This window comes from Cervus elaphus, chromosome X (assembly GCF_910594005.1).
Source record: "Cervus elaphus chromosome X, mCerEla1.1, whole genome shotgun sequence".
Lineage (NCBI taxonomy): Eukaryota > Metazoa > Chordata > Mammalia > Artiodactyla > Cervidae > Cervus > Cervus elaphus.
Window position 1 is genome coordinate 165,736,720 of NC_057848.1, and position 144,179 is coordinate 165,880,898.

Here is a 144,179-nt window from a genome sequence, read left to right on the forward strand (position 1 = left end):
AGTTAAATAAGCAGGGTGACAATATACAGCCTTGACATACTCCTTTTCCTATTTGGAACCAGTCTGTTGTTCCATGTCCAGTTCTAACTGTTGCTTCCTGACCTGCATACAGGTTTCTCAAGAGACAGGTCAGATGGTCTGGCATTCCCATCTCTTTAAGAATTTTCCACAGTTTATTGTGATCCACACAGTCAAAGGTTTGGCATAGTCAATAAAGCAGAAATAGATGTTTCTCTGGAACTCTCTTGCTTTTTTGATGATCCAGCAGATGTTAGCAATTTGATCTCTGGTTCCTCTACCTTTTCTAAAACCAGCTTGAACATCTGGAAGTTCACGGTTCACATATTGCTAAACCCTGGCTTGGATTATTTTGAGCATTACTTTACTAGCGTGTGATGTGAGTGCAATTGTGCGGTAGTTCGAGCATTCTTTGTCATTGCCTTTCTTTGGGATTGGAATGAAAACTGACCTTTTCCAGTCCTGTGGCCACTGCTGAGTTTTCCAAATTTGCTGGCATATTGAGTGCAGCACTTTCACAGCATCATCTTTCAGGATTTGCAATAGCTCAACTGGAATTCCAACATCTCCACTAGCTTTGTTCATAGTGATGCTTTCTAAGGCCCACTTGACTTCACATTCCAGGATGTCTGGCTCTAGATGAGTGATCACACCATCGTGATTATCTGGGTCATGAAGATCTTTTTTGTACAGTTCTTCTGTGTATTCTTGCCACCTCTTCTTAATATCTTCTGCTTCTGGTAGGTCCATACCATTTCTGTGTCCTATATTTAACCTCAGATATGCAGACGACACCACGCTTACGGCAGAAAGTGAAGAGGAACTAAAAAGCCTCTTGATGAAAGTGAAGGAGCAGAGTGAAAAAGTTGGCTTAAAGCTCAACATTCAGAAAACTAAGATCATGGCATCTGGTCCCATCACTTCATGGGAAATAGATGGGGAAACAGTGGAAACAGTGTCAGACTTTATTTTGGGGGGCTCCAAAATCACTGCAGATGGTGATTGCAGCCATGAAATTAAAACACGCTTACTCCTTGGAAGGAAAGTTATGACCAAGATGGATAGCATATTTAAAAGCACAGACATTACTTTGCCAACAAAGGTCCATCTAGTCAAGCCTATGGTTTTTCCAGTAGTCATGTATGGATGTGAGAGTTGGACGGTGAAGAAATCTGAGCACCCGAAGAATTGATGCTTTTGAACTGTGGTGTTGGAGAAGACTCTTGAGAGTCCCTTGGACTGCAAGGAGATCCAACCAGTCCATCCTATAGGAGATCAGTCCTGGGTGTTCATTGGAAGGACTGATGTTGAAGCTGAAACTCCAATACTTTGGCCACCTCATGCGAAGAGTTGACTCATTGGAAAAGACCCTAATGCTGGGAAGGATTGAGGGCATGAGGAGAAGGAGACTACAGAGAATGAGATGGCTGGATGGCATCACCGACTCGATGGACAAGGATTTTGGTAGACTCTGGGTGTTGGTGATGGACAGGGAGGTCTAGCGTGCTGTGATTCATGGGGTCACAAAGAGTCGGACATGACTGAGCGACTGAACTGAACTGAATAATTATTGTTAATAATATCCAGGAGATAGTGAAGGACAGGGAAGCCTGGTGTGCTGCATGCAGTCCATGGGGTCACAAAGTCAGACACGACTGAGCAACTGAACAACAACAAAAATCATACTAAAAAAAAAATTCCAAAAAGAACAAAAAAAATTTGATCACCACTGTAACAGTGGTGGGAATCATTTTCAAAACTGGTAAATAAAAACATCAAGCATTTATCTTTCTTTTTCCAGACAAACTGTACTGCAGATAACCAAATAGGTAAATTTCTCTTTATAAAAAAGTTGTGGTGGTAGTTTAGTCTCTAAGTCGTGTCCAACTCTTGTGACCCCATGGACTGTAGCCTAAGTATTTCAAAGTAAATATTAATGTCTTAAAAATTGAGAGAATATCATTATTTTGCAACCTTTAGTGAATTAATGGATCTCCTATTGACTTCCTTGGACTGCAAGGAGATCCAACCAGTCCATCCTAAAGGAAATCAGTCCTGAATATTCATTGGAAGGACTGATGTTGAAGCTGAAGCTCCAATACTTTGGCCACCTGATGTGAAGAGCTGACTCATTTGAAAAGACCCTGATGCTGGGAAAGACTGAAGGCGGGAAGAGAAGGGGATGACAGAGGATGAGATGGTTGGATGGCACAACTGACTCAATGGATAGGAGTTTGAGTAAACTCCCGGAGTTGGTGATGAACAGGGAGGCCTGGCGTGCTGCAGTCCATGGGGTCGCAAAGAGTCGGACATGACTGAGCGACTGAACTGAACTGAACTGAGGTACTGATTATCAACAGTTGCAAACCCAATAAAAAGAAAAATTATAATTCACCTGATAGATGAATGTATGTCTTGCCCCCCATCCCAGCCCCCCAAAAAGAAAGGGAAAAAAAAAAACTGGACTCTGATCAAGCTTTTAGATTCAACAACAGCTCTTCTCTGCATTTAATTTTAGGAAATAAAATTTAGAAGAACATGTTAAAACTATACCTACAATGAGATACAATGAGCCAAGTCCAGACTGTGGGAGATTAGAGAACACAAAACTTTATTTCTTCAACAAATTACAAAGATGTGTGTATGTGTGTGGGGGGGATAGGTTCTGTGAATTAAAAACAAACACAGCTCCAGTGAGATATCATTGTACACCTATTAAGATGGCTAGGATCAAAATGACAAGTGCTGGCCAGAAAGTGGAGAAATTGAAGCCCTTGTATATTCCTATCCCCGGTAGGAATATAAAGTGGGCAGCTGGTTTGGAAAAGTTTGGCAGTTCTTCAAATGATTAAACAAAGAGTTATCGTATGATCTAGCTATTCCACTTTTAGGTATAGACCCAAGAGAAATAAAGAGCTATGTCCACACAAAAAATTGTAACATGGGGTGGGAGGTGGGAAGGAAGTTCAGCAGGGAGGGGACAAACGTTATGCCTACGACTGTTTCATGTTGATGTATGGCAGAAACTAACACAATCAGTTCAGTTCAGTTCATTCGCTCAGTTGTGTCCAGCTCTTTGTGACCCCATGAACCTCAGCACGCCAGGTCCCCCTGTCCATCACCAACTTCTGGAGTTCACCCAAACCCATGTTCATCAAGTCGGTGATGCCATCCAACCATCTCATCCTCTGTTGTCCCCTTCTCCTCCTGCCCTCAATCTTTCCCAGCATCAGGGTATTTTCAAATGAGTCAGCTTTTCGCATCAGGTGGCCAAAGTACTAGAGTTTCAGCTTCAAAATCAGTCCTTCCAATGAACACCTAGGACTGATCTCCTTTAGGATGGACTGGTTGGATCTCCTTGCAGTCCAAGGGACTCTCAAGTCTTCTCCAACACCACAGTTCAAAAACATCAATTCTTCGGCACTCAGCTTTCTTTATAGTCCAACTCTCACATCCACACGTGACCACTGGAAAAACTATAGCCTTGACTAGACGGACCTTTGTTGACAAAGTAATGTCTCTGCTTTTTATTGTAAAGCAATTATCCTCCAATGAAAAAATAAATAAAAAAAAAACACTTGTACACAAACGTTCATAGCAGCATTATCCCTATTAGGTAAAAAGTGGAAAACCAAATCTCCATCCACTGCTGAACAGATAAAACACAATGCGGTCTATCTATGCAAAGCAATATTACTCAGCAATAAAAAGGAGTGAAGTCCTGACACAGGCTACAACATAGATGAGTCCGGAAAACATGATGCTGAGAGAACAAAGCCAACACAAAGGCCACATACCAAGTGATTCCATTATTAGGAAACATCCAAAATAGGCAAATCCACAGAGAAAGATCAGTGGTTGCCAGGGGGTGGGGGAGGAGAAATGGGGGTGACAGTTAATGGGCACAAGGTTTCTTTCTAGGGTGAGGAAAAATTTCCACAATTGATTGTAGCATTTGTGCTATGACTAAACTTAACTCTTAATATACTAAAAACTGATGAATTACATATTACATGCTTTAAACAGGTGAATTGTACAGTATGTGAATTCTATCTAAAGAAAGTCCACCCCCCTACACACACCAAAAAAAGCACATGGGCTTTAAAAAAAAATCCCCAAAACAGATATTTGGATTCTGCTCAATTAAAAAATGAATGACTCTGAGACAAGTGAAAAGGTGAATCATAGATGATGAATGCCATTGAGGAGTTATTAAACATTATTAAACGTTATGTTGTGATAAGGCTGCTGTGAATGTCTTTCTCTCTTAGCCATACATACTGAAATGTTTCTAGCTGAACCAAGAAGATGGATGAGATTTGCTTCAAAAGATGGAACCGAGGACAGGGGAAAGTTCGGTGTAGACCAAACAAGATGGGCCAAGAATGATTTATGTTGAAGGGGTGAGGGAGAGGGCTTTACGTGTGTTCATTGTACTATTTTCACACCTCTATTTTTATGTGGAAAAAGCTGCTGTTTTCAGTCACAAGTCACGTCTGATTCTTTGAGACCCCATGGATTGCAGCACGCCAGGCCTCCCTGTCCCTCACAATCTTCGGGAGTTCGCCTTAGTTCATGTTCATTGAATCAGTGATGCCATCCAACCATCTCATCTCTTATACACATTTTTATACATTTAAGTCTATAATTACATTTTAAAAAATCACACAATTTCCATTCTGTTTTTAAGGCAGGTTAGTTTAATTTTATAGAAGAAATACTTTCAAAAGATACAAATGACAATTAGAACAGAGACAAAAATAGAGATGAATACTGATTATAACTTATTCCCACAACAGAAGGTTACATATTTTGGTGGTGACAGTTAAGTTACCAGATGAATGGAAGACCAAATTCCCTTTTATTTGCTGTACTGTTCCTAAAGGACCCTGGTGGCAGACTTTGGATTGTTTCTGGACTAAACTGCTGATAAAACAAGGCAGAGGTTTCTCACCACAAGGCACAGTTATGGACAAACTTAAACATAAGAAAATACCCCTTAAGACGATAGGACTTCACTTTTTAGACATGTGGGATATTTTCCAGGGGCTGGCAGTTTTAACCAGTCAGAAGCTGCAAAGAGAAGCCAGTTAGGGGACATCGCATCCTCCTGCCTCCTCAGCTGGCCTCTATGGCTGTCCACCTGCCCCTTCTGGCCATAGACTGAGTGCAGCAGGAAACCCATCACCTCCCCTCCTTCATCTGCCTGGCTTTTCTTTGCTTTCTTACTATGGTCCCATTCAGGTGCAAAAGCAGACAGACTCAGGAGGGAGAGAGGGACACACAGAAAGGTGCAAGCAGTGCTCCTGGAACTGATGTCAAAGCACAGATTGTATCTGTTTCTAGAGAGGCAAAGCAGGGATTTCTTTTTCATTAAACTCTGGGGTGGGGAAGCATGCCAAACAAAAATCATCAGTCTCGACTGGGCAGTGACATTTATCTACAAATCCTTGTAGGCGTTCTGTACAGGCACGGTGGGTTTCCCTACCTTGCCACTTTGTAGGACTTGAAAGTAAAAGCTGCTTCAACCCTTCAACCCACTTAGTGCTTCACATGGCAACGTGGCTACAGAGTGCCTAGGCAAGGCGGCTGGGACTGCCCTACTTTTGGGGAGCCATGCACTGGAAATGTACATGATTTGCTTTCCACACACCCCAGAGCCCAGCGCCAGCCAATTTATCAGTCTCAACAGCTGGGGAAAAAGAGGGCCTGCCACCATCCTGACCCATTCACTAATGCTGTCTCCTGGCATTTTTGGCAGGCACTGATGTTTTATGTGTCTCTACCTCTGTTGTGGGTATGTATACAGGGAAATGAGCAAAGGAAAAAAAGAAAAAAAAATCGAGACTAGAGGCAGAGATTCATAGCAATAAGTGGCAAGTGTGAAAAAGCACAAAGTTTTCAGCTTTACCACCACTGACAACTTCACTGTCCGTGATAGGTCAATGAAATGCTTTTACAAAATTCATTTTTAATAAATGTGAAAATGAAGGCAGATTATACAAGGGAGTGGTTACAGACTAATGAGAAGAGAGATGCTGATGATTAAGGGGGAAGGGGGGACACTTTCAAGGGAAGGGCAGAAAGACGGCGGTGTGGGGGCGGGGGCATTTTCTCTTACATTTTGTGTGATTCACCTCGTTTACTTCTCCGAGGCCTCATGAAGAAGAGTGCATTCCGTAGATAATAAATACGTAGTAGGCAAACTATACCATTTGGCATTTTATGAGGACGGTATAGTTATTACGTAAAAAATTTTTTTCCTCGTGAGCTAGTTCTAAGATTTCTTAAGAAATATCATGACAATTCCAGTATGGGGTGGGGGCCATCTGATTGAAAGCAAATGCTCTCCTGTGAGCCACTTGCTGGCTAGATATGGCTCCCACAGAAGCCTGCTTCCTAAAAAAAGCGCCTTGGAAGGTTCTTGTGTCCGTGCTGTGACGGCTCCATCCATCAGCGAATCCACTGACTCACTGAAAACGCACCTTCCTTCTCTTTTCACTTTCCTGCAAGCAGAGCAGAAGCTCCACCACTGCCCTCTTGGTTGGGTCTTGGTCTCGATTGGATAGGGCGGACTAGAAAGGCAGAGGCCGGGGGAGGGCGGGCTATGTGGCTGCCGCCAGGAGCTCAAGGACAGCCTTCAGACCTGGGGCCACAGGGACACTAGGTGCCCGCAGGGCACCAGGCACTGACTTACCATTGAGCCCCTGCGGTGGCACCTGAGCCCCTGCGGTGGCATCTTAAGGGAACACAAAGGGTGCCAAAGTGTACGATATACATGATAAATGCACGGAGGAGGAGAATTCAGCACATACTGTTTGCATTTCGGGTGTCAGACACAAAACCGGCCCCAAAGTTCCATTCTACCGCATGACAAATACTGAAGAACAAAATTTCAGTCTTAAAATACATCTTAAGTCAGTATTTTCCTTCAAGGAAAAAAAAGTACTATAAATAAATTACAATACAGTGAATTTGCCTGAACTCACTTCGTTTCTGTCTTCCAGCCTTTAAGTCAAATAAAACAGCGTTAAAAACTGTACACTCTTAACATGATAATTGATCTCTTATAAAATAACCTGTCTTCAGAGATGTCAATTTCACAACAAGGAAAAACCAAGCCCTGTTGCCGTCACTATTATAAAATATATATGTATAGATATATGTGTTTTGTTTTTATTTTTTTTACAAAATGTGTATATTAATAGCTTTGCACAAATATTTTAAAGACAAATTTAGCTAGCCTAAGAACTTCATTAAAATAAAACAGGCAGATAAATACTTCATGTGTACAAAGCATTACATCAAACATCATCGGCAGGCAGAGGAGGTACATTAATCCTTGGTCTTGTAAAAAATGCTATCTTCTCCCTGGGATTGGAAAGAATAACAGGTTAGAGGTTGACGGAAATCCAATAAAATCTGGCAAGAGCATCTGCTATCAATGAGAGCTTTTCTTACTAAGAGAATATATTGAATTTCAATTCCCAGGAGCACATCTGTTTGTATACAGATTCTCTAAATCTTTTTGCGCCCCCCCCCTCCCAATTTTAACAGAGGTTACAAAGCCCCATGAAAACAAGGGTTTTTCTTCAGTGCCTAGAATGGTGCCTGGTATATGGAGATGCTCAGTAAATTTTTTCTTTGTGAATAAATGAAAAACTATATAAGTTCTAAATCATAATTGATTACTCTTACGTGAAAGGTCCAGAACAGGCAAACCCAGAGGTATAAAGGAGAATGGTGGTGGCCAAGAGCTGATGGGAGGCTGGGATGGGGAATGACTGCTTAATGGGTCAGGGGTTTCCTTCTAGGGTGATGGAAATGCTTTCAAACTGGAGAGACTGTGACTGTACTAAATGCCATGGAACTGTTCACTTTAAAGCAGTTAATTTTATGTTATGTGAATTTCACCTCGGTTTTGTAAAAAGCCAAAAACAAAAGAAAATGGATATAACCGGGTAATTTTCCTCACATAAAAAAGTAAAAACAGGGAAAGCTAGTCTATGCTATTCAAATTCAAGATAGTGGTTATTCTGGTGTGGGAAATCTGGAAATGCTGATAACATTTGATTGTTGCTGTGTAGTGTTTACACAACTCACTGATACATTTCATATGTAGGATATGCAGGCTTCCCTGTATGTCTATTATGATTCAATCAAAAACTAAAAAGGCAAAGGTGATATGCGTATGTATCTATATGTGAATCATTGTGTTGTTTACAACAGCAAACATCTGGAAAGGAGCAGGGGATAAACTGGTTAGAAGTAAATTATATCTATTAGATGAGAGATTACTACCAAAAAGATAACAGATGATGTAGCAACAGGGGTATTTCACTTTAAAAAAGAGCAAAATGCAAACTCCAACATACAGTATGATTACAAGTAGCTGAAAAAAACAGTGCTGGGGGAAAAAAGATCAGAAGAGAACCGCACAATGCTAACAGCAGTGAAGATTTCCGCTTTGTTCTCAATCTCCTGTGGGTCTTTTTCAATACTTAACTTGACTTTTTACAAGGACAAAGGGCTGACAGTAAAAAGCCTGCGGGAAAGTGAAGCCCAGGCTTCTCCTCACCTGAACGTCTGCACTTGGATGGGCTCTTTGAGGTTCTGCCCACGCAGCTGGCACACCCCCTTAGAGGCCTTCTTTAGCATCTTCTCGGCTGCCTGTTCTTGATGGAAGTCAAGTTTGGTCTGTCTCGTCTGGAACAGCAACCAGCAACGCGGGGTCAACCAGAAGGTTTCGCTTCTCTTGTTAAGGAAGAACGCCGGAAGCCCCCACCAGCTCCGGCGCGGGAGGGGCACCGGGAGGGGGAGAAAGGCCCGCCCGCTGGCCGGCCCGCCCCCTTCGCCCCGCCCCGGGCGCCCGCTCACCTGCCGCTCGGCCTCCCGCAGCAGGCTCCGGAAGCGCTCGTCACGCAGCAGCCAGGCGGGCAGGTCGGTGTGGCCGCGGAGCTGGGCGTCCTCCAGGCGCTGGCGCAGCTCGCGCAGGGCGCACAGCTCCTCGTTCAGCTGCCGCTGCCGCGTCCGCGACGCCTGGAGGTCCAGCTCCAGGTCTAGGGATGTGCGCGCTACCAGCGCCGCCAGGGAAGACCTGCAGGGCTGCAGTCCAGGGCGGTGAGCACCCCACCCCTCCCCCGCCCCCGCGCCCTGCCAGCAGCTTCTTCCCCTGGCCGATCCCCTACTCCAGAGAAGGGGCCGCTTTAGGGAGATTTCTCAACACAACATCCATGTGGGCGACAAGGGTTCAAACCCATGTCCAAGAACAAGCCAGTGACAGCCAACTGTCCGCTGGAAGGATCACCTTAGGTTTTGGCCCAAGTGCACAGAAATATACCCTCTCACATGGGGCAGGCGGGGATCATCTTTCTCAAGTGCTATTTGACAATATAAGCGAAAGTTAACTTGACATGAGCTTTCTTTCGTTCTGATATTTGATTTTGACTTGCATTTGAAAAGCACAGGTGATGTTGTGCAACAAGGTTTATGAGAAAAAAAATTCCAAATAGCTAACAAGAGAAAGGGCTTCCCTGGTGGCTCAGACAGTAAAGTATCTGCCTGCAAAAGGGGAGACTCTGGTTTGATCCCTTGGTTGGGAATATCCCCTGGAGAAGGGAATGGCTATCCAGTATTCTTGCCTGGGAAATTCCATGGAGAGGAGCCTGGAGGGCTATAGTCCATGAGGTTGCAAAGAGGTGATGGTCACTAAGCGACTAACACTTTCACTTAACAAGAGAAAAGTGATCAAATACATTATGAGGCCAGCAGAGAACGCAGCTACTGAAAAAGATGAAACCTATACCAACATGGCAAAATCTTAATGATCTACTGTGTAAGGGAGGAAAAAAGCATGATATAAACCATGTGAGGGCTTTCTGTTTAAACACACAATGTCAAAAAAAGTTCCTTCCCAGGGAATTCCCAGATGGTCCAGTGGTTAGGGCACCCACCTCCCTTGGGTTCAATTCCTGCTGGAGAACCTAAGACTGCAAGCCACGTGGTGTGGTCAAACAAACAAACAAAAAAAAAAACATTCCTCCCTGTATAAGCCTGAAGTAATAAGCAAGTCTGCTGTTTTTAAGTTCTAAAATGAAAAAAGAATTTTGTACATGCAGTTGAGAGCAGTACTTCCCACTGCATGGCAAACAACCCTGGGGAAGGCAGTTAGTGCAGCAAAATCACAAATCTATGAGCATATCAACGTTCTTCAGAGGACTGAATAACTGTATGTGTTCTACATACTTGTAACACTATTTTGCACATATGCAGAAGTTAAATGCAAATGTAAGTGACTTGATAAATACAAATTCATGTAAAAACACTGCTGAATTCATAACAAGAGTTCTTAACCAGGAGTGACTTAGCCACTCAGGGGACACTTGGCAACATCTGGGGACATTCTTGGTTGTCACAACTGGGGGGGGGGGGTGGTAGCACACGCTACTGGCAACGAGTGGGTCAAGGCCAGAGATGGAGCTTAGCTTCCCACAGTGCACAGGACGCCCCCACAACAAAGAATGATCTAGGCCAAAATGCCAACAGCATTGCTGTTGACAAATATGTTTGTAGCTGAATTATGTATTTTCTTATCATTCTCAGCCAGTGGCTACTGTAAACAAAACCACCACAAGGGGATCTGGGAATTTACTTTTCTTTAAAAGAATCCTTCCCCAGGAAAGTAAGGGAACCACTAACTTACAAACTAAACGTAGCAAAACTTTGTACATTGGTATGATGTGGGAAAAAAAACTTGGTTATATAAAGGGACATGAAAGTAACAGTCTTATGTAGAAGAATGCTCCATGTTGAAAGCCTCAAGTTTTCTAAACTGTATATACTTGCTTGTCAAAAAAGAAAAAAAAAATCTGATATAGAATGGCTGATTGTTTATTAATTTACTATATTTTAAAATGTAAAGATCATGTATTATCTTTGATTATGACATTATCTTGGGAAACATAAATATTGGTAACATGCTGTCTTTATATACAGTTTTAAGAAATTACATCTAAGTAAAGAAGGAAATAAATATATTACCTTTTTAATAATATAGCTAAAAATATTACCTTGTCAGGCTTGTAGAAATAGCTCCCAGGGTACATATAGACTACACATTAGTCTATGTGGGAACATACCTGCTTATAGCGAAGGGTTCGTCTTTCCAGAGTATTTCGCACAAAGGGGGACTTCCGAGGCAATGTGGAACTGTCACTGTCACTACGATAAAGCTGCATCAAAAAGACTAAGGTTCAGAAACACTTCCTTAAGAATTCACATGCATCCTCTGTGTACTCTGAATTGGATTCCTCTGTTTCTCCTGTAGGTACTCACATACCCTTAAGGCTTTTAGAGTTTTTACCTGGACTCTGGGTATCACTTAAAAGAAAACCTACACAAAAGTTTCAAGCAAAACAAAGGCAGACTGACTAAGCGGACCAACCCCCACCCCCATTCCTTCCTTGCATCCATCAGCCAAACCAGCTGAGGGTTCCAGGCTGATCGAGCAACACAATTTCCATCTTATCAGTGCCAACTGCCACTTGATACGGTGGGATGCTCATGAAAGCCTGCGCTGTCCTCAGCATTTTTCACTTTTTTATCAATCGTTCTTGTCTGCTGTGTTACTAGCTTTGGCAAGAGCTGGAAAGAATGCGTTCCAGGAAAGAGCCCCATTCCTGGCAGGAGGACAAGTGCACACCACTAACGCCCACTCTGCTCACCAAGGGAAAAGGCCCGCTTGTAAAAAGAAAAATAAATAATGCCGACTTCATGGGAGCCAAGACAGCCTGTATTTCATTTGGCTGTGGGTTCTTGTTTTAGGATCGATGTATATCTGAGTGAACGCAAAGTCCTTGCCTTCATGGCCTTATTTTCCACACAGAGTTAGATTTGCTTGGGGCAAGGTGGGGAGATGAGACCAACATCGATTTCCTACCCACCCATGCATGGTGTTCCTTTAGTGGTATCATTTGTGAGAACATATATGCCTTTTAGCATAAATTAGTAAAAAAAATAATAATAAAGGGGACATAAAGAAAACATCTAGACAGGTGGCAAGGAATCCCAACTTACTCTGCAAACGTACTGGCTTCGTGCTCCAGGCGAGAAAGTCTGAGAACGGACAATGGTGCTGCTCCGAACGAAGGGCGAGCCGCGGGCCCTGCGGCTGGGCCTTTCCTTCCGAAGACTTGCTACCTCTTCGGGGAAGAGATCTTCTGTGTTGGTCTCCTTATCAACCTACATACAATTTATTACCATGACTTTTGCTAGGACATAAGCAATCAACTCCATGTGATCCACTCTTCCGTCCTCCACATGGACTTCTAGGTGGTATTTCACACTTAACACGTCCAGAATTTCTGATATTCCCTTGGCCAAGAATCTTGACTTAACTAATTTGTTCGAGCAAAAAATGTTTTCCTGTCATTTGGGACTCAGCTGTCTTTCATACACCCTGTATCTGGTCCAAGATCAAGTCCTATTGGCTCTGTGTTCAAGATTAAGCATGTTGTGACCTCTTGTCATTGATTCTCCATCTGGGTCACCATCACATTCTGCCTGCTCAGTGCAGGGGGCTTCTCACCTGGCTCCCTGATTCCACACCTCCCTCCTCCCTTCAAATGCTTCTCAACACAGTGCCAGAGACATCCTGATAAAATTGAAGTAGGACCCTGTGATTCCACTCCTAGGTGTATACCCTAAAGACCTGAAAACAGGTGTTCAAATACTTGCACACAAACAGGTTTACAGCAGCCTTATTCAAACAGCTGAAAGGTGGAAGGAGTCCAAACCTCCATGGACTGATGAGTAGATAAACAAAATGCCCTGTACTCACACAAGGGATGAGGAGGGAAGTGCTGACAGACAATGACAGTGTGCTGGGCCTTGAAAACATCAGGCTGAGTGAAAGAAGCCAGTCACAAGACACAGTGTACTGTATGATGCCATTCATTCATTCATTCATTTTTACTGAAGTATAACTGGCTTACATTGTTATATTAGCTTCAGGTGTTCAAGATAGTGATTCCGTATTTTTATACATTACAAAATGATCATCATGATAAGTCTAGTTACCATCTGCCACCGTTAGAGCTGATACGATATTACTGACCATGTGATTTCCTTATTTTATAATCTCCCTTATTTCCCTCATCCCTGCACCTCCCCCCATCCTCCACCCTAGCAACCACCAGTTTATTCTCTGTATCTATGAATCTGTTGCTGTTTGTTATGGTTGTTCATTTGTTCGGTTTTCTTAGATGCCACATATAAGTGGCCCATAGAAGGGGAAAAAGTGGAAGCAGTGACAGATTTTATATTCTTGGGCTCCAAAATCACTGCAGATGGTGACTGTAGACATGAAATTAAAAGACGCTTGCTCCTTGGAAGAAAAACTACAACAAACCTAGACAATGTATTGAAAAGCAGAGACATCACTTTGCTGAAAAAGGTCCATATAGTCAAACCTATGGTTTTTCCAAGTGGTCATGTACACATGTGAGAGCTGGACCATAAAGAAGGCTGAGTGCTGAAGAACTGATGCTTTCAAACTGTAGTGCTGAAGAAGACTCTTGAGAGTCCCTTGGACTGCAAGGAGAACAAACCAGTCAGTTCTAAAGAAAATCAACCCTGAATATTCATTGGAAGGACTGATGCTGAAGCTGAAGCTTCAATACTTTGGCCACCTGATGCGAAGAACTGACTCATTGGAAAAGACCCTGATGCTGGGACAGATTGAAAGCAAAAGGAGAAGAGGATGGCAAAGGATGAGATGGCTGGATGCCTCACTGACTCAATGGACATGTATTTAGGCAAACTCCAGGAGACAGTGAAAAACAGGAGAGCCTGGTGTGCTGCAGTCCATGGGGTTGCAAAGAGTTGGACATGACTTAGTGACTGAACAAGTGAAATCATGCAGTATATGTCTTTCTCTGACTTGCTCCATTTAGCATAATAATCTCTAGGTCCATTCTGTGCTATTGCAAATGGCAAGATTCCCTTCTTCTTTACAGCTAGTATTTAATTTCACACACACACACATACCACATTTTCCTTTACCCATTTATCGATGGACATTTAGGTTGTTTCTGTATCTTGGTTATTATAAATCATCCTGCAATAAACATTTGGGTGCATGTATCTTTTCTATTAGCATTTTTGTTTTCGTCAGAAAAATATCCAGAAGTGGAACGGCTAGGTGTGTGGTAGTTCTATTTTTAATTTTTTGAAGAATTTCCATACTGTTTTCCACAGTGTTGACACCAACTTAAATTCCCACCAACAATGCACAAGGGTCCCCTTTTTTCTACATCCTCTCCAATGTTTATCTGCTATCTTTTTGATGACAGTCCTTCTGATAGGTACACGATGATATCTCATTGTGGTTCTGATTTATATTTTCCTAATGATTAGTGATGTTGAGCATCTTTTCATATGTCTGTTGGCCATCTGAACGTCTTCTCTGGAAAAATCTCAATTCAAGTCCTCTGCCCAGTTTTTAATTGGGTTGGTTGTTTTTTTGATGTTGAGTTGTCTTGAGTTCTTTGTATATTTTGGAATATTAACCCCCTGTCAGATATAATGTTTGCAACTATCTTCTCCCATTCAGTAGGCTGTCTGTTTTCCTGATAGGCTCCTTCACTGGGCAAAAGTTTTTAGTTTGATAAAGTCTCATTTGTTTATTGTTGTTTTTATTTATCTTGACTGAGGAGAGAAATCCTAAAATATAATGCATTGCTAAGATTAAAGTCCAAGAGCATACTACCTATGTTTTCCTCTAGGAATTTTATAGTTTCAGACCTTACATTTAAGTCTTTAATCCATTTTAAAATGGAATGAGAAAGTAGTCCAGTTTTCCCATTTACTGAAGAGGCTGTCTTTTCTCCAATGTATTTCCTTGCTTCCTTCCTCATAGATTAGTTAACCATATAAGCGTGGGTTTATTTCTGAGCTTTCTAATCTGTTCCATTCATCTATGTGTATTTTTTTGTGCCAGTACCATACTGTTTTGCTTTCTATAGCTTTGTAGTATAGTTTGAAATCATAGAACATGGTACCTCTGGCTCTATTCTTCTTTCTCATGGTTTGTAAAAAACATAAAATTTACATTTTTTAGTGCACAGCTCAGTAGTATTAAATATATTCATATTGTTGTGAAAGAGACCGCCAGAACTTTTTCATCTTCCCAAACTGAACTCTGCCACCATTAAACAACTATTTCCCTATCTCTAGCCCATGGTAACCACCATTCTACTTCCTGTCTCTATGAATTTAATAACTAAATTTAGGAATTTCATATAAGTGTAATCATACAGTACTCATTCTTTTGTGACTTGCTTATTTCACTCAGCACAATGTCTTCGAGTTTCATTCACATGGTAGCATCTGATGTGACTACCTTCCTTTTTAAAGGTAATATTCCATTGTACATATATGTCACATTTTCCTTATCCATTCATCTGTGGATGGACATGTAGGTTGCTTCCACCTCCTGGCTACTGTGAATAATACTGCTATGAACGTGGATGTACATGTATCTCTTGGAAACTTTCTTTCAATTCTTTAGGTTGTACATCCAGAAGTGGAATTGCTGGATCAGATGGTAATTCTATCTTAAAATTTCTGAGGAACCTCTACACTGTTTTCTATAGCAGCTGCACCATTTTACAGTCCTGATCTTTGTAGATACCAATTTACATTTCTAAATGTACCCCTTTCTAAAATGAGAAATCATCCTAAAAATGCAACCCCTGCTTCCGTATTGTTTCATCCTTCAGTAGCCCCTTTGACTACCTCCATTGCTGCTGAGTTGTACTGATTTACCCTGTCTGTTGCCCACAGGGCAGGACTTGTCATTTGTTTCTTTGCTGCTACATCTGCAATGCCTAGCAGCTACCACGAGCACAGGCTGAGAGAGAATGCAAATGTGGTGAAGAACTAGTGACTGAGGAATCCAGGTGAAGGGGTTACAAGTCTCTATTGTACCATTCTAGCAACTTCTCTAGAGATTCAAAGTGCTTCAAAATGAAAAGTTGCGGGAGGAAGACACACTAAGCAAGCCACTCCCCTGACTTGGACCAATGCTTGTGAAGGTCTGAGAAAGCTGGATGCTGGCAATGACTGGTAGCCATGCCCAGAGCATCTCCTCCTGAGGTGCTGTTCTTAATGTCACAAATGGAAAATAACTACAAGTGTCTAAAACCTTAGGGGCCCATGAAATATCCCAAGTCACATGCGACCCTGAAGATGGGAATGGACCATCCTCAGATGGCTCATGAATGAGTAAAAATCCAGCCTTTTTAGTTTAAAGGAGACAAATGTTTCCATGGTACCTGCTCTTCACAGATGCAAAGGCATTCGCTTGGCTTCCCTCATGCGGGGTACACACTCCCCTCTCCAGGGCAGTGCCTGGTACTGTCAGGCAAAACATTAGGGGATCCATCATACCCCTTGGCCTTTTCTACTTACCTTAAGAGCTGGGGGCTGAAGTTTCTCGGGGCCATAAGTATCTGCCTGGCCAGCAAATGTATGTCCATGGATAGAGTCAACACCAACGCAGCAGGGCTCTGGGTGCGGGGGGCTGGTCTGGGCGCAGCTGCTACAGCCACTGTCCACCGAGTCTGCCTGCCAACTCCTGCAGGTGGACATGGCAAAAGCCCCCAAAATGTTCATCAAGGACTGAGTTCACTGCTGCACTTAGAGGACTGTAGCAGAGATGCTCAATATTGCTTCTGATGACTGAAGATGGGCACTTTTCTCATAAAGTGAAAGGCACTTAGGTTCTCTAGGGAAGAGAGTGAGTGCTATGAGGCCTTTCATCTAGAGGGTCTGTCTGTCTCGCCCAATTGCAGTCGCTGAAGATGCCAGGACCCTGGGACCACCTCTCTGAGTCCTCTCAGCTTCCTGTCCATCCCTGAACCCACCCCTCTGCCGTGCACTTTCCCTCCCGAAAATAAACTCCTTTTGAAAATAAACCCTGAGAAAGCTATTAGGAAGAAGTAGCAAGCTTTGGAAACATGATGCTCTTTATGGAAAAATGTGGAAGTAGAGCAACATGAAAGTGCCTCCGGAAAGGCTCTGCCAGAAAGCTATACACTCATGGTGCCGCTCCTCTGAGCAACTCCTCTATTGCAGACACATCTGCCCTAGTCAAGCATTCACCCACAGGCAGCTCTGGGTAAGACGTAAAGGGGCATCGCATGATTCTATTTACGTGAAATGCCCAGAACAAGCAAACCCTTGGAGATGGCATGGAGATGGGCAGTGGCCAGGGGCTGAGAGGACTGGGTGGACTGCTAATGGGGATGGGGTTTCCTTTTGGCAGGATGAAAATGCTCTAAACTTGCCTGTGGCTTTGGGGGCATAATTGTGTGCCTGTATTAAAATCCACTGAACTGTGCACTTAAAGGGGTGAACTGTATGGTAGGGAAATTGAAATATGAAAGTCAAAGTCGCTTAATCATGTCTGACTCTTTGAGACCCTATGGACTGTAGCCCACCAGGCTCCTCTGTCCATGGGGATTCTTCAAGCAAGAATACTGGATTGGGTAGCCATTTTCTTCTCCAGGGAATCTTCCTGACCTAGGGAATGAACCTGGGTCCCTTGCATTGCTGGCAGATTCTTTACCGTCTGAGCCACCAGGGAAGCACTGGTAGGGAGACTGTATCCCAATAAAGCAGTTAATAAAGAAAAAAACCAGAATTTTAAAGGCCTATTATATCCAATCTGGGCAGAGGGAGCCCTCAACAGTCCCCCCACTTTAAGAAAATTCAGGAATAGGAGGAAAGGTGAAAAGCCTGTGCCTACAGCTGGAGAGTCAAAGTATGGCCTTCATGAAGACATACATACATACAACCCCCTCGTGAGAATCCCAACTTCTGCGCAAAGGTATCCAAGAGTTGCCCAGCACATTCTGCAGAAACTAACACTGTAGCTGCTTCACTCCAGGAAGATGCGCTGCATCTCTCTCAGGGGCTGCCGGCCGCGCTCACCTCTCAGACACGGCCTCGGCCTGCTCCTCTTTGCGCTCCATCTCCAGGATCTCCTCCTCTGTGTACTCCAGCTTCACGCGCTCCTCGGCCAGCTCTCTCTCTACCGCCTGCAGTTGCGCTGTGGTTCTTGCCAGCAGCACCGTCACTGCGTCCTGCAGGACAAAAGGGATATAGCTGAGAAGCAGCTGAGGCCAGTAGTGTATGGTGGTGAAATGGAATGCCCGCGGGAGCACCCTCCTGCCCTGGCTGGCTGGCGGCCGTCTAGTGGCCATCCCTGGCTGCCCTCCAGTGGGAAGCAGCTCAGCCCTGGTTGACAGCAAGTCAGTAACTTGGCCTTTTTAGGGAGCTCTGAAGGTTCAAATTTTAAAGCAACCAATGCATAACTTATGATCAAGAACATGCTGCATTAAAAAACATTATCCTGAATGGCCACATGCATCACTATGTGCTCAGTTGCTCAGTGGGTGAATCAGCAGGGTCTCATCTGAAACAAACCTGTGTGTGCTAAGTCGCTTCAGTTGTGTCCGACTCTTTGTGACCCCATGGACTGTAGCCTACCAGGCTCCTCTGTCCATGGAATTCTCCAGGCAAGACTACTGGAGTGGGTTACCATTTCCTTCTCCAGGGGATCTTCCCAACCCAGAGACTGAATCCACGTCTCTTGCATTGCAGACGAATTCTTTACCGCCAAGCCATCAGGGAAGCCCAAGCATCACTATAGTCCATTTTTATTACTTCTCTTGAAACCCTGCTTCTTCATGGCCACTGTGTTCTAAAACTACTATTCCTATCACCCCAAACTCTGTTATTAAAGTGCTAGCCCCTCAGTCATGTACGACTGTTTGCGACTGCATGGACTGGAGAGCCCACCAGACTCCTCTGTCTGTGGGATTCTCCAGGCAAGAATACTGGAGTGGGTTGGCATGCTCTCCTCTAGGGGAGCTTCCTGACCCAGGGACTGAACTCAGGTCTCCTGCACTGCTGGCAGATTCTTTACTGTCTGAACCACCAGGGAAGTCCATATTTACATAGCTGTTTCTTAGAAACAATGTCACCAGGAAGAGCCTGTCTCAAAGCCGGGCCACCTACTGTCTTCCCGCAAGCAGCCAGTGTCAGGTCCCGGGCAGCACAGTTTCCTGGCCGCTCCTCCTCCCGCCGGGGTGGCTCAGGGCCAGTGAACACCTGGACTGAGTACCATCGCAGCTGCATCTCGCTTGAATCGTAATCGGTCAAGTTAATCTGAGCAATGCCCTGCAATGTGTTTAAGGAAAAAAAAAAAGCACAACAGGTCCTGAATGACTGCATCTTAATAACCGACGAGCATCAAATAAAGTCACCCTTTGATGTTAACCACAAAGGCCACACAATTTTTCACTGCTATTCAAAGGCTGCATGCATGCATGCTACATCACTTCAGTTGTGTCTGACCCTTTGTGACCCTGTGGACTGTAGCCCTCCAGGCTCCTCTGTCCACGGGAGATTTCAGGCAAGAATACTGGAGTGGGTTGTCATTTCCTTCTCCAGGGGATCTTTCTGACCCAGGTATTGGACCCATGTTTCTTTAAGTCTCCTGCATTAGCAGGCAGATTCTTTACCACTAGTGCCACCAGGGAAGCCTAAAAAGGCTGCAGTGAAATGAAAGTCATCACCAAGGATCTAATGGGGGCAGCTCCTTGCTTGCAGGTTCAGCTCAATCAGAAAGTGCTAGAAGGGGAAGTAGGGCAGAGAATGGACAACGTGAAGTGGTGGATCAGGCTCAGGGTATGCCACTTAGAAGAGCCGATGATTCTCACAGGAATTTTTGAAAAAAGGTTGGTGGAACTCTTCTCTAATTCTGACACTGAGGGAGTGGGACTAAGGGGGAAAATTCCAACCTTGGAAAGAGAGCAGCCTGGTTTCTAAGCCCTGCCCTGGCTGCCTAGATAAAGATGGATAGCTGACCCACCCAGTTCCAAGGTTGCCAGATAAAATAGTGTGCATCTGGGTGAACTGTCATTTCAAATAAACAGCAAATTTGTTTAAAAAATATCAATTCTGTCCCAAATATTACATGGGACATACTTATACTAAAAGGGATCCATAGTTTATTTGAAATTCAAATATAACTGACCATTCTATAGTTCTATCTGCCAAGGTTATCAGACCTATTTATTAGTTCCTGTGACTGAAGATGGGGATACTTCAGAAGTGGTTACTCAGACATTTTACAAGTATTCGTTGAGATAATACACAAGTACAAAACAGTTGACAAGATAAGGGGTTTTATCACTGCTTTTTCTCCTCCCTACGACAGAGATCCTTTGACAGCAGGACAATTTATCAGCGCCCCACCACGGGACTCAGGCAGGCAGGGAGGGAAGAGGAGGAGGCAGGGACGGGCCGTACCAGCAGTTCCTCCTGCAGTTGTGGGTTCACGGAGCACACGTATAACTGAAGAGACTTCAACGTCACCATGTTTGAATGCACAGGGATTCTGAACACTTCATTAAATACCAGGGGGGCTTGCAATTCCAGAGCCTTCGAGCAGTAAGTGTTTGGTGTGCTGGAGTCAAGCGGGGGCAGATAGACACGGATGTGTCTGCAACCGAGAGAGGGAGGAAAAAAGCAGATGGAGGCAGCATTTAGTGACACAGCTGCATGGGACACTCGTGGACCACAGAAGCATGCAGATAAGCCAGCTTGTTTCACTGCCCATATGCAGAGTTTTACTGTCTTTTGGAGAAGATTCTTTTTGTCAACTAAGAGTAAGGCCAAAGAACTTACATGCCCCTGGAGATTAGGGGGAGAAAACCCACTCACAAAGGGAAGACTTCCAGGTCAGTGGTTAGGACTTGAGAGGGACTCAAATGGACATTTTGCTTTCACCATCTTTGTGGGAAAAAATCTGGATGATCTCTCCATGGCCCCTGGGCTCCCTCCCTAAGCTCTGCCTGCTGCGCCAGGCTGTGCTCCCTGCCCTGTTCACCCCCGGCATGGAAGCCAGCACCCAGGAGACGCTCAAGCATCAGTGGATACCGCAAACCCTCAGCCACCAAAAACCAGGCTGCTTCCAAGGGCTTTGTGAGGCCAGTCTACAAAGATGACTCATGGAAGGGGAGGGCGCCGTCTGGCCTGAACGCCCATCACAGTGGGGGCTCACCCACCTGGGTAAGTGGGACTCCCCCTCCCACCCATCGGGCACCCATCTTCCCGCTAGGGAAAACTCGAATTTCCTTCTCCCGGTTCTGGCACCTCATCTGGTCTCAAGAGCTGAGTACTGTCACCACTAAGCCTTGTGACCAGGAGGGACATCTTAAGCTCAAAGGCTGCCAATGAAGGGCACACAGCCCTTTCTCATCATGGTCACACACATAACCAGGCTGGCTCCCTGAATGCCACCTGCTTCCAATAATAAACCAGCCTCTTCTTAAAACTTACAATCTTTTCTATTTCAGACAGACATGCCCTGGCGTTTTATTCTGAATTCAGGTTCTAAAACAGTCTTTTCCCCTGCCCAAACAGTCAAGCAGTACAGGTCAGCCAGTGGTGCGGTGTGGAGGAGGGCCTGGGGGAGCTTACATTCTGCAGTCTTCCTTTACCATCAGCCCAGCAAAGTTCTTCAGTTGGAGCACATTCACAAGGAGACACTCATTGGCCCTGTCAAGCCTAGAAAATAAAACACGAGTTCACAGACTGCAAACTCCCTGAGGTGGACAAATCCTTCTGGTGCAACTACTGCAGTGGCCCCCACCCCACTCCCAGGAGACCAGTGCGAAGTCTGGGAACATTTCTTATTGTCACATCAAGTGGAGGTGGGGGGCCACTGGATCCTGCTGCCACTGAACACTCCAGAGTGCACAGGATGGCCCCCAACCAAGGACCCAGCGCCAAGGTCATGAGCGCCAACACTGAGAAACACTCGGCTAGGATGACAAGAGTGAGTGAAAGAAAGCTGCTGGGATGTAAACATCCTGCCTTGCTCCTCTGAGCACTGCTGGTTATCGCCTTGATACAAACTGCAACTAGGGGACTTCCCTGGTGGTCCAGTGGCTAAGACTCCATGCTTTCAATGCAGGAGGCTGGAGTTCGATCCCTGGTCAGGGAACTATATTCTACATACTGCAACCAAGAAGTTGCATGCCACACCTAAAGAGCCTGCATACACAACGAAGACCTGTTGTAGTCAAATAAATAAAAATTAAAAAAAAAAAAGAAAAGAAAGAAACTGTAACTAGAATCTCAAACACTTCGTGTTGCAAAGCACCCATCTCCCTGGGCTCCACAGAGTGACAGTCCCCAGCTCTGACTTGGTGTCGGAGGACAGCAATGGAGCTGCTTACACAGGTCCCTTCATCCCTCCTGGCCTGTGGGCGGAGCTCTGAGTTGGCAGGTGGGCCCCAATTTACCCATCATCTTCACGATTCACAGGGAAAGAGTCTTCTGTACTCACAGAAATCCAACATAGATTTGGGGCCCCTCGTTACTGCAAGCATCTCCACGAACAGGCTCGTCAGCATCCTCACTCCTGAACACAATCAGAAAAGGACCCATTACTCCAATGGGACGTGGTTACTGCAGGCTCAGCAGAAACTCCCGCTAGGAGTGCTTCTTAGTGAGAGGGGCTTTATTAAGTGGGGACTGAAATAAATGCTCTAAAGTGAATGAAAGGGTATGGCAGGTCCCCAGGATCCATGATGCCATCACCCAGGGTGCCTGCCGACCAAGTGGTATTTCTGAGAAAATAACTGCATACCTCTGAAGACCACATGTGATGTTTAGGACAAAGTTCAAAAACATGTCCTTTAAAATGCTACACAATAAATGAACGTGTACAGATACCCGAGGTGAAATAAATGACATCAAAGGTCTCAAACAAAATAAAGCCCAGAATCGTTCTGCCCTTGCAAAGTGATTCCTTGAGCTGAGGAAAGTGGGAGGGATGGAGAGGCATGGACATCCATTTCAAGTAAATATCTTTTCCAGAAAAAAGCAGGTGTCTCTTGCACACTGATTCTCCTTTTCCAGCTCTACTGGGCTTGTTCCTTTCACTGCCCCCCACCCAGGGCTGGAGAGAGAGCAGTCGTCCTAGAAACAGGGAGCCAGGCCAGTCCCCAGACACCAACCAGGAGCAGAGGGGTTCCCTGGGAATGCTAAGAGCCCCCTCCTGGGTGGAGAGAAAGTAGAAGAGCTGCACCCACAGACACACACAGTGTCAAGCCAGACAGGTATGGGCAGGGCTGTCTTTTGGGAAGTGAGCCCAGGGAGGGGAGAAGGTCAGCTTCTAACCTTTTGTTGGGAGGTTCAAACACGCCACTGTCACTGGCCAGGGAGTAATCAGACCGGCAGGTGGACATGTGGCATGGTCTCTGCTCCAGCCTCTGGGTGCTGTCTTCTCGAAGGGTCACTGCTGTAAGCAAGAGACATGGCAGGGCTCAGGAGGTGACAGTGCAGGAGGCCAGGTCACAGCACAGACAAAGGCACAAAGCGGCAGAGACAGGCCAGCATGCGCACAGATGTGTGCTTAACCACAGTCTGCTCGAGAACCCTCTGATAATGAAAACTGGAAGATACAGGCTTCCGGCTACTTCTTTAAAAGCTCTTTAAATGACCATAAATCTCCTTTCACCTCTTTAATGAGCACACAGGACAGAGGCTGGTGGGAAGGCCCTGGGCATGGTGGCACTCTGAGAGAGTGTCAGGGAGAGAGAGATCACTCAGGCATGAAGGACAGCAAGTTCTCTGAGAGCTGGGAGGGTCAGTGTTTCCTCTTTGATGCTGCCTGGTATTCTCCACACTTCATACAAGAAATGTGGACTACACTGCTTCACGATCGGAAAACAGAATTTTTAAAAAAAATCATCAAAATCACCCCTAACAAAACATAGTGACTTTCAAGTCAGAGGATATACAGATGCAACCCAGACTCGGCCTCTGTCAATGTCTGCATGGCCCCTTTTTCTCTCTGACTGCAGCATCCTCCTCAGCAGTCCTGGGTACAGACTGGCTTCCAGAAGGTTCTCCTGGGATTAGACAGTCTTGTTACTGAGCAGCTTTACTTTTGTGTCAGACCTACTTTAACCAAGAGCCACTGACATTCTCCCCTTTACCACTTCGTCAAGTCCTTCTACTCCTTCCCTCATAGCACCAAGTACTCTCTGCTGAATGTGACAATGGACACAGGAGCCTCCATGCTTTCGAGAGAGACACACGTGGTTAGAACACAGCCTTAAACCATGAAGCCCCAACTGAGCCTCACTCTGGCATCACGATGCCTCTTGTCAATCACGCAGGTCCCTCTGGTCTCTACTTTTCTTCAGGCATCTAAGCTCTAGAAATTGAAATTTTAGACATCTGTGCATCCCTAAGTTGAGGGAATTTCTCAACAAAATTTGGAATTTCTCAACAAAATTTCTCTCTCATTGTGATGAAGATAGACGAAAAGAGAAAGGAAATGAAAGGCTTAATCCTCAGTGATCATAAGCTTAGTGCATTCCCTCAGTCCACCAATGACCAACTCTCTTTTCAACCAAATTATTAATTCACAGAACAATTAAACCCAAACACATTCAGTGGGGTACAAAACAGATGTGGATGTCTGTGGCTTTGGTCTCATGATGTTAACTGCAGATAAAAGCTGACCTTCCAAAGGTGTGTAGCACCCATCTTAGGGGCCGCTGGCTCCACCTCAGTCAGAGGCAGAAACTGACTCGGTCCCAGGGTGGCTGGAGGTACCAACTCACACATCATAGATCACCAATCCCAAGTCCAGCTCTGCTCATCATCCCTGCCCCACGGAAGAAACCAAAGCCCCCAGGTCTGAACTACAGATGGAAGCCCTCAGGTTGCTGCGTGGAACCCCAGCAAACACAACTGCTCACTACTTCCATTCCCAGTTCTGCCACTTGGCCTTACACATCTTTAAGGAAGTAACACCACAAAACAATCCAGTCAAATTCCAGGCAACCCGGTAACGTGACTCTGACAAAATTTCTCTCTCATTGTGATGAAGATGGACGAAGAAAGAAAGGAAATGAAAGGCTTAATCCTAAGTGATTGCGAGTTTAGTGCATTCATGGAGCAACCAGATGCAGGAGTTGACAGAAGAAGGAAGTACGGTCTTCCGTTGCCTTGAGTGAGAAAAAAGCACACGGCAGACCCCACACTACACACCCCAACCATCTGCTCTCAGGCTTCAAGGTAATGATGGGACAGTGGGGAGCAGCCAATAAAGTAAGGAATAAACAATCTTCTTCACATTTATTTTTAAAGCCCCTGAACTTTTCATCATGAAACACAGACTGACAAACACTGAGACCTAAGGACAACAATACCATTTGACAAAAAGTAAGAAAGTATAAGGAAAATCACATTGTGGGCAAAGCTGCCAGTTAACATGCTAAAATAATGGAAGCATTAAAGTCTAGGGGGAAATGAAAGGAGGAAAAAAAATACCTCAAGCTTTTAAGAAAGTTCTTTCATAGCCAGATGAATACCATTGAAATGACAATAACAAGAGTAACTGTTGAGCTACTTTAAAGGACAGCTATGAGCTATGCCCTTCCTGACCACGCCTTGACCATCCTAAATACATTGATTCACTAAACAAAGATGTGACAGAGCCTGACCAGCAAGGCAAAGGCAAGTCCAAAGTGACTTACAGTGAACGTTTCTGTCGAGCCGCATGAAAAAAGAGATAAAAAAGCAGAAAGTGAAAGCACTGTAGAAGTTAAGCCAACAATTTTAAACAGGATAAAGAATGTAATAAAAACATCAATAAATAGATGAATAAAGTCAACATATTTATGGATTTACATTAGCAAATACCAGTGGGAATGAAAATAGGAATGGATTTCAAAATCATGACATATCTGACTTTTAAAATTTGGGGAAGATAAAACTGTACTAAACATGTAAAAACTGTTGAAGATGACCATTTATCTTCCTCCTCTCCTGCCCCACCTTCGGTCTCCTCACACTGATTTAAAACCCAATGGGTGATTGTGAATTTTGTGTTACTAAAATTTTATCTTGTTAAAGGTTGCTTGAGTCAAACTTAAACACGTACTCTTATTAGACTGGAGACTACGGGGAACTACGTGACCTCGGGCATCATAAATGAGGGGCGGGGTTAATTTAATGAGTATTGAGATCCTCACCAACTTTATGAAGCTGCGATGACGCTAGGCTTGGGCATTCCCAAAGATCAAGGGAGGCCAGGAGTCATCCATTGTCCATGCCTCAGGCTGCTTACCCAACCCAGCCCCTCATGGAGCACCCATCAGGACCCATTCAAGGAGTCAAATACTTCTAGTTTGTAAGGGGTATTTGTAATTGGAGTGTGTGCCAAATTGCTTCAGTCACGTCTGGCTCTGTGTGACCCTATGGACTGTAGCCTGCCAGGCTCCTCCGTCCACGGGATTCTCCAGGCAAGAATACTGGAGTGGGTTGCCATGCCCTCCTCCAAGCGATCTTCCCGACCCAGGGATTGAACCTGTATCTCTAATCTCCTGCATTGGCAGGCGGGGTCTTTACCACTAGCGCCACCTGTGAAGTGCTTATAATTTAAGTAATTTGTAATCTGAATAATTCTACTCAGAGTGTCATATACGAATACACCACCAGATGGCAGTATCTGACCACGCCAGAAGCAAAGCCCTTGGTCTAAGAATTGTGAAGCATCATAACATCCATCACAAAGTGGAAAAGAAAAGCAAGTCAGGATCAGAAATTAAGTCAGCTCTTCTCTTTCCCACCCTAGCTTTATCCTGGACCAAAAGGAGTGTTTGGCCTTGTGTGGACTTTCTGCATACACAGACTGACACTCTTGTATCTCAACCTTTAAAGAAACGTTGTTATGGGTGGTATGGGTGGGTCCAACTCTTTGGACACATGCAAACCCCATGGACTGCATTCCATCAGGCTCCTCTTTCCATGGAATTATCCAGGCAAGAATACTGGAGGGGGTTGCCATTTCCTATTCCAGGGGATCTTCCCAACCCAGGGATCACTGTGCCACCGGAAGTGGGCGGGGAGCACTGAGAAAAGTAAGCTCAAGCAACAACAGATGCACAATTCAATCCTTATTTTGTATTTTCTTTTTTGAATCACAGGAATAAACATAGAACACTGAACCTGTGATTATAATGAAGAACAAAGTGAATAAAGTTCCTCTGAACAAATGAATTACAGAAATGACACATATGGGGATATGAAAGGTGTGTTTGCAAACACAGAGGGGAAGACACTGAAATAAGAGATGCCAAAAAGCTCCAGGACTGCCTAAGAATATACTAGATCTCTGGTTAAAAACATAAATGTTACAAGAAACTATTATATATATATATATATATATACACACATATATATCAGTCCTGAATATTCATTGGAAGGATTGATGCTGAAGCTGAAGCCCCAGTACTCTGGCCACCTGATTTGAAGAACTGACTCATCTGAAAAGACCCTGATGCTGGGAAATATTGAAGGTGGGAGGAAAGGGGACAACAGAGGATGAGATAGTTGGATGGCATCACCGACTCAATGGACATGAGTTTGAGCAGGCTCTGGGAGATGGTGATGGACAGGGACAGGGAAGCCTGGCATGCTGCAGTCTACAGGGTTGCAAAGAGTTGGACATGACTGAGCGGCTGAACTGAACTGAACTGAATAACTAGCACTGCTGTTGTTTAGTCACTAAGTCGTGCCCAACTCTTTTGTGACCCCACAGACTGCAGTCCATCAGGCTCCTCTGTCCATGGGATTTCCCAGGCAAGAATACTGGAATGAGTTGCTATTTCCTCCTCCAGGGGATCTTGCCGACCCAGGGATAGAACCCATGTCTCCTGCTTGGAGGGCAGATTGTTTACTGCTGGGCTACCAGGGAAGCCCAACATGGTTATACATAAAGAAGAACTGATGGGTAACAGAATGGTGGTGAGTGGAAGAGTCCACAAAGATCACCTCATTTAAGGGCAACGAAGGTGAGACTTAGCCCCATTCAAAGATGCACTCGAGGTGACACAGCTAATGAGTCAACAGGACAGGGAACAGGGTTTGGGTCTAAGCTGCTAGTTTGAAGCCATTTCCACTACCTTGGGTTTGTACTCACGTTTTCTCTCTCTCCTTTGCTACTAAACGCTTAACAGTATGGGACCAGCATTTCTCAGTCTTGGTACTACAGACACCTTGGCTGGATCATTCTTTGTAGAGGGGGCCGTGCCGTGGGCTGAAGGATGTTGAGCAGTGCCGCTGGTCTCCACCCAGCAGATGCCAGTAGTACCACCACCATCCCCCCCCACCCCACGCCGCCACCAGCCCCTCAGCTATGACAACTGAAAACATCTTGAGACATAGCCAAGTACCTCTAGGGGGCAAAAACACCCCTGGTTGAGATCCACTGTGCTCCACAAATTAGCTGCTGTTTGCCTGAATGGAATGTCTGAAAACAGTTTGGCCATGCAAATGGAAGTTAATTAAATGGGCGGCGGTTTTTGATCTTCTCCAAAAATGCAGTGGGTTCAAATCACTGGAGGCTGGCTCACAAAAGCACATGGGGTCAAGAGAGGGAGGGCTGACGCCCAGGCTCGGCTTTGTGCACCATCCGTCAGCCAGGACACCCTCTGAAATAGCAGACTGGTTTCCCACGTGGGCTACATGTTGACAAGCTGAACTGACAGCAACTAGACAGATGGAATTCTCATGGCTGCGTGTTTCCTGATCTGAACAGCATCAGAGACATCGACTTGGTAGCAAGGACTGATGCTCACAGGTATGCCTTTTCACTTCCCCCATGACAGACGGTACAAGAACAAAGGATAAAGAGTGAAGTCATAGGGCCAAAGGAAGGAGAGATTTCCGGGGAGGCTGTAGCCTGACAGCCGCCCCCCGTGCTGGTCTGAGGTGGGCACACTCAGAAATGCTCCATCTGGGCACACTCCCTGGGAGCTTCACTATGGCCCGACTACTTCTTTATCAGGCTCCCAATGTGGAGGAACATGTGGTTCTTATCTTTATTTATAACAACTAACATTCTGAAAACTAGCAAAATACTGGGAAAGACTACTTTGTCAGTTTCCATGACATTTCAAGGACCAGGGACGAGACAAAAGCAAAAGCACGCAGGCAGAGTGGGCGTGCGGGCTTCCTCATCTGTCATCGAGGACCATCCATCGAGGGTCCTTCTAAGCTGAGTGCCCCTGAGGCCACAGCAGAGCAGCTGGCCTCCCTGCACACGGCGTCCTCAATGAGCTTGGAACCTTGCCTCCCGACCCGGGGCACCCATGGGACTCATCGGTAGGTACCTGCAGCTGTGGGAGCAGTGGCCACTTGGGGTCCTCGCTCATGAGATCCTTCCCCGTCCCCGGGGCATCCATGCGGCGGCAGGGCTGCAGCGCCTGGCAGGTCTTCATCCCCCACGGTGGCGGCCTGAGCCCGCAGCCTGTCCAGGGCGCCCAGGCCTGCCACCTCAAAGCCATCACCGAGCTGGGCCAGGGGCGAGTCTCGCGAGGCCGGGAGGAAGGGCGTGTCCAGGGGCGAGCTGGGAGGGGACAGCGAGGATAGGGAGGACCTCGAGGACAGGGAGGCCAGCGACTGTGGCGTGTCTAGCGAGCGCCTCGGCTTGTGCAGGCCCGGGGGCCCCGCGGTGTCCGCCAGGCCCACATCCCGGCCCAGGGAGTCGAAGGGCACGAGGTCGAAGCGCAGGAGCGGGCCGCCCTCGGTGTCAGGCTTGTCGTACTGTGGGAGCCCGTAGATGTCGGTGAAACTGACAGAGCTCAGCGAGCCCCGGCTGGAAGCCAGGGAGCCACGGCTGGAGGCCAGGGAGCCACGGCTGCTCCCCGAGGACATGGTCAGGGTGCTGGCAGAAAGGCTGAAAAGAGAAGAGCAGCCTGGAGCCCATGGCTGGAGCCCGCTTGACCCCACCCGAGGCCAGCCTCCGGGATGCTCCAGGAGCAAAACCCTGCCTCGTGCTCATCAACCCCACCTGTGAGCTGTTTAAGACACCCACTCCCCACCCTTGAGTTTGTGACTATTTCCTTTGTTTCTGTGCATGTCAGTAGAGAACACAGGTTAACATTCAGGACTCTTGCCTGAATTTAAGTTTCAGCTCAAACTCAGACTAGCTGAAGGTCTTTTTTGGTCAAGGGCTTTTTGCCCTTTCTGAGCCACCCACTTTCTTGGGTGGGGAGTGCTGTGATGAGAACAGTTCCTGCCTCAAGGCACTCTTAGGAGGGGAACTGAGAAAATAATACACAGAAAGCCCTTAACACAATGCTTTCCAATACAGTTAAGTACTTGAAAACCAGATATATTACTGAGCATCCACATCTTAAAGGTATTTGTGCCTTAAAGAGATAAAAATGTACGTGTGCATATATGTACATGAATATATACACTTTCTGATGCTGTGAGCTACAAAATCCTTGGGCAAATCTGATATTAGATTTGTTATTCTGAAGTCCCACTTGGTTCTCCTCAGAGTCCTAGATCATACATGATATGAGCAGCTCTTCTTAAAAAATATCATGTATCCACTTTTCTGTCCTGTCTTTACAACCACTTCAGGATCTAAGTCCTGGGAGAGAAAACCAAGGTAAAGGGCATTGTGAAGCTCATGACCACATCATTACAATATGATAATCAAGTTACTCACCTTTGTAACTGGGACTGGAGATAGGACGTTAGGCGGGTGGCTTCTTCCAGCTGCATCAGGAGACAGTTTCTTTTTTCCTGAAGCAGAATCCTATAGGTACAAAAACAGTCCACTGGTGGATTTCAAAGATAGCAAGTATATTTTCCTAACAAGAAATGCAACTACTAGTTCCCTCGAACTGATTGAGCTTTGAATGACTAAATTCTAAAAAGCACATCCAGGTCATAAAAACCAAGATAACAGAGATGTGAGTTGTTTTGCTTGAAAATGTACCACCAGCCCCCTGAACAGCGCCTGATACACTGGGGAAGTGCAGCACATGGGTGGGTAGGCAGATGGCTAGATGGGTGAGTGGATGGATGGATGGATGGATGGATTAGTGGATAGATGGGTGGATACAAGGATGGATAAATCAATGGGTGGGTAGCTGCATAGACTGATGGATACGGGGGTGGGAGGATGGACAGGCTGACAGATGGATGAGTGAACAGGCAGTTAGGATGGACAACAGTAGACAAGAAGATGGGCCTAAAGATGGGAGGATGGGTGTGCGTGGATGAACAGATAGATGGAGACTAGACTAGAAGATGGATACAAATGCCCAGCACGCGATAATCTACTGGAATTCCTGGGAACAAATCAGTCCCTTGTGTTTAAGCCCTCTTCCAGGCAAAACCATATGAAATTCTAACATCTACAGAATTCAAAGATCAAGCACTAAATAAAAAAGCCACTGCCCAAGTGTGGGAGGTAGTTTTCTCTCTACTTTTTCCTATGGGGTGGGTCAGGACGACGACCTGAAAATACAGGGGTGGGGCACCCGGCACCTGCAGCAGGAGCAGGCAGGGTCTAACTCATGGGTTCCCCAGTCTTCTTCCTTCCTCCATCCCCTTCTCGACCATCTCGCACTTGTGAACAGGGACCAGGAGTCTTGGAGCCTTGAGCACAGCTGGCACCCCTGGAGGATGGGCAGGTGCATGCTCTGTCCACCTTCCACCAGGCAATAGCTGCCAGAGGAATCAGTGACCACAGGCAGCCGTGCAATCTGGCTTTGCCAGCCGCTCCTCCGGCGCTACTTGCCCACCTTTCAGTGGCGCCCTGCATGGACGTGGCCCGGGCACGCTGGATCTCCTCCTCTAGGCGCCGCCGCTCCTCCTCCAGTCTCACCACGTCCTCCGCTGGTCGCCTCTGCTGGATGATGAGCTGTAGCTCCTGAAGCAGGGCCTCCTTCTCCTTGACGAGCTGCAGCCGGTCCCTGTCGGCCTCAGCCAGGCCCGGCCACGACTCGCTCTCCAGCTGGGCCAGCTGCTGCTGGATGTTCGAGACTCTGCAGGAGAGGGACATGGGAAGATCCACGAACTTGATGAAACACCCACGTCTTCACACAGTCTCAGCACCATCACACAGATTCTAGAAACTCACTCTGACCAATAGCGGAATGACTGCACTGAGTCAACCTCACACAGCACAAATAACGGATCTGGAAGTGAGATGGAACGAACCTGATGTGGAAGCCCTTTGCATCATCTGCCCTGGCCTATGAGATTAGGGATGACGGTAAGGATGTTTATTGCAGGGCTTCCCAGGTGGCTCAGTGGTAAAGAACCCCCTGCCATTGCGGGAGACCTGGGTTTGATCCCTGGGTTCAGAAGATTCCCTGGAGGAGTGTGTGGCAACCTGCTCCAGTATTTTTGCCTGGAGAGTTTCATGGACCAGAGGAGCCTGGCGGGCTACAGTCCATGGGGTCACAGAGTTGGACACAACTGAAGCAACTGAGCAAGCATGCATGTTTGTTTCAAAGAAGACTCCAATTCACCCACATGCCTGGTGTTGCTTCCTATGTGTGCTGTTTTGGAACGAGACAGAGCCCACTCATTTCTCTCTGCGCCCCCTCCCTCATCAGTAGCTGAACACTGTGCTAGACGCATGAGAGATGCTTCCAGCCACCTGCCGTCTCTGTGCGCCTAGCTGCGGAGCCCACCTTGAGAAAACCCAGGAGAGAATCACACCCCTCACAGGATCCTCAAGAGTGCCAGAGGCCTCGACCATGCAGGACATTCAAAATGCCTGGCAGAGAGCAGGTACTCAACCAAAGCTAAATGCGTGAAATGGAAAATGAACATGCCAGCAAGTATATGAAAGAATGGGAGTCAAGTCGCAGTGAGCCTGGATGTGGCGCAGGGTAACCCTCAAGCTGCAGAAATACAGCTCTCGTCACCCCCACCCTGTGCACCCAAATGGCCCGCAGGCCCACTCAGGAGACAGACTAGTCTCCTGAGGTTGTGCTGAAGGCAGAGGAAGTGAAAGAGACGTGGCCCGTGTTTTTAGAGCATCCCTAAAAGCAGGAGCACGATGTTTTAAGCCCTTTACGTTTTTTCTTCTCTCTCTCTTTTTTTTTTTTTTGCCCTTTACGTTTATGTGTGGCTCAAGATGAGGGTGGCTTCTGGGCAGAAAGAAGGATTTGCAGACCTGACCAGAAGCCAGCCCTGTGCCGGAAACAGGTTGGCACATGGGCCCAAAACTAAATCCAATGACTTCTCTGAGGTCACAGAGAGATGTGAGGGCAGCTAAGTGGCAGGTGCACTCAGTCCTCTAGCCTCAAGTCTGTGGTTCTCAAAGCAGGGTCCCTGAGTCAGCCTCAGCATCACCTGGGAGCTCGTTAAAATGCAAACTGAAGGTCCCACCCCAGATCTGCTGAACACCATGCTCTGCGGATGGAGTGGGGCAACCCGGGTTTTGACAAGCCCTCCTAGGTGCTTCTTGCCAAAAGTGTGACACCCGCTGCTTTTCAGGCACCCCAGCCTGGTCTGGAGAATGCAAACTGTCCTTGGAGCTCTTATGGCTTCCATCAGGCAGGGATAGGATGATCCTCACTAAAATGAGAAAGGCAAGAGTGCTTCTGAGACTGTCCCATTTGGTGCTCAGGACACATGTCATGAATCAAAGCTGGTGTCCTCGCTGGGTCCAGACTTTAGAATCCATCTCAACACTGTGCTTCCTTGCAGATACTGACAGTCAACTGGCATTGGCCCATGTGTTAAGGTCTGTGGGATATCCCTGTACTAGTCTGAGCTGCTCCTGAACTAGACATGAGCATAGGACTAGTCAATCTGACAAAAGGATTGGCCAAGGCGCCTTCAAGTGAAGAAGCTGAAGCTCCAACACTTTGGTCACCTGCTGCAAAAAGCCAACTCACTGGAAAAGACCCTGCTGCTGGCAAAGATTGAGGGCAAGAGGAGAAGGGGATGACAGACAGAGGGTGAGATGGGTGGATGGGGTCATTGATTCAATGGACGTGAGTTTGAGCAAGCTCTGGGAGATGGTGAAGGACAGGGAAGCCTGGCGTGCTCCATGGTGTGACCTCCATGGGGTCACAAAGAGTCAGACATGGCTGAGTGACTAAACAACAACAACCACCTTCTTCAAGCACCAAACCAATTAGAAAATCCAGTCATGAAAAGAAGAGTATACAAGTTATAGTTTAAATGTGCACATTTTACTCAAGCCCAGTTCCTCAAAAAGGTAAAGAAAATAGCTGAATGTCAGTAGCTTTATTAGGCAAATTCTTTTCTAACATAAGACCAATTTCCTGCAAATGTGTTGGAAAATGGTGCCAAACCATGTCACTGAAAAAACTAATGACAAATGCAGCTCAACAGGGTTAGGAATCCAACTGGGCTTAAGCATCTACCTCTCTCTAATTAGTGTAATTAAAATTTATGGCAGTCATATAACTGAAGCCCAAGGAAGCACTCCAAGCAGACCCATAAATTAGCACCAAATCAGACATTAGACTCAGCGAAATTTTTGGAACATTCTACTGTAGATCAAGCCAAGTCAAAGGTAAGGAATAAATATAAAAGAGATGTACAAAGAGCAAATCCATTGGGTCCTCATAATTTTTCATTTCAATGTATACAGGAAAGCCTATTTGAGCCCAAGTAAAGTTAGCAGTATTACCTGGTGATATATACTAATAATTCTCATACTACAAGCACACATATTTTTAAAAGCACTCCTTTTGAGTTTTCTGAAGTTAACATGTGAGGAGATCAAGGTTCCATTTGCATTGGCCAGCTCCAGGTTAGCCACCACTGCATGGGGATTCAAGCTGCTGAGGGTGGGTGGAGATCCAATCCTAGATAATCCTGCTTTTTCCAGGAAAATCTCAAGTGACTCAGTCATGTCCGACTCTTTGCGGCCCCATGGACTGTAGCCCGCCAGACTCCTCTGTCCATGGGATTCTCCAGGCAAGAATACTGGAGTGGGTTGCCATTTCCTTCTCCAGGGGATCTTCCCAACACAGGGATAGAATCCAAGTCTCCTGCACTGCAGGCAGATTCTTTACCATCTGAGGCACCAGGAAAGCCCCCAAGTAATATCCACTATCAGAACAAAGAATAAGGAAAAAACTCAATTATGAGAGGAAAACGAGGCAAAGGGCAGATTTCAAAAGGTCTGCCCACTGTGAGTATAAAAGAAATAGTACAGTGGCCAGGATTAAACAGTAACAGAAACTGTAACTTTCCAGAGCTCGCAAGAAAAAGGTGTATGGACAGACATATGGTGAGGGGTGCCTCCTGTAGCAGAAACAATTTGGGTGAAGCTGACTTAATGTAACCCACCTGGAAAGGTTGTTTGGGCTGTATTGAGCACTAGATGAGCACACTGTGCTTAAGAACAGAGGTTTATTGCTTTTTTTAATAATTAAATTTCAAGGCACTGCAAATCACTGCAGAGCTCCCTATGAATCTAGAGGGATACTGGCATATATTGTGTGTGTTAGTCGCTCAGTTGTGTTTGACTCTTTGCAACCTCATGGACTGTAGCCCAACACGCTCCTCTGTCCATGGAATTCTCCAGGCAAGAACACTGGAGTGGGTTGCCATTCCCTTCTCCAGGGGATATTCCCGAACCATTGCAGGCAGATTCTTTACTGTCTGAGCCACAGGGGAAGCTGACTGGAATAGACTAGAAAGTGTAATTTCTTTCTCTAGATCCATAATCTTGAGTTAGACATTTGGGGTCTGCTCATAGCCAGGCTGAGAGAAGCATGTGGTGTCTGTCTATACCGGGAACCAAGAATGCTAGAATTCCTTCTTGTACATTTCTTGTACAAATGTTGTCTTGAATATTTGCCATGGAAGATGCAGGATGGCTTTACCTTTAAAACGATAAGCCTTGTCTACCGTGCTGCTGGCCCAGAAAAGAACATGTGCAAGGAGGACCCTTCCTGTATTAGGGTTAATGGATCCAAGAGACCTTCTACCTCAGGCTAAATAACAAATGTATAGTTCTGATGTCCCTTCTATAACCACACCCAGTAGCTGATATGCAGTGCGGAATTGGAACCCTACTCTTGCAAGTGCCATCATTCCAACTCCAGAAAATAAAGGGAAAAACCATTTCCAGAAAGGCTGTTTTCTACCATATTTTCTCAGTGGAATGAAATATAAGGAAACAAAGCAAGGTAATGATTAAAATTTGCAAAAAAAAGAAAATGTTCCAAGTCCTTTTTTTTTTACTGCACCGTGTGGCTTGTGGGATCTTAATTCCCCAACTAGGGATTGAACATGGGACCACAGCAGTGAGAGCACATAATCCTAACTACTGGACTGCCAGGGAACTGCCCAAGTTCATTTTCAAAGAGAATCAAGATCAAGGCAAAACTGGTGACGGTTTGTTTTTTCCCTGAGAGTCAGCTGAGTTTACTGATTTTTATTTTTGATAGGTAATCCCTTTTATAGCCTATATATATCCTCTCACAAATGCCTTTTAAATGCTTTAAGACACACGTCCCTGTGCACAGAATAGTCAAGAAATGAAAGCAAGTCCTCAGTCAAGCATTCCGGTCTCATGTTTATCGTGTGATTTTTAAATTTCACCCCCTGAACAGGCCTAATGTAGACAGAAGTCAAATATGAATCATTTTTCCCTTACTATTTTTGCCCAAACACCTTTTCTGTTACAACCCAGGCACCATTAAACCATGAATGGAAACCTGCATTTATGTGGCAGAAACTGCTCGGACCCTTACGGTTCATGTGGAAATCTTAAATATGACTTTCATTTTTCAAAGAAGAAAATGCACTTTTAATATTGCACAGTTTTGAGGCATATTTTACATATTCAGAGTAATCCCCAGTTCTTTGAATCTATACCTCAATTCTGGGATCTACGATATAATTTTGCACGTTCCTAAAATACTGCCACTTTCTGGAACAGAAATGGAACTCCAGGCCAGCCACAGCCCTGACTCAGGGTGAGGGGACAAGATGGACCCAATGCCAGATTCTAGGACATGATGCCAGGTTAGAGTCTCGTGCCTTCAGAAGTCAATTACAGCTATAGACTTATTCTTCTTATGTTTTCTCTCTTTAGTTTTCTTTCTGCAAATATCTATTTAAATGGAAAGCAAAAGTCTACCACAGTCTCATCTGAGATCTGAGTCATATGGACAGTGAAATCACTTTACCTCAATGAACTAAATATTGGTCAACTAGTGTCCATTCAGCTCGACTCTTTATACTGGAAACTCATGGAGTCTGAATCTAGGCTGTGTGGCATAAGAAGGGCCTACGTTCCCTGGTGGGCTTGTGGTTGGGAATCTGCCTGCCAAGGCAGGGGTTACGAGTTTCATCCCTGGTCCAGGAAGATCCCACATGCTGCAGAGCAACTAAGGATGTGTGCTACAACTACTGAGCCTGTGTACCTAGAGCCCATGCTCTGCAACAGGAGAAGCCACCAGGAGAAGCCTATGCACCACAACAAAGAGTAGCCCCCGCTCGCCACAACTAGAGAAAAAGTCCATGCAGCAATGAACACCCAGCTCAGCCAAAAATAAACAATCTTTTAAAAATTTATCAAAAAAAAAAAAAGACAGGCCTACAAATACCCCAACACCCCTCCCTGCCCTCACATCTTGTCCCCTCTGAACAAACAGAGCTTCAGAATAACTTCTTTAAATGGAAAGCAGATGGTCTCCAGGTTTCTTTCTCTTGGCCTGTTTCCTTTGTCTCTCACGGCCGTGCCCCACTCCCAAACCCAGATACACGGCCACTGGAGAACTGAAGGGAAAATCCAAGGGACTGATCGAATTCAGCTGGAATCCTAACGCTCCATCAGCGACGGCACAGGACCCGTCCTGGCAACAAACACTGAGACACGGAGACACAGGCTGGGCCGAATGTTTTGTTCCTATCAGGGACAGCAAGTGTTTCTATGGAAACAGCTACAGTTTGTGCACAGTTCTGGAACAAGCACTCTTAGGTTAAAAATAAGGAGCCATCTGCGTCATCAGGATTGCTTCAAGAAGACTTGTTCCTCCAAACTGGCTTTGAAAAATTCTCTCAAGTTTTTAACCAATAGTGTGAAAATATTCCTATCCTAAGGTCTGCCTTGGGAACCAAAGTGATGTTCCTGAAGGAAAAGGAAGAAAACAGTTGTTGGGATATACTTCACATGACCTAGAGGGCTTCCCAAGTGGTAAAGAATCCACCTGCCAATGCAGGAGACGCAAGAGACACAGAATCGATCCCTAAGCTGGGAAGATTCCCTTGAAGGAGGAAATGGCAACCCACTCCAGTATCCTTGCCTGGAGAATCCCATGGACAGAGGAGCCTGGTGGGCTACAGTCCATGGGGTCGCCAAAGAGTCGGACACAACTGAGTAACTGAGCACATGACCCACGGTTGAAAACAAAACTAGTCACCATGACAGTGGTGGTCTGGTCTAGAGAATTCTCTAGAAATCATACCATTGTTTGGAATTATGAGTTTTGCTTCTATCAACTTCCTTTAAATCTGAAGAGACATAAAACCCCTCATTGTCCAGAACATTTATTGTCTTTTGATGATTTCCCAACTCTGAGAAAGAATCTCGAATCTAGATATACAAGGAAATACATCAAGGCATCAGCTTTTCCTCATTTAGAAGTGGCAAAGCCCAGGAGGTTTTACAGAGGGGAAGGAAGCTAATCTTCGAGGGGTGCAGCCTGGCAACAAAAAGAATGCCTCAAGGATGGTTTTTTTTTTTCCCCTCAAGGATGTTTTTAAGCAGGTGAAGCTCCAATGAAAGCACCAAACTATCAAATACCAAGATCCACAGCCTAAGTGATCCTTGACCATAAAGCGAGCCTAAGAGAACTCTCTCTGGGGTTGTTCTCCCCTGCCCCCTAAGAAACTTGCAATTATACAACTCTCCACCCTGATCCCTGTGCCCCCTTGATTAAGAAAGCTCTTCCTCAACACGTGGGCAGCCAGAATTCCAACATCCCTCAGGGCCCAGCTCCAAAGCTGTTTTTTCCAACACCCAAGAGGAGGATTCATGACGGGGTGGTCCATGACCACAAGCCCTTCTGAATGACCACGAAAGCCCAGGAACCACAAGCTGAGCTGGGAGCGATGATGTGTCATGTGAACACAGTTTCTGAAATGAAGAGACCATGACCCGCCTCCACGAGATCCCCAAGGGCATGCATGTCTAAAGGCCCTTTCTTCTTGTAAATCCAGGGGAATTAGCCCAAGGCTCATACCAGGACGAGGGTTTTGGAGACAGGAGCCAGGAGCAGAGCGGCTGACCTGGCGCTGACCTGGGTCCAAGAATTCCTTCCACCCGCCTGTTCATAGGGGTGAAGGCCAAAGAGCACGTGTGATCTAAGGGGACCCCTGTTTACTCTTTCAGTAAATATTCACCAGACACTTAGTTGTTGGAATTAGTCATGAGCTAACTGGACAAAAATTTCTGCCCTCATGAGGTTTCCATTCTTGCAGGGAAAAACAAACAATAAAAAAAGCAAACACATAAAGTATGGGCTCCCCAGGTGGTGCTAGTGGTAAAGAACCCACCTGCCAATGCAGAAGACACAAGAGATGCAGGTTCGATCCCTGGGTTGGGAAGATCCTGGGGAGGAGGGCATGGCAACCCACTCCAGTATTACTGCCTGGAAAATCCCATGGACAGAGGAGCCTGGCAGGCTGCAGCCCATGGGATCCCAAAGAGTTGGACATGACTGAAGAGACTTAACATGCACATGCATTAAGTATAGAGCAGGTTAGCTGGTTACGTTTGCTGGGAGAATCAAGGTGATGGGGTGGTGGATGAGAGTGATCTTTTATTCAGAATGATGAGAAAAGTGTCTCTGACAGTGAACAGAAGGAGAGCAGCGGCCATGTGACCCATTGAGGCCACACATCCCATCGCAGGCAGAGGAAACAGCGGGGGCCAAGGGTACTGTGTTAGTTGCCTTTCGTTTCTCTAACAAATGACCACAAACTTGGGAGGCTTACAACAACACACATCATTACCTTACAGTCCCATCCAAGTACTAACCAGGCCCGACTCTGCTTGGCTTCCGAGATCAGATGAGACCAGGCACATTCGGGGTGGTATGGCCACAGACCTTACAGTTCCAGATGACAGAAGTCAACAATGAATGACAGGGTTGTGATTATTCGGGGGGCTCAAGGGAAGAATCTATTTTGCAGCGGTTTCTCAGGGCTGCTCACTTTCCTTGGCTCACAGGCCTGCATCACTCTGATCTCTGCATCCATCCTCACATCTCCTTCTCTGCTTCTCCCTCTTCTAAGGACCCTTGGGATTACACTGAGCCTATCGAGGTAATCCCTGGTGGCTCAGATGATAAAGAATCTGCCTGCAATGTGGGAGACCTGGGTTCGAACCCTGGGTCGGGAAAATCCCCTGAAGAAGGGCATGGCAACCCATTCCAGTATTCTTGCCTGAAGAATCCCATGGACAGAGAAGCCTGGTGAGCTACAGTCCATGGGGTTGCAAAGAGTCGGACATGACTGAGCAACTAAATGGCCACCATCAAGGTGATCCAGCGTCATCTCCCCACCCCCAGATCTCTAACTTGAGGCCATCTGCAAAGCTCCTTCTGCCAAGGAAGGCAACAGAGCCACAGGTTCTGGGGATTAGGATGTGGATATCTCAGGGGGTCATTACTGTGCCAACCTCCAGCAATAAATCAGAAGTGTGCCTGACAGGTGTTAGGCCCAATGTGTAAGAGGAACACCGAGGGGGCCAGCATGGCTGGAACAGGCTAATGCCTTGAGTCAGTGGAAGACTTGCCCTTGGGTCTTGCCACATACAGTAGGGATTTCGGAGCAAGATAAGAAGCCTAAGAATCAGATTTCCTCAAGGCAGCAAGAAACTCTGGGCCATCTGAGTCTTTGCTGGGGGGACTGTCCTGGGTATTGTGGGTTGTTAAGCAATATCCTTGGACTCCCCACATGGGATGCCAGCAGTGCCCTCTCTCCAGTCACAAGAACCAAAAACATCCCCTGGGGGGGGTCACCCCCATCCTGTAGGGGCTGATGGAATCTAACATGTTGTAAAAGGAGTGCTTGTCTGCAAAAACAATTCAGACTCAGAAATTTAAATAACTGAAAGTATGCTGATCTGCACCATCAGTACACCATTCCCTGCATCCTTCACCAGGGAAGGACGTGACAACTCACAGAATGTCTTTGTCCACGACTCCAAAAAAATGTACAAAGAATGCTGGTATTTAACCAGGATGAGGAGACACAGAAATCAGGGCTCTCCATTGCTACTGGTGGCAGGGTAAAGCATATGGGTCATTTGGAAGACAATTCGGTGGGACCGATCAGAACTTCCAACATAAAGGTCTTTAGACCCATATGTTTCCTTGCTAAGTATCTGTCCAAGGAAACAGGCATTCCTACAAGACTGGGGCCTATACGTAGACGTGCGTTATTTGTGAAAAGAAAAAAACTGGCATCATCGAGAAGTCCATCCAGAGAGGATGGTTATAATCATTAGAAAAGCTATGCATCATATACTAGATTTAACTACATTGAGTTTCATTTACTTAAATGTTTACATAAAACCTGGAAGGTTTCACACCAAATCATTAATGGTGGGAGGTAGGATTAGAGAGGAAGTTAAGATGGGAGGTCTCTATTGATTGCATCTTTGACAAAAACAATGTATTCATGTATTATTTATGTAATAAAAACAAGCAGGAAAACACACAGGTATATATATATGCTAAATCGTGTCTGACTCTGTGACCCCATGGACTGTAGCCCACCAAGCTCCTCTGTCCATGAGATTCTACAGGCAAGAATACTGGAGTGGGTAGCCTTTCCCTCCTACAGGGGATCTTCCCAACCTAGGGATCAAACCCAGGTCTCCTGCATTGCAGGAGGATTCTTTACTGTCTGAGTCACCAGGGAAGCTCTCTATATATGCACAAATAAATGCAAGCATACATGTGTTACATGTGTACATAGACATACAAGCAGATTTGAACATGCTTCTGAACCCTGTGTGTCTATACATATATGCAGTGTGCGTGCACGCAGGTGCACACCCCACAGGTTACTATCTGGGGTTATCTCTACCCCCAGGCAGACTCACTGAGGTCCTCACAATGTCTGTTAGCTGTGGGGGAGTTCATATGTCCTCGTGGCCTCACATAAACCATGCCACGTCTGTGAACAGGGCGGGTGCTGGTCAGAAGTAGTCTCCTCGCCCCCCCCACCCCTGGCAGCTTCTCTGCCCATGGCTGTGAAGGAAGCTGCTGGGGTCACCCATATGGAAATGAGGCAGATGTGGGCCTGCTGAGACAGCACAATCCTCCAGCACTAGTGACTTGGGGGCTGGAGGGTTCTCTGGTCTCTCCCCACTTGATGCCATTGGTGCCTCCCCTAGAGCTATGACAACTACTGACATCTGTAAATGTGGCCAGAAGCCCATCGGGGGTAGGGGGGTCCCACCATTGCACCCCTCCCTCACTCCCTGACCCAGTGGGAACCACTGTTCTAGTGGGGAAAGAACAATTGTGAGCCAACCTGGCATGTCCTTACAACGGATCTCAGATCTCTAAATGTGGCCAAGGCAGCTCAGAAAGGCATTTTGGAGAAGCCCCTACTTTCCCACAAAGGTCGAGGCACTGGGGACAGGACCTTCCTCTGCAACTGCGGTGCCTTTCCTAACAAGGTTCTGGTGAACTTGAGATACTCCTCCCCTTTAAAAGATACTGATGAAAGAGAACTCCATCAGTATCCTGAAGAATGATCCCTCTGAAGTGTCCTCCCCTGAAGAATGCTCTTAAATCCTGGTCTTTCTGCCCAAATGTTATTATCTCAATATTTAAAAGATTACTCACTCTGTACCAACATCATCTCTAGAAAACCAAAATATCCCTTGCTATGGCTGGTAAATGTCACAGCCAAACAGTAACAATTACGTTAAGTGCAGCACCCATCAAGTTTCTGCGGCTTAATACAACACAGCAAATTCCAACACCCACACGGTGCAGCAGAAACATGCAAGGAGCAGAGGACTATTGAGACAATATTTTCAATACTGAGACAACAACGTCTGACAAATGCCATCAATGAGCTCCAGAGAGCAGCTGCCTGAGGCCAGGGAAGTGGTCCACGGGGAAGTGTAGTGCCCTCTTCGAGCATATCACTGCATCCTGCAGAGCAAGAGCCAGGAGGATCGGGCAGAGGGGCTCTGAGTAGAGGCTGGGTCATCTCCAGCCAGCCCTCCAGGGGGGAGTCATATGATCTGCTTTGGATGCTATTTTTACATTTGCTAAAAAGGCCATGAAGCGGATTTCCAGACATCCCTGAATGATACAGTATACCGAGCAAACCCAACTATTTAGCTTCCAGAACGGACACCCTTGACCTGCTTGGCATTTGCTCCTCTTCCTCCATCCCCCGGACAGCAGTTCATATGTGACTAAAGAAACTTCTTGAAAAAGATAGGCACCACAGCTTTCCGAAGCCCAGATTTTGGAATAGCTTGGATTTAAGACTCTTTTCAGAAGGTTCAAGAGAGAGAGTCACTAAGCCCATGGACCGTAACTACTGAGTCCATGTGCCACAACTAGAGAGAAGCCTGTGCACTGCCACTAAGACCCAACACAGCCCAATAAAACAAATTTAAACAACACTGCCTGCAAGGGTAACAACCCACCTGGTGGTGCTGCCCCTGAACCCCGGCTGATACTGGGAGGGAGGGAGGGACAGAGGGAAGGAGGAGGGAGAAACACACAAACATTTTGAAACACACAAACAAAGTCAAGTCTCAGTTTTCAGAAGGCAGGTAACCTACAGCACAGGTTAACAGACATGATTGTGTTTCAGTTCTCTCCATCAGAATGACACAGATTAGGTACTGCTGTCACTCATTGACCTATTCCTTATTAAACTGTCTTTGAAACCAAGATATATGGCTTTTGCTGTTAAATCTATGGAATGAGATGCCATATATATTAAAAAAAAAAAACAGTTATGCTTAAGCTGGTCTGAGGGACTGATGCTCAGTTAGAAGGCAAGGAAGGAGGGAGTTCTGAATTCCCTGAGAGGATAAAGAGAGCCCGAAAAGTCTCTATTTTTATTAAATCCCGTCTTTATAACTGTTTGCAATATTGAGAAGTTCCTATTTTAAATGCATGTGAAATTTTGTCACATGTGTTCAGAAGCTACACGTAAACCGTAATTCTATACTCTATCAGACATTGCTTTCTGGTAAGATGTGGATAAATCACACATTGAAACTCCATAAAACCTCTTCCCACAGGAGAAAGGAAATAAGGAGAAGGCAAAGTTTGAAAAAGGAGCTTCTTACCTCTTTCTGGCTTCCTCATACTGCCAGTTAAGCCTGACTCGATCCACAAGCCTTGTTTTATCATCAAAGACGAACTTTTTGGAACAGAAGGAAGATAAACAAGGGGGAGAGACATGTTAAAAACCCATTTTCAAAAGAGAAAATTCACCTAAACTTCCAGCAGCAATGAAGAATATTTTAATTCACCTTCCAATTTCCATTTTTCAAAAGTCTGGAAGGAAACACACCAATAACAGCTGCCACCTCTGGTCATCGGGAGTTGGGAATGGGACTGGTAAGACTTTGGTTGTTCCAACACTGGTGGATTTTTTTTTTAAATAGTGGATGTACACTTGTCTATTTTGTAATTCCCAACAGCAAATTAAGTTTGAAAAGAAATAGAGAATTCCTCAAAGTTGATACAAAAGCAAAAAAATTCATCCCAACTTGTGTAGTACATGTATGCTATGATGAAGCAAGCTGCCATTCTGGAGAGGTTCATATAGTAAGGAATAGAAGCTCTCAGTCCAACAATCTGTGACGAACTGAATCCTGCCAACAATCATGTAAGCCTGGAAGTGAACCCTTCCCAATCAAGCTTTCTGATGAGACTGCAACCCTAGCTAATACCTTGATTACAGTTTCCTGAGAGCCCCTGAAGCAGAAGATACAGCACAGTTTCCTGATCCACAGTACAGGTGTGAGATAATAAATGTGTGCTGTTTTCAAATGCTAGGTATCAGGAGTGTTTTGTTATACAGCAATAACTAACTAATACAGTTAAAGTCTTTTGATATGTTTTTCAATAACAAGATGTAGTAGAAAGCACAGGCGTTTAGGGATCAGAGTTGCTGATTCAAACCCAGATCTGCCTCTCCCTGGCTACATAACCTTAGGTAACCTGGCACCTGGACCCCCTCAGCTGACAAAAGAGGATAGAAACGACGACTTAAATCGAAGTAACAGTCATGAAGCTGCCAACTCAGGGCCAGCCCCAGTAAACTCATAAATAATGACAATTTACTGCTAAAGTTATTATAGTAGTATAACCAGCCACTCCCCACCCGACGTTTTTTAGAAAGTCTTATCTAAATCGTTACAGAACCCTCAATCTTACCTGTTTCTCTCAAACGAGGTAAGAGCCTATAAAATTTCTAATTCTAACCTTATATTAAGCAGCAATGAGTTATTCATGGAATTCAATACACATTGTACTTCTTTCCTTTTCTCATACCAAAATCTTTAGGCAAAAATGCCAGACAATTTTGACTTACAGATTCTTCTCTGTCTTAAACCTGGTCAAAAAATGTCCAAAGTGTACTTTTGAGAACAATGAGGGGAACACTGCAAATAGGCAGTTCAGGACATCCAGGACACAGAGGCATTATTTCCTATATGATATTCCCCTCAAAGATGCACTATTTGTTGACATTTTAAAATATTAGTTAATTATTTAAAACCCACAGTTTTTTAGTCAATGGTTTTCCCTTCTTTTTGTTTCTTTTTATTTGTTTACTTTTAGGAGGGCATTCTGCATTTCATTGATATTTCAACTTTACTTAGTGAGCCCTAAGAAAAAGAAGCCATACAAATTGGTTTTCCATTTGTAACAAATGAATCTAAAACTTCACTCAATGGCAGTACAACAGTAGTGTCTAAGTATTCACTGCCCTGCTTCACATGATGGCTGCCAATTCTGCTTTGGTGGCTAACGCAAGGCTTCACTAATTATCAAAAGGGCCATTATGAAATTCTTCCAAGTCCCAAACAAAATTAATTTCAATTCAATTTCCTGACATTCGCTTAGAATAAGAAATAGCATCAAAGTATAACCCAAGGGTGACACAGCCACAAAGCTGCTGAAAATCACTGGTCTAAGCCAGAGCTCAGAGAGCTACGGCCCAAAGGATGAATGTGGCCCACCACCTCCTTATGTAAATAGAGTTTTACTGGAACAAGCCCCACCCACCCATTCATAGATGACTATGGCAGAGACTGCACAGCCAGCAAAGCCTAAAACACTTATTATCAGGACCCTGGCAGAAAAAGTTAGTTGATCCATGCTGTAAAGAATCCTACATCTGTCAAAAAAACAGCTGAACTCAACTCTCAAAAGGATTCTGCCTTTTAAAAAAATCTATGAAGAGAAAGGTAATAAGCCATTCAATTGCCTCCCAGGCCCCTCTGAGCCTTCAGGATGCCTGGATGTAAAAAAAAAAAACCATATTCTTTCTTCAAACTTAATGGCACAAAAGCCAAAACCCTTTTGAAGGGAAAGTGGAAAATTTAAACAAATGGGTGATGGCCACATGAAAGCAGCCATTTTGTTGTCTCTCTGGGCATCTTCGGTTCTCTCCCCCCACCCCCCGCCTGGTGAGCATACCTCGCCTATGATGTCAGTCTGAGAGCCAGCATCGCAAAACTGGTGAGATAAAGACTCGCCCAGTGCGCCTGCGCCAGGAGGGAACTCCTGCAGAGGGTCGTTAAGAGAACAGCTATTCCTGAAGCCATCAGTCAGCTTGGCCAGGCTCTAGAACAGAAGGGAACAAGCAACTTGAACAGCCATGGCAATGCATCTCTTCCCTTTCCAAGCAGTCATTTCCTTCCCATTCCAAGTTGGCAGCCTCATTCCTGGAGAGCAGGCCCACCCCAACCCCATTCTCATGAGATTCCAAAGAAATGTTGATCAGCACATGCACCTTTCATGAAACTCGTAGTGATTTAAGTCAGATGGCAACTGAGTCCTCCTGGCAGCATGGGAATAATACAGAGAACACTGAGGGACCCTTTTTACTGGGTTTTTTTTTTAAACCTTTGTGTTTCCTAAAGAAAAAATCAGCCTTCCCTCCAAAAAAGCCAAAATCATACGGAGTAGAAAGGCAGTTGACAGGGGCTAGAGGGCTCTGGGCAATGAAGAGATGCTGGTCAAAGGGTCCAAAGTCCCATGTTTTAAGAAGAATGTGCATGCCTGTGTGCTCAGTTGCATCTCTTTGTGATCCCATGGACTGTAGCCCACCAGGCTGCTCTGTTCATGGATTTCCCAGGTGAGAACATTGGAGTGGGTTGCCATGCCCTCCTCCAGGGAATCCTCCTGACCCAGGGATTGAACTCGCGTCTCTTGCACTGGCAGGTGGATTCTTTACCGTCTGAGCCACCAGGAAAGCAGGAGGAATAAGTCCCGGATCTTAGGTCCACAGCACAGTAAGTACAGCTAGCAATACTGGAGTGAAGGTCTGAAAGTTGCTAAGAGTAGATCTTAGAAGTCCTTAGCACAGAAAAATCAAGGTACCCATGTGAGGTGACAGATGTGCGAACTCATTTTATGGTGGTAATCATTTCACAATAGATGTGTCTATCAAACCAGCACGTACACCTTAAATTTATAAAATTTTATTTGTCAACTGTACCTCAGTAGAGTGAAGGGGAGGGGAGATAGCATTCCTATCTGAAATGTTCCTTCAATAAATAATTCCATCAGAGAGGAATGCTACCTGGAGATCTTCAAAAACACACAGAAGGTGAAAACAACTCCCAGACTATGCTCACATATTCTTATAAGCAAATTTTTTTCAGTCACAATTCTACAGGGTCAAAGTCATCTTATATGGATGTCAGTAGGCCAAAGATTAGAGTAAGTATAAATTCTGGTACCTGGAACCCCCTTTGGGTGAAAGTTCAAGAGAAACCAGATTTTTTAAGATTTTTAATAGACTGCAGACATGAGATGCCCAGGTGCAGTAGACCCCCAGGCAGGTGCCTCTGGATCTAGACAAAGGTGTCTTGGGATGGGCCAAGACTGTTCTCTTTGTATAAGAAAGACAAAACAACTTATTCGATTTTACTTGATGAAGACACTGCTTGTGTGTCTCCCTGGAGTGTCTCAGAGAAGATGCTGGGGTCTGAGGCTTCTTCCAGAAATTCTATCTCCAGCCTCCATGGTGGGGAACCCACTCAAGGCAACTAGGTGTCATTTACCTCTCATGACCCGGAACTACAGGGCATCTGAAAATACAGATTTCTGTATTCCACCCCCAGAGAGTCTAATCTAGGAGTTCTGGGGTGTGGCCTGGTAATCTGCAATTGAACAAGCACCCTGGGGACACTCCAGCCTCACATCCTTGACATTAGGAAGCACTGCCATGTAAGGCGGTCATGTGCGCACCTGTTGCACTTGGCCTAAGAAGGTGAGCTTTGCTCCCATGTCTTTGTGTGTTTTACATGCTGCAGAATTGAGACAAACGCCGACCAGCGCCAGGTGCCGACTCAGTGAACTGAGCTGGAAAGAAAAGCCACGACGGAGAGCATCAAATGCATTCCGGCATGGAGCAAGAGCCCGGCATGCGTCCCTTGGCAAAAACTCAGTTTTTTCTAAAAATAACAGAAGCTACAGGAGTTCAAGTGGCAAAAAAAATAAACCAGTATAAAGTCTATCCTCATGGTGGAATACTATGCAGCCATACAGAGCTACAGGCCCAGCTTTCTGCGAGGGCAACTGATCATGTGTCCACACCATCACGTGTCTGCATAAACACTAGCAGGACACACAAGAAGGTCAAAACAGTAGTTATAGGAGGTGAGAAAATGGGGTGACAGCAAGACTCTTATGATACACTTTTAAAATTACTTTGGTTATTAAATGATATAAATATGTCACTCCTTACTGTAGCCTGAATTATGTCCTGCAAGAAGATGCTTCAGTCCTAACCCCCAGAATCTGGGAATACGTGCTTATTTGGAAGGAAAAGTCTGCAGATGAAATCAAATTAAGATGAGAACAGGTTCTAATCCAATGATTGGTGTCCTTATAAGAAGAAAAAATTTATATGCAGAGATGTGATCACAAAGGCAGAGACTAGAGTGATGCATCTATAAGCTGAGGAACACCAAGGACTGCCAGCAGCCCCCAGAGGCTGGAAGAGGCAAGGAAGGACCTCCCCCAGAGCCTTCAGACAGACCGTGGCCCTGCCGCACCTTGACATCAGACTCTCGTCCTCCAGACTGGGAGAGAATAAACTCCTGTTGTTCTAAGCCACCTGGTATGTGGTTCTTTGTCATGGCAACCCTAGGAAACTAACATGCACATTTTAAAATATTTATATATAGAAGATATCAAATAGACATATTTATTGTACAAACATGTATGTGTTTAAAATTTGCATGATTATATAATAACAATATAATATACATATATATATTTTAAATGTTTAAATAAAGGATAGTTAGATAACCCTGGCATTATGAACATGTTTAAAAAAGGGAAATAAATAAATAAAGGAACGACACACAGGAGGGCAGAGAGACAGATGTGGGCTCTGAAGAGCTCCCCAGCTTCTTACTTGCATCAGATCCCGCCTTTCCTTCTCGCCTGTATAAATGGCTTTCTTGATGGTCCTGAGCTCGCTCATTATAGCCTGTGCCTCATCCAGTTTGTAGTTGGTGTGAGCATTAGACATCTTGCGATCAATCCTGGTTCAAAAAGAAATAAAAGAGTCATTCTGTGCAAGAGTGTAACATCCCCTTAAACAGTAATAATCCAGAACTTCAAAACTTCATAGAAGGGTGGGGAACAGCTAAAAAAGCAATATTTTGGCAAAGGAAAAAAAAGATCCCATAAGCCCTTCCTTGTTCTTGGTGAATACAAGGAGATAAGACTGGTGGTGGATGTTTCCCTCTGCTCCGAGCATCTTCTATAGTCAGGGACATGACAGGCAAGATTCCTAATCATTTCCAAAGATTTTAAACTTCCCTCTCTGAGAGCAGGATCATGTCTTATTTGTTTATCCCCAGCATCTCAGTTAGTAGTCCAAAATGTCTATTAAGTAAACGTACCAATGAAATCTGTGTACAAGAATATATGGGAAACAGCAAAAAGTAGTGAAGTTTCAATAGTGATGCCCTGCACAAAACTTGAGAAGTCTTATATCTCCTCTATCTTTTGTTCCTTTATCCTGGTTCTAATTTATTACTCCCTCTCTAGTATTCCTGTTCCATTCAAACATCCATTCATCCTTCCTTCATTCTATCCCTGCATCCCAATGTGGCCTGGCCACGTGTTTTTCCATTTTAGCTGTTCTATGGAAAATCAAGAGTCTCTGATGCAAGGCAGACACAAAGGCCATCCATCTCCCATCACTACGTCTGCCAAGGAAGTGGTTCAACTTTTCTAGCAGAGAAGTTAGACTCATTTACATAATAATGTCTCTTGATATCCATCTTAAGATAAAAGGCTCTCCAATATATCTCATTTAATGTCACAAATCACAACAGACATAGCCTGATGAAGTCTGTAGAAAAGGGTGACATCATTTCAACACAGAAAACCCAAGGCCAGAAAAGTGTGATTTCTCCTTAACAGTTAATGACCAAGGCCTTTGCTACTACAGATGTACTGACTCCTCTAGAAAGAAAACTACATACAGCAAAGGGATTATTACCTGACACCGACACTCCTATAGAGAAATGAAACTTGACTGCAACACACAAAATGTTCTCAAACTGCTTAGAAGTCAATGTTCATTGAATGGTCACAGAGTACAGACACACAGTCACTGTTAAGGCCACAATGTGAGACGCTAACCCCATCGGCTCTGGCTTCATACTTGGGTGTTGTGATTTCTTTATGGCTTTCAGTAGCAACAAAGCCTAAGTGCAGCCATCAGTAAAGCCCGGGACAGAGCCAGCCGCCTAAGGCACCATCAGCTGATGGCTTGGAGGAAAACAGGCCCCAGTTCCCACCAGGGAGAGAGAACAGCAAACCCTGTAATACATCTCACCAGCAGATGCCACAGAGCCCCCCGACCCTCCCCCTCCAAGAACAAAAGTTCAACTTCAAGGCGGCAGGCCTCAGCCCTGACCTTAGCTCCACCCAAGGAGCTCTGAGACCTCAAAAAGGAATGAAGACTGACCGAGAGCAGCTGTTTTCACTCTGTCCCAAGGCTGTCCCAGCCTGGTGAGCTGGGGTCGCTGAAGGGAGAGCCCACCCACGAGTTGGGGCCCCTCACCGTTCGGCAAGCCCTTCCCTTCGTTCCATCTCAGACAGTCTGCTTCCATAGAAGATGTCATTGGAGGGGAAGGATAGGGGAAAAGATCGCACATGTTTTAACAAAAAAGTGTGCAAGCTCTTAGAAAAGATGATCTCAAAGTTCTAGGAATCTCTGAAACGTAACTGTTTAAAAAGTTATGAATTATTATAGAATATGCAATTATGTGAAATGATACTATTATGTGAGTATAACCTTACAGAGACATTTTATATTTGATCTGATTAAATTATATGCATTTGATTAAATTATGCATGCATGCATACATGCTGAGTTGCTACAGCTGGGTCTGACTCTATGCGACCCTATGGACTATCACCTGCCAGGCTCCCCTGTCCATGGGATTCTCCAGCCAAGAATACTGGAATGGGTTGCCGTGTCCTCCCTCCAGGTGATCTTCCCGACCTAGGAATCGAACCCATGTCTCTTACGTCTCCTTCAATGGAAGAATTCTTTACCACTTCTTTACTACCTGGGAAGTCCCTGATTAAATTATACAAGTATCTATTTGTTTGAATTATATAAGTATGTGTTTGATTAAATTAGATAAGTATATAAATAGCATATTACAATAGTTCACGTATCAAACACCTACTACGTGACTGTCTTGCTGCATGCTTTATGTCTCACCTCATTTAATCTCCTGAACAGGTTTATGAGATAAGCATAATCTTCCCAGACTTCGTGATGCAAAAACTGAGGCTCAGAGAGACTAAGTGGCCCAAGAGGACAAGCTAAGATCTGGCAGACCCACAAGTGAAACCCACATCTCCCAGCTCTCAAGTCCAAATTGGAGTTTTTCCATTTTAGTTGTTCGATGGAAAAACTTGGTGCAGCTAATGGCCCTTGCTACCCGCTGGTACACTCCTGCTCAGGGTGGCCAGGGTAGGGTCCGTATGCTTTGGTAAGGGGAAGAAGCAGGCTCCACAGAACTCTAACCACTTCCATCTGTCAACTGTGATCAATTTTCATCTAACAAAAACCTCAAAGGACAGGAACTCTCTTTTATATCACATCTGCAAAATTCGTTTATTTGGGAGTTTTCAAATTCCCTCTAAAACGCAGCCTTCACTTTTCACTCAACATTCAACCAGGAAGGTTGAATGACTGGCTCAAGGTCACACAGCGAGGTCCACACTGAGGCCCTTCCCGCCACACTCAGCCTCTTCTGTCACCAGGCTAGCAATACACTCAAGCTCAAGGCCTCCAAAGTGACACCGTATCAAATCTGAGGACTGGCCACACAGTCAGATGGCGGACGAAAGCAGACTGACACTCTTTACAGCCTGCCTTTGAAAGAAACTGTTAGTGAGACAAGAAGCGCGTTAAAAGTGTTAGTCACTCAGTCGCATCTGACTCTGTGTGACCCCATGGACCGTAGCCCGCCAGCCTCCTCTGTCCATGGGGACTCTCCAGGCAAGAATACTGGAGTGGGTTTCCATGCCCTCCTCCAGGGGATCTTCCTGACCCAGGGATCGATCCTAGGTCTCCCGCTTTGCAGGCAGATTCTTTACTGTCTGAGCCACCAGGGAAGCCAGAGAAAAGGCGCGGCAGCAAACGCTGATGGCACACTGCCGAGAAGGCATTTTTGAGGCGTTTCTCATCAACCTCCCCCTGCCCTCAAGCGTCTGTATTTCTTGTTCAACTTAAGATGTCAAGAGAACTGCACTGGCAAAAATCAAACTGAACGAATTCTTCAACCCACATCTTGGAGGAAAGGGCCACCAGGTCTTGAAAGGTCGCCCACGTTAACAGCACATGTTACAACCCCCAAGAAGGAGGAGTCTTGTTACGACTCTACCTTTTACATCACTGGTGCTGGCAGGCGGCCTTGAACGAACCAGAATCCTGAAGAGCTTCTGGCAGCTTCTATCAGCCGTCGGTCCCACGTGGAACACCAGATCCGTCCCACGACTGGGAACAACACTCTTTTTGTTTCCGCCCCCACTTCTGTAGGTTTTACTGTTATCTGAGGAGCCTCTGAGCTATGGTAACAGGATATCCTGCTCTAAGCCTGTGTGGACTGTGGACAAGCCCATGCTCTCCTGAAATCTGTAAATCCCCTCAGAGAGAAAATGCTAATTCCAAGATCTAACACTGCCTCACCATGACATGAACACTCCTCAGACGGCAGTCACTCTGAGTCACTGAAGAAGACACATGGGCTTAACTCCATCAAGGCATCCCAAGATGGAAGACAGTCATCAAGCAATTAAAAGGCTCGAAGCACAGACCCAGGGGCTGATAAGCACGCGCCTCCAGGAAAGGGGTTACTGGCACGTTTAGCGAGCACCCATCTCTATGATTTGAACAGCAGTGGTAGAAATAAGATTTCTTCAAACACAAAATAGTACAGTAAGGAGCAGAGAAGAAATGCTGGAGAGCAGTTAATAAGAAGGCTCTGGGGGCTTCTCTGGTGGTAAAGAATCTGGGAAGATTCCACGTGCCACAACTACTTAGCCTGTGCCCTAGAATTAGGGCTGCAGTTCATGGGATCACAAAGAACTGGACATGACTGAGCGACTGAGTGCACACGCACACAAACACACACACACACAAACACACGGGGCAACCAAAGAGGGTGTACCTCCTGATCAAAGTAACACCACCAGCTACAAACCATACTTAACCTCCAAAAGAAGAGAAAATGCAATGGAACTTGAGTCAGATCAAGCCCGTGGGATTAATAACACCAGTTTACATAAATAAAGAGCAGGGGACAGAGGAGCATGTGAAATGATGCCATGTACATTCCTGTAGCAAAATCCAGGATTGGGGCAATTCTTTGGGACAAGGAGAGTAGCTTCTTCAACAAGTAAGTTGTCAAAAGGAAGAAATGAAGGAAAAAAGAAAAAGGGAGAGGGGGGTAGAGATGAAGAGACACACTAACCACACGTACAGTGTGGACCTAGTCCAAACCTGGACCCAAACAAACCAGGGAGGTGGGGAAAAACTCACTGGAGAATGGACAACATGAAGAGATTACTACTAAGTGGCACAGGTATTAGTTATGTTTTCAAAAGAAGTCCGTAACTTTAGGAGACATTTATGGACTAAATACGATTCTGGGATTTGCTTCAACAACGTGGTAAAAGCTTGGGCAATGAGGCTGTGTAGCTGTGTGACAAAACAAGACTGGCCATTGTGCAGTTAGCTGTAGAAGTGGGGAGACAGGTACGGGAAGGTTCCCTTATACTATTCTCTTGACTTTTGTGTACATTTGACATTTTCCATCATTAAAAGTTTATATATAGTACACACACACACACAAACACACACATTCTATCATTAACCCAGAGATTGTGTTCACGGCCAGTTCCCATCTACAAAAATTAACAACGCACACAGACTTAAAAAAAAAAAAATACAAAAGGCTCTTTTTTCCTCACTTGGACCCAAGCGTAATGATGGATTTCCTTGCTAGCCAGGAAAGTTCACCAAGATAAACAAGTCGAGTTTAAAATGTTGTGAGTCGCCAAACTCTCAGTGAGGTGCCCTGGAAAAAAATACACGGGATATTCTGGGAAGCAAGAACAGCAGAAACTTTTCTGGAGGGAAATCTAGGGTTTCTGCCTTAAGTCGAGGTTGGTAATAATATCTGAGAAGCCCATTGACATACAACAGTACATGTATTATCTGTGTTCAGAGTCAGGATTTTGCAGTAGGGGTGGGGTAATCACATTATCAATGCTTACCTGAGGTTTTCCCAATTTCTCAATAAAGCATACCAATCCGCATGATGTGATCCAAACACAAGAGCCAGTCTTCAATACCAGAAAAATAAAGAGGCCGTTTTCATCTTATACATGGCCTGTGTAACTCAGAGGAAGGTATAAGGCCACTTTTTCACTGGCACAGCACTGTATTAACAAATAAGCATGGCACGAGCACTCCTGTTTTCTCTTCTTCCTGAGAAGTCATGTCATAGCATAGAGTGATCGTGCTCAATGACAACACAGCAGCCAACCAGAAGCTGCTTCGAGAGGCAGTTTCATCTGCAAAGCTGGGCTGGGACACCCCAAGACCAAGGCCAGGTCCAGAGCTTTCCTTCAGGCCACCCCTCAGCCTCCACGGGGGAAGGTGGGTATTCCCATAGGCTCTGCCACGGAGTGAGGCCCATCCCCTTGGCAGGGGCCATGTTTACCATTGCTGACCCCACACAAGGGGGGCTTGCAAAGGAAAGCGGAAAGAGGATCAAACAGCACTGGCATTCTTTCTGCAGGCTCATACTCCGCTCTGGCTGCACGTGTAAACTGACAACTTCCTGTACTGGCTTCTGCTTCCTGTCCCATAAACCTGGAGAAATTGAGGCCACCTTTTTCCAGTCTTAAAATGATTCTGAGGTTTCTCCTGGTGGCTCACAGGTAAGTAAAGAATCTGCCTGCTAACGCAGGAGACATGGGTTTGATCCCTCGTCCGGGAAGATCCCACATGCCATGGAACAGCTGAGTCCGTATGCCACAACTACTGAGCCTGTGCTCCAGAGTCCGGGGACTACAACTGCTGAAGCTCACATGCGAGAGCCCATGCTCCACAAGAGAAGCCCTCGCAGCAACAGAGACAGCACAGCCAAAAATTAGTAAATATTCTTTTAAAGAATGACTGCCTACAAGAGATGAAGTTACTTCCTAGCAAGGCCAAGGGGAAGGGGTTTTCTCACACACACGCACGTGCACGTGCGTGCGCACACACACACTGCTGCAGGTAGTGGCAGAGAAAGCAAAAAGCCGACTGTAAGGTTAAAAGCCTGCAGCTCATGCTAAGCACGTGGCCAAATCCCACCACAGGGGGGACCTGCAGGGGACATGGCAGTGTCTCAGGGCCAGAAGAGCCAAGCCCTCCAAGCAGGACCCAGCTCACCTTTGTATGGTATCTCCCGTGGTGTCTATAATACATCCTCAATAAAGAAGCAGGCAAACAAGTCGTCAGCCAAAGCAATCCTGGGTGAGTAAGAAAGTGAATCTCTACCTCACACTGAACAACAGGGTTTGATGTGCCCAGTCATTACCCTTTATGTGAGGCCGCAGTCATTACCTTTGGCAAACACTAACATTCCGTGTTCCCTCTTTATAAAGAATGATACATCTGACACGCGGTCCCTGCATCTACACACAGGATGCCAAGAGAGTGGCACGCTGCCCCTGTTTACCAAGAATCGTAGCCACATGGATTCCCATCATTTGCTGAAGGCTGACTGCAGCAGGCGTTGTTGCTGTCCTCAGACAATTTAGCCCAACAGTCACTGCTATGGACTGAATGTTCACGTCCCCTCAAATTCTTAGGGTGAATCCTAATCCCCAACGGGATGCTGTTCGGAAATGGGTCCTTTAGGGGGTTATCAGATTTAGATGAAGTCATGAGGGTGGGGCCCCATGAAGGGACCACTGTCCTTAAAGAAAGAGAAGAGACACCAGAGACCAGAGGCCCCACCACACAACAGCACCACGTCAAGACACAGTCAAAAGGCTCATAATGGATTTGCCAGTGCCTTGACCTTGGACTTCAGGCCTCTGGAACCAGGAAAAGTCAATGTCTGCTCTTTAAGTCACTCAGTCTAAAGTAATTTGTCACAGCAGTCAAACGCAACCACATGAGAAGAGTCAGCGTAGAAGGTGTGAAGCACAAGCCCAAGCTCAGCAAGTGAAACCAGGATCTGAATCAAAAGGAAACAGACTTAGGACCAATAGGCATGCAAAACCCTTTCTAGAGAAATTTTTGCAGACCACCAATACCACCATTTACACAGTAACTACTGTTCACTTAATTTGCTCACTTAATAGAATTCGCAAATAATAAGAACTTCATCTCTGAACTCTCAGGAGGGACAGAGTTCTAATTGCAAAGATGTTAACAGGAGGATGACCTATAGATCAGGCTGCCCGACAGAATGTTCTGTGTAGATATATGATAAGTTGCTCTGTCGTGTCTCTTTGTGACCCCATGGACTACAGCCCACCAGTCTTGCTATCCATGGCATTCTCCAGGCAAGAATACTGGAGTGGGTTGACATTTCCTTCTCCAGGGGATCACCCATCTGTGAGGATGTAAATAGCCTATTATCTGTGCTGCCCAATGCAGGGGCCACTAGCTTAGTGGTCCTCCATGTGGGACACACGTGCCCTCCAGGAAACGCTTGGCAGTATCTGGAGACATTTTTGGCTGTCACAACTGGGTGAGAGGCTGCTACTGGCACATAGGAGGTCAAGGCCAGGGATGCTGTTAAATTAAACATCCTATGGTGCACAGGACAGCTCCCACCATAAACTGCTATCTGGCCCAAAAAGTCATAAGCACTGAGGTGGAGAAGATTTGCACTAAACACACAAGACTACTGAGCATTTCAGATGTGGCTACTGAGACTGGGGACTAACAGTTTAACTTTATTTAGTTTTAATTAATCTAAATTTTAGAACTAAAACACTGAAGAGACTAAAACTAGCCAAACAGGAATTCAAATGGAAATAGCCTTCTGTGTTTTAGACAGCTAGCTATCAAGAATGTGCACAAATATTACACTAAAGATCTTGCTTCCCAAGGAAACAAGAACAAGGTATCTTCAAGGAAAAGAGATCTGATGCTTACGACTGGTACATAACGAGCATAAACAAAAGCAGAAAAGCAAACACCCATGAAGCTTTAAGACACACGTCCCGACATGGAAGAGGTCAGCACAACAGGAAACCGCAGGGAAACGCTCCCCCCGTCACCACAGGCCACTCACTCTTGCAGGGTCTCCACTCCCTTCTCTTTGTACTGCAGTTCTTGCTTCATCTGGGTCAGCTCTCGTTTTAATCTGGAAAGCTAAAGACAAATGACATATTTTTTTTTCCAAAAGCATGCTGTGAAAAATGGTTTTTCTACCGTTGTTAGCACTGTCCTCTCAGTTTCTGATTGGCTTGTAATTCCCTGGGTCACCCTCTTGCCAAGACTTTCCATCGACAGGCCTAACACACAGCCCTGGCAGAGGAGCCGGCTGACTGAGGTACACAAGGCCTGGATCCCCGACAGCTTTCTACCCACAGGGAACCCTGGAATCGTCAATGATTTTCTTTTCAGGGTATTAATTGACATAATGCAATGAGCAAACTCTGTCATACTTTTTTTTTTTTTTCATCCTCCCTTCTGTTTGAAGTCCCACATAGGAGACGCTGTTGCTCAAAGCATGGCTTTGGGTACCTGGAACTCAGTCACAGAGAGTGCTTATTTAAAACAGGTGCTAGGACTCACTCCAGGCCTGTGTTAAAACTGGGGGGTGGCCTGGAGTTTTCCTTTTGAACTGATGCCCCCAGTGTTTTTGAGGGTGTGCTAGAACATGAGAGCCATAGCACTCAAAGAGATGCTCTGATTTAGGGACTGAAACACCAGGACCGGAGCCTTGGGCTCCAAGATGTCTCCCGTCCCTCCTTCCAGACACGCATGACAAAGGCTGAAGGGATGGGACATGATGGCACCCAAAGAACTGGGCACCACTGGGAAGGCGCCTTAGAAGCTTCTGGTCAAATGCTATGGCAGGCACAATTTCTCTGGGAATACAGCCACCAGGAAAGAACAGCAGACAGATGCTAAACCTGCTGAGAGTCATCCAGTCCTCTGAGGTTGGGCCCTGACTTTGCCAAATCTTTCCAAATGGGGGGTGAATCTAGCCCCATGAAACACGGAGGGCTACAGGCGATTTTTTTATTAGATAGGTTGAGGCTTTTCTCCTCCTATTGGAAAAAATAGTAGAAAGTATAACCAAATGTAGTAATAATAATTCATGAAATTGAAAATCTTACTAAAATATGAATGTGAGACACACTGACCATCATATAATGAACCATGATAAGTGATGTTATGTACAAATATACACAGGGTTTCTAGTTGTGAAAATATTCATTTTACTCACCCTATCCCGACGACTTGCTATCTCTGCCTTAATTTGGTATGGGTCGTACTTTGTATTTGTTGAATATCCAGAGAAGGCTAAACAGAAGGAAAACATTTTATTTTATAATGGATCCTTTAAAGTAAACAAATACACACACATAAACAGTAACTTCTAAATCACTATATTAAGTAATGAATTTCCAGTCTCAGATTTCCAAGTTGGTCCTCACTCCTAAGAACGTACATCTCACTATCTTGAATCTTGATTTTGATTTTTCACATAATGACCTTCTTCTTGATTCTACATAATAAAATATATAGCTATAGGTAAATCAAAACTCTGTTTACTTCAACTGCAAAACTGTCAGGTTTAAAAACCACATATACACAGGACATGGGGGTGGGGGAGGTATGGTTATGGTATAGAAAACTATTCTTTATGGTGAAAACAGTACATATGGTATGAAACCACTTTTACTTCCTTTTAAAATGTACACACCATGGAAGTCACTGGAAGGACAGAACTCAAAAGCTGATCTTCTCAATGGTCTCATTGCAAAAGATTTTATATTTACTCTCTTCATATCTATAGCTTCCACACGAATGATTTTTGACATAGAAAAGGAAAAAAAACCTAAAGATTTGTAAAATGAAAAAGACTACTTCCTAGTCACATGCCAGTATGTGGCAGGCTTGAGTGTTCATGGTGTTGGCTCCCCAAGAGCCAAAGTGAAGTACCCACACTTTTATTCTAGCAGTTTGTTTTTGATGGATGTTCCACTAAATCAGATCGCATAGCTAAATGCTTTCTTCAGCAGTGCAGCACGTAGGATTTAAAGTCTTGTAACAGACACAGCATCGTGGTTACAGATGGCCAATACCTGGGGGTGAATGAGACACACTTGGCCACCCAGTTGCATGCTGAGCATAGTCAAGCCTTCTCTGCTGTCTCAGCAATTGGAGCAGCACGCAGCCACTTCTAATTTCTATCACCCCATCCACTTCTCTGCATCCCTTTCTCTTCATGCTTCTGTTTCCTTTCTCTTAGGCCTTGCAGCTACAGTGACTTGCTTCCTGTCCCTCCCTGAGCTGTGCAGGTTCCTCTTCTTTCTTCATCTGAGAGTCGCCCCACATTTATGGAATCTGCCTCTGGGTCATTTTCATTAGTTTCACCTGTTCATAAGAGCCATCTGCAAGGCCATCATCCATTTTTTTTAAACTTTAAACTTTTTATTTTGTATTGGGATATAGCTGATTAACAGTGTTGTGATAGTTTCAGGGGCACAGCAGAGAGACTCAACCACACATATGCATGTATCCATTCTCCCCTAAATCCCCCTCCTATCCAGGCTGCCACAGGACAATGAGTACAGTTCCATGTCAGCATCCATTCTTTAACTCCTTTGATCTGGGTGCAAAAGACTGTCATTCAGGTAACTTAGATGCCAACATCTAGAAACTAGTTTATAATCATGTCCTGATTTAATACTGGAGAAGATGGCTCAAGGCCATCAAGTGCTTTAAATGGCAAGATTATTTAATATCCTCAAATAGAATCATATCCCAAGTTAATCTGAGCTCTCCAGATGTCTCCTTAAAAAAAAAACAGTTCTATGGAATGTCTACTATTGAAGCCCCCATCAGTCAGAATTTCAAATTACTAGAATCTACTGGAAATAAATACCTGGAGGAGCTAAGTATTTGTCAACTTTACCTCAAATGTTCTTAGAGTTCTAATCTCCTCAAAACACAGAGTAAAATGTTTTTAAAACAGAATTCTTTCTTAGATGAAGAACATCTGTTTCCAAATCCTAGAACCTCCATTTTGCCTGACTCTCTGGTCTCATTTAAAATCAGTAAGGAAAGGAACACCTCAAACAATGATCTTAAAGAGACAGAAATTATTTCTGCAAAATCTCCACATTTAACTTCTGGGACGTAAGTTTCCCAGGCCCGAGTGGAAGGGACTTCCACTGGGGCCCAGACAACAAGCCAATGAGCGAAGGGCTTCCTGACTCCTTCCATGTGTGTCCGCTTGTCACGTTGTAGGCAAGGAAGACAATGCCAACAGTTACTGCCTGGGATCTTTTCCATTCCAAACTGAAAGTAACCCCACCACCAAAGTCCAGGGAAGTTAACTGCAATGTTAAACATCAGGAACAATGATCTGAAATCACTGCCAAAACTCTGTCTGCAATTTCATAGGGTAAATTAGTGAAGAGACTTGAAGTACATATACACTGCAGGAGTGATGGGTCCGGATGGATAGACACATGGCAACCTGCCGCCCAGTTCTCCCACATAGCTAAGAGTCCTGAGGCTCTCGGGCATCTGTCTCTCCCCCAGGACACTCAGCCTGGGCCAGTCCTAGAGGGGATCCTGACATACTATGACATCACTGAGCTGCCGAGTCCACCAATGGGGAGGCCACCCCCACCTTGGACACTGCTAGGTCACAACCGATGGCCTTACTGTTCAGGCCCAGGGGAGTTCATCTTCTCTGTTACTTATAAATGAAACCATCCTAAATGATGAAAGGTTTTACTTATGGATACCATTCATGTTACTTTTGCTATGGTCTCTAAAACTATACAAATCCAGGACTAGGATGAGGGAAAAGGCAACTCAAGTACCTATGACAGTGAGTACACTGTATCTTAATGTGCTAAGGAGAGTGACAAACACTGGTGTAACTTTTAATAATATAACTCAAAAGTTTAAAGACAGATTCTCAGTTCCTGAAGTCTGCCAGTAAGTCTAATGGAAGCCATTTGCAGAATCCAGGGGAAAGCTTAAAACTCTGGATCCCATTTTTAATGGTGTGTTCATTAGTTACTAAGTCGTGTCTAACTCTTTGTGACTCCATGGACTGTAGCCCGCCAGGCTCTTCTGCCCATGGGATTTCCCGGCAAGAATACTGGAGTGGGTTGCCATTTCCTTCAGCAGGGGATCCTCCCGATCCAGGGATAGAACCCGTGTCTCCTGCATTTGCAGACGAGTTCTTTACTCCTGAATCACCCAGGAAGCCCTTTAATGGCACGTACACCACAACACTGAGAAAAAGAAATGTCTCTCTGCTGAGACACATCTCCAATCTCAAGATTTAGGATAAATACCAGACTTTCACCTCTGAAGCTCCCTTCTGATTTGAAGAGTCTGAGTGGGCAGAGCTATTAAACAGTTTCAGGAGGCCACACAGGTGTAAAGCACTGCTTTGGGTGATATAAGAAGGTTAAGGCTTAGCTGGACCTCAGCAGTGTAAATTACTATACCTGGCTACTACAATGTAACTTTCATATTAATTTCATCTATTCTCAGAAATTCTTTGTTTCCCCCTTTGGAATGAGAATTTTATTCTTTTTTTTCCTATTGTGCCTTTCTTTTCTTTAAATATATATATATTTTTTTAAATCGAAAAATATTTACAATGTTGTGATGGCTTTTACCATACATCAACATGAACTGGTCACAGGCATACATATGTCCCCTCCCTCCTGAACCTCCCTCCCCATCAGTCCAGGTTGTCACAGAGCACTGCCTCTTGTGAGAGATGACGAGTACGTTTCCCTACTTTTATAGACGAAGGCTGAGTGGGCAATGATTTGATCTACATCATGCCATCAGTCAAGAGGGACTTCTGTCAAGAACATGGGCTCCTGTGGGTCAGGTTAGTATTTCCAACCGAAGAAGAAATGGGCCTCCGGCTCCCCAGTGCCCAAGAGGTGAACTCAGTCTGTGTGTTTAGCGCTCCGAATGCTGCAGACCCCAGTCATTACTTCAGATTTCGATTTCATGGGCTATTAAAAGGGGGAAATGTGTCCATCCATGCATCCATCTGTGTCTGTTTCCATCTCCTCTTACATCTCTGGACCATGAGAACCCAAGATCACCCCAGGCGGAGGCCACGCTTTTCAAAGAGGGTAGTCCTTGTCCAAAGACATCCTGTGAGCAGACTACGCCTTCGGACCAGGTGCGCACCTCCAGGAGTCAGCACTGCAGGCACCTGCTCCAGGGAGCCCAGGAGTACTCGGGCACAAAGGACAGCAAGCCTGGACAGTTGCCGTGCTGACAGGCAGTAATTACCAGAGCCGACCAAGACATGCCTATAATCAGGCGAGGCCAGATGAAGAGGGCACGACCTCTTTCTTAAAGGCACCATAAGCAAACGGACAAAAAAAAAAAAAAAATCAAAAGAGCCCACTCAGAGGCAACTTATACAAGTAACACAAGAGGCCACCGAATCCAAACCAAGAATTCCCTCTCTTGGGCAGACTGGGAGATCTCATGGACATGTGAGCTCGGTGACAGCCTTTGAGGTTGAGTCCTGCCAACTAATACCTGGGAAGATGCTGCGTGAGCCATTTTTCCCCTGCCTGCTCCAACATGCCCATGAGCAGGAAGATGAAGGGCTGAATGGGTGGACGGTGGCCCTTATCCCAGGCTAGGCAGGAGATGAGAAACCCTCACCAGGGAAAGAAGGCCAGATAGTCTTTGTGGGATGGGCCAGGAGCCTCAGAAAGAATGCAGGCCAGACTGAGGACTGATAAGGTCAAGCCTCTCCAGGCTTGAGCCAGGAATTCAGGGCGGGTCAGCGCTTTCTCACCGGAGATAAGGCTGACTTTTTCCCCAGGCACCAACTTGTGCTGGAGGATTCTGGGAGATCCCAGGAGCATGGGGAACAAACAAGTCATACTCCTGCCGCTGGAAGACAGGGTCATGATCAGTGGATCTCAACTCTGGGAATCCCCTGGGAAGCTTTTTTTCTTTTTTTAAAGTGTCTGGCCCCAGTCAAGACCAATTAAATCTAAATGTCTAGGGGTGGGAGTAGGGACCAGGCTGTAAGATGTTTTAAAAGCCCTTCAAGAGATTCCTCCAGTGCAGCCACAGTTGAGAACCACTGGGTGACAATTCTTCTGCAAAGGACCAGATAATAAATATTTCTGGCTTTGTGGGCCATACTCTGTCTGTCTCAGTCCCTCAACTCTGCCCCTGTACCTGCTACAGACAATGGTTAAGTGAATGGACCTGGCTAGGTCCCAATAAAAGCTTATTTACACAACACCCTGAGTGCCTAGGATTCAGCCTGTGGGCCAAACTTTGGTGACCCATGGTTCAGAATATAATTTACCCCAAGCAAGAATTCCTTCCAAAAGGTCCTGCAATGGTCACATACTTCATTGGAATGCAGCTGGAGGCCAGTTTCTCAGGAAGAATGAAAAATAAAAGTTTCTGAAATAACGAATGTATTTAGTGTTAAAAGAAGATACACAGAAAAACATACTGCAATGAAGAAAGCAGGAGAAAACTCTACAAGATGGAGCTGCAGAGAAAGTACTCGGTGTGTCTCAGAAACTGAGTCTATGGTAGAGAAGTTTCATGGCAGGGCTCTACGGAGCATCGCACAGGACCAGGGCCCCGGTCAGCTAGTTCCTGAGCATAAAGAACTATAGCTGAGTTGGGCTCCTAGTCTCATGGGGATGTGTCTGCTCACAGCCAGCAAAGCAGACTCTGCTTTGGTCAGAGACAAGAAAGGTTAAGGCTTGGCTATTCTCAGACACCAGATGGCCCAATATTGATGTGAAATTTTTCCTCTACAACAAACAAGAGTTTTATTGTGGACTTCCATAACTCAGGGGGAAATCTGTGAAGGCTGTGGAAGAGAGTGTTTGCCCTCCCCCATGCCCTTCTGCTCCAATATTAGAAATGGCTGTTTACCTTTATTGCCTCATTTCCCCCCTATAATCAGTCGTGAGAGATAAATTGTGTCCCCCAACACCAGGTGCTAAGGAACTCTCTGTTGAAAACTAAACAACTAGTCTGGCTATCCCACTGTGGGCCATGAGGAAATCGAGAAGTAAAAAGCGTTCTGCCTATCACGTGTCCCTTCAGGTGCTGTGAAATTGCCAGACAACTGGTCAGTTCACAGTCAGTCGGTCCTTATTTCCGGGTCACTTGAACAATGGGAGGGAAGGCTGTTTCAAAATCACGTGATCCATTCTTCCAAGCTGACTCTTTCATGTCTCCAAAATAGTATACACAGCACTGATAACTAGCTCCACCAAAAGATCTGGGCTCAAATCCAAGGTCCACCATTCATCAGAGGTGTAACCTAAGAAGTATCAGTCTACTGAATATTGTTTCTTGTGTGTACAAGGAAAGTAACATCACCATATTACAATGCTTCACAATGTTGCAGTCACAACAATTCAGGAAAACACTAGGCCATTCCATGATGGTTCCTTTAGTTTGAGTCACTTGCAATGAAGGAAGTTATGGGGGCTAAGTCCCAAGGTCCTTCTGCTGCCAGTACCTAAGCAAAGAGACACCTCCCTGCTTTGGATGATTAACAATGTGCGTGATCTGGGCTGTGTGAGACCTGCTGGGTGGCCAACAGGGGCCCAGGTGTGCCATGGATCCTGCCACCAGCAGCTCCTGACATGGGCCCAGACCTTACAGAGGTCTGGGCTGTTATAGCACAAGCCACCAGAATGACTGTCTTGAACTTTAGCCTGTGGCCAGAAATAGTTTGTCTGAGTCATATGTAACAGAAGTATCCTCAATGGAGTTCAGGTTAAATGGCAAACTGAAGGAGCTTGGTGAAAACCCAGGAGCAGCAGCTACTTGACAAAATGCTTGGATTAATTCCTAGATTCCATTCACAGTTCTTCTCCCTGAGGAGACAGGCTCTAGGAAGAGCCACTGGCATTTCCAGCCCTTCATGAAAATAGGGAGGCCCCACCTGGCCTCCTCTACTGCATGAGTAGAGACAGAGATGGAGTCTATGCAGGCACTTCTTGTGGGTTGGGAGGTGGAGTCTCAGGATCTCAAATCAACACCATGGAGTCATCGCCTTCCGTGACTCAATGTTTCTTCATACACGACTTTAAAGACAGCATCTCGACTGTTACTTTTTTACTGGGCATTGATAAAATTTGACAGGGCACGGGAAGAATGAAATTACCTGCAACTCCCTATTTTCCCAAATGTCTGGGGAGGGAAAAGCCTGTGGAAATACAAAAACTGATGCTGAGGGATGTCCCAACTCCAGAGTCCTGGATGTTTCTATGCTCTAGGCTCTGCGATGCTCTGGGAGTCTTCCCCTCCATCTGGGTGTGGAATCCCATAGGCTGCAACTAGGTCTTCCTATATTTGCATCAAGGGTTCCGTCCTGAGTCCCTATATGGTCTGCAACTGAAGTCCTGGCTGCACCAGTACAGTAACCAGTACATAGACATACCTCCTCTCTCTCTTTAAATTATTTATTTATTTTAGGTTGTGCTTGGCCTTTGGTGCTGCATAGCGGCTTTCTGTCATTGCAGCGAGTGGGGGCTACTCTTCCTTGAGGTGCGCAGGCTTCTCATTGTGGTGGCTTCTCTTGTAATGGAACACGGGCTGTAGGGTGCATGGGCTTAGTTGCCCTGCAGCATGTGGAATGTTCCCAGACCAGAGATGGAACTTTTGTCCCCTGCACTGGCAGGCGGATTCTTATCCACTGTACCACCCAGGAAGTCCAACATACGTTCTTTTCATCTAATTTTTCCTTTCAATTGCTGGCAAGAGACTTCTTACCAGGTTCTTCTGTTATGCTCTTTTTCCATTCAATTCTTAGCAAGACTGACGGGCAAGTCTCTTTGGAGACCTAACCAAACCTGACCAGTTGCCTGGGAAGAAACACTCTATTAGGTTGAATCATATGAAACTGCCAATAACTGGCCCTTTTTAAGCTACAAAAGTGACAATTTTATATGGCCCAACCTACATCTACCAAGCAACTTTTGGAAAGGTTTAGAATCACTAACTATACTCTCAGAAACAGTTCCAAGTCACTGCTTCAGCCAAATGCAACCTGGAGGCACAAGTCCATGAGATCGTTTAAGAGACCATATGCTGAGCCACAAAGTCATCTCAATAGATGTCAAAAAACTGAAATCTTACATAGTCTAGTCTTTGACCACAATCAAATTAGAAATCAATAACATCACACCTTTAAAAAGTTCTAATAGCTTACTTTTAAAATAATCCATGGGTCAAAAGAGAAATCACAAAGAAAATGAGAAAATATTATGAATATCTGGTTCATAAAACATGAACCAAAATTTGTAGGATGCAGTTAAATAGCACTTAGAGGAGAATTTATACCTTCAGAGGCTACGTGAGAAAATGAGAGGTCTGAAATGAATGCTCTAAGGTCCCACTTTAGGAAGGCAGAAAAAGAAATTAAAGCCAAACTAAGTAGAAAGAAGGAAAAACTAGAGAGAACAAATCAATAAAAAAATTTTTTTTAATTATAAAAATAGGGGAAGAAAACAGAAAACTAAAACCCAGTTTGCTGTAATGCTATATATAATCGATAAAGGTTGAGCTACACTGATTAAGAAAATAAAGCACAAATTATTATTATCACAAATAAGAGAGAGGACACTAGCTCAGAGTCTAGACATTCAAAGAATCACATGGGAATTCTATGAAAACTTTCAAAACTTGACAGCTTGATCAGCGGTCAGCAGATTCCCTGTGGGCCAAATTCAGCTTGTTTCTTATTTTTATACTCTTTATCAGAACAAATCACACACGTCATTTACGTGTCATGTCTGGCTGCTTTTGCACTGTAACAACAGGGTTCAGTAGTTGCACCTAAGACCATATGACCTATGGTGCCTAAAATACTTACTATCTGATCCTTTACAGAAAAGCTTACTGATTTTTGGACTAGATGAAAGAGACAAATTCCTTGAAGCACACAAACATCAAAACTGACTCAAGAAGAAAGAGGAAAACCTGAACAGGCCCATGTCTATTAAAGGTACTGAATTTATAGTTACAAACATTCCTACAAAGAACCAGATGGCTTTTCTGGTGAATTCTATCAAACGGTTAAGAAAGTATCAACACTGGGCTTCCCAGGTGGCTCAGTGGTAAAAATTTGCCTGCCAATGAATTAAGTATCAATACCAATCCCACACAAACTTTCCAAAAATTGGGGAAGAGGAAACATATCCCAGTTCATTCTGGGAGGTCAATTATTATCCTGATACCAAAATCAAAGAAAGACATGACAAATAAAGAAAATTATGAAGAAACCAGCTTTTCCTAAAATTTAGCACGGAGCTGACACATCGCATTCTGATGGACAGTAAAACAAACAAACAAACAAGAAAAAACCTAGTACATACCAAGAGCTGAAGGGCAAGAGATGAAGCAGCCTGGAAACTACACACCATCATACCTGAGCCTGCAATCTTTCATGGTACATAGAAACACAGCTACCTAAATTCCTGCTACAGGGGGCAAACTCCACCCTCACCGCTCTCTTCTCCACAGCTCGTATGGCTTATTCACCTTCGACAGCAGTTGCAGTAAAAAAGATGTCTGGCCCCCTCGCCTCAACTCCATTCTGACCTGCAACACAGGATAAATAAAGCTTTGAGCATGTCTTTAACGTTCAAAGCTGTGTCTCCAGAGCTACACGCCTGGCAACATGTCACTCATGTCACAGCTAAGTCCCTCCAAGTCTCAATCAGATTTAGGTTTTTATAAGATAAAATCTAGCAGTACCAACTTCATACACTCTCCCCAAGCTCACTGCCACCGGGCGAGTCACAGCCACGCACACCTTTGGTGCGCAGTTAAGTGTGACAACTCTGTCGAGAATGGACTGGCTCAGGCAGTGACTGAATGGGTCAGGAACCAGAGGCTCTGGCTTCTGAGTGATTCCTCCTGTTCCTGTGCATCTCCTGAGTCCTAATAACAGGAGCCCATGCTCGGCAGGCTCTGAAACTCAGAGGGGTTCCCTTTGAAGAACATCAATGTGCATCCATCTTACTTGGGCAGAGTTCCCCGCTTTCCCCACGTTATACTGAGTTTCTCCACCTTCAGTGTCTTGTGCAAGAAAGGATGCTATAAAGAGACAGGGGCCTGACATAAGTGGAGGCTCCTGAGCAATAAAACCATTGTAAGGAATTCCCCAGGATCACCCCAGACGAGCAGGGATCTCCGGGTAAACCCTTTTCCACGCTGACAAATGTGAGTCGGGAGGCGGTTCTGTGTCACTACCTGAAACTGTGCTTCCTTGCTTTCTCCCTTCCCTCCCTCCCTACATGGAAACTCCAGGAGAGCAGGGGCCTTTCCTATCCTATCTTATCCTATCTCAGCTCCACCATGTTGAGTGGGCACCTGATAAACACTTGCTGATGGAGTGGTAGGGAGTGACCATCGGATGCTGGCATGGGTGGCTGACTACCTAACAGTAGGCGATCAGGCACTTTACTCAGCTGTCTTGCTTGACTTGCGCCCGGGGTCTGCAGAGACTGGGGTCTGCAGAGACCCTGCTCTGGAAGCCCCACGTGCTCCTGGAGGGGGATGCTCAACTCACAGCTGGTGTACGAGCGGCTGTCGTCCTCACACATCTTGTGCAGCTGCTGGTACTCCTCCTGGGCCAGCTCGAAGCGCTGCTGCTTAATCTGGTAGATTTCTTTCTTGGCATTGAGAGCCTCCTGGGCTACAATTAAATACTCCTTTAGCATCCGTTCCTGCTCCCGCCTCCACTGCTCTCTGGGATCCTCAATCTGGGTCAGCTCTGAAATGGAAAGGGGAAGAATATGAGGGTCTTCCGAGTCCCATCTTTAGGCTGAAAAATCGTGTAGTTATGTGACTAATCAATACAAAAGTTAATGACTGACCATGATGTACATCATGGAAGCATCTGTATGATGAACCCTCCCAGAGTGTGGGTCACCTCCTATCAACACAGCCATGCCTGGGTCGAGAAGAAAGCTCTGTAGATGCGTAGGGGAAGACGATACCAGACAATTTTTTTTAATTAATTTTTAAAAAGTTTTATTAAAGTATAAAAGACATAGAGAGAGCTTCTCACAGGTATCAGAAGGGAGCAGAAAGAGTGCCCCTTTAATTTATTTTTAATTGGAGGATAATTGCTTTACAATGCTGTGTTGGTTTCTGCCATACAATGTAAATCAGCCATGAGTGCACATGTGTCCCTCCCTCTTGAGCCTCCCTCCCACCTCCCGCACCATCCCAGTCCTCTAGGTTGGCACGGAGCCCTGGTTTGAGCTCCCTGCATCATACAGCAGCTTCCCACTAGCTATCTATGAGTAAATGTTGGTGGACAGGAACCCAAAGGAGACCATCACTCTCAAACTAAGAGACACATACAACCTTTCTCTCCCTGCCTTTTTCAACGTGGGCTGCTGTTGCCTCTGCTGTCCCGGGGACTGGCTCACTCCCCTTCTCCTACCTCCCATGCCAGACCAGAACTTTCTGCATCTTTCATGAATTTCCTATAAATTCCCCACTTGCCGCTCCGGCTGTCATTCAACCAGCTCCTCAAAGGGCTCACGCCTACCTCTGGCTCCAACCTCTCTCCTGAGTGCCCGTCTTTTCTTTCCTCCTGCCTCCAAGAGGCATCACCACGTGGACGGACACAAAGGACTTCTAAGTCGCTCGTCCAAAACAATTCCGTCTCACACAGCACCCTTTCGCTACCCAAACCACAGCAATCCAAAGGAAGCCACGCTGACAAGTGCCTGCTTCTCCGTCTGCCCCCTTGGAATGAGTGGCTTCATCTTCACTGACCCACTGAGCTAACCGGGAACTTATCCTCAGAGTATGCCTGCCCCTCATCCCTCACGCAGACTATTTCATGGGCCCTCCAGAACTCGCCATTCCTGCCCCTGCATATAAGAGTGACTGATGCCAGGACGTCCCTCCTTCTCCCTTTAGTTCAATCAGATTCTCACACCCTCTCTCCCAAAACACCTGCCTGCCTCATCCCACCAAAAGCCATCCTCTGAGTGCTCGCCACAGTCACCTTCCCAACTCTGCTTCTGATTCTACACCACGTAAGCCTCTTTTAAAGCAGAAGGTCTTACCAGGGCATGATGAATGTTCTGGAATTAGAGGTGATAGCTGGACAACACTCCATGCACCCAATGCCATTGAACTGTACACTTTTCAATGGTGAACCTTATGGTCTGTGCATCTCACCTCAAAATGGTTACAAATGTAAATTCTATGTCATCTCTACCCCCACCCCCACACACACATACACAGGAGCACTCACTAGGATGTTTAAAGTAAGTTTCTTTTGAAATCTCCTTCGAGCAACATCCCCTATCCTCTTTCACACTGCTATCCCAGGTCCCCTCCTGGAAAGCCTCTCTGGGTCTTAAAAGCTCCCATGGAGAATTAACAAAAAATAACAAAAATCAGGGTCCTGACCTAGCCCTGGAGTTCAGATTCAGTGGATCTGGGTGGGGGGCAGGGGGAGGTCACAGCTGTTTTAAGTGCCCAGATGTCTCTGACAATGATGTAGGCATCAGACTCACCAAGGTCGACAGGCATCATTCGCACTCTGTCAAGGGCCCCCGAGGATCTTGGGAACCCTGAAGGTGACCAGACCAGGGCCCCTCTGGTCCCTCACTGCACTGTCAATCTGCACAGTTCCAACTTAACATGTGACTCCTCAGGTTCTCTGTCTTTAAAGAGCTTTCCCCTTACATCTGTGCTAGCAAGAGTTAAGATCCCAAGGGAGCTTCCTTGGTGGTCCAGTGGCTAAGAGTTCTCCCTGCAATGCAACGGACATGGGTTCAATCCCTGGTCTGGGCAGATTCTACACACTGCACAGTAATTAAGCCTGTGCGTCACAGCTACTGAGTCCACACGCTACAACTACTGAAGCCTGTGTGCCTAGAGACTGTGTTTCACAACAAGAGAAGCCACTGCAATGAGAAGCCCAAGCACTATGACTAGAGAGTAGCCCCTGCTCACTGCAACTAGAGAAAGTTCACATCTGCAATGAAGACCCATCACAGTAAAAAAAAAAAAAAAAATTAAATTAATAAAAAAAATCTAAAGAAAAAAAGAGAGCTTGATTCTCAGGAGCAAGTTTTCTGGAATGGGGTCTTTGGCCCATTATCACAATAAAAATCTTTCTTGTCCCCAGGGAAGAAAAAAATGTTGGGTTCACTGAAGGTTTCAGAGAGAAGAGGTGGCATGACTCTGGAGCTGACGTCTTCAGCCACATCCTCCATGGTGCTGGGTCACCCCAATTACACTCAAGGTGGTTAGAAGAAAGTCCTTGGTGATTACATGGTTTCCAGGTTCGTGGCCATGTCTAGTGTGTCATATCAAATCCTTGACAGTGGATCCTGGGTCTCACCTTCCTGAGTGGCCAGCACGGAGGGCTGCTTTGTAAAACTTGCTGTGACTCAGTGAGCATGCGAGCAAGGCACACTCACAGCAAAGAAGGGGACACAGCAGGAGGAGAAGCAGGGTTTACGAGAGACGAGCCAGCACAAGGTGGTCCTGGGCCTCAGTAGGCTTTCCAGAAAAGTCGTGTAAGGCCTATGCCTGTGCCGTTCAGTAACGCCACCCAGGCCCGGAGACAGCGAAGCCCTGACCTGAGGGGAAGGTGGCCCAGATAGCCAGAAACTCCAGCTGCATGCAGCCCTGAGGTGCTCGGCAGCCAGGCCAGGGGAGGGTGGCCCCTGGGTGCAGCCTTGCTAAGCACCACGTCCATCCTGTCAGCAGTGGATCTGCCTAAGAAGCCCTCCTGCCCGTGGGGTAACCACTGCGGAGGGCAGCAAGGCCAGGGCCACACTCAGCCCTCTGTTCAGGCATCGGGTAAGAGCCAAATCACTGCAGGCTAAGTATCTGAAAATGCCCCCAGACACCACCAAGTGTCCCTGGGAGGTAACACCAGCCCCAGATGAGAACCACTGCTCCCAACAATTCTACAGAGAAGGCTGGCAGGGTCCAGGACCTGTGATTTTAGCTGAGGTCCTTACATCATTTTCTCCCTTCACAAAGCTCCAAAAGGTTTGGCACATTACAGTTAAAAATCAAAGGGATAAGACAAAATGAAGTTCAGATAATCATTTGGGCATTTATTGTTCCAAGAACTTGTAAATTCCACTCTGTAAGAAATACTCTCCTCATTTGGTTAGAGGTTTCTATTACCAGACTGCCTGGGAAATTTATAAAATTTATTCCTTCTATTAGGTATTCAAACTCTGCATTCAACATATTCCATGCAATCCTGGGCAATATACAAGCCAACGTACAATCACTTCAATTTTTGAACAACTCAGCTAACGAACACTTCAGACGACATTTATAAAATCCAGTTTAATGCTGTGTTGGAGAGTAACAATTGCTTCACTCTACAAGAAGAGTTCCTAGCATCTGTGAGATCAACGTGAAAACTCAACCATATATAACAACTCAAGCGTGGCATTCTACTTACTATTTATGTGGTCCATGTAATAAATTCCAATTTGTTTATCATATACAGTTTCCCATCCTAAAGGAAGTTCATCCCCAACACAGTCAGCAAAGGTCAATGGCTTTGTTATCCTGCAAAATAAAATTATGAAAGCAAATGTGAAAGTGAGGTCAATTTCACCTAAGTTTGCTGAGCTGACCCTAGAATTTGGTTTTAATACAAAATTCTTTATCATCTTAACAAATTGACTGCTTTCCTTCCAACTATCTGGTTGGAAGAGTAACTTACTGACTTTGCCTAAATAATCATCAGTAACAGTATCAGTATACTCATGGTTAAAAGCATGACTATCCCACAACGCAACTTTAAATACCAGTGAAAACAGATATTGACAGTTACAAAACAGGTAAAACAAGCATCTTTGAAGCTGTATGCTTAATGAGTTGATGACAATGGAATGTGGCTCTGCCACAACACGAGAGCACCTATGTTTTGTTCTCATTCTCTGACAAATGTTCCCCGGTCTCAACTTTCGGTTTCTGTACATTACGGTGTCAATGTATTTAAAATGTATTTGTAAGTTTCATCTACACCCCCACCCCCACCGGGCATAAGCGAAGGAGTTAAATGTTTACCACCCACCAAAGGCAAAAAGCCAAACAAGCATGGTAACGATACAAGGAGATGCCTACTAAATACTGGCTGGATTCTTTACTCAGTAGGAGTCAGAAACTGCAAAGGATCCTCTTTGTTTTCTGGAGAAAAACAACAAAAGCATATTGTCTACAGACGTTTCTCCTTGAAGTCAATCTGATCCAGGAAAGCTTGGCTTGACACAGAGATAAAGGAAAGGTTTTCCAGATAAGTAGAACCTCCCCCTCCCCTACACCCCATGATCACAGAGATTGACAGGACAGCTGTGGTATAAAACAGGCCACCCCTAAAATTGCCCTGAGTCAGGGCAGCTATCTATTCAGCCGTCTCTAAAAATGCACAGTGACTGGTATGCATGAGAATCTGATAACCTAAATTTCACTAACTCAATCTTCCCACATCTCTGTTTCAGTCTCTCGCCCCAGAAAAGTGAGACACCACAACCACTGCCAAACCCCACAAGACCAGTATGAATTTTGAATATGTTATTTCCCCAAACTGGTCTGACAACAAAGTTCTGTCTCTCTCAGCAGCTTTTACAAACTGATCAACACCATCAGAACAACACTGATTGGTCTCATCTTCATTTTAAACATATGGTTTTAAGAAGTTAGGAGTCAATATCAAAACAGAAATATACATATAGAAAGTAAAACATACCCTTGGAAATCCTCTTACATACGATGCGTTCAAAACCCTACAACATCACAAGATGAGCCTACTGCATACCCTCTGTCCCGGCCCCAAACACCAATGTCCACAGCATAGTTCCTTTACAGGTAGGGAATGGGATAGTGGTGGCATGGTTCCAAGTCAAACAAGTAATGGCAGAGTGTTGTGCATGACTCAAGTCCTGAATGGGACCAAACCGCAACAAAGTGCCACCTGAAGATAAACTGAGTTCTGAGCACATCTCTGCTATTCTAGATTCACGCATAAGCCTAGAGAAAATGGCCAAGCACAGGAGCATTCAAAGCATCTTTTATATATATGACCTCATTTAGTCAACAAACATAGATGGGAAGCCTGCTCTTCCAGTGCTGCTGAACCCAGCTCACTTATTTTGTGTTGTTGTTGTTGTTGAGTCACTAAGTTGTATCCGACTCTTTGTGACCCCCATGGACTGTAGCCCACCAGGCTCCTCTGTCCATGGAATTCTCCAGGCCAGAATATTGGAGTGGGTTGCCATTTCCTCCTCTGGGGATCTTCCTGACCCCGGGATCGAATCCGTGTCTCCAGCACTGCAGGCGGATTCTTCATCTGCTGAGCCATCAGGGAAGCCCCTGGAGGATGTGTCATCCTGATAAACAGATGGATAAATCCAAACAGCAGATTCAGAGAACAATGACCCTGTCTCAACTGCCTTTGACCCCCAACATCTGACCTAAGAATAAGTACGTTGCATTTTTACAAACATTTTGTTCATTAAGGGAAGGAGGATTAATATATTTTACAGTAAAGAATCCACCTGTCAATGCAGGAGACACAAGGGACATGGGTTAGATCCCTGGGTCGGGAAGATCCCCTGGAGGAGGACATGGCAAACCACTCCAGTATTCTTGCCTGGAAAATCCCATGGACAGAGGAGCCTGGTGGGCTACAGTCCATGGGGTTGCAAAGAGTCGGACATGACTGAGCGACTAAGCACACAACACAAGCACTCTCCTACAATCAGTAGATACATTATTTCCTAATAGATATATTATTTCCTAATTTCCACTAGTGTAAATATTCATGAGTTCAACACTTCAACAATTTCTCAAGTACAACAATTTCTCAACTAGTCAGTTTCCATGTAAGCCAGAAATCCTATACCTATGTGTATACCTAAGAGAAACAAAAATATATATCCACCCAAAAGAATGTCCACAGCAGCATTATTCGCCATAGCCAAAAGGTGAAAACAACTAAGGGCCATCAACTGATAAATGGACAAATAAAACGTGGTCTATGGATGGAATGTGATTCAGTCATAAAAAAAGAATGAAGTACTGGCAAACATTACAATATGGATGAACTTTGAAGTTACTGTGCTGGGTGACAGAAGCCAGACACAGAGGCTACATGCTGTATGCATTCATCTACAAGAAATGTCCAGAACATGCAAATTCATAGAGACAGAGGGTAGATCAGTGATTTCAGGGGTCAGAGATAAAGTGGGAATGGGGAGTGATTGCTAAGAGGTTAGGCTTCCTTTAGGGGGTAATTACACTAAGAACTAGTGAATGGTATGTTTTAAAGGGAGAATTCTATGGTATATGTGAATTATATCTCCATTTAAAGAACTATGATGATGGGACCATCTCTGTGCATACAGCTTGTAAACTGTATTTACAATTATTTTCTTTGAAAGATTCCAGAAATAAACTTACAGGGTTAAAGGATATGAAGCTCTTTTCTCTTTATCGTAAATCCAAAGTAACATATTCAGATAGTAAAATATTAAAAGCATAGGAAATAAAAGCACCTATGATTCAGAAGTCCTGGATTGATGGTTTAGCTTATTTTCCTACATTTCTCCACAGCTGACATCACACTAGATACAATTTCACACGCTAATTTTTTTTTTCATTTATATCTTTCCTCATGTCCTTTAAGTCTCTGTCACCATCACTTCCTATCATGTGAGAATCTTCTGCCACATGCAGTGAACCATAACTGTTTTACCAGGAACCTCAAGTCATCAATTTAGGCATGTTCCAATGTTCTGTTCTTTCTTGTAAATAATGGATGTGAGCTTATAGCAAACCCTTGATGCATACTGCCAAACTGCTTTAACATCAGTACACACTCCTAGCAGTGGAATAAGAAATGGCCTTTCTCATCACCCTGCAGGGATCTCTTGAACACATTTGTTCAAGGGCTCAGGACAAACCTGGACGGCACGAGCATGCTTCACTATCAAGGAACAAGCAGGTATGGTGCACAGCATAAGTGCCCCAGCATTTTCAGAATGTGGAGGAGTTGGATGATGAACTGAGGGGCTGGGCACTCAGCGTTCCCCAAGGTGAAGCCCCCATGTGGTCATTTCTCCCCAGTCTCCTCCTATCTGAGCAACATTGACCCGGAGTCGCTGACTTCCCTGCATAGATCTTCCCACGGTAGATTCCCCACTTCTCAAACAGCTCTTGTTGGCCTCGGCAGAGGAAATGAATACGTTTTGTTGGTCGTTCTTACCAGAGTTGGTCCACAAGAAGGGGGAGAATCTGCAGGACGCAGACATGGGCTTCTTTTTGTTCCCTTTTGCCTGCTGCATCCTGTAGGGCTCTTTAAGAAGTGGCGTTGGGGGGTTTCCCTCGTGGCTTAGTGGTAAAGAATCTGCCTGCCAATGCAGGAGACACAGGTTCAATCCCTGGTCTGGGAAGATCCCACACGCCACAGAACAACTAAGCCCCTGCTCCACAACTACTGAGACTGTGAACTGCAAAAAGAGAATCCACCAAAGTGAGAAGCCTGTGCACCACAACTAGAGAAAAAGCCCGTGGAGCAACAAAGACCCAGCATGGCCACAAATAAAATAACAACAACAAAAACGAAGTGGCACTGGGCCATCTCAGTCACTACCAGTTCCCAGAGAAACTGCCGAGAAACCTTGGATAAGTCATTCCTTCTCTCCCTGGGCCTGCCTCAGTTTCCTAATCTTTACAATGGAGGTGATCTGATGAATCTCATGGGGTCCTGCTGGCTGGTTGAGGCCTCCTGAGTTACAGCACAGATACCAGCTCCATTCACTCCACCTCCTGCCTCCCCCTCCACCTCCAATAGACTTGCTTCAGACTATACTAGTTTCCTTATGTTGTTGTGACCAACTGCCACAAAGCAGGTGATATTAAACAACATGTGTCATCTTTCAGCACCGGAGACTGGAAGCCCAGATTGATTTTACTGAACTAAAACCAAGGCGTCCATAGACTGTATTCTCTGGAGGCCCTAGGGAGAAGCCATTCTCTCTTGTTTTCCAGCTTTGAGACTGCTGGCATCTGTGGTGGCTTCCAGCATCTTGAAAGCCAGCCATGGCCAGTAGGTCTTTCACAGGATGCCTTCCCTCTGCTTCGCCCTATTCCAATCATAAAGCCCCTTGAGATTACATGGGTCCAGCCAGATCATCAAGGATCAGTTCAGTTCAGTTCAGTTCAGTTGCTCAGTCGTGTCCGACTCTTTGCAACCCCATGAATCGCAGCACGCCAGGCCTCCCTGTCCCGTCACCAACTCCCGGAGTTTACTCAAACTTATGTCCATCGAGTTGGTGATGCCATCCAGCCAACTCATCCTCTGTCATCCCCTTCTCCTCCTGCCCCCAATCCCTCCCAGAATCAGGGTCTTTCCAATGAGTTAACTCTTCGCATGAGGTGGCCGAAGTATTGGAGTTTCAGCTTCAGCATCAGTCCTTCCAATGAACACCCAGGACTGATCTCCTTTAGGATGGACAGGCTGGATCTCCTTGCAGTCCAAGGGACTCTCAGGAGTCTTCTCCAACACCACAGTTCAAAAGCATCAATTTTTCAGCACTCAGCTTTCTTCACTCCCCCTCAATTCCAAGATCCTTTATTTAGTCACATATGCAAAGTCCGTCTTGCCATGGAAGTCAACATATTCATAGGTCCCTGGGAGTAGGACGTGGACACCTGAAGAGGTCATTATTCTACCAAGCATAGCCACCATAAGACTGCAGTGTGACAGCAAGCAGAGCTGGAGCCCGTGACCCAGTGACTCAAAAACCATGCATTCTTCCCTCCCAGTGGGGCTCAGGGGGCTGGAATATCTGACATCAACTACCTCCAATTGCAGGAAAATAAAGGTGAGAGCAGGGAGAAGCGAGCAAAGTATAATCATTGATTCTTTTTCAGTCCATGAAGGCAAATGAATTCATCTGGATGATATACAACCTTCCTAATGGTGACTTTTCAAAAACTGAGGTAACCAGGTGGCTCAGCAGCAAAGAATCTGCCTACCAATGCAGCAGACCCAGGTTAGATCCCTGGGTCGAGATGATCCCCTGGAGGAGGAAATGGCAACCCACTGCAGTATTCTTGCCTGGAGAAAATTCTATGGACAGTGGAACCTAGCGGGCTACAGGTTCACAAAAGAGTCGGACATGACTAAACAACAACACTGGCTTAAAACATTAAATACCTTTCCTATGTACATTATATTGTGACTTCTGTATATACTCCAGCACACTCACCACCAAAACTTTAGTTTCCATCGGTCACCATCCAGTTGACATCTTTGAATTTAGTCCTTCCCCCACTCCCTCCCCATCTGGTAACCAGTACTCTGTTCTCTGTGTCTATGTGTAAACACTGATTCTGAACACATTTTCTTTATCAAAAGGAGGCCAGGGTAACCCTACAGGATCTGTGCTATACTATCCAGTCTCCTGGAACAAAATAATGTTTTGTTGTTGTTGTGCTAGGTCTCTTTCTAGTTGTGGTAAGCATGGGCTATTCTCTAGTTGCAGTGCACGAGCTTCTCATTGTAGTGGCTCCTCTTACTGTGGCTCCTGGGCTCTAGAGCACAGGCTGAGTAGTTGCGGTGCACGGGATCTTCCTGGACCAGGGATTGAACCTGTGTCCCCTGCATTGGCAGGCAGACTCTCATCCACTGTACAACCAGGGAAGTACAAGATAATCTGTATATTTTCCATTCAGGCTTTTTTTTTTTTTAAATATGCAATTCAGAGAGGATACTATTCATCTCCATTTCATTCCAAACCAATTCTCAAGAAATTTACCTTTTCTGATATGTGAAGTGAAGTTTCTCAGTCGTGTCCGACTCTTAGCGACCCCACCCCACCAGGCTTCTCCGTCCCTGGAATTCTCCACGCAAGAACACTGGAGTGGGTTGCCACCTTCTCCAATGCATGAAAGTGAAAAGTGAAAGTGAAGTCGCTCAGTTGTGTCCAACTCTCAGGAACCCCATGGATTGCAGCCTACCAGGCTCCTCCGTCCATAGGATTTTCCAGGCAAGAGTACTGGAGTGGGGTGCCATTTCCTTCTCCTTTTCTGATATACCTGGCTCACAACAAGTTTCAGAGCTCACCCAGACCAGGCTGTTTGTGATTATTTACTTGGTAGTAATTGGATTTGCATTTTTTTACTTGGATTTTACAGGTATTTACTTGGATTATTTACCTTTTTGCTGTGGTAGCGCTTCTCCAACTTCAACGGTGTAACACTGACACCCTGAGAGCAGGGTTCTCACTGAGCACCTCCCTGAACTCACGGAAATTACACAAAAACATTGATGACCACAGTCCAGAGCTGTCGGCTGATTCCCTGAGATGGGGGTCATCCCCCAAAAAGTTGAGAAGCTCATTGCTTTGTCAAGTCTAGAACAGCAATGAATGTACCACAAGCCTGCCACACTAGCCCTAAGAAGCCACTCAAAAAATCACATTTATTATTTAGAATACACATATACTTGATTTGGCAACCGTATCTAGTCTTAATTCTAGAACTTTGGGTAGAGTAATCATACTTGGAACTCAGACTAAGCACTACAATTGACATTTCAGTGAGTGACCCAATTTTAGTGATGAGTCTTAATTAGAATTGTTCTTGAATTACATCTGTGATTTCCTTGTTAAATGATTGTCTGCCTAAGAATTTTTTAAAAATTACATATTATCTGTCTTTTCATTGATTCAAACAAAAAAACTAACACTTACAGTTCACAGGCAGATTCCCAGGCTAATCTGAAGAGCAAACAGCTCCTCAAACAAACCTTAGGGGAAGAGGAGACAAGGGTTTCATGAACAGCAGTGAATCCACAAGACAAATGATCACAGAGAATCACATGCAGGTAAAACCTTTTACCCCAGTAGCACAAGACTGCAACTGCAGGAGACCTCCAGTCTCCACCATCTTTGATGTAAAAAACAAAAGCCCACCAGCAGACTCACTACTTCAGTGGCAACAAGTGTTCCCACTATCTTTGATGCCTCAACCAGGTACATCTCACTGAGAGTTGTCTAAGTGTCATTCTGAGGGACCAAACATCATTTAGGGATACATTCGTCTTCCTGAACCTCTGCATGCCAGGTGGCATTGTGAATGGAAGGGAACAGCTTTTTGCAGTGGAGAAATGGGCTAGCTAGCCTGAAAAGAGGTGGAACCTGACCGCAGTCAACTCACTCAAGTTCAAAAGTCACTGTTACTGAAATCCCAGCATGGGTATCAATTGGGTCATAGAACCCCACTGAGAATCATGGCAAATGCAACTTTCATTAGTCACAATAAAACAGTTCTACTTGGTCAGGTGAGCCAATATTTAAAGGCTACCCTCCTATAAGTCCACTTTTGTTACCCAAAGCAACTGAATAGGAACAAAACAAACATTTCCACCAAACTTCCGCTTCATCTTCCTCTTGGGCTCACAGAAAGATCACATTCTCCAGCCTCCGTGTAGCTGAGTGGAGCCCCGTGACTAGGCTCTAGCCAATGAGCTGCAGGCAAAGGTAATGTATACCCCTTACAGGCTTGTTCCATAAGCTCCTGGCAGGACCCTCCATGCCCTCTCACATCTTTTGCCTGTCAGTCAGAAACAAACAACCCAGCAGAGAATGACTGCTACAGTCTGAATATGTGTCCCCCAAAATTCGTATGTTGAAATACCCAACATGATGGCATTAGGAGGTGGGACCTGAGGGAAGTCTTTGGGTCATGAGGGTGCAGCCCTTGGGAATAGGATTAGTGCCCTTATAGAAAACCCTAGAAAGCTCCATAACACTCCCACCTTGTGAGGACACAGTGAGGAGTTGCTGACTCTGAACTACGGAGAAGGCGCTTACCAGAACCTGACCATGTTGGAGCCTTGATCTTTGGTCTCCAGCCTCTCAAACTGTGAGAAAAACATGTCTGTTGGTTACAAGCAAACCAGACTGCGATATTCTGTAATAGCAGCATGGGTGAAGTAAGACAACAGCAAAACCTGAGAAGTTGAGAGAACCAAGCCATGGAAGAAGTCTGGGTGGATCAAAGAGTCTGGAGAGCCTCTTCACCCCGATAGGCCACATTAAATTGACATGAGCAACAAACTTCTATTCTGTTAAGCAACTGAGGCTTTGAGCTGTTTGTTAGAACAATCAGCTAACTAACACATCTGGAGATCTGGAAAAAGAAGAGAAACACTCAGAACCTGCAAGAAGTCTGAACATTTAACCTTATTTGGTTATGTGAGCATCCTTAGTGATTCAGAGCATATTAGCCAAGTATAGACATTATTGGGAGAGGGTTGGATGCCTTATCCTTCTCCTGCCATGGAGCCTGGAGAGGGAAAGGGTAAGCGGGATCACTGTCCATATTTCTGTTATTGACAGCACTTACCACTTTGTAATCACACAGGTTCACACACTGGTGAACAGAAGTCACAACACCTGAAAAAGACCATGAACTGGTAATTAAGTAAGTGTAAGGTCCTTCACAGTGTATGTTCTGTTAAATCACACCGACAATGGATGGACACTGCCACAACTTGTAAAGACGTCATGGGAGAAAAAAGTCCAACCGAGGCAACTATATTTTTAAGCACTTACTAGTGAGGACAAGCCTGGGCAAATGACTGTTTGGCTGTGCCTCAGTTTTCTCATCTTTATTATGGGGTGGTGGAGCTGAAAGGCTATAACCAATACCAAGATTTGGGGCACTTATTACATACTGCATAAATGTACATTTTCCTTCCATGCTATTTTTTCCTCTAAAAACTGAGGGAATGTGATCCTTATTCTCATGTGGCAGTATAATACTGTATGAGTGGAACAACATAGTTTAAAATCCTGGGACTGAGGTGCCAGAATGGAGGGGTGAGCAAGAGATTGTCTTCCACAAGCCTCTGGTGGGGATCTGGAAAGAGCCAGGCTCCTAAGAGCATAAAACCTCTGGCAGGGAACTGCTTCCCTTCCCTCAACACCCACTGCCCCCACACCCCCAGCCCGGTCTGTCCATCCGCCTGCCTAGCAAGCTCTGCTCGAATAGCTTAAACTTGGAGCACTCTCTCTCTTTCCCATGCGTCCCTCCTGCCCTCTTCCTGCTCAATCCCGTTGCATCTTCCAAGATTTGGCGCAGATCCCTCCTGCCCAGGGTCTTCCCTGGTGGATCAGACGGTAAAGAATCCACCTGCAATGCAAGAGATGCAGGTTCGATTCCTGGGCAGGGAAGATCCCCTGGAGGAGGGCATGGCAACCACTCCAGTATTCCTGCCTGGAGAATCCAATGGACAGAGGAGCCTGGTGTCAAAGAGTCGGACATGACTGAGTGACTTTCACTTTCACTTTCCTCCTGTCCAGCCCCAGCCCATCGCAGCAGGAAGTAAAGCCATCCTTTCTTGCGCCAGCCTCAGCACTTCCTCTCTCCTCCCGGGACATTTCCTAAAACTCTAAGTAGAACGTAGCTATCTGCTCACGCGGCATCTCCCAGAGCATTTGTTTCTTCTGGGCAAGACTGGCACCTCCTCTGGCTCTGATCTGCCCCCACAGAGTTCCAAGGCGCACCCACTAGGTGTTCGGCTACACACACAGGGTGAGTCAGACACAACTCAATCGATGGCGAAGGCAGCCTGCTGCCCAGTATACATCCACACTGCACAAGAGCTGTTCTCCCACATCTCTGCGTCCACAGAATATGCTCATGAGCAGGTGTGCAGATCTGAGATTGCAGAGACTGGATGCAAGGGAGAGGGCTGCTGCATGGTGGATACATGGCTTCCTCTTTGGGGCCAGGAGGGACAGGTGCTTAGAGTCTGTTTACCAGAGAGCCAGGAAAGGTGAGCAACCGCACCCTGGATGCACAGCGCTAACAACAGAGAGCCACTGTGGGCTGGAGGGCCCTCATTGGAAGACCCAGAGTCAGTTCGGGGCCTTCCAATCCACCCTAGCTGCTGCCCTCCAAGCCCCCGGCGCCCACCTGAACCCACCCTCAGAACCTAGCCCACTCCTGATGGACCCCAATGACTCCTCCTCCCTGGGCTCCCAACCAGGCCGGCTGGCCACCGGGGAAAAGCCCAGCCCCTGGGGTTCTAAGCAGGGGGCGTGGAGAAATGATGACTCCCAAGAGTCTGATTTCTGGAACCCGCCTTTTACAAAGAGGAACCAGGAGAGCAGGCATTCCAAAATAAACAGGCAGAAGGCAGATCTGTGGCTGTCGGGGACAAGAGTGGGAAAGTGGGGGGTGGGAGATGGAAATGTTCTAACACCAAATTGAGGTGATGGTCATCCAGCTGCATTCAGTTACTACAACTCACTGAACTACACTAAAATGGTAACTTTTGTGGTATGTAAATTGCTGTTGTTGTTTCGTCACTGTGCCGTGTTGGACTCTTTGTGACCCCATGGATTGTAGCCTGCCAGGCTTCTCTGTCCATGGGATTCTCCAGTCAAGAATACTGGGGTGGGGGACTTCCCTGGTGGTCCAGTGGCTGAGACTCCAAGCTCCCAATGCAGGGGGCCAAGATTCTATTCCTGGTCAGGGAAGTAGATCTACATGCCACAACTAAAAGTTTGTGTGCCACAACTAAGACCTGACAATGGCTAAATAAAATAAATATAAATCTTAAAAAAAAGAATACTGGAGTGGGTTGCCATTCCCTTCTCCAGGGGCTCTTCTGGGATCAGGGATCAAATCCACATCTCCTGTGTTGCAGGCGGATTCTTTACCACTGAGCCACCCGAGAAGCCCTGGTATGTAAATTATACCTTACTAAAAGGTATGTTAAAAAAAAATACACACATGCACTGAGATTCCTAATAAGTACTTCATTTACAGTGGGGAAAGACAATTTCAGGATTCCAAGTCATATGAAACTCTGGACGGATGGAAAAAAAAAAATCCAAGGACATAGGTGACTGTCATCTCACTCATGTTAAGCTGTGATTTTGATTCACACATTCTAAGTCGTGGCTGATCAATGTCCCAGATGTGTTCCAAATAGCTGAACACATATTCAAACATTCTCTAAACCCATCATTCCCAATCCTCTGTATTTGAGTCACATTACTCAACATCCTGCTCGTGCTATAGCCACAGCCCATTAGTGAGCTCTGTAATTGACAGAGGAAGTCCCAATCAGTGTTTCGGTTTAAAAAGAAAATACTGGAGCATATCACACCACACAAGGGTAGGATGGTATATACTTTGTCATGAAACTTTTCTTTCCGTTGCACATGTGACACAAATGCTCTCCTACTTTCTGGAGCAGTCAGCAGTACTTTGAAAGGCAATGCTCTACGATATATCTACAGGTGAGTGTATCTAGTCACACAAGGACCACCATGCTCAATGCGTGGGGCTTCTGCCCACCAGCCTGCAGATTTTGCAGACACCACTGAAAGTGTACAGCCACAGCCATGAGCCCACATTGTGCTCAGGGGGATGGGGGAAACCTTCCTCAATCAGCACAGTGATTTTTAAGAAGGTAGGCCCATTATCACCACCTCCACTTTACCTAGGAGGAAACTGAGCTCAGGGATGTGCGCCTAAGAACTGGCAAGACCAGGGGGAGATGCCTGCACGGGTCACCGGGGCCTCTCTGCACGTCCATCAAGGGCAAAGAAGGGATTCCAGGCAAGAATAAAGGGTTCCTGTCAGCCAGGAACCACCATCTCTGAGGAAAATACTAGAAATTAAGATGCTGAATTAGTGTTATAAGAATAAGCATGCGTGTGTGTGTACTTAAGTCGCTTCATTTGTGTCCAATTCTGTGCGACCCTATAGACTGCAGCCTGCCTGGCTCCTCTGTCCATGGGAATCTCCAGGCAATAATATAGGAGTGGGTTGCTGTGCCCTTCTCCAATACCCAGGGATCAAACCCAAGTCTCTTAAGTCTCCTGCATGAGCAGGTGGGTTCTTTACCACTAGCACCACCTGGGAAGCCCAAGGATAAGGATCTATGCACCATATGCAGATTTTCAGTAATCTTTATCCTTCTTACTCTCCTGACAAATTGCTAATGATGATTGCTCCAAAGAGACTACAGTTTGGGAAGTTAATGACCATCTTCTTATTTTTAATATGACCAAAATGACAGAAGAGCAATTAAAAATACAATACTCCTCGAAAAAATAAAATACAGTCTTATAAACTTTTGGTTCTTACTACTGAGTACAACAGACAGGAAGGGATATTTAAAAATTAAAAGGGGAGGTTTTAAGGAAGGATTTGGGAAAAAAAAATAGCAACAATTGACGGAAGAAGAAAATTCAACTGAAATAGGAGAGGAAAACCCCACTGGCCAAGGAGAGCAAAGAGGCCCAACAATAACATTCTTTAGAAATGGCATCACATGGGGAGGCGACTCGGGAAGGTCTGGCCATCCTTTCAGCCCAGGCACACAGCGGCGGCGAAGGCACACGACTCCAGACTCTGTGATCTCTGTGTCAGCTTTGCAAATACTGCCGGCATCAAGCTCTTCCCTGAGCATTGTTCCCAGCTGCAGAACTCCTGCACCAGGCTTCTGAGAGGCTCAAGGATTTTATTACCCACCCTTTTTTGCATTAATCACCACCAAAAAATAAAAATAAAATATAGACACACACAAAACTTTTTGCATGTGTCCTCAGTCACTAAGTTGTGTCTGTCTGACTCTTTAGGACCCCATGGACTGTAGCCCACCAGGCTCCTCTGATTCTCCAGGCAAGAATGCTGGAGGGGGTTGCCATTTCCTCCTCCAGGGGATGTTTCCAACCCAGGGATCAAACTCGTGTCTCCTGCACTGGCAGGTGAATTCTTCAGCCGTAACTTAACGTGTTTTCTTTTGGGAATGAGAATTCCATTCTTTATGGATGCCCCTTCGCACGTATCAGCATCTGAATCCATGAATAAAAGCAGAAGGGAAAATGCCTGAACATCTAAAGCGTTCAGTTGCCCATCAAGCTCGGATGAAGGAACATGTGGCAGCTAAGGATGCAGGGACTGGCAAGTTCTCGGTTCTTTCAGGTCTTACCTGAGACAAGCCGTCACTCTCCTCCCTAGAAAAATGTGTTAATACACATATACCCAAAGAGCCGCCCTCGTATATACACAAAATGCTGCCTGTCTGGGAAGTCCAGTTTTGGGAACCCTGTACCCAAACCACCCCGCCCAGGGGCAAGAGGCAAGAGAACTCCTCGTATCAGCTCCTGGGGTAAAGACCAGTTCCAGCTCTAGACAGAGGAGCATCCAGGCCACTTCTGACCTGCCAAAGGAGACAGGGGACCTGCCCAGGCCTCGTGCAGGTGGGGTGAGAACAGGTGAATCACAAGGAAGCCTCTGCTGGAAGGCATGGGCCCGGCCTGCATGCAAGGCGGTAGTTCACAAGCCGCCGGGAGGCCTGAGGAATGGAGGCGGGGCATGGACATCTGATCTGCTTCTTGGGAGGAAAGTCCCTCAGGCTACAGGGAAAGTGGACAGCAGGAAGAGGGAGAAGAGGTGGGAAGGCTAACAGGAGTCAGCACTGCCACTGTTTCCGGGTTCCTGTTGGGTTTCCCCCACAGGGACATCTGGAAACACAGAGCTGAAGGTCTTGGGGGCGGCGGGGGGAAGTGCGCCTCTGCACTAATGTGGGCCCTGTAAAGGTTCTACCTCACAGGGGCTCGAGACTCCCCAAGGAGGCAGGATAGGGCATCACTTCCTCTACGGCAGCATCAATGGCGGGCAGACACCAGTGGGGAATGCAGGCACGAGCAAGGCAGGCCGGGACCACTGGGCTGGAGGAAGGTGTCCAGGAACTAGGAAGACATGCCCGCCAGATTGCAGGCACCAGCGCAGAGGCTCTGCACATGCTCTGCTGGACACTGGCTGGGGAGCTGGGGTCAGACTGGGCAGGACCGCTGGCTGCTGAGAGCAAAAACACAAGGCCCACCTGCATCCAAAATGGAAAACAACATCTAGGACAAGCAATTCATGCTTTTTTGAAATACAAGTTTGTTTGTTTTTTTTAACTACTTATTGGTGCACATCTCCTAGACCTAAAGCCACCAGCACTTGGCACCTGAGCCCATCTGGTTAGAGCTCAGAAATGTCACCCCAAACCACCCTGAAGGTCAATGGGGCTGGCCCCTGGGTCGCTGCTTCCCATCATGCACCTGGGGTCTACTTCACGATGGCAGAGGGGACACAAGTGAAGGAAGGAGTTCTTCCCAGGACCAGAAACCAAGGAAGAGCAAGGGGCTCTGCCTGCCTGGCTCTGGGACATCCGAAGTCTTAGTCGCTCAGTTGTGTCCGACTCTTTGCAACCCTATGGACTGTAGCCTGCCAGGCTCCTCTGTCCATGGGATTCTCCAGGCAAGGATACTGGACTGGGTTGCCATTTCCTTCTCCAGGGGATCTTCCTGACCCAGGAATCGAACCCCGGCCTCCTGCATTGTAGGCAGATTCTTTACCAGCTGAGTCACCTGGGACATCAAGGCCCAGCAATCCAGTCACAGAGAATGAGACCACAAAGAGCAGGCCTTATCCTCCCCCAAACCAGCCCAACGCTCTCAACCCTGAGATGACTGTAACCCATCTTCTGACTCCAAGGGTCCCCAGCCTCCTTTCCCTGCAGAAGCTATCTGACTGCAAGTAGGGGCAATCCTGCTCCCGAGACTCTGTTCTGAATCTTCATCAAAGGTTAAGTGTCTTCAGACGCTCCACCAGAAATGTACATATCACAAAGTCAAGGATCCTAGAAGTCCTGCCTCCTCAGTACCTGGCACAGACACTGACCCTATAGTAGAATTGCACTATGCTTAGAGGGATGGAGGGAGAAATGGAGTGAGAGGGAGAGACGGAAGGATGGAAGAAAGGATGGACAGAGAGAAGGATGGACAGAGGAAAAGATGGATGGAATGAAGGATGGACAAAGGGACTGATGAAGGGATGGACAGATGGGTAAACAGTTGGATCAGTACATGGGTCAATGGAAGGAAGATATAGAGAGGGATGGATGGATGATGAACAGAAGGATGGAGGGAGGAAGGGAGAAATGAAGAGATGAATTCATCTATACAGATTAGGTAGAAACTTCTAGAAAAGGACGAAGAGAATGGAATGAGTTAAGGGAAAAGTCCATCTTCCTATCGGGTCTTTCCTACAAGTCAGAATTCCCAAATCAGGCCCCCTAGGACTTATAGGCAAACACATTCCAGGCAGGCTTAAGGGGCCAGAGGGCAGCCCCGTTCCTTCGTGTCTCAATTAGGCTTTATTTCCTTAGACTGCTTTCCTAACGGGGATGCTGGAAGGTAACAAAAGAAGGAGCTGAACTCAAACCACACACCAATCAAGGAGAAGTCACCTCAAAATTTGCTATTGATCTGATTCTCAGCGAGGCCACTCTGAGAAAGGGTGGGTGATTTGAGGGTGCCCTAGAGAGGGACTTTCCTGCACCGTCCATGGAGGCAGCCACTAGCCACAAGTGGCTAGCTACTGAAATTAGTTAAAATGAAAAGTTCATTCTTTGGTTGCACTGGTCGTGTTTTAAGCATTCAAGAAATACGTGTGGCTAGTGGCTTCCATACTAGACAGGGCAGACATGGACTATTCCCATCCCATCATTACAGAATGTTGTATTGGACAGCACTGCTCCAGACAGTCACAGGGGAGTGGGAGGACACTGATGTCTCATGGGAAGGAGACTGGGTGAAAAGGAATAGAGAGAAGCAGCAGACACCAGCTCACAGAAGTATTTTCCCCAAGCAGCATATATTTTAAGGTTCAAAATCTTAAAATACATTGACACTCTTTGGTTCACTAATCCTACCAGTACAGTGATTCTCAACCAGGAGCCACAGTGCCTCCTGCGGACACTCGGCAGTGTCTGAAGACACTTTTGGCTGTTACAGGGGTGGAGGGGACGTGCTACTGAGGCTGGAGAGCGGAGGCCAGGAATGTTGCTACACCCTCTACAATGCACAGAGCACTTCCCCCACAAAGACTCACCCAGGCCAAGATCTAAAATAGGTGAAGAGCTTAATGTATACAGAGGGGCATCACAGTACTATGTACAATAACAGGAAAAAGGAAACAAGTCAAATGGCCAACAATAGGATGGGATCCAATAAACTACTGCCCAGCAACAATCAGTCACTGGGGACCGGCCACATGCCAGGCTCTGCCCAGGCAATGCAGATAATGGTGGTGGTGGTAGTGGTGGTTTAGTCACTTCAGTCACGTCTGACTTTGTGCAACTTTATGGACTACAGCCTGCCAAGCTCCTCTGTCTATGGAATTCTCTAGGCAAGAATACTGGAGTGGGTTGCCATTTCCTTCTACAGGGTATCTTCCCGACCCAGGGATTGAACCCACGTCTCCTGCATCGAAGGCAGATTCTTTACTCCTGAGACACCAGGGAAGCCCAACAGAGCAAACAGCAAAACAGAATTCCCCTCCTTGTGAGACCTACCTGGGATAATGTTTAAAGTGTGTTTAATAAGACACTGTAATAACTTGAAAGTGCTTTGCCTACTCGTCAGGGAGAAAGCGTGGCTATAAAATTACTTGATATATGACCACATTTTAGTTTCTTTATTTACAAAAAGAAAAAAGACAAGCTAGAGAAGACACCCAAACACAGCAGCAACTGTAGGTAGAGGGCTGGATGGGACTGTGGTATGTCCATACCAATAAAGTAAGCCCTTTCTGCCTATTCATTCTATTATTTTTTGAGTTTGATATTGAAACTCCAATTAAACACCTTAACTTACCTGCTTAAAAAATAACTGTAATATATAGTGGAATTATACATAACTTTGTATCTTTCAAGTCTCCTGTAGATGTATTATCATACTTTCGTAATTAAAACAATAAAAAAGAAATTAAATAAAATAAGCCTCTTTTTTCAGTATAAAACTGTGCCCCGGCGTCCCATACCGGGGAGCACAGTATAGGGGTATAGATGCTTTATAATATTGTATTCCATTCTTTTATAAATTCTTCCCAGGTTCCTCTTCTCTCTGTCTAGGAGAAGGGTAACCAGGCAGCAAGAGCTGGAAGGACATGACTCCAAGGCTGCCCTGGGGCCAACTCAGCCTGCAAGTGATGTTCTGTCTGGTGCGCAGTGACAGTCCTTGGGTCATCTACCCAAACTCCAATGGATTTCCAGCATTTAACCTCAGGAGATTTGGTTCCAAACACGTGAATTTCTAAGTTTCTTGAAAATCGGAAGAGCTGGCACACACGGATTCTAATCCCCAAAGACAAAAATGGCTAAAGCTGATGAGGGCCAGCCCCTGAGGAGGGGCCACCCACTAGCATGCCACAGTGCCCACCACTCCCTGTTGTCTCTGACATCTGGCGGTTTGGTTGGGGACCCAGCAACTGGTGGGTATTTGAGGCTATAGTCACCCTGCCAAGGTGAGATGCAGGGGTGGGAAGACCCTTGACTGAGCATGGTCCCAGCTGCACAGGGAGCTCCTGCCATGCAGCGCCAGGCACAAGGTTTGGATAAATGATGCTCGTGGTCTCAGGCATGTAATCTTGACTAAGGATGAGCGGGCCTGGGGACCCCACTCTAGGAGAAGCTCTATTGAAACTGTACAGTGCTATTCATCTGTTTCAATACTCACTGCAGGAAAGCTATCTAAGATGCTAGGTGCCAGGAGTTCTCCACCAGGAATTCAGCTCAGTCAGGGAGCAAATAAATAACAAATCGTCACTACCTGACAAACTCCCTCAATGGTAGGGGCACAAAGAGGGCGATGGATGCTCAGGGAAGAAATTAGTGCAACAAAAACATAAGTGGTCTTCACGTTCAACAGAACAGTAAACCCTAACTAACCACCAGTCACTGCTCCCAAACAACAATACGACAGCATTTGCATTTGTATACAACAATACAAAAGCTTGCTATTCCACCTTTCTTTCTCCTTTAGAAAACTTAATGTTTCTGGTTTCTAAGGTGAAGGCTTATCTGCCAGTTTCATGATGGGGTTGAAATCATCAGCAAACATTCATTCATTATTATGAACGAGATGGAGTCCAGACGACAGTGGATGTTCACAGTGGCTGCAACGAGATCACTGGGGACTTCCAGATTCACCCCAGAAGTTAGACCACACTGATTTTTCAGGGAGCATGAGCAGCAGTACTTTTAAATACTCTTTAGATAATTATCACTTGAAATCCAGCTTGAGCCATCTTATATAAGTGTGACTCTCAAAGGTAAATAGTCATCCATCTGGTATGGGGGGAGAAGTAGCGGGAGTCTCCATGAAGAAGGAAGTCGGGAGGTGAGCAGAGTAAGGAACATGATCAGTTACTTTAACCAGCATCTGCTTTTCAAATTGAGAGTCCTATATCTAGAACATTTAAAATATCTTTATAATTCTAATAATTATTTATTCAGCACAGGCATGGGAAACAAGAGGGATGAGGGCAGGCTGGCAAAGATGAGAGAAAGGGAAAGCGCCAACCAAATACATGGACTAAAAACATTTCATGACAATATTGCACGTGGTAACCAGTAAAATGCCACGCTCACCCCAGGGTCAGTTTCTCCTTTTTCAGAAGGAGACAATGATTCCAAAACAGGCATCAATTTTTTTACTTTATTTGTCATTGGAGGATACCTGCTTTCCAATATTGTGTTGGTTCCTGCCATACATCAACATGAATCAGCCACGGGTTTACGTATGTCCCCTCCCTCTGAACCTCCCTCCCACCTCCCACCCCATCCCATCCCTCCAGATTGTCATAGAGCGTCGGCTTTGGGTTTCCTGCTTCATAACAGCAAATTCCCACTGGCTATGTAATTTATATATTTCTATGCTACTGTCTCAGTTGGTGCCAGCTTCTCCTTTCCCCAGTGTCCACAAGTCTGTTCTCTACATCTGCATCTCCACTGCTGCCTTGTAGATAGGTTCATCAGGACCATCTTTCTAGATTCCATATATATGCATTCACATATATTTGTTTTCCTCTTTCTGATGGACTTCACTCTGTAGAATAGAGTCTATGTTCATGTACCTCATAAGAACTGACTCAAATGTGTTCCTTTTTATGGCTCAGTAATAACTGTCTATATGTACCCCAACTCCTTTATCAATTCATCTGCTGCTGGACGTCTAGGCTGCTTTAAAATTGGTACACAGAGTAAATGATAAGCATGAGATGGAAGGATGGCCAGGAGATTATTCCAAAAGCTTTCCTTTGCCTTCTTTCTAAGCATGACCATGATGAAGCACTTGAGTGGAATGATCCTATAAAAACTGCCCAGCTAAATATACTTTGTGCCATAACTTGGAATTTAATAAAACACGTGCGCTTCTATGGAATTGAATCCTTTCAAGATGACCTTTCTCTTCTGCCCATCAAAATATGTTCTTTTGAGTCCCTACACTGTTTCCAAAGTGTGTATGGAAATAAGTCACTTTCAACCAGCAGGAGACATTGGGGGGGGGGGATGGACTGGAGCAGAAGGTACAGGAAGGAAGAACATGGCAGAGCCTCAGCCCCTAGGAACCCAGGGGCAAGATGGGACCCACCAGGGCGATAAAGGATGCTGTGGGAAACACTTCCATGTGAGCACAAGAAGAGATTCTGTGACACAGAGAACCCCAGGGAGTGCGCCCTCTCTTGACCCCACACCCAGCCTTCTATCAGATGAGAACCTCCACTAGAAAGCTTCACCAGCTGGACTTCCCTGATGGTCCAGTGGTTAAGAATCTGTGGTTTGATTCTTATCAAATACAGGGGACATGGGTTTGATCCCTAGCATGTGAAGATTACACATGCCACAGAACAATTAAGCCTGTGCACTCTAGAGCCTGTGCTCTGCAACAGAAGAAGCCAGTGCAATGAGAAGCCTGTGCACCACAACTAGAGAGGATCCCCGGCAGCAACAAAGACCCAGGGCAGCCAAAAATATATAAAAATAAATCAGAAGTTAAAAAAACAAGCTCCACCAACCACCCCACAATCATCCCACCTTCTCAGTTTTGAGCCAAGCTCTCAGCCTCCTTCAGAATTAAGGGTAATGTTGTTCAGTCCCTCAGTCATGTCTGACTCTGCAACCCCATGGACTGCAGCTCGCCAGGCTTCCCTGTCCTTCACCATCTCCCGAGTTTGCTCAAACTCATGTCCGTTGAGCAGGTGATGCCATCCAACCATCTCATCCTCTGCCACCCTCTTCTCCTCCTGCCCTCAATCTTTCCCAGCTCAGGATCTTTTCCAGTGACTTGACTCTTTGCATCAGGTGGCCAACATATTGGAGCTTCAGCTTCATTATCAGTCCTTCCAATGAAAATGCAGGGGTCATGAGGTAGGGGAAAAACAGACTGACAATAATATCTTTATTCAGAGTGGAAAACCACAATGTTCCACATTACGCCAATTAAAGCAGAAATGCTGCAAGCAAGCACCAACAGTGCACTCTGCATGAGAAGAAACCGGAAAGAAATAGTAAGTGTACAGCTCAGCATCTCACACGCGAGCTGAGGTGCCCTTCCCATGAGCAGAGAAGAAACAGGCAGATGAAATGTCACCTCCCAAGAGGCCTGACAACACGACATGTCTTGGAGGTACTTCAGGGAGCCCAGACCATCCTGTAATGTGAGTGAGCATGTGGCTCTGCACAGAATAGTCTTTTTTATTGAATTTTTTTCTCTTTCTTTTTTATTTCTTAAATTATTAAACTGTGATAACACATTTAAAGGTACAGGAGGCTTGGAAAATACAGAACAAAGTTATATATAGTTCCCCTATATATTACAATTATTTTTTAAGTAGATAAATTGAGATTTTTAGGTGCAGTTTCAATACCAAACTCTCAAAAATTAATAGAATGAACATACAGAGAAGTAGAAGGATATAGTGAACCTGAAAAGCACTATGAACCAGTTTGATGTAATTCTGATTTATACAATTTTCACACAACAGAAGGATGCAAAAATTCTATTCAAGTTCCCACAGAATATAAACTATCTGCATAGAAAATTCTTGAGAACAGGGAATAGGTAGCTGACGCCAGCTGACGTTCTACAGACCTGCCAGATTCTCTGCAATCCATGGGGTCGCAAAAGAGTTGGGACACAACTGAGCATGCACACACGCACCATCCATGCAGCCAGGTTGTCAGTAACCTTAGTTAAACTACTATTTCACCAGGTAGCTATCTGTTTGAGGGGGAAAGAGGGGTTATCAGAACCCCCTGGGTAGGGGGCAAAGGGCTGCACTTTTTTTTTTTTTTTTATTTTCAGAAAGTTTCCCAGGTGTTTGGAGGCAGCACCAAGAATCACTGATCCAGGTCAGTGGTTCCTGAGCCTGGTAGCTAACTGAACTCACCAGGAGAACTTTTCAAAAATGGATACCAGTTGCAAACCATATACCTGACAAGGGTTCAGTATTCATAATATATGTGCTCTGTGCTAAGTCACTTCAGTCTTGTCTGACTCTTTTCGACCCCATGGACTGTAGCCCGCCAGGATTCTCTGTCCATGGAATTTTCTAGGCAAGAGTACTGGAATGGATTTGCAACGCCCTCCTCCAGGGGATCTTCCTGACCCAAGGATTGAACCTGGATCTGCTGTGTCTCCTGCATTGCAGGCTGATTCTTTACTGCTGAGCCACTGGAGAAGCCCATTCACAATATATAAATAACTCCTAAAGTTCAACAACAAAAAGGCAAACAACCCAATGGTCAAAAAATGGATGAAGGAATTGAACAGGTATCTCTCCAAGATACACAGATGGTCAACAAGCACATGGAAAAAAAAAAAAAAAAAACAAGCACATGGAAAGAGCCTTATCATCCTGAGCCACTAGGGAAACACACACTAAAACCACGAGATACCACTTCACACCCAATAGGATGGTCACTTTTTCAAAAAACAAACAAAAAATAACAACAGAAAACAGTAAGTGTTGGTAAGTATGTGAAGAAACTAACCTTCATGCATTGCTTCTGTAACGTAACATGGTACAGCTACTGTGGAAAACAGTTCTACGGTTCTTCATAAACGTAAACATCAAATGACCACATGACCCAACAATTCCACTCCTAGGTATATACCCAAGAATACTGAAAGCAGATACTCAGACACTTGTACATGCGTGTCACAGCAGCACCACTCACAACAGCCAAAAGGTGAAAACAACCCAAATGCCCATTAACAAAGGAAGAAGGGGTAAACACAAAGTGCTCTATCCAGATGATGAAATGGGATTCAGCCCTGAAAAGGAATGAAGGTTTGATATGTCTGTGGGCTTCCCTGGTGGCTCAGTGGTAAAGAATCTGCCTCCCAATGCAGGAGATGCAGATTCGATCTCTGGGTCAAATAGATCCCCTGGAGGAGGACATTTAACGTGATATACTCTGCATGTAAGTTAAATAAGCAGGGTGACAATATACAGCCTTGACGTATTCTTTTCCCAATTTGAAACCAGTCAGTTGTTCCACGTCTGGTTCTAACTGTTGCTTCTTGACCTGCATAAAGGTTTCTCAGGAGGTAGGTCAGGTTGTCTGGTATTCCCTTCTCTTTCAGAATTTTCCACAGTTTGATTCACACAGTCAGAGGCTTTAGCTCCTTATGGACACCCAAATAAGGGCAAATGTTAATGGACCCTAGTGAGAGCTGACAAGGATCAGAGGGAAAGGTAAAACAGAAGCTGCTGCCCAGGCCAGTTCAACAAAAGAAAGAATGATCTAACTCTTGAGCTGGCTGATACTCACGGTCAGAGACGTCATCGGGCCACCTGACTGCTGATGGCCCCGCATACAGGCTGTGATAGCTACGGGAGCCTGAGGCTCAGGACCTCTCTTCAAACAGGCATGATGCCTGGGGCTTCAAGAGTCTGGTATTCCAACAGTGTTTCCCGTGACAATTTCTGGAGGTGTTTCAGAAATCTGGCTTGAGAAATCCTGACTGGAGATGTGAGGTTTTGTTTCATTGCACAATTTCACCAGAGTGGAGGTAGTTTCCATGATGGACCATTGTACACAGTATTCATTGGCTCCTTTATAAACAAACTGCGCTACAATTAACACCTTTCCTCCAGCACCTTCCTATCCCTATTTCTGAAAAGTTCTGCCTTTGATCCATCTTTCCAGGAAGTATAAGACCTGATGATCAAAAGAACAACAGTCTCAAGGTTATACTTCTGTTTTACCTTTACTTTCAAGTGAGGAAAAAAGAATTTATCAACTTTAATCTAGGGATACCTTTTTGGTGAGGAAAAAAACCCAGCTTTGCAAACAGTATCAGCCAACTGGTTCACAAAACCAATTTCAGTAACTTGTATGCCTGCAGTACCATCATGTTATTGGTTTGCTTCTCGGAAAACTTCCCACTTTTTGTCTATTTCAGTAGTTTGGAATGGGTCAAGGTAACTTCTTTAACTCCAGGTGGAGAGATAAAGCAATCTAACACCAGTGAAACATAAAAAAGGCCAGGGGAAAGAAGAAAGACACACAGGCGTGTTTTCTGGTCTGCAATCCATGAGGGGCTCCTGTGGAATCCAACTTGGCTTGGACTATCCACGAGTCTGGAGAGTATGCCCCAAACTCATCTTGCAGCTCAGGGTGGTGGAAGTCCCTGAAAAACCTTAGCTCTTCCTCCTACTCCACAACCTGGTTTGGGATTAATCTACATGATTTTCCTGAAAATGACAAAAGTAGCACTTGTCCCTGAAGGGACATGCGAGGCTGTCATTTTCACTGGTGCAAAAAAGGGATGACCCCCACACCAACCAATGGCAGAGTGGCTACTAAGCACCTCGAAACAGACGGAAAGAAAGTCTGTGTTTCTCCACTTTATATAACCAGATAAAAGTTAGCCCATCTGAAGGAAATGCAGACTTTGGATTCCAAATATTTACTGCACTGGCACTAGATTTAGAGTAGAACTGAGATGCTGACAATGACTCAGGAAAAACAAGGATTTGATCAGTTACATGTTTATATAGAACTTTATTAGTGATCTGTATTTTTAAAAGAGCCAGGTGATAAAACACAGCATAAGAAAAAAGACCTATTAATCATTTTCAAGGTAAAATAAGTACATGAGGTCTTACTTCAAACTGGAAAGTATATCTAAAGCCCCAAGACAGAGTTGGGGGAAGTATTGGTTCTGGCCACCACAGTGGCACTTAAAATGCAAATAGTACTCTGTCCTTCTCCCCCTCAGTACATGTGAATGCAAGGAGCTATTCTTGGTAATCCTTGACATTTCTGTCAATATGTCATCCGCATGGTGACATTTGGGAGGTTTGTGATATTGGAGGCGGTGGGGGGGGGGAGGCTTGCCTCTGGCGTCTTGGCTCTTTGTACTGAGATTACTGAGATGGCAATCGTGGTTGACCTGGGTCGGATCAATCAGAATGATCTATGTGAGATGCCTTCCAAAGCAGTCAGTCCATCCATGACCTGGCGCCGCCAGGTCGACTACGTGCCTTTCCTGAGGCAGAGTCACAATGTGAAAGAATTCCACAGAGCTGGCCGCCGTGGGCTTCAGCCTCATCATTTTAGATCTCAAACCACCCAGCCATTAGAAAGTAACTATCCACCTCTTTTTTTTTTTTTGAAGTAACAATAATTCATTTCTAAACCCAAGAATTGACAATATTATATGGGCATTCCAAAACTATATGTAAATCTTCTTTAAAGACATACTCTTTGAAAATGCACCACTTGACTGCTAAAATAATAGGAATGAAACACAGCTGCTGCACAGCAGTTCCTGGTCCATGGCATTCCTCACAGCCCTGTTGGCAAAGCTGGTACAAGCCAGGCAAAAGGCCCAGCTCCCCTGTGCTAATGCTGGCAGCTACTCTTCATTGTTGGGGGCTACTCCTCACTGTGGTCCATGGGCTTCTCATTGCAGTGGCTTCTCTTGTTGCAGAGCACAGGCTCTAAGTGTGTGGACTCGGTGACTGTAGCTCATGAGCTCTAGAGCATAGGCTCAGTACTTGTGGCACATGGGCTTAGTTGCTCCACCGCATGCGGGACCTTCCCGCAGCAGGGAACGAACCCATGTCCCCTGCACTGGCAGGTGGATTCTTAACCACTGGACCACCAGGGAAGCCCAACTTCACCTATTCTTAATACCTGTCCAATGTTAAGTGTCTACTAATTATGGAACAAGATCTCACCATGTGATGTGAATCTGTAAAACCTCTAACATCACCGAATATTACAAAGACCAAATTCCACAACATGACATCTCTACGTGGAAATCAATATTTCTGTACATATTTGGGGTGTTTTCAGATCTGTATCCAAGCTAACACAACTACAATGAAAGCTGAAGATCTAAGAGCTTTGGTGGTGTTAACACAGTATACAAACAAGCATGATGTCGATCACCAGTCAGCAAACTAGGTTCCAAGGGCCAAACCCAGCGCCTGCCTCGTTTCTCTGTAAATAAGTTTTTATCGACCACAGTCAGGCACATCCACATTTAGGCATTGCCTATGACTGTTTTTGGGCTTCCCGGGTGGCTCAAACAGTAAAGAACCTGCCTGCCAATGCACGAGATGTAAGAGACACAGGTTCGATCCCTGGGTGGGGAAGAGCCCCAGGAGGAAGAAGTCACAACCCACTCCAGTATTCTAGCCTGGAGAATCCCATGGACAGAGGAACCTGGCGGGCTACAGTCCACGGGGTCACAAAGAGTCAGACACAAATGAAGTGACCTAGCATGCACACGTGACTGCTTTTTAGCTACAAAAGCAGAGCTGAGCAGTTGCAACAGTGACTCTAACACCGGCCAAGCCTAAAGTATTTACTACCTAGCCCCTCTTTTCCTTTTTATTTTGTATTGGGGTATAGCCGATTAACAATGCTGTGATAGTTTCAAGTGGACAGTGAAGGAACTCGGCCATACATATACACGTATCCATTCTCCCCCGATACTACCTAGCCCTGTACCCACAAAGCTTGATGGCTCTGTACTAACCTCTTTGTAACATTTCATTTCAGTACCTTGACGTTCCCAGCCACAAAACCAAGGGAATGCAAAGAACAGCTCCAAGTAGAGAGAAAAAAGTTATCATGCACTCTTTGAGCACTTGTCCTTACTCCAGTGGGTCACCAGGGGTACATAAGGAGAAGAAAACGAAGCAAGCAACTCAGAAGCAGAAGTGACATAATGGAGGGAGGAAATTTTGATGGGCAGGAAAGAAAAGTTGAAGAATCACTAAGCTGAATGACTACTTATTCAGTATGACCACAAAAACAATTAAAATGTGAGTGTCTACTACACACTAGACATTGACCTTAGTGTCCCCATTTCTGAAAAAAGAAACCACAAGGTTCAGAGACTCCAAATACTGCCTTAGGGCACACATGAAACAATAGGGCCTTGAGTCAAACTCAAGACCATCCATGCCTAAAATCAAGGCTAACCACGTCTGAGTGGTCTCTGTGGTTATTGGTACATTCCAAGAACATACGATTATCCATGTTCATGCATACAAATCTTAACTATCAAGAAAATGTTACATTGTTGTAAATCCAAGGAGAAATAAGAAGCATATAATACAGTTTTAAGATGTTCTTTCAAAAACATGTGAAAGATAAAAATGCTGATCTCCAAAGTGCCAAGTATCAATTGGTCCTTTATCCACAAATTTCATTTCACCCCAAAGACTGCTACATAATCACATACCACATCAACTTTTCTAAAACGGACAGCAGTGCTAGTAAGTCTTTCTGTAAGATAAATCCCTCTGAATGAAAGAGTCAGTTGCCTTCATGAAATCAACTATACTTTTAACCTAGTAAAATCAGGCTGTTGCTGGTGGTACTCTTCCTTTACAGTCAGTCAAACTCCTGGGCAATGTTAACATGTGGCTTCTTGGTAAGTGTCTGGAGTCACTGTATGAACATTTTGAGAAAACCAGAAGCCTTCTGTATGGTTAGAGGCTACCAGCCTAATTTACGTAGCCTGGTCTGTTCAACTACTAAGACAAGGCAACAACCTGAATTTAAAAATAAGACCACTTTAAAAGAATTTTACAAACAACTTGATTGTGGTAACATCTATGAATCCTAAAATCATCCCATTTTATGTGCAATTTCAATTATATTTAGTAAATTTACTTAGATGTGCAACATTAGGACATTTTAGAACATTTCCATCACCTCAATCATACCCTTGGTTCCCATTCCCCCTTCCTAACTCCACCCCCAGGCAACCACTAATCCACTAGGATGGATTTGCCTTTCTGGACATCATGGATCAGTAGCTGTGGGGTCCCAGGGGGTCTTTCTGTGACTCCAGGTCTGTGAAGGGGGTAAGGGAAGGTGGAAAGCAGCTGTGAGCAAGCACAGATATGCACGCACACAATTCACAATTCCCGTAACTGGCCTTTAAAGACCATGCAAGTTCATAGAGCACAGATGGGGGAACAGGGCGCTTGCTTACATAGCAACACAAAAGAATGAGAGTCCCATATCTGAATTCTCCCAAGAACTAAAACTTTTTGTACCTTGAAACCTTAGTTTCTTTTCTTCCCCCCACGCTTTTAAACTTTGTATTTTGTACTGGGGTATATGACAAGCAACCAGGGTTTAATCCCTGGGTCAGGAAGATATCCTGGAAAAGGGAATGGCTACCCACTCCAGTATTCTTCCCTACAGAATTCCATGGACAGAGGAGCCTGGCAGGCTACAATCCATACAGGATCGCAAAGAGTCAGACACGACTGAATGACTAGCACTTTCACTCACTCTCTTCAGCCACCACAAAGTTGAATATCTGCATATAACTTATGGTCAGACCTGTGTATCCACAGTTCTGTGCTATAGTGTTCACTACTGAAAAAAAAATCTGATGGACTGATACACTCCACACCCAAGTTGTTTAAGGGTCAACTGTAATCTTAATAGGCATGTTGTTTAAATAATCTAAACTTGCCTTGGCTGTCTTATGACAGTTAGATGCAGCATCCTTGGCGCAGGTGGGGGAGGAAAGAAGTCTCTACTGAGAGGGTTCCTGTGAGAAAAGGGTCCCTCACTGGGTTTTATGATTCTGAGCACCTTTTCTCTGGTTGGTTAGACTTCCTGCTGGGGTCTTCCTATCCTGTGTCTCCTGCCCCACCCTTGTCCACCCAACCCCTAGTAACTAATAGTTACCTTGATTAGACCCAGTATTCTCCTAAGATGAGAGGTCCACAAATGGTTTTCTATCAAGGGCCAGACAGTAAATATTTCCAGTTCTGCAGGCCATATGGTCTCTGTCCAGAGACTCAACTTTATCCTTAAAGGGCAAAAGCCGCCACAGACAATAATCATGTGAGTGTGGCTGTGCTCCAATAAAACTTTATCTATAGACACAGACTTGAAATCTCCATCACTTTCATGAAATATAACTCTTCTTTTGATTCTTTCTCAACCAATTAAAAACGGAAATCCCATTCTTATCTGGCAGGCTGTATAAAAAACAGGTGGCCAGCCAGATTCAGCTTGTAGGCTGCTGTTTGCCAACCCCTGTCCTAAGACCTCCCCGGAGCAGCATCAGTTCAGCAACTGACAACAAGGCTTGTTGTCCTCGTACATGTAAGAGAATCCACCCACAAGGAACTTCAGGGACTTGTTAGGGGGCAGGTGAAGGCACAGGAGTGTACTTGGACCCTCGAGATTCTCTGACTTCAAGGCTGACCATCTTCCCCCCATTCACTGCCACCGCCACCAACCCTGGCAGCAGGCTGGTAACCGCTGCGTTGCTGGCCTATTATTTTCTATAGGTCCTTCCTGTTTCCCCAGCTGCATTTGCATCACCTTGAGGAAAAGGGCTAGGATACATTAATTACATGTTATCTTCCATCACCAGGGGCTTCCCTGGTGGCTCAGACGGTAAAGAATCTGCCTGCAATGTAAGAGACCCCAGGTCAATGCCTGGGTAGGGAAGATCCCCTTGATAAGGGAATGGCAACCCACTCCAGTATTCTTGCCTGGAGAACTCCATGGACAGAGGAGCCTGGCGGGATACCGTCCATGGAGTCGCAAAGAGTCAAACATGACTGAGCGACTAACACTTTTCATCCTCCATCTCACAGGGCACATCTAGATTATTAAAATTCCTACCATATGCTCGTTTCTGGCCACTTATTTCTAATTTTAAAAAGAAACGTGAAATATTTTAGACTCTCTCTTTCTCAGAGTAACAAACTAAAACCTAAATTAAGGTGCTCTTTTCTTTGACTCTTGATTGATTTTTCTTAAAGGGTGACAGCAGCTCCTGTGGGCAAAGTTTACCTGGCAGCCCTCAGGATCACAGGACGGTGTGTCCTCTGCATTAAGCCAAAAGCAAAAGCACAAAACCAGGTCCCTACGATGTGGAGGAACCTCACTAATATTAGGCAAGGTGAGAAAAGCCTGACATAAGAGGCCATGTAGACAGAATTAAATAGAGATGATTTTACCCGTATGAAAAGCCCAGAACAGGTAAATCTGGAGATAGGAAGTAGACTGGTGGCTTGATGGTTGCCAGGGCTGGGGGAGGAGGGATGGGGAGCCACTGCTTCATGGCCACAAGGTTTCCTTCTAGGGTGATGGAAATGTTCTGGAACTGCATAGAAGGGGTGGCTATACAACACTGGTGATATACCAAATGCCACTGAGTAATTTATTTTAAAATGAGTTATTTTGTTTTGTGAACTCTACCTCAATAAAAACAAGTTTTATTAGAGCATGGCCGTAGACCTGTACAATCTGATGGTGGAAAGAGCACCCAGACATAGTGTTAAATGAAAACGGCAAGACATAGAAAAAAAATTTTTTTTTGACAGCAAGATTGCATTTATGTAAACTTCTGAAACAAAGATCTGGGCTTCTGCACATACACTTAGGCACAGGTGGAGAAAAGGCCACACAGAAAGCTATTATCATCATGCTGCTCTACGGGGGGGGGCGGGGGGCAGCTGGGGAGTTTCTCATGTTCTGCATATTTCTACATTGTGTCATTCCAATAAGGCAGGAAGGAATGCTTCAGTGGGTCCCCCATGTCATAGAAAACCACCCCAAGGTCCCTGCGGGCCTGCACATTTTATTAAAGGGCAGGCATGCACACCTGTGTATCAGAGCACAGTGCCCAAAAAGCCTTGGGGGGAGGGGGGCTGGTCTGCAGGAGAGACGCGTGCACAGCTGTTTGCAAAGAAAAACTCCATCAGGCAGCTCTTTGGTCACTAGGATGTCAAGCAATTAATTTCTACCAAGTTTTTCGCTCCTTTGGCATTGAAGTTGATCCATCCCACGAAGTGCGTTAAGTTTCATAAATGAGTACCGCAGGCCTCAGAAGGGCCTATATCAGGCCAGCACACCCCCTCCTACCACCACCCTTTACAATCTTTCCTTTTCTCTTCAAAGAGGAGCATTTCTGGAGAGGGGAATTGAGGGGAAGGGGCGAGGATGGCTGGCTGCAGCCAGACCATCCCTGGGCTGCTCTCTGAATGCCAGGCTCCCACCACCCCTTGGAGACTGGAGCCCTGGCGAAATGGCTAGAGTGCCACAGCCTGGTCCCTGACATGACAAGCAAGGTCCTGCAGTCGTGTGAGCAATGAGGCACAGGATGAGGGCACCTTCTCCTCCTTCAGAATGAGACAGATTATCATATTTGCCCAATTGGCAGAGAAAAATTTGTAAATGCACCCAAGTCCCCCAATTCTGTTAAACATCAGCACCTCTTATGCCTCACTTCTCCACTAGCCATGGGGCCACACCGTGACTTCTGACTGCACATTGTAATCTCCAGGAGAGCTTAAAACTCGGGGCTACCTGGCCCTGGTGTGGAGGCGCCCGCGTTCCTGAAGCTCCCAGCCAGCTCGAGACTCTGCACATCTCCAGCAGTGAAGCCGGCTCCCCATTCTCAAGGAGCCAAAACAAGCAGAAGACCAATGAGAACAGACAACAGCTGATCACAGCCAGTCTGAGAGCTCTTTTTTCATCCCCACCGAGTACACAAGGTCATGTTTATATTTTGACACTGTAAACAGAGGAATGGTCATTTTTCTGTGAGTAAAACAGCTAGGAGTTGACATTTGTGGAATTAAAGACACAGTTACTTCCTAGATCCTGCAAGGACACCTGGACAGGTGGGTTGCTCCAAGGCAGCAGCCCCACCAGGGAACAGGATTTGGCAAGGAAAGGGAGTGGAGCACTGATCCAGGCTGCGATGCGGACAGATCTCGAAAACATGATGCCGAGTGAGATAAGCCAGACACAGGAGTCCGCAGACTGCATGACTCCACGTACACGAAATGTCTAGAATAGACAAATCTGGAGACAGAGAACAGACTCGTGTTGCCAAGAGATGGAGAGATAGGGAGTGACTATTAATGGGTACAGGCTTTCTCTCTGAGGCAATGAAACTATTCTGGAATCATACAGCAGTGGTGGTCACACAACCTTGTAAATGTATGAATAACCACTAAATGGCGCACTTTAAAATGTTACATTCTATGGTAGGTGAGGGCTTCCCTGGTGCCTCAAATGGTAAATAATCCACATGCAATGCAGGAGACATGGATTCAATCCCCCGGTCGGGAAGATCCCCTGCAGAAGGGCATGGCAACCCACTCCAGTATTCTGGCCTGGAGAATCCCATGGACAGAGGAGCCTGATGGGTTACAGTCCATGGGGTCACAAAGAGTTGGACACAACTTAGCATCTTCCTCAGGCCACCTGGCTCCCCGGCAGACACTTGGTCACATCTGAAGTCACTTTTGGTTTTGCCGTGCCTTGGAGAGGTGCGCTACTGGCAAGCACTCAGCAGAGAGACCAGAGATGCTGCAAACCTGCCCAGGTGTCCTGCTAACTATCCTCCACTATGCAGGACAGTCCAACAATAAAGAATTACCCACCCCTAAACATTCACAGACACAGGCTGGAGGAGATTCTTGAGAGTCCCTTGGACAGCAAGGAGATCAAACCAGTCAACCTTAAAGGAAATCAGTCCCAACTATTCTTTGGAAGGACTGATGCTGAAGCTGAAGTTCCAATACTTTGGCCACCTGATGTGAAGAACCGACTCATTGGAAAAGACCCTGAGGCTGGGAAAGACTGAAGGTGGGAGGAGAAGGGGACGACAGAGGATGAGATAGTTGGATGGCATCACCAACTCAATGGACATGAGTTTGAGCAAACTCCGGGAGTTGGTGATGGACAGGGAAACCCAGCATGCTATAGTCCACGGGGTCACAAAGAGTTGGACACAACTGAGCGACTGAACTGAACTGAGACATTTACAGTGCCAGGGCTCTGAAACCCCAGTCTAAAGTAACACCTGCTCAGTTTGGACACCCTTTAGGCCCCTGTCTATCAGCAATACAGCAGGCTGAAAGATCCCACTTGTTTCTCTACGTAACCAAGTCACTGAACATAACACCATCATCAACAATGGTGGAAAAAATAGTGATGGTTGATAGTGGGGTTAATAGGAGGCCTCCACCTCGCCCCCTGCTGAGTCCCAACTACTCCTAAGGTGTCAGCAAAAAAGGTTCCTTTGACACCCCCCACCTCCTGGTTTCCCCTGCCTTAATTCAAGCATTAGCTAAGTCCTGTACACTGCTTGTCTCCTTCACGATTTCTCTGACATAATCCTCAATTTTTCTAGTCCAAGAGCCCTGAATATTTCTAGCTCAGGTCCATCAGCATCTGTGAAAACCTCCAACAATTTCCGGCTGCCCTCTTCTCTCAGAAGTGCACCCTGTCCATCACGCATACGTAGCTAGCTCATCAAGCAGGACTTGGTGCCTCACATGACTGAAACTCCAGGCCCCAGGCACGAGGAACAGGACTCCTGGGGTGTTGTGAAGAGCCTGGGAGAAAAACAGATGTAAAATGCCTGGCCCAGCAACCCCTGAGCACCCAGGACACCTCAGCCCATGTGGCTCTTATCAAACAACACCAGTCTGACCAGACCCTTCCATTCTCTCTGGGAAAACAACACACAGGGTGCGGGAGTTTCCTACTGCTGCTGTAAGGAACTGCCACAAACCAGGCAGTTTAACACAACACACATTTACTGTCTCACAGTTCTGGAGGTCAGAAGTCAAAAATCAGTTTCATTCGGCCAATATTAAGGTGTTAGCAGGGCTGCGTTCCATCTGGAAGCGCGAAGGAAAAATACACCTCCTGGCTCTTCCGGATTCGAGAGGCCGCCTACATTCCTTGGCTCCTGGCCACACAGCTCCAACATCTGCTTCTGCTGTCGCATCTCCTTCTCTGACTCTGAGCCTTCTGCTTCCCTCTGGTCAGGACTCATCTGCTTACCCTAAGCCCAGCCAGATAATTCAGGATGATTACCTCATTTCAGGATTCTTAACTTAATCCCACCTACCAAGGACATTTCTGTGGGAAGGTAACTTATTAATCAATTTAGGAGACTAGGCCATGGACATCTTTGGAGCGCCATTCTTCTATCTGGCTGGGAAAGGCAGGGAGGAAGTCTGTTAAATATCAAACAACAATGAATATAAGATAAAAGTAACCGCAGGAATCGAACATAGCACAGGGGGCACATGGTTACCAAGCCAAGGGAGGGGAAGGTATAGACAGAAGATTTTGGTTCAAGTCTGGAGCCAGACAGACACCCCTCTTCGTTGGCTCTGGGAAGCAAGGTTACTAAGGCAAGCCCCTGGACTTCAGTTCTATCATCGTCCCAATGACGGCTTGCGCAGCCTTTGTCGGTTTTCAGTGACAGTGCCTTGGAGTGTGTGGCCCACAAGCAGTACCCCTCGTATGTCCTAAGACCCAAGGGACCCCAGCGGGGAGAAAGCAGGAGGCAGGGAGAACACAGTGAGGCCTCAGGGTAAACAGAATACAAGCACATGTGAGCCCCACGGAGGCAGCACCTGTCTGCTGGTACTCGCCACTGGTGCTTCCTGGACCTGGAAGGGTGCCTGAGATGGGGAGGCTGTGCAACAGTTAATGAATGAATGGACAGATTAGCCAACAAACAAATGAAGAGAGGCAGGATGCCTCAAATTGAATAGGGACAGGGCAGAGGGGTGGTGTCTGTGACAGAGCATTGGATCATGGTCAGAAGATTCGGCTCAAGTCCCAATTCCTCCCACAGTGGGTGGGACGTACCCCTTGGCTATGGCCCTCACATGCAAGATGAAGAGAGGAAAGAGGCCATCCTGGCTCTTTTAAGCCCAAAGCTGGAGGAGTCAAGCTCCACGTGGTCTTGCCTGAGCCTGACCGGCCTAACACAAAGACTCTGGGTCAGTCAAGCTAACCAGTTCCCATCCTTATTCCAAACACGTCAAGCTAACCAGTTCCCATCCTTATTCCAAACACCTAGCACTTCCTTGTCCGCAGCATTCTTCTCATCCCCAATGCTAAGGAAGCATGAGATATACTAGGAGACAATGGACAAAGATAAAGAACCCCCAGGCTCTAGTAAGCCACCTCCTTTTCTCAGAAGCCACCACCTTCTGCTGAGGGTGTCTGGCAACCATCACTGTCTACATTTTCTGGGTCTCCCATCTCCCAGACAAACCTGGTCTCCATCCACTATCCTAGCACACAGGAAGCCAAGAACCTATAAATATTACTTCATTTGACTGGATTTAAATGAGAATAGCTGAACTCAGGAAATTTTAGCTCTGCTTTTATTCCATCAAATTAATTTTACTTAATTCACTGGAAAGGCAGCCAAATAGCAAAAGGACCTGGGCAAGAAGAGCTCACTGGGCTCAAGTGTTAAAGTGACCTTTTAACACGTCACTTGACCCACGGGTTTCTGCAGTAGAACCTACGGGAGAAGGGGAAACACAATTTCCACTTCCAAAAGCAGAGCGAAAGGGAAGAAAAGGAAACTTAGAGATTTCTAAACATCCGGGAGCTATTTTTAGAAATGAATGACTTTTCCACTCACTTTTCTTAAAGAAAAAAAAGAAAGATATTAGACCAAGAACAAATCAAGAAATGGTTGTTGATAATCTAAAAGGAAGAAGATTCTTACAGAAGTCCACTCTTTATGGCTTTAAAAGCAAGACACTCCTCTATGTATATACAAACACACACATACACACACACACACACACACCCACACCCCTATAATCTTAAAGAATGAAAAATGGAAAAATCATTATTTATCACAAAGTTGATAATAATCCCAAAATAGACCCTGTGGGATAAATTGAGTTGACTGCATGCTCAGTCGTGCCCAACTCTTTGCAATCCCATGGACTGTAGCCTGTGAGGCTCCTCTGTCCATGGGATTTCCCAGACAAGAACACTGGAGTGGGTTGTCATTTCCTTCTCTAAGGGATCTTCCCGACACAGAGATCGAACCCATGTCTCCTGTGTCTCCTGGATTGCAGGCGGATACTTTACTGCTGAGCCATCAGGGAAGCCCAAAATACAGTAAACCTCCTATTAATTAACACTGAATACAGGTTCTAAGAAGACAGCAATGGTGTCATCTGGACCTGTTATATGGGGCTTCAACCTGGCAAAATTCAAGAACCATGGATTGTTTTCTCTTAAAGCAATAACCTGTTCAAAGGACTTTTGATATATCACAGGATTTCTCCATGTGGCGCAGGTCAAACCCCAGCTAGTGAACAAATGGATCCCTAAAAGCTTTTGTCATGATATAATCTGGGCCTGCCACCATCATCCTGATCGTTTATACTCTGCTTTGATCTCAAATGCGCTATGTCCACCACTCTTAAAGTGCCTGAGGTTGGCATTTCCAGTAATGTACAGTCCCAACTGAGCTATGGAAAACAGAACAGTAAGTTTCAACCACTCAGTCCGTCTAAAGGTTAGTAACAACACAACCTCAAAAGAAGCAGACATATATACAACCATCAAAGGCACTGAATTTTTCCAAGAGAGGCAAAAAAGTTCTTCCCGTATTTTCCATCTAAATGGTAAATACCTTTTTATAAAGTCGCCATTGACCTCCAAGTTAATATATGTGGAATACATATGTGCCACTAATGTAAACCACACGCAACTCACCCACAGAAAACACCAGTCACAGAAATAGTGAATTAACTTTATTGACTGGTTGATTTGATTTTTTTGGTTTCACCGTGCAGCATGTGGAATTTTAGTTCCCCGACCAGGAATCAAACCCATGCATTGGGAACAAGGAGTCTTAATCACTGGACTGCCAGGAAGTTCCAACTGTTTATTTTTAAACAAAGTTTTGGGGTATGACTCCCAGAAAACTATGAAAATTATATGCACAGTATTGATCTGCAGAGATAGTGAATTTAAACCTACAGTGAGTTCAGAATCCAACTAAAAAAATTCTGTTTTGATGTATACTACCATATGTGAAACAGATCGCCAGTCCAGGTTTGATGTATGAGACAGGGTGCTCAGGGCTGGTGCACTGGGATGACCCTGAGAGATGGGATGGGGGTTCAGGATGGGGAACACATGTACACCCATGGCTGATTCATGTCAATGTATGGCAAAAACCACTACAATATTGTAAAGTAATTAGCCTCCATTTAAAATAAATTAATTTTAAAAAATTAAAAAATTCTGTTTTGAAAATACTGAAAATTTTTTTACACATCTGTAAAGATATTTCCCTAGGTTTGCAACCTCTTTGTTGTAATGTGAAAAAGAAAGTACAGCTACAATAATTCACCAACATGCCCTGAGCTGGCAATATAAATGCTGTTAGACACAACACTGAATGGAATTATTGTACAACTCTAGAAGAGTTTGTTCACAACCCTTGGCCCTCGGTTACCTTGCTTACAGCAGCATATTTTATGCTATTACAGCTTTCATAAATTATATACGAAATGCTTTCAGTCAGCAAGAATCTTCACCTAACCGACTACATTCATCTATTTCTCCATAATTTCATTGTCTTTAAGAACCTATTTCTTTGCCTCTTCTGACAGTTCTCCATTTGGAAGCTGTTTGGGGAAAGTCTTCATTTCTTGAATACCGTTTTTTGGTCATGTGAATCAAACTCGACTCAAAAAGGGTTTTAAGTGTCAGATGCACAAGGAGAAAATGCTGTGCTCCAACACACAATTTTTTCCATATCATAAAAATCAATCACAACCTTAAAGGATAACCAGTCACTAATAAAAATCGGCAGGGCTCTGTTTTGAAAGAAGAAAGAGAATGACTATTACAGCATTTACACCCTTCCGTAGACTCCACTTAAATGTTTGTGGCTTGCTGAACATTCCATACATATTTCGGGCAAGGTATTATGGGAGCTGAAGTGCAAGCTGTCCCCTACTGAATTTTCACTCACTATAAAAACAATGTCTCATAAAACTGTACACATGTTTTTACTTTACAAAAAAATGCAAAACATCCACTTTTGTTCACTCCATCGACGCTCTGAGCATTAGAAACTGGACTTTTTAAAAATTTGTAGCATGAGTGATGTCCGAAAAGGGTGACAATGTCATTCGGTAACACAGCTTTCTGGAAAGAGGAACGCAGGCAATGTGTATGAAATAAACAGAAAGGAAGTTTCTACCAGCTGTCTTTTGTGGGGTCAGCTCACCTATGTCTTGAATTGTGCCGATAAAATTGAAATTCTTGCATTTATAATTTTCCTCATGAATCTACACTCCAACGTGACCACAACTGTTTTATATTATCTTCATAAAATGGGTCTTCACCTTTTCTAAGCAAAACAGTTCTTTTAATTGGTTCATTTTCCAGTTGATTGGATTTTTAACAGCCATACAACATAGAAGGGCACCACATTTGAAGCAGTTCTACCAACTCCAGAACTTTCCAAGGCTTGATCAGACAGCTGCGGCTCTAGGCTTTAGATAAAATTATAATATGATCTCACCTGATTTTCAAAATAATGAAGCACCTTTTTAAGCCAATAAACTGTGCTATAATTTCTCTGAGTTTCTGAGTCCAGAAGTTGGCCAGGTTCAAAGAGAATGTTAGGGAACCATGAGCCTTTTGCCTTTCTTTGTCTTTCCCTATTTGAACCTAGAGAAATCTTCAAACAACAATTCAGCAGCTTCCCTCCCGAAAAGTTTATTTTCAAAGGCCAGTGCCATGTAGCGCTGCCTTTCCTGTGCAGGTAGGAGGATGTAAGAGCCTGTCACCACGCTGGGCCTTTTCAAGTCTTAAAATCATTTGGGAAGCTTGCAGTATTTCCTTTCTGGTACTCAGGCCCAACCTGGAGAGAAGCTGCTCCAGAAAGGACAAGATATCAGATAATCACTGGAATCCCTGGGTTTCAAGAGAATCCCAAAATGCCTCTCCCCAAAAGCAGCTGAACCACTGAAACCAACAGGCAATGGAACAAAAAGTTACCGAAAAAGTCATTACGTGAAACTTAATGGCAATCTAGCACTGCTTTCAGAAGCATCCGTTTTTCACTCCGGGGGATTCATTCACATGAATAATGAGACAACTGAAGGCTCTCTTCACATCTTGCACAGAAAGGAAACCTAAAATTCAACTCTTGTTTTCCCTTTATCCCAGAAGCATATGGGTCTAATCACAGTCCATTCTGGCCGCAGTACACAAGGCTTTTTCAACCAGAATTTGAAGTCACTTTCTAAGGCGCTGAAGAGTAACCACCCCAGTTTGATGGTTACTCCAAAGACTCTGAAGTGTCCCATCTGGCACAGTCTTCGCTGGAAGCTAGGCTGAAGCCGCCAGACAAGGAACCCACACCACGAGGCTGGGACGCACGGTTGTGCTACAAGATGACAGCTCATCTGGCCACCGCGGGGCTGAGGGGCGCCTGTGGGCCCACAGTCGGGGGCGGTGGGCCGCAGAGGCCCGGCAGGGATGGGCGAGACTGCGGCGGAAAAAGGAAGATGGCCATCCGTCAGCCCCTGGAGAGGAAATTCCAGGCGCCCAGCTCCCAGGCATCGGTCAGCGGGTGACGTGAGGGAACCAAGTCAGAGTGTCCGTCCCGCTGTGGAAGCCGGGGCTCCGCACACCAGGGGCTCGAGGCCGGGAGAGGGGGAGCCTCGATCTTCGACCAGGGTCCCGGGGGTGGGGGCGCCCGGACCTTCTCCGGGCCCGGAGGACGCACGATCTCCGCCCAGACCCCGGAGGCCCCCCGGGTCCTCGATCCTCTCCCTGGGCCCAAAGTATGGGTCTCCCTAACCCTGGCCCGCGCCCCCCTCCCCTTACCGGTCGCGGGGGTCGATCCACGACGTCTGGCGCGTGTTGTGGTCGATGTAGAAGACTCGGCCATCGTAGTCGCGCGCCTCCTCCCAGCCGGCAGGCAGCGGCAGCTCAGCGCTCTCCCGGGCCCGAGGCGGTGGCGGCGCGGAGGGCGCCGAGGGCGCGGGGGGCACGGGGGCCGCGGCGGGGGGCGCGGCCGGCGGCTGCTCCCGCGGGGGCTGCGCCGGCTGCGGTGGCTCCCGCGGGGCCTCGCGGGGCTGTCCCCGCCGCCGCCGCCGGCCGCCGCTCAGCCACGGCATGACGGCGCGGGCCCCGCCGCCGCCCGGCCGCCCCACGCGCGCCGCCTCGTCCGCCAGCACTAAGGCCCGGCGCTCAGGGCGCGGGGGCGGCCGCGGGGACCCGCCCGCCGCGCCCGGTGCATCCTCCGCCCGGCGCCCGCGCACCGGTGCCCGCCTGCCTCCTGTCGCCCGCCGCCCACTCGGCCCTGCGCTCCGCCTGCCTGCAGTGCCTGGATCACTCGGGTCGCCGCCGCGCGTGGAGTCACAGTCCCAGAGCTGCCGCAGCCGCTGCCGGCAGCCCCTCAGTTCCCGCGGCGCGCCCGGCCATCTTCGTTTCACAGCACCGCCTTAGGGGCGGGGCTACGCAGGCCCCGCCCTGTCGGTGGACCCGGCTCTCCCTCCACCCCTTCGTCCTCGGCGGCTCCTCCCCCGCTTGCTGCAAACCCTTCGATCTCCCTTGGCTGCTCCGCCTCCAATCTCCCTTGGGGGCTCCTTGGCTCTCGGCCCCTCCGGCCCCCACCCCCTCACCCCGGCCCGCTGCTTCTACTCCTCCTCCCCCGCCGGCTGCTCCGACCCTCCCAACGCTCGCCCCCTGTTCCTCAGTCTTCCCCTCCTGCTCCGCGCGCTCCTCCCTCTTCTCTCCTCCACCACCTCCTTGGGCCTCGCCGGGAAACCGCACGGGGGCCAGGATGGGCGCCGCCGCGTCCGTCCGCCCCCGGGCCACCGCGGAGAGGAAGGAGGGCCGGGAGGTTGGCGGCCCCACCCGGGCTGCAGACGCGGCCTGCCGCGGGCTGACTCCTGGGACCCAAACAATTCCCGGGGGAGAGGGCGGTCACCTCGCTGCACCCATTCCCAGGCCTTGGATGTCTGGGGTCCTCCTCTCTGCCCACTTTATGGGGGAGGGGAGCTGCGTCTTAGGTCTCCCAAATACCGAGGATGGCCCCCGCGAAGGTGGGTACGTCCCCTGAAGGGAAGTTGAAGGAGCTCCCTAGCTGGAGGAGGAACCTGAGGCTGGTCCAATGAGCTGGAGCCTGGGGGACACCTGGAAGTGGGGAGTTGCTTAGGTTGCCACTTCTCGTCCCTGCTAGGAGAGCCCCAGCAGGGTTGATGCCAAGTCCCCACTCCGGGTCAGACCCCTGACCTGCCCTGAGCTCTTCTCTCTTCCAGTTTGGGAGATCCAATGGTTTGAGTGAAGACCCAAGTAGGCCTCTGCTTGAGAGGAAGCCAGGTCAGCTCCGAAAACATGAAACCTCTATGGCTATTGGTATTTTATGTTACATGCACAACTCGTAGCTGGAGAAATTGAAGTCCAAAGACTGGGCTGGCTCTCTTCTTGCTCCAAATTCCCCAGTTATTTAGTGCCCCAGATCTCTGGACACAAGACAATGCCAGGAAACTCAGGAAAGTATCAGAGAGGTTTTAAAGCACTGTTACAATGATACAAAAAGTTCTAATAAAAACCCTAACAGCGATCCAAATCTAGCTACATAGGGGAAGCAACGGGAGGAAAATCTCCCCAAATGCTCACAGCAGTTTGCATTCCTTCAGTGGGATGGTTGCTTTTTTAGTTATTTGCCTTCGAAATGGTTTGTAAAAGGGTTCTATTCCTTTTATAAGGGGAAAATTGTTTTTAAAAGGAATGTGCAGGCATGGAGACTGTAATTGGGACACGTCCGAAGGAGGCCTTTCCGCCTCTTCTCCCACCCGAGCACAGAAGCTTCCTTGCCCCCCTAGAGTCTACCCCCACCCGAATGTCATATGCCGGAAATTCCACCGCTGGAGTCCTTTTAGTGAAACATGCACAGCTATTAAATGTCCAAGGGAAAGGGGCACAGAGTATCAAAAGGGAAAGGGGCACAGAGTATCAAAAGAGCAAATACGTTGTGATCTTGTGTGTTCCAGAGAATGGCCCAGTGCTGAGGATCCCCGCCGTGACATCTTCCCTTCTGATTGCCGTGGTTTATTACCAAGGAGGCTACCACCGCCTTGTGCCCCTCCCCCTGCCCACGCTGCAGTCACCCCACCACCCACCATGGCCAAGCTGAAGCCGCATTCCCGCCCCGCCCTCCCAGGCATCGTGTCATCTCAGAATTTCACAAATCTGGGCGCTATCACTCGAAATTATCCTGAATGGGGCTGGAGTGCATTGGAGTGATGCCAACCTCTGCAGAGAGAGAACACCCACACACATCAAAGGACTCACAGAAGGAAAGGCAAGATGAAAAAGTATCAGATAAAGAGTCAGGGGTGGGGGAAGCTACAGCCCATGAGGAGCTAAGAGGCAAGTGTTGACGGGCCTTTCACTGACGATAAGATCTTCTGGACTCCTTTGGACTGGCGGTGGACCCACAAGGTGCGGCGATGCTGCGGAGAACAGGAAAGAGTCTGTGCGCCCCTACCCCTCAAGTCAAGGACTAAACCCAGAATTAGGCACCTGGGACTGTGACTTCTCTACAAACCAAGCCAAGGTGCTGGCTTCAGATTCAGAACTCAGAGGAGGCCTTAGGAGACCGAAAGGAAGATGGTGTGGATGAGGAAACTGAGGTTCGGGTCTTTAAATTTCCAAGTCCTGAGCCCTCACACCTTGGCACATGTAGCTGCCAAGAGACAGTCTGCTGTGCTTATTCTTTGAAACACTTAGCAAATATACACCATTTGATCATCATGACAACATCTACAGGTATTCCCAGTTTCGTTTGCACATCAACGGAGGAGAATTCAGAAGAAATGTCATGCATGCAAGTGGAGACACACTGAAGCCCCTACCTGAAAAAGCTTCATCCACAGGCCCACACAGCATCCCGGGACCTCTGTGACTCAGAGAAGCCAAGCAGGCCCACCGCATTTGTCTTCCTCAAATGAGGCAACTAAAGGAAGAAACTAGAACATGGGATGATCGAGGCCTGTGTATTGCTCCATCTTCCCTTTTGACTTGTAATGTTTGCCCCAGGCAGAAGCTGATGGTCTTTAAAGACCTGTGTGGGGCTTTGGGATGCCGGAGAAATTAATGGAGACTGTCTCGAAGGGACTGTCACCTTCCGGCTTTGCCATAAATCGGGAAGAACTGAGTGCGTGTGTTATGTGTTAGGGAGAATAAGGCCGGTCCTTCTCACAGTCGAGTGGGGCTTTCCATGTTGGACTAAAAAACACAAGCACACATAAAACAGTGTGGGGAGAGGAGTCTTTCCTCTGAGCTGAAAACACAATTACGCATTCTTTACTGCCTCCATATTCAAACCACAGCCTTGCCAACAACAAAAGTACAAACATTGTAGTGACCTCTCCTCCCACCAAGATTTCTGACGGAAATACAGCTCAGGAAAAATCCACTTAGGCCCTGGGTACTGGTGATGCGAATACTTGTTCTCCTCGCAGACCCTCTGGGAAATCCCTTTGCCCCAACTGTGAAAATCTGCCCTCAAGTGGAGCTTGCAGATTACTTTCTTTAAAATGCTTGTTAAGGAGCCAATCCAGCACACTCCTTGCATGCCAGGCACGCATACAGAATTGGAAGGTTTTTTACTTAGACTCCACTTTCTCTTCCCAAAGGAGAACCTTGACTTATCAAGGAAGGGCCGAAACTGCCTCTCTCCACTTTGAATACCTGAGAAACTTCTGGAAAAAGGGAGCCCCGGGAAGCTTGCAATCGTCATGTTGAAAATGAGAGAAATAAATACTGCCAGAGAAGTCTTGCTTGCTTGTATAAACAATCGAGTGTTCTAGGAAGTGACACATTGGGTAATTCTACACAATGTGCTGAGAGGAAAACGGAAATGGGCAGGAGTGGGTCTGAAGAAGAAATGGCTCATTGTTTGGCATTCTTTAAATGCTGGAATAGTTACTCAATGATGGGCGCTTCCCATATATTTAAATAATGCAAATCCCCAAGCTGTGGGGAAGATTAGATGGAGTTCTGGCTTATTCCTGTCTTGCCGGTTTCGAGACTGCAAAGGCAGAGAGCAATGCAGACATCTCTAATCCGAGACCTCTCCCCAGGCTTGGGAACTAAAAGGGGTTGTTGTTCAGTCACTCAGTCGTGTCCGACTCTGAGACCCCATGGACTGCAGCACGCCAGGCTTCCCTGTCCTTCACTATTTCTGGGAGAAAAGGGGGTACGTGGGGTTATTCCCTGAGGTTTTCTTTCATGGCTTTCAGTCTCTTAACTTCAAACACTTATGTGACTTGTGATAGGAAAAGCCCTTGTTTCACTTTTGAGTGTGGACGGGGACCAAGGGAGTGCTTTCCTCAAATGGGACTTCCTTGATTGGAGAAGATCTGTGCAGTTTTGAGATGAAGTTTTCTCATGGGCTGATCTTCCGCTCCAGAGAGGTGCAGAGTATTCCAAAAGAGTCAGCTGTGTGGATGAACCAAGCAGCCTGTTTGGTCATTTTAGTGCTTTCTGCTGCTATGTGTTGGCTTCTCCGTGCATAGCAATGTCCTTGGCATCAGTTCATGGTTGTCATGTTGTAGGCGGACTCCCCATTTGTACCTGGGTTATTAAACTTCAGGTTTAAAGAAAAAAAAGAAGACCAATTTCTCATCCAAACTTAGAACGTTTGCTGTCACCCACTTCCTTCCTCTCCAAGTCTCCCCTCCCAAAGCTATATTTTTACTTCTCCTCCTTCCCAACCCTTGGGTAATGTTCGACAGAATGCTAGCGAGCCAAATGGAAATGTATTCCAGGCGAACCATAATTTTCAGAAGACACAGCTGCCATGAGCCGGCATACTACACATGCTTCCTCCTGGCTGGGTTCTCTCCTGTTTAGGATTATGACTCTGGTCCCCTGTGGATTTGGAAAAACAGATTCTTCAACTGCAGACCTCTGCTTTATGAGCCAAGCAGACCAGCTTGGAAGTCTCAGGCTTACAGAAACAAGAGGGCAGATTTATCCGACACAGAAATGAGCACTTTCTGGGTTATTAACAACTTTTTTTTTTTCATTTGATGACACCAGCATTATAAATCAGTCTCTTTTGTAGCGTGAATGGAACAGTTTTGGAACACAGGCAACGTCATTAGATCCTGGAACAACAAGCTCAAGATATTTGTTACATACCAGTGCTTCTCGACCGGGGTGACTGTGGCCCCCAGGCGACATTTAGCAACATCTGGAGACATTTTTGGTTGTCATAACTGGATGGGAGGATGCTCCAGGCATCCAGTGAGTAGAAAGAAGCCAGGGATACTGCTCAACATCCTACAGGGCCCAGGACAGCCCCATAACAGAAACTCATAAGACCCAAATGTTGCTAGTGCTGAGGTAGAGAAGCCCTGTAATACACATATAATTGATGGTAACATTTGTTGTACCTAGGGTTCATAGTGGGGAAATCAAGGTCCAGAGAATATAAGTAACTAGGGCAATGTGATCTGGCTATTGCTAAAAAGCATCAACCATCTTATCTGACCTCTGTATTAGAGTTCTCCAGAGAAACAGAACCAATGGGATACATATATCAAGAGATTCATTATAAGGAATTTGCTCAAGTAATTATGGAGGCTGAGTAAGGAAAAGTCGAGTTAGCAATCTGGAAACCCAGGAGAGCCAGTGGTATGAGTTCAGTCCAAGGCCAGCAGGCTAGAGACCCCAGAAGAGCTGATGTGTCACTTCGGGTCCAAAGGCAGGAAAAAATGGATAGAATCCCATGGACAGAGGAGCCTGGAGGGCTACAGCCCATGGGGTCACGAAAGAGTTGGACACGACTGAACAACTAACACACACACACACACACTTTACAATACTGATTCAGAGAGCCATCTGCTTAGTGTTTTCCTTACTCAACTTTATAATCAATAGGGCTTTGTTTAGCATTTAAGAGGTGCCAAGGGCTACTCAGCTGTGTGTGATAAGAGAGCTTATTTAACAGTCTGGATTTGTTTGTCATTTAACTTTAGGCCATGTCTCTGTGAAGTCCAGCCTGGCTTACCTGGCACAGAAGTAGAAGTGGGCAAAAAGCCAGCCCTGAGCCAGCCACGCCATCAGCAATGTTTGATTTTTGCCTGTTTCCTCTGCCTCTCTTCTGCCTCGTGTCCCTACCCAGGACTGACTACACAGTTTGCCGTGTACATTTTGCAGTGCCAGATGAAAAGGCGGGACCCTTTTCAGACGGCTTCCACAAAACACCACAAACAGAGTGCCTTATAAACAAGAGACATTCATTTCTTCCAGTTGTGGAGGCTGGGAAGCCCTTGGTCAGGGTGCCAGCATGGTCGGGTGTGTCTTCACAAGGCAGAAAGGTTTAGGGAGCGCTGTGAGGTTGCCTTTATTTTATTTTATTTTATTTTATTGAGGTATAAAACGACAAAAATTTATTCTCACCATTCTGGAAGCCAGAAAACTAAAATCCAGGTGTGGCCAGGTTGGGTTCCTTGTGGAAGCTCTGAGGGAGAATTCTTCCCATGCCTTGTGAGGTCTTTTTTAAAAGAATGTTGATTGAATTCTTGTAGCTCATTGTCATGACCTAAACAGCTCTTGAAGTCTCCATCTCCTAATACCATCACATTGTCGGTTAGGACTTTGACATACGGGCTTCCTGGATGGCTCAATGGTAAAGAATCCACACACAATGCAGGAGATGCAAGAGATGCGGGTTCAATCCCTGGGTCTGGAAAATCCCCTGGAGGAGGAAATGGCAACCCACTCCAGTATCCTTGCCTGGAGAATCCCATGGACAGAGAAACCTGGTGGGCTACAGTCCATGGGATCGCAAAGAACTGAACACGACTTAGCGATTGAGCACACACACATGTACTTCAATATATGAACGTGGGGGCACACCAACAAAATAGACCACAGCAGACCCCTTGTATAAAAAAATGTTAATAATAATGTCCCAGTGCACCAGGCCCGAGCACTTGTCTCATGCATCCAACCTGGGCTGGTGATCTGTTTCATCCTAGATAATATACATGTTTTGATGTTGCTCTCTGGTGGAGAGGGAGGTGGGAGGGGGGATCGGGATGGGGAATACATGTAAATCCATGGCTAATTCATGTCAATGTATGACAAAAACCACTACAATATTGTAAAGTAATTAGCCTCCAACTAATAAAAATAAATGGGAAAAAATGTTAATAATAATGTCAACATGGTGATGTTGTCAACACTGGGTTGAGCTCCGTGTGTCACACAGCATTAAAATAAGCAAAAGCCCTTCAGAACGTAGGGTCCTATCTATACCTTTGACATCTAGTCACTGTGTCCATTGAACATTCCAAAGGGACAGCAATTTTCAGCTACAGCACAGAAGAGCATTTTGGGGAAAGAAGCGCTGTCCCAGCAAATCCAACCATTTGTTTCCCAGGACTTCTCTGCCAGCCCACCTAGTTCCCCAAGGTCAGCAGGATGCTACTGGCAGGAGGAACGTCCAATGCCCCTACACCCTACATTCCTTGGCGTTGCGGGTTGAATTATGTGCCCCGAAAAATACATTCAAGTCCTGTCCCTAGAACCTGTGAGCATTACCGTATTTGGAAATAGGGTCATTGCAGATGTAATTAGTTAAATTATGATGAGGTCATAATGATGTAGGATGGACCCTTCAGCCAGCATGACTGGTGTCCTTAGAAGAAAAGAAAAGATGGACCCATGGGAAGAAGGGCCTGTGATGAAGGAGGCAGAGACTGGAGTGATGTGTCTACAAGTCAACGAATGCTGAAGCAACACCAGGAGCTAGGAGAAAGGCCTGGAACAGACCCTTTCCTAGAGCCTTCAAAGGAAGCGTGGCCCTGCTGACACCTTGATTTCAGACTTTGAGACTTCAGAACTGTGAGAGAATAAATTTCTCTTGCTTTAATCCACCCAGTCTGAGGAACTTTGTCTACTGTGGCCCCAGAAGACTAATACTCCTGGAAAATTGTCCCCAGGCTCCTGCTGTTGCTCAAGGCTGGATTGGAATGTGTAGAAGTGTCCTGACCAGTGCCAGGAAATCCCAGAAAACAGAAGTCTGCCATGACAGCCCCCAGAAATCCAACCAAACCCAGAAGCCCCAGGTATGACCTGCTTGACTCCCTCGACATCCAGTAGAGACCAGAAGGGTCTGATTTTGCCATGTGCTGCGCAAAGTTCAGATTACCTTGGACCACTAGGTGGCCAACCTGGAAATGTGTGAAGAGTCTCTTTTTTCCCTCATATTTATCCATTTTGAGTCACTAATAATTATCAAAGATTATAATTGTACAATACTGAGAGGTATAGAACAAAATACAATTATTGGGGGACAATTGCTCTACAGATACGGTTTTTGCCATACATCAACATGAATCAGCCATAGGTTTACATATGTCCCCTCCCTCCTTAAAACCCTCCCATCTTGCATCCTATTCCACCCCTCTAGGTTGTCACAGAGCACTGGGTTGAACTCACTGTGACACACAGCAAGTTTGCACTGGCTATCTATTTTACATATGGTAATGGATGTGTTTCCATGCTGTTCTCACAATTCAAGAAGTGTCTCTTTATGGAAACATTTCAGCTAAGCCTGAAGAAGGAGTGATGGAATCAGAATTAGAGTGAAGACTCCTCCCCCATGAATTGACTAGATCCTGGCACCGAGTTTCCATTGTTGCTAAGATCATAAAAAGACAGATGACCAGACTTGATGTGTTTCCTCAGAAAAAACACACCACCTATGACATAGTCTTGCTCAAAAGTCAAATCCGTATCGAGGGATCAAAGCCTGTAGATCTGGTTACCTGCTTTCAGGAAATACAGACATCAGACAAACAGTTAACAAGTTGGCAATACTATCAGCAAAATCCCAGTTGATGTCCAACAAATGACCTTGTTTCTTCCAAAAATAAGCTCTAAGGGGATAGGAGGGGACAGGGGAAGAGAGATGGAAAGGGAGCCTGTAGGAGAAAAAAGAAAAAAAACAAAAACTAAAGAGACATAGGAACTAGTAGCATGGTGTGGTCTGTATTTGAATCCTGGTTCATACAAACCAACTGGAAAAAAAAATCTGTGATGTTTATGAGGCAACTGGTAATGCAAACTGGGTACTCTCAAGAGTCTTCTCCAGCACCACAGTTCGAAAGCATTAATTCTTCATTTGCGGCATGAGGGATCTTTTTCAGTTCCAACATTTAGAATCTAGTTCCCTGATCAGGGATTGAACCCCAGGCCCCTTGATTTGGGAGCACAGTCTTAGCCACTGCGCCACCAGAAAACTCCCTATCCGATCTAAATTAAAAAAATAATTCCCTAATATCATCAACTAACATTTGAAGGGACTGATCAAACTCAGGTCTCCTGCATTTCAGGCAGATTCTTTACTGTCTGGTCACCAGGGAAGCCAATGCAGGAGACATAAGAGATGCAGGTTTGATCCCTGGGTCAGGAAGATCCCCTCGAGTAGGAAATGGCAACTGACTCTAGTATTCTTGTCTGGAAAATTCCAGGGACAGAGGAGTCTGGGCAAGAAGCAACAGAAGGAAAAGAACTCTGACAAAACCCACTGCAATGTTGCGAAGTAATTAGCCTCCAACTAATAAAAATAATTAGAAAAAAGAAAAAGAACTTGTTGTGTTCTCCATTGTATATCTGCAAACAGCAAGAAATCAAGAGGTATAGCTTGCCAGTCAGATATATTATACTTTCTTGTCAATAAGACAATCTCAAATTCGGTGACCACAGTTGAGACAAAGTCATGTGAGATATCCAAAACTGAATACAATTTGGAAATCCAAAAAGTATGCTGAAATCACCAGAAGACAGCCACCAAAGACCTGACGTGCCTCTGGGGAGGAAAACACAGCAAGCCTATGAGGCAATTTTGCCCTAAAATCCAAACCTGATCTGATCAAAGCCTCTGGAAAGATTCCATGGATTCCAAAGATCTTATTTGCAGATAAAAGGATATTTACACATCTTAGGATTCCTCTAGTGCAAAGGTCTTTAGAGCTAGAGAGACAAGTACATAGTTTGAGAACTAAAAACGTGGAAAATTCAATCAAAGATCAAGCTACCAGCCTGTAGAGATGTCCACAGGGTACGTGGAAGAAACTTAATCGTGTGTACAGCTTAAAATTAAGGGCGAGGGTCTTGAGAGCACCTCCTGTGAAGTGTAGCATCCTGAACATAGTAATCATTTATAGACTTCAAGTGTCCCATTAGGGTTATTGACAAGAATCTAGCCAGCGGTCAGCTCAGATTATGGGAATGTATGCAGACTCAGTCATGGGATGATAATTACCATCTGTGGTTGGAATGAATTTCTCAGCTCCAGGAGGACTTGGGAAAAGTACAGAAACTTTTAAGAGAATCAAAGCTATGGAATTCATATTTGGGTTAAAGAAAGAATCTATGTATATTTGGTATTTTATACATTTTTAACGTTACAAAGAAGTTCTGAGTTTTGGAAACCACTGTAAAATATATAATTGAGTAATTCATTGAAACGTGATTTTAATTGAAAACTAATCTTGTATAGTATTGGGATATTTTAAGAGAACTGAAGTTTCACTCTAAGTTTAATTTATTAGATTTTAAAGATATTTGCATACCTGGAAATATATTTGTTAATTGAGCCAAGTGAAGTGACTAAAAAGGAAACTGAATGTAATATATTAACAGTTCTAAGTGTACTTTAAAATTCATGAAGGTGTTTAATTAACAAGTTCACAACTGGGATGCAGTATTTTCCAAAGACCTCTTAAAATTGGTTGATATTATTTGCTAGAGTTAAAAGGAATTTTAAAAAAAGAGTAATAAATTTCCTAGGTTGAACTTAAAAAGGTTAAGGAAAAGGTACAATGAGATATGATGTCATGCCTGTCAAAATGGCTTTCATCCAAAAAACTCCACAAATAACAAATGCTGGGGAGAATGGAGAGAAAAAGGAACCTTCTCACACTGTTGGTGCAAATGTAAATTCATGCAGTCACTGTGGAAAACAGTATGGAGGGTTCTCAAAAAACTAAGAAAAGACAAAAGAAGCAAACTCAACAGATAAAGAGAACAAACTAGTGATTGCCAGTGTGGAGAGGGAAGGGGGAAGCAGCAATGTAGTGGTATGGCATTAAGAAGTACAAACTTACTATGTGTAAAATCAGATACAAGGATATATTCCACAACACGGAGAATATAACCAGTATTTTATAATAATTAAAAGTGGAATATAACCTTTAAAAATTGTGGATCACTGTACTGTACATGTGCAGCATATAATGTTGTACAGCAATTATACATAAATAAAAAATGGTTAAAAATGGTTAAAGGAAAAGTATGCATTTGAACTTGTAACTTAAATAAATTGACTATCAGGACTTCTCTGGTGGCTCAGACGGTAAAGCGTCTGCCTACAATGTGGGAGACCGGGGTTCAGTTCCTGGGTCAGGAAGATCTCCTGGAGAAGGAAATGGCAACCCACTCCAGTACTCTTGCCTGGAAAGTCCCATGGACGGAGGAACCTGGTAGGCTACAATCCGTGGGGTTGCAAAGAGTCGGACACGACTGAGGGACTTCACTTTCATCAGATTTGTAAACCAATTAGATCTTTTTCTGCAGACACACACACATACCCCACTTTTGAGGGTATAATCACTTTAATGTCCAAACTACTGCGTGTACATTAAAAAAATAAATCACAAGTCATCTTTGCAACCCTGTGTCAATAACATGATCAAATACCAATATTGTTTACCAGATATAGTCTCCTCAAACTCAGAAACACTGCTCATCCCTCCAGAACCTGCACAGAGCTGATAAGATCTGATATGATTCAACACGCATTCCTCCTAGGGTGCTTGTTTCCATTTTTATACATATTCTGAATCTAATTTTCTGCCTTTCTCATGTTTTCAACCATTTATGGATTTGCATGAATGTGTGTGATTAGTTGTCATCTGAATAAATTATTTCACTCCTAGCCAACTCATTTATGTTCCTTATAATTTCTGTTCCAGTTTAATATTAAGCTGGGTGTGAATATTAAGCTGTTTGCAGCCTGTCTGTGCTTTGGAAGTTACTGATCTCTGATTGGTTGGATTCCACTGTGGTCCAGTCATGTCCCACCACCGTGGGAGTCACACTCTGCAGTTCACAGAGCAACACCATCAGCCTTCACTCTGACCTCTGCACGCTATCATTTGGGAAGCATTGATCTTGACCAGAGTGCAGGGAACAGTAATCGCTGTTGCAGTGATGTTGTGTTTTGTGGGTTGCATACTCAACGGAGTACATAGTAGCATTTATTTGTTTTAAATGAAAAGTTGACAAGTTCCAGTTCAGGTAATTCTGTCCATTGTCTCTTGTTGATGTTGTTCAGTCACTAAGCTGTGCCCGACTCTTTGGGACCCCATGGACTGCAGCACACCAGGCTTCTCTGTCTTCCACTATTTCCTGGAGTTTGCTCAAATTCATGTCCATTGAGTCTATCTAACCATCACTACAAATAATTAAATCATGTGTTTATTTGTTATTGAGTTCTCAGAAATGGCACTTGGGTGAGATAAAGTTCTGGGTGGATTAAAAAAGGTCACAAATGCATTTCTGTCCCTCACATCAAGAAGGAAGTCAATTTACCCCAATTAAAAAAATTATTTTGTGAGGCCAAGTCTTAGTTGCAGCACATGGGATCCTCAGTCTTCATTGCAGCATGTGAGATTTTTGGTTGAAGCATGTGGGCTTTAGTTCCCTGACCTGGGATCAGACCCTGGGCCCCTGCATTGGGAGTGCAGAGTCTTAACCACTGAACCACCAGGGAAGTCCCCATCTCCACAAAATTTAAAACAAAATTTAGGTTATTTATCTTGCTTTTTACTATGGCATCATCATACACATTCAACATTTCCCCTCTTCTTGAATGACAGCACGCATGGTTTCTTCTGACAAATATAATATGATGGAATTGAAGTTTCGCAACTTCCAGGCTTCGGAGAAGGCAATGGCACCCCACTCCAGTACTCTTGCCTGGAAAATCCCATGGATGGAAGAGCCTGGTGGGCTCCAGTCCATGGGGTCGCTAAGAGTCGGACAAGACTGAACGACTTCACTTTCACTTTTCACTTTCATGCATTGGAGAAGGAAATGGCAACCCACTGGAGTGTTCTTGCCTGGAGAATCCCAGGGACGGGGGAGCCTGGTGGGCTGCCGTCTATGGGGTCACACAGAGTCGGACACGACTGAAGCGACTTAGCAGCAGCAGCAGCAGCAGCAACTTCCAGGCTTAAGAGAAGAGGCACTTTCACGTTCTTGCTCTTGCTCACGTGAGAAGTCTGATAACTCTGAGCCTGCCGTGCTATCAGGAAGCCCATGAGAACCGTGTGGAAAGGAGCATCAAGGAACCAGACTCTGAGTTAAGGCTTCTTGCACAGTCTACCTGGGACTGCCGCTCAGCCCCGTGCAAGACTTGAGGCCCATGCCACATGCAGCCAAAGAAACCCCTTGCTGAGTCCTGCCTGACCCACAGAATCACGAGCAAACAATAAAATATTGTTGTCTAAGCCATTAATCTTGGAGGTGATTTGTCACATAGTAATAAATATTTGTGACAAACCTGTTTAACAGCCGTCTATTTCCTATTTATCACAGAAATGGTCTGCCAAGCTAGAAGTTCCTCCTCTGAAAGCCAGGGGAGAGAGGTAATGAGGAGAGCAATGAAAACTGAACTACTGAGGAAACGCTAAGAAACAGAAAATGAGACAATATGGAAGATATGTTGGCCCACTTTGATGTAACTCTGTGTTCCCAGATGTGGGCCAGGCTGTGCCCATCTCCATTTCTCTTTTCTCTTTGTAAAATTTTGTTGAAGCATAACTTGTGCTGTGCTTAGTCGCTCAGTTGTGTCCGACTCGTTGCGACCCCATGGACTGCAGCCCACTAGGCTCCTCTGTCCATGGAATTCTCCAGGCAAGAATACTGGAGTGGGTTGCCATGCCCTCCTCCAGGGGATCGTCCCGACCCAGGGACAGATCCCAGGTCTCCCACATTGCAGGCAGATTCTTTACCATCTGAGCCACTAGGGAAGCCCAAGAATACTGGAGTGGGTAGCCTATCCCTTCTGCAGGGAATCTTTCCGACCCAGAAATCGAACCGGGGTCTCCTGCATTGCAAGCAGATTTTTTACCAGCTGAGCTACCAGGGAAGCCTAAAGCATAACTTAACCTACAGGAAGGGCACAGATCATTAGTGTAAACCTCCATGAATTTTTACAGAGCAAACTCATGCATCAGATCAGCACTTGAGATGCCCCCTCCCGGCCTCTTCCAGTTACTACACTGACCCTCACAGGTTGCCATTCTCCTGACTTCTGTCAGTATGGGTCAAATAGACTTGTTTTACAACATTCTACTGGGCTCCAGGAAGATGCAGGCCATATGTATTCTTCTGTTTCTGACTTCTTTCTCTCAGCTTTATGTTTGGGAGATTCATTCATGTTGTTACGTGTAGTTATAGTTCACTTTGTCTGTGATGGTTAGTATTATTGTACAACTGCACCCCAGTGTCTTTGTATACAGGCTGATTTTCTCTAAAACATGGTTGCAACCTTTTCTGTGCATGGTCAGACAGTAAATATTTTAGGCACGGCAGACCATAGGTCTCTGTCACGGCTACCATTGCATTTTATCTCTGTCTCTGCTATTGCATTTTGAAAGCAGCAAGAGATAACATGTAAAAGAATGGATCCAGTTGGGTACCAATAAAATACTGTCTTTACTGATACTGAAATTTGAATCTCATAGAATTTTCATATGTCACCACAATTTTATTCTTCTTTTGATATTTTTCTAACCAGTTAAAGATGTAAAAAGTACTGTTTTCACACTATATGTTTAGTCTAAGTAAATGATATATATATATTTTAAAGTTCCCAGATGTTGATGAGGGTGCAGAAAAACAGGAATTCTCAGGGAATGTAAAGTGGTGCATTCTTGGGGGTTGCCAACGGAGCATTATATATCAAATACTTTAAAAACACTCCCACTCTTTGACCATTTCTAGGCATTTGTCCAAAGAAAATAGCCAGAGATGTGCATGAAGATTAATGGGCAAAGATATTCCTCATAGCATTATTTATAACATTGAAAAATTAGAAACAGACTCCAACTTTGAGTTCTGGCAATTGGGCAGATTGACGTACCGTGTCCCATGCTCCTCATATTTCTACAGACACATAGACATGCAGTATAAAATACAACACAGATATTAAATATACTGACTATCTAGAGAGAAGCATCACTTTCCTGGGTCAGAAGGGAATTATATCCCAATATAGACTCTCAGTTAGGAGCTGGGATTTTATTAACAATACCAGCATAGAAGTAAAAGCTATGACGTTGACGCTCCAAGACAGGAAGCTGGAATTGAGACCCCTGCATATAGCTGGAACGAGAGCTGCCTACCTCCTTCATGAAAGGGATGACTAGGGAAATCTCTCATTCTCCCAAGGAAGTAGTGAGGAAGTTTTTTTCTTGCAGGCAGTCCAAGGGAGAGTGTGGGACATTTTAACAACATTAAGTCTTCCAATCCATGAACGTGGGGTGTGTTTTCATCTATCTACATGTGCTCAGTTGTGTCTGACTCTGCGATCCCATGGACTGTAGCCTGTCAGCCTCCTCTGTCCATGGGATTCTCCAGGCAAGAATACTGGAGTGGGTTGACATTCCCTTCGCCAGGGGATCTTCCTGATCCTGGGCTCAAACTCTTGTCTCCTGCATCTCCCGCAGTGGCAGGTGGATTCTTCACCAGTGAGCCACCTGGGAAGCCCTCATTTATCTATGCCTTCTTTAATTTCTCTCAGCGGTGTCTTGTATTTTTTTTTAATCTTTATTTATTTGGCTGTACTAGGTCTTAGTTGTGGCACTCGGTATCTTTGATCTTCATTGTGGCACATGGGATGTTTAGTTGTGGCATGCAAATTCTCAGTTGCAGCAATATGGGGGTCTTCTTCCCTGACCAGGGATTGAACCCGGGCTCCCTGCTTTGGGAGCATGGAGTCTTAGCCACTGGACAACCAGGGAAGTCCCCTGTCTTATAGTCTTTATTGCACAAGTTTCTCACTTCTTTAATCAATTCCTAAGTATTTGATTCTTTTTGATACTATTGTAAATGGAATTGCTTTCCTAAATTTCTCTTTCAGATCATTAATTACCAGTATAGAAAAATACCACTGATTTTTGTATCTTGGCTATGTATCCTGCTACTTTGCTGAATTCATTTATTTGTTCTAACAGTTTTTTGGGGTAGAATCTTTAGGGTTTTCTACATACAGCCATACCTCATTTTATTGCACTTTGCCTTATTTTGTTTTTTACAATAATGTGGTAATCGAAGGTTTGTGGCAACCCTGACTGAAGTCTATTGGTGCCATTTTTTCCAACAGCATTTGTTCACTTCATGTCTCTGTGTCATATTTTGGTAATTCTTGTAATATTTCAAACTTTTCCATGATTATCATATTCTTATGGTGCTCAGTGATCTTTGGGGTTACTACTATGACTTTTTGAAGGCTCCGATGATAGTTAACATTGGATAGTATCACTGACTCAATGGACATGTATTTGAGCAAACTCCTGGCGTGCTGCAGTTCATGGGGTTGCAAAGGGTTGAACATGACTGAGCAGCTGAACAGCACAATTTTTTACTTAAGGTATGTAACCCTTTTTCAGACATAATGCTATTGCACACTTAATAGTGCAAGCGTAACTTTTACATGCACTGGGAAACCAAAAAACTCATGTGACTGGCTTTATTGCAATATTTGCTTTTTTGTGGTGGGCTTGAATCAAACCTACACTAGCTCCAAGATATGCCTGTATAAGGTCATATCATCCCAAATTTGGAAGGTTTTACTACCAAATTTCTCTGGCTAGGACTTCCAGTACTTTGCTGACTAGAAGTAGTGAAAGTAGGCATCCGTGACTTGTTTCTGATATTAGAAAAAAGGTCTTGGTTTTATTTCCGTATATGACATTTATTATATTGAGACTGTTTTTTTTCCTCTTCCCAGTTTGTTTTTTATCATTAAAGGTTACTGAATTTGGTCAATACCTTTCCTGCATCAACTGGGATCATTATATGTTTTTCCTTTTTATTTTCTTTCTGTGGTTTACAACATTGATCAATATTTGTATATTGAATGATTCTTGCATCCCAGTTATAAATCCCACTTGGTTGTGGTGTATAATCCTTTTCATATGCTACTGAATTCAATTTGCTAGTATTCTGATGATAATTCTTACATCTGTGTTCATAAGGGATTTTGGTCTGTAGTTCTTGTGTCTTTTCTATGGCTTTGCTATTAGGATAATCGTGGCCTCATAGAATAAATAGGAAGTGTTTCTCTTCCTCGGATTTTTTTGAAAAGGTTAAGAAGGACAGTATCAGTTCTGTGTATGTTTGGTAGAATTCACTTGTGAAGCACTCAGGTTCAGGGCCTTTTTTGTTGTTGTTGGTCACTCACCTAGAGCCAGACATCCCAGAATGCGAAGTCAAGTGGGCCTTAGGAAGCATCACTACGAACAAAGCTAGTGGAGGTGATGGAATTCCAGTTGAGCTATTTCAAATCCTAAAAGATGATGCTGGGAAAGTGCTGCACTTAGTATGCCAACAAATTTGGAAAACTCAGCAGTGGCCACAGGACTGGAAAAGGTCAGTTTTCACTCCAATCCCAAAGAAAGGCAATGCCAAAGAACGCTCACATGACTGCATAATTGCACTCATCTCACACGCTAGTAAAGTAATGCTCAAAATTCTCCAAGCCAGACTTCAACAGTACGTGAACCGTGAACTTCCAGATGTTCAAGCTGGTTTTAGAAAAGGCAGAGGAACCAGAGAGCAAGCTGCCAACACCTGCTGGATCATTGAAAAAGCAAGAGAGTTCCAGAAAAACATCTACTTTTGCTTTATTGACTACGCTAAAGCCTTTGACTGTGGATCACAACAAACTGTGGAAAATTCTTCAAGAGATGGGAATACCAGACCACCTGACCTGCCTCCTGAGAAATCTGTATGCAGGTCAAGAAGCAACAGTTAGAACTGGACATGGAACAACCGATAGGTTCCAAATTGGGAAAGGAGTACATCAAAGCTGCATATTGTCATGTCAGGCTGGATGAAGCACAAGCTGGAATCAAGATTGCTGGGAGAAATATCAATAACCTCAGATATGCAAATGACACCACCCTTATGGCAGAAAGTGAAGAAGACTAAAGAGCCTCTTGATGAAAGTGAAAGAGGAGAGTGAAAAAGTTGATTTAAAACTCAACATTCAGAATATTAAGATCATGGCATCTGGTCCCATCACTTCATGGCAAATAGATGGGGAAACAGTGGAAACAGTGACAGACTTTAATTTGGGGGGCTCTAAAATCACTGCAGATGGTTACTGCAGCCATGAAATTAAAAGAGACTTACTACTTGGAAGAAAAGTTATGACCAACGTCGATAGCATATTAAAAAGCAGAGACATTACTTTGACGACAAAGGTCTGTCTAGTCAAAGCTATGGTTTTTCCAGTAGTCATGTATGGATGTGAGAGTTGGGCTGTAAAGAAAGCTGAGCACTGAAGAATTAATGCTTTTGACCTGTGGTGTTGGAGAAGACTCTTGAGAGTCCTTTGGACTGCAAGGAGATCTAACCAGTCAATAAAGAAAATCAGTGAATATTCATTGGAAGGACTAATGTTGAAGCTTAAACTTCAATACTCTGGCCACCTGATGCAAAGAACTGACTCATTGGAAAAGATCCTGATTCTGGGAAAGATTGAAGGGAGGAGAAGAAGGGGACGACAGAGGATGAGATGGTTCGATGGCATCACCAACGGGATGGACATGAGTTTTTGCAGGCTCCGAGAGTTGGTGATGGACAGGGGAGCCTGGTGTGCTACAGTCCATGGGATCGCAAAGAGTCGGACACAACTGAGCAACCAAACTGAACTGGGGGATTTTTGATTACTGATCCAATATCCTTAAAGTTATATGTCTATTCATATTTTCTGTTTCTTCATTATTGATTCTAGGTAAGTTTTGTGTTTCCTAAGAATATGTCCATTTCATCTAGGTTACCCATTTCTTGGTGAACAATTGTTTGTATTACTCTCTTATAACTCTTTTTATTCCTGTAGAATCAGTACTAATGTCCCCACTAATTTCATTTCTGATTTTCATAATTTGAATCTTCTTTTTTTTCTTAGTTCATCTACCCAAGGTTTGTCAATTTTATTGATCTTTCTAAAGAACCAATGTTTGGTTTTATTGATTTTCTGTTATTTTTTCTATTCTCTATTTTATCTCTGCTCTAATCTTTATTTCCTATCTTCTGCTATCTTTGGATTTAGTTTATTCTTCTCTTGCTGCTGCTGCTGCTAAGTCGCTTCAGTCGTGTCCGACTCTGTGTGACCCCGTAGACGGCAGCCCACCAGGCTCCCCTGTCCCTGGGATTCTCCAGGCAAGAACACTGGAGTGGGTTGCCATTTCCTTCTCCAATGCATGAAGGTGAAAAGTGAAAGTGAAGTCGCTCAGTCATGTCCAACTCTTAGCGACCCCATGGACTGCAGCCTACCAGGCTCCTCTGTCCATGGGATTTACCAGGCAAGAGTACTGGAGTGGGTTCCCATGGCCTTCTCCCTTCTCTTGCTAGTTCCTTAAATTGTAAAGTTAGGCTGTTGATTTGAACTTTTTCTTGTTTTTATAAGAAAGCATTTATAGCTATAAATTTTTCCCTTTTGCTGTGTCCCCTAAGTTTTGATATGCTGTATTTTCATTTGTCTCCAATTATTTTTTAAAATCGCTTGTTTAAAAGTGTGTTGTTGACCTAAGACATCACCAGGACAGGAGCGGCTCAGTGTTGGGGTCGGACACTGTTGTCCAGCCATGTCCTCCACCGGGACCACCAGTGCATATCTGGCCAGTGATCTTCCAGGCATATCCAACCTGCAGTTCACCATTTCTCCACCCCAGTTAGGTGACCTCCAAGAGGGAGCAGTGTCCCCGAGGCCCTGCCTTCAGCATGTTACAAAGCCTCAGTGCGGAACTTTCTGTTGAGGCTCTCTGTGGATGACCTTCCTTTGTGAAAAGGGGGCCCTGCACACCAAGCTTTTGACCTCATGCCTTGCATAGTAAAAAGCGTTCGGGTTTTTTGTTGAGAGGGTTGTGGTTTTTGGTTTTTTTTTTATCTTATTTTGGCCTTTCCTCTCTTTGTCTTTTCATGTAGACCAGATATTTGAAAGGGCAGACGATGGCTAAAAGGTGTAACGTGCAGCTTGTTTCTACGTTGTTTGGGGGAGCTTTTACCTTAGATGGGAAAATGGAACCCTGGATTCACCAGGCCATGGTGGCACCCTCCTCCTTCACCCTTCCCTCCGATTCAGTACCTGTTGTTTCTCCTTTCAAATATGTGATTGTACTAGCTCTTTCCATATGAAAGAATTCTCCTTATTTAAATAAAAAAAAAGTTTTAAAAAAAATAAATAAAAGTGTGTTGTTTAATTTTCACAATTTTGTAAATTTTCCAGTTTTCCTTCTCATGTTGATTTCTGACTTCATCTCATTGTGGTCAGAAAAGATATTTTGTCTGGTATCTGTCTTTTAAAATTTACTGAAACTTAATTTGTAGTCTAATATATGGTCTAGTCTGCAAAATGTTCCATGTGCATTTGAGAATGTGTATGCCATTTTTGTTGTGTAGAGTGTTCTGTTAGATCTATTTGGTTTATTGTGTTCTTTAAGTCCTCTATTTCCTTGCTATCTTCTGTCTGGTTGTTCTATCTACTATTGTGAATGTGGTGTTGAAGCCTATGACTTTTACTGTAGAAAAGTCTATTTCTCTATTTAATCCTGTCTAGTTTTGCATTATATATTTTGATGGTGTGTCATTAGGTACATGTGTTGTGCTTAGTTTCTCAGTCATGTCCGACTCTTTGCCACCCCATGGATGGTAGCCCACCAGGTTCCTCTGTCCATGGGGATTCTCCAGGCAAGAATACTGGAGTGGGTTGCCATGCCCTCCTCCAGGGGATCTTCCCAACCCAGGTATCGAGTCCAGGTCTCTTGCATTGCAGGCGGATTCCTTACCAGCTAAGCTACCAGGGAAGCTCCACTGGGTACATACATGTTTATAATTGTTATATCTTCTTGCTCTATTGAAGAAGAGCAAGTCTTCTGTTAGTATATAATGTCCTTCTTAATCTCTTGTAAAGTTTTTTTTGGTTTAAAGTCTATTTGTCTGATATTAGTAGAGCCACATCTGATCTCTTTTGGTTGTTATTTGCAGAGAATAAGTTTTTTACTTTCAATCTATTTGTGTCTTTGGATCTAAAGTGAGTTTCTTACAGACAGCATATAGTTGGATAATGGGTTATTATCCATACTGCTCCCACAAAATATGTGCAAGCTGCTTTAAGAACAGTGTTTAACTGCCTGCCTTGGGGCTTGGGGTTGAGAACCCTTGGCTGCTACTGCACTATGAGCTGAAATTAACTGAAATTAACCACAGTTTACCCTCCAAACCTTTCACTGGAGGTTGCAAGTCTTCCATATACTAGAGTTCCAAATAGCTGTATCAGACAGATTCTGCCTATGTGATTGTTGATTAGGTAGTGTTGCTGAATCTGGTGGCTCAGTGGTAAAGAACCTGCCTGCCAATGCAGGAGACCCCGGTTCAGTCTCTGGGTCAGGAAGATCCCCTGGAGGAGGAAATGGCTACCCACTCCAGTATCCCTGCCTGGGAAATCCCATGGACAGAGGAGCCTGGCAGGCTACAGTCCATGGGGCCACAGAGAGTTGACACGATGGAGCCTGTAAGCAAGCCACGGGCAATATCCTCCAAGCAACAGTTAGCCTAAACAGTAAGATATTTGCCTGAGTTGTTGACCAGGAACTTGGATCAGCTGCATCTAGTTAGAGCTGAGCCACTTAAGTTTGGCTACTACCCTCTGACCCTCCAACTGGGCATGCGACAGTGACCTTTTGACCCTGTAGCTTAGTTACACCTGCGCAGAATGACGTTTCCTTTGGACCTTTTTCTAATCACCTTCTCCTGTGCTCCCCATGCTCCCCACACCTCACACCTCCCTGCTTTTTTGTTCCTTATCCCCTTGGCTTCAGGGAGGCACAGGTGATACTGGTTTTCCTGTCTCGTTGCTTGGCTGCCTTGCAAATAAACCCTGTGTTTGCTGCAAACCTTGATATTTCAGGGTTTTGGCTTTTGCTTTGCTGCGGGCAAATGCACCAGGTTCTGGAATGTCCAAGAGCTGGCTGCTGGGCCATGGTAAGTGTGTATTTCAATTTTTAAGAAAAGGCCACAATATTTTCTACATTGGTTATACCACTACTACTAATAGCTGGTCAAGTTTCTCAGCCTCCCCAGAAGCATTTGGTGTTATCACTATTTTTTTTTTAAATTTTAACCTTTCTGATAGGTGTGTAATGACGTCTCATTGTGGTTTCAAGTTGTAGTTCACAAATGGCTAATGATGTGGCAACTCTTTTCATGTGTTTGCCATCTTTATGTTCTCTTCAGTGAAATGTGTCTTCATGTCTTCTGCCTAAAATTGGATTGTTTGGTTTTCACTGTTGAGTTTTGAGAGTTTGTGTTCGTTTGCCACGTCCCTCCCGCACTCTCCATTCTACTTAAGGGAACCCACATGTCAGTCAGGTATCCACCTCTGCCCAGCAGGTTTCTTGAAGGCAAAGCCAATTCCTTCTCTGGCCCTGGGAATCAGCTCAATATGACTGAGGCTATTATCTTCTGCCTTGTTAGTAATGTTTTCAGGAAAACCAGTGGGAGCCAGTGCTAGCCACTGATACGTGATGGCGGTGGGGAATCTGATAGCAAGACTTCTGGGAGAAACTTGCCCTCTTGTCACCAGACTCAGAGGACAATGGGCTTCCCAGGTGGTTCGGTGGTAATGAATCCGCCCGGCAATGCGGGAGATGTGGGTTCCACCCCTGGGTTGGGAAGATCCCCTGGAGAAGGAAATGGCAACTCATTCCAGTATTCTTGCCTGGGAAATCCCATGGGCAGAGGAGCCTGGCGGGCTACAGTCTACGGGGTCACAAAAAGTCAGACACGACTTAGCAACTAAACAACAACATAGGACAATATTATTTATCTCTACCTCTTGACATTGTCAACTTTGGATGAGGTATTACTACTAATTTCTTGCTCCCAACATGTTGATTACACGTGGAGGAAGGATGCTAGAGAAGAGAAATGTGAAAGTCCAGGCATCATGATTTCATGAAGGTGATGATTCAGGCAACCTTAAAGAGAGCTCCATCTGGACTTCCTGGCTTCCCTGATAGCTCAGCTGGTAAAGAATCCGCCTGCAATGTGGGAGACCTGGGTTCGATTCCTGGGTTGGGAAGATGTGCTGGAGAAGAGAAAGGCTACCCACTCCAGTATTCTGGCCTGGAGAATTACAGTCCATGGGGTCACAAAGAGTTGGACATGACTGAGCCACTTTCACTGAAAGAGACTGAAGTTTCCACTTTCCTTATTGTTTGATCCAACTGAGTCATGGTTTCTGACACTTGCAGTCCCAGAGTTTTAACTCATAGAACACCCATCCTCTGGCATGTTGTTATCATGGAGGATTGTAGTTCTGTGTGTGTGTTTAACCAGTCCATATGCACACTGCTCCAATGAGTCACTACTATTGTTGCTGTTCCTCTTAAGCTAACGGACATTCATAGAAGCCTGCACACAACCACCCATCAATGCACACGTGGAGCATTTACAAATACGACCTGGGGAAAAGTACACAAACACGTCTGACATAGCAAAAGAATCAGTATCAAACAGGCCCTGTTTATGGAGGGAAAGACGAAAACCCCGTTCTAAGAGAAGTTTGCAGAGCATAAAACCATTCTCAAGGCTAGATGCCTTCCATCCTTCCTGGTTTGCAGGTGGACCTCAGGGGAGTAGAGAAGGCGGGAGGTGTGAGCTGACCCTCCCCCGGCTCCCACCCTGTGGAGGAAGCTGGCCATGTTTCTCCCCCAGCGCTTAGCTCCTAGGCATTGAGGTCGCTTCCTGGGCTCTGCTCATCCCTGTCAAGTGAGAAAGCTCGAAGACACTGTGATTTTACCTTCCTGCAAGCTCACAAGTCAGCTTGCCCTGGTTTCATGTACACATCCTGACAGAAAGCACCAGAACCCTGATCAGAGACACAGACGTTATTATAGCAAAAGGCAGCAGCAGCCAGAACAGCGTCTTGACTTAATACTTAGCTTCCCACTTCCCACAGGGCCACGTGACAAGAGTACTGTCACCGGCTCGTGGCGAGGATGCGGCAGGGCAGAGGAGCCCTGAGTTAGGAGCTGAGCTGTTAGCAGGGCTGTGGGTGGCCTGCCCGCCCCATCTGGAGAGGTGACTCCCTGGGATGTAGGCCAAACTCCCAGGGCCTGAGGATAAGGCTCTCCAGGTTTGTTGCCCTGGAAGGGACACTAAGTTCTCCCGGTTGAGAAGAATGCAGAGAGGCCCAGATGGGTCCATGAGTGCCACATTCTGTGTCTGTTACGTCCACTCTCTCTGGCTCCCTGGTCTGCCCGCGGTCCCCTACATTCACACAGAAATGCCCAGAAAGCCAGGGAAAATGGTTGCCCACACTGGCCTTGGCACTTGGGGCCATGGGTGGTGAACGCTTCCCACTGTTGCCAACCTGTTCATCTTTTTGTCAATAGTCCATGTATTAAGCTTTCCGTAAATTACCCGGCTTGTGCATGCCACGTGCTGCCTCTAGAGACCCCATCTGAATCAGAGATACACAATGTCTACAAATCAATAAGAAAAAGGTAAAGAACCCAAGCCGGTAATAAGCGAAGGCAATGGATAGGAAATTGACAAGAGACAAAAGCTTAGGCTGATTTTGAGTCAGTGGTAGTGAGGTAAATGAACCTAGAGCCTCTTGTACAAAGTGAAGTAGTAAAGAGAAAAACAAATACCATGTATTAACCCATATATATGGAGCCTAGAAAAATGGCGTAGATGAACCTATAGGCAGGAAGGCAATGGAGATACACATGTAGAGAAGGAACTTGTGGACACCTTAGGGGGAAGGAGAAGGTGGGACATTGGGAGAGTAGCACTGACATATATACATTAACACATGTAAAACAGCCAGTGGGACGTTGCTGTATGTTCTGATAACACAGGGAGACCAGCTTGGCTTTCTCTGACTACCTAGAGGAGTGGGAAGTGGGGAGGGGTGGGAGACTCGAGAGGGAGGGAATATCCATAATTATGGCTGATTTGTGTTGTACAGCAGAAACCAACACAACATTATACAGCAATTTTCCTTGTTGTTTTTTTTTTTTTAAACCTTGCTGCCAAGGAGTATAAAGGGAAACTTAACTTCCAGGGTGCTTAAAGTCACGCCTCCTAGCCACTGTGTATGCGTGCTAAGTTGCTTCAGTCATGTCTGAGTCTCTGTGGCCCCGTGGACTGTAGCCCTCCAGGCTCCTCTGTCCATGGGATTCTCCAGGCAAGACTACTCGTGTGCCACACCGTCTTTCAGAGGATCTTCCCGACCCAGGGATTGAACCCCAGTCTCTTATGTCTCCTGCATTTGCAGGCAGGTTCTTTATCACTAGCGCTACCTGGGAAGGCTTCTACCACACAGAAGGGAAAAAAATGGGACTCTTTCAGGACCCACTAAATTGAAGGTGGGTAGTTCAGGAGTGTGATTCAACTAAAGTAGCCAGTAGAGCTGCAGGTAATCACCCTTGCAAACCAGTCATTCCTCTTCTGCAATCCCAAACTCAATTCTCTAGGTACTGCCACTACAGAAGCTATGCGCACCTGCCTATTACAAGAGCGGCAATTCCCAATAATGAGAAGCTACTGAAATGCTTATCAGTAGGGAATGTGTTAAATTCTATTTATAAATTATAGCAGTTAAAATGAACTCGGTCTACATCAGCAGGGGTAAATGTCAATCATAATGCTAAGCGAATATAGGGCATGCCCTCTGAGTACATTTATGCACAGAATTTGAAAGCTCAGGGCAATACTATATTGTTCATGGAACATACTTTTGTATTAAAGCCTGAAATAAAAAATAGGAAAAATAAACACAAGCTTCAGATCACTGGTGACTTTTGGGATGAAAGGATAGAACTTAATTGGCTATGGGGACCTCCAACTCTACCTGTAAACTTCTTTCTTAAAAATGTCTGAAGTAAAAATGGCTACAACTAACATCTATCAAATTTGAGTAGTGATTAATTGGGTGACAGTTTTCCATGTATATTTTATACATGGGAAATATTTTATACTTTAAAGACAGTTAAAACCACTTAAATGGCCAATTTAAATCAGGTAGCAAGGTATGAGTCCACGGGCTGGAATACCAGGCAGCTTTTTCAAACCTCCATGTCAGAGAACTTAGGGAAATACTCAAGAGACATTTGCTGTGAAAGATTAGAGAACAATGGATACATGTACATGTATGGCCGAGTCCCTTTGGTGTTTACCTGAAACTACCACAACATTGTTAATGGGCTATACCCCAATACATGGAGAAGGAAATGGCAACCCACTCCAGTATTCTTGCCTGGAGAATCCCATGGACAGAGGTGCCTAGCAGGCTGCAGTCCATGGGGCCACAAGAGTCGGACATGACTTGGTGACTAAATCACCACCACCACCCCCCCAATATAAAATAAAAAGTTTCAAGTTTGGGGGAAAAAATAACAGGATCTACAGATGAACAAAAGATGAAAATAAAAATCACCTTAGAATACCTTCCACACACACACACAAAAGAAAACAATTGTGTAGGGGGAGGGGAGCACACTTTCTGAAAAATGTATGTATGGAGCTCCATGGCTTCAGTCGTGTCCAACTCTTTGTGACCCCGTGGATTACAGCCCCCAGGCTCCTCTGTCCATGGGATTCTCCAGGCAAGAATACTGGAGTGGGTTGCCATGCCCTTCTCCGGGGGATCTTCCCCACCCAGGGACTGAACCTGGCTCTCTTATGTCTCTTGGATTGTCAGGCGGGTTCTTTACCACTAGCCCCGCCTCTTTTCTTCTTGCATAAAAACAGGAGGATAAATGCCAGTTTGTCTCTGAGTAGAGATGCCTTATCTCCTATATATCAGGTTTTTTTTACAATGAATATAGTCACCATTAAAAATAAACAATCTAATAATTCATCCGTACAAGCAGCTTGTCAAAATAAACAAAGTGCCCGTGTGTGTGCTAAGTCGCTTCAGCAGAGTTGGACAAAGAGCAGTGTTCAATTTCAGACCAAATACCCTGAAAATGGTTGTTGTTTACTGTGCTTATGCTGCCATCTTGTGGAGAATTAGAAGAATGCTTATGAATATAGTGTAATTTCTAAAATCGAGATGTGTTCTTTACATGTTGATGAAGATACAATATGGGCTTTCCTGGTGGCTCAGACAGTAAAGAATCAGCCCGCCATGCAGGAAATCCACGTTCGATCCCTGGGACTGGAAGATCCCCTGGAGAAGTGACATAGGGTCCATGGGGTTAAAAAGAATCAGACACAACTTAAGTGACTAACACACACACACACACATAAATATGCTATATACCTTTATTAAAAATTAATGCATGCTTATTACAGAAAGCTCAGTTCAGTTGCTCAGTTGTGTCCAACACTTTGCGACCCCATGGACTGCAGCACGTAAGGCTTCCCTGTCTATCACCAACGCGCAGAACTTGCTCAAATTCATGTCCATCGAGTTGGTGATGCCATCCAACCATCTCATGCTCTGTCATCCCCTTCTCCTCCTGCCTTCTTTCCCAGCATAAGGGTCTTTTCAAATGAGTCAGTTCTTTGCATCAGATGGCCAAAGCATTGGAGTTTCAGCTTCAGCATCAGTCCTTCCAATGAATATTCAGCACTGAATTCCTTTAGGATTGACTGGTTTGAGCTCCTTGCAGTCCAAGGGACTCTCCAGAGTTTATGTGGGTATCAGTAAATATTTATTGTGCTTATGCTGCCCTCTCGTGGAGAAATAGAAGAATGCTTATGAATGTAATTTAGAAAATCTGGATGTATTCTTTACACGTTGAAAAATAAACTGTTTTCACTTCAGTTCAGTGGCTCAGTCATGTCTGACTCTTTGTGATCCCATGGACTGCAGCACACCAGGCTTCCCTGTCCATCACCAACTCCCGGAGTTTACTCAAACTCATGTCCACTGAGTCAGTGATGCCATCCAACCATCTCATTCTTTGTCGTCTTCTTCTCCTCCTGCCTTCAGTCTTTCCCAGCATTAGGTTCTTTTCCTATGAGCCAGTTCTTTGCATCAGGTGGTCAAAGTATTGGTGTTTCAGCTTCAGCATCAGTCCTTCCAATGAATAGTAAGGACTGATTTCCTTCAGGATTGACTGGTTTGATCTTGCAGTCCAAGGGACTCTCAAGACTCTTCTCCAACACCACAGTTCAAAAGCATCAAATTCTTCAGCGCTCAGCTTTCTTTACTCCAACTCCCACATACATACATGACTACTGGAAAAACCGTAGCTTTGACTAGACAGAAAATGTCTAATCAGCAATGTCTCTGTTTTTTAATATGCTGTCTAGGTTGGTCGCAACTTTTCTTCCACGGAGCAAGCGTCATTTAATTTCATGGCTGCAGTCACCATCTGCAGTGATTTTGGAGCCCCCAAAATAAAGGCTGTCACTGTTTCCACTGTTTCCCCATCTATTTGACACGAAGTGATGGGACCAGATGCCATGATCTTAGTTTTCTGAATGTTGAGCTTTAAGCCAACTTTTTCACTCTCCTCTTTCACTTTCATCAAGAGGTTCTTCAGTTCTTCTTCACTTTCTGCCATAAGGGTGGAGTTATCTGCATATCTGAGGTTATTGATATTTCTCCCGGCAATCTTTGTGCTTCCTCCCACGCAGAGTTTCTCATTATATACTCTACATATAAGTTAAATAAGCAGGGTGACAATATACAGCCTTGATGTACTCCTTTCCCAATTTGGAACCTGTTGGTTGTTCCATGTCCAGTTCTAACTGTGGTTTCTCAACCTGCATACAAATTTCTCAGGGGGCAGGTCAGGTGGTCTTGTATTCTCATCTCTTGAAGAATTTTCCACAGTTTGATGTGATCCACAGTCAAAGGCTTTGGCATACTCAACAAAGCAGATGTTTTTCTGAAACTCTCTTGCTATTACGATGATCCAAAGGATGTTGGCAATTTGGTCTCTGGTTCCTCTGCCTTTTCTAAAACCAGCCTGGACATCTGGAAGTTCATGGTTCATGTACTGTTGAAGCCTGGCTTGGAGAATTTTGAGCATTACTTTACTAACGTGTGAGATGAGTGCAATTGTGTAGTCATTTGAGCATTCTTTGGCATTGCTTTTCTTAGGGATTGGCATGAAACCTGAACTTTTCCAGTCCTGTGGACACTGCTGAGTTTTCCAAATTTGCTGGCATATTGAGTGCAGCACTTTCACAGCAGAATATTTCAGGATTTGAAACAGCTTAACTGGAATTCCATCACCTCCCCTAGCTTTGTTCGTAGTGATGCTTCCTAAGGCCCACTTGACTTTGCATTCCAGGTTGTCTGGCTCTAGGTGAGTGATCACACCATCGTGATTATCTGGGTCGTGAAGATCTTTTCTTGTATATTTCTTCTGTATATTCTTGCCACCTCTTCTTAATCTGTTCTCCTTCTGTTAGGTCCATACCATTTCTGTCCTTTATTGTGCCCATCTTTGCATGAAATGTTCCCTTGGTATCTCTAATTTTCTTGAAGAGATCTCTAGTCTTTCCCTTTCTGTTGTTTTCCTCTATTTCTTTGCATTGATCGCTGAGAAAGTCTTTCTTATCTCTCCTTGCTGTCCTTGGGCATGGTCTTGATTCCCGTCTCCTGTACAATGTCATGACCCTCCGTCCATAGTTCATCAGGCACTCTGTCTATCAGATCTAGTCCCTTAAATGTATTTCTCACTTCCACTGTATAGTCATAAGGGATTTGACTTAGGTCATACCTGAATGGTCTAGTGGTTTTCTACACTTCCTTCAATTTCAGTCTGAATTTGACAATAAGGAGTTCAAGATCTGAGCCACAGTCAACTCCCAGTCTTGTTTTTGCTGACTGTATAGGGCTTCTCCATCTTTGACTGCAAAGAATATAATCAATCTGATTTCAGTGTCAACTATCTGGTGATATCCATGTGTTGAGTCTTCTCTTGTGTTGTTGGAAGAGGGTCTTTGCTATGACCAGTGCATTCTCTTGGCAAAACTCTATTAGCCTTTGTCCTGCTTCATTCTGTCCTCCAAGGCCAAATTTGCCTGTTACTGCAGGTGTTTCTTGACTTCCTACTTTTGCATTCCAGTCCCCTATAACGAAAAGGACATCTTTTTTGGGTGTTAGTTCTAAAAGGTCTTGTAGGTCTTCATAGAACTGTTCAACTTCAGCTTATTAAATGTTACTGGTTGGGGCATAGACTTGGATTACTGTGATATTGAATGGTTTGCCTTGGAAACAAACAGATCATTCTGTCATTTTTGAGATTGCATCCAAGTACTGCATTTTGGACTCTTTTGTTGACCATGATGGCTACTCCACTTCTTCTAAGGCATTCCTGCCCACAGTAGTAGATATAATGGTCATCTGAGTTAAATTCACACATTCCAGTCCATCATAGTTTGCTGATTCCTAGAATGTCGATGTTCACTCTTGCCATCTCCTGTTTGATCATGTCCAATATGCCTTAATTCATGGACCTAACATTCCAGGTTCCTATGCAATATTGCTCTTTACAGCATCGGACCTTGCTTCTGTCACCAGTCCCATCCACAACTGACTGTTGTTTTTGCTTTGGCTCCATCCTTTCATTCTTTGTGGAGTTATTTCTCCACTGATTTCCAGTAGCATATTGGGCACCAACCAACCTGGGGGGTTCATCTTTCAGTGTCCTATCTTTTT

The 144,179-nt window shown here is 45.3% G+C and overlaps 1 protein-coding gene across 4 annotated transcripts; it reads right to left on the reverse strand.

Annotated features, from left to right (window-relative positions):
• Nucleotides 1-4,698: 4,698 nt before the first annotated feature.
• Nucleotides 4,699-113,551, reverse strand: WWC3 (WWC family member 3). Of its 4 annotated transcripts, XM_043895388.1 has the most exons (25): nucleotides 113,045-113,551; nucleotides 73,415-73,524; nucleotides 69,524-69,727; nucleotides 68,491-68,550; nucleotides 59,171-59,247; nucleotides 58,007-58,086; nucleotides 49,582-49,711; nucleotides 49,217-49,315; nucleotides 46,629-46,775; nucleotides 44,267-44,340; nucleotides 31,722-31,964; nucleotides 30,638-30,727; nucleotides 29,289-29,854; nucleotides 23,278-23,398; nucleotides 22,442-22,516; nucleotides 21,571-21,657; nucleotides 20,398-20,590; nucleotides 19,102-19,263; nucleotides 18,013-18,164; nucleotides 16,489-16,654; nucleotides 12,094-12,258; nucleotides 11,157-11,249; nucleotides 8,896-9,123; nucleotides 8,597-8,724; nucleotides 4,699-7,389 (listed from the first exon to the last, which is right to left on the reverse strand). In XM_043895388.1, the coding sequence occupies exons 1-25, from the start codon at nucleotides 113,335-113,337 to the stop codon at nucleotides 7,323-7,325; spliced, it is 3,810 nt and encodes a 1,269-aa protein (XP_043751323.1). In that variant the 5' UTR covers nucleotides 113,338-113,551; the 3' UTR covers nucleotides 4,699-7,322. The 4 variants fall into 4 exon arrangements, with proteins under 4 accessions (XP_043751323.1, XP_043751324.1, XP_043751326.1 ...); XM_043895389.1 differs by lacking the exon at nucleotides 68,491-68,550; XM_043895391.1 differs by lacking the exon at nucleotides 49,217-49,315 and having other exon boundaries at nucleotides 113,045-113,549.
• Between the last annotated feature and the right edge of the window lie 30,628 nt (nucleotides 113,552-144,179).

Excerpts from the sequence above, each read along its gene's own strand:
- WWC3 (XM_043895388.1), bottom strand. The coding sequence starts at position 113,337 with ATGCCGTGGCTGAGCGGCGGCCGGCGGCGGCGGCGGGGACAGCCCCGC. Across the intron at positions 44,341-46,628 it reads AGACTGACATCATAGGCGAG|TTCGTCTTTGATGATAAAAC; the intron begins GTATGCTCACCA and ends TGTTCCAAAAAG. Across the intron at positions 8,725-8,895 it reads TGCGGGAGGCCGAGCGGCAG|ACGAGACAGACCAAACTTGA; the intron begins GTGAGCGGGCGC and ends TTGCTGTTCCAG.